General features: G+C 37.9%; 7 protein-coding genes and 3 long non-coding RNA genes across 11 annotated transcripts; 6 read left to right on the top strand and 4 right to left on the bottom strand.

Moving 5' to 3' along the window:
* Positions 1 to 212: 212 nt before the first annotated feature.
* LOC121781834 (brassinosteroid-responsive RING protein 1-like) lies at positions 213 to 1,090 on the bottom strand. Its single transcript, XM_042179536.1, has one exon. The coding sequence runs from the start codon at positions 875 to 877 to the stop codon at positions 389 to 391; it is 489 nt and encodes a 162-aa protein (XP_042035470.1). The 5' UTR covers positions 878 to 1,090; the 3' UTR covers positions 213 to 388.
* A 40,681-nt stretch (positions 1,091 to 41,771) lies between these two features.
* LOC121782766 (homeobox protein BEL1 homolog) lies at positions 41,772 to 44,528 on the top strand. 2 transcript variants are annotated; one of them, XM_042180714.1, is made up of 5 exons: positions 41,772 to 42,079; positions 42,287 to 42,954; positions 43,030 to 43,403; positions 43,610 to 43,670; positions 43,792 to 44,528. In XM_042180714.1, exons 2-5 carry the CDS (start codon positions 42,346 to 42,348, stop codon positions 44,305 to 44,307), a joined length of 1,560 nt encoding a protein of 519 aa, XP_042036648.1. In that variant the 5' UTR covers positions 41,772 to 42,079; positions 42,287 to 42,345; the 3' UTR covers positions 44,308 to 44,528. The 2 variants fall into 2 exon arrangements, with proteins under 2 accessions (XP_042036648.1, XP_042036647.1); XM_042180713.1 differs by having other exon boundaries at positions 41,772 to 42,148.
* An 18,772-nt stretch (positions 44,529 to 63,300) lies between these two features.
* LOC121781128 lies at positions 63,301 to 66,429 on the bottom strand. The gene is made up of 3 exons (XM_042178830.1): positions 65,146 to 66,429; positions 63,948 to 64,490; positions 63,301 to 63,654 (listed from the first exon to the last, which is right to left on the bottom strand). The coding sequence occupies exons 1-3, from the start codon at positions 66,025 to 66,027 to the stop codon at positions 63,556 to 63,558; spliced, it is 1,524 nt and encodes a 507-aa protein (XP_042034764.1). The 5' UTR covers positions 66,028 to 66,429; the 3' UTR covers positions 63,301 to 63,555.
* Positions 66,430 to 79,120: 12,691 nt separating this feature from the next.
* LOC121782933 (ABC transporter F family member 3-like) lies at positions 79,121 to 86,015 on the bottom strand. Its single transcript, XM_042180941.1, has 18 exons — positions 85,752 to 86,015; positions 85,110 to 85,325; positions 84,648 to 84,837; positions 84,238 to 84,446; positions 83,972 to 84,115; positions 83,211 to 83,339; positions 83,039 to 83,140; positions 82,795 to 82,941; positions 82,596 to 82,658; positions 82,346 to 82,392; positions 82,132 to 82,191; positions 81,962 to 82,044; positions 81,674 to 81,768; positions 81,221 to 81,307; positions 80,709 to 80,796; positions 80,529 to 80,614; positions 79,638 to 79,700; positions 79,121 to 79,540 (listed from the first exon to the last, which is right to left on the bottom strand). Exons 1-18 carry the CDS (start codon positions 85,953 to 85,955, stop codon positions 79,418 to 79,420), a joined length of 2,136 nt encoding a protein of 711 aa, XP_042036875.1. The 5' UTR covers positions 85,956 to 86,015; the 3' UTR covers positions 79,121 to 79,417.
* Positions 86,016 to 87,954: 1,939 nt separating this feature from the next.
* On the top strand, positions 87,955 to 89,088 carry LOC121781593 (zinc finger MYM-type protein 1-like). The gene has a single exon (XM_042179318.1). The coding sequence runs from the start codon at positions 87,955 to 87,957 to the stop codon at positions 89,086 to 89,088; it is 1,134 nt and encodes a 377-aa protein (XP_042035252.1).
* Positions 89,089 to 89,769: 681 nt separating this feature from the next.
* Positions 89,770 to 90,368, top strand: LOC121781592. Its single transcript, XM_042179317.1, has 3 exons — positions 89,770 to 89,859; positions 89,944 to 90,240; positions 90,345 to 90,368. The coding sequence occupies exons 1-3, from the start codon at positions 89,770 to 89,772 to the stop codon at positions 90,366 to 90,368; spliced, it is 411 nt and encodes a 136-aa protein (XP_042035251.1).
* Positions 90,369 to 102,553: 12,185 nt separating this feature from the next.
* Positions 102,554 to 105,135, top strand: LOC121780812 (ankyrin repeat-containing protein BDA1-like). Its single transcript, XM_042178444.1, has 2 exons — positions 102,554 to 103,206; positions 104,054 to 105,135. Exons 1-2 carry the CDS (start codon positions 102,559 to 102,561, stop codon positions 104,909 to 104,911), a joined length of 1,506 nt encoding a protein of 501 aa, XP_042034378.1. The 5' UTR covers positions 102,554 to 102,558; the 3' UTR covers positions 104,912 to 105,135.
* Positions 105,136 to 111,292: 6,157 nt separating this feature from the next.
* On the top strand, positions 111,293 to 113,460 carry LOC121782157. Its single transcript, XR_006046258.1, has 3 exons — positions 111,293 to 111,360; positions 112,845 to 112,903; positions 113,438 to 113,460. It is a non-coding gene; the product is annotated as an uncharacterized LOC121782157 (long non-coding RNA).
* Positions 113,461 to 117,044: 3,584 nt separating this feature from the next.
* Positions 117,045 to 117,817, bottom strand: LOC121781965. Its single transcript, XR_006046227.1, has 2 exons — positions 117,695 to 117,817; positions 117,045 to 117,166 (listed from the first exon to the last, which is right to left on the bottom strand). It is a non-coding gene; the product is annotated as an uncharacterized LOC121781965 (long non-coding RNA).
* On the top strand, positions 117,496 to 119,695 carry LOC121781966. The gene is made up of 3 exons (XR_006046228.1): positions 117,496 to 117,563; positions 119,080 to 119,138; positions 119,673 to 119,695. It is a non-coding gene; the product is annotated as an uncharacterized LOC121781966 (long non-coding RNA).
* Positions 119,696 to 144,179: the final 24,484 nt, after the last annotated feature.

Below are 144,179 nucleotides of genomic sequence, written 5' to 3'. Positions count from 1 at the left end.
ACGTAACGCTTTAAATATCAATTTTTTAAATCTCAATTCGACAGAACGAGTAGTACTTATTTTGCATGTTGCATATATACATGCATATGTTATGTAAACGTGGAGTACTTGGTAATCGGCTTTTGTTCAAGGCATTTCTCAGGGCTCTCGTTAATTTACACAACTATACGATTCTTCAAAATCATATCACCCAACAAAGAAACTGATCTTCAAAATAAATCTTGTGCTTCTTTCATTTCGAATATTTTTCGAACTTTTCTTTCATGTACTTACATTTCACATCTACCTAAAAATTGAAGAAATGAAAATAGTCAAAATCCAAATTTACCATTTTCCAACTTTTTTCCATTCACATTTTTCTGTAGTATTCTCAAAATCCGCATCGAACTCACCCCGAACTCCTAATCACAGAGTAGTCGGCGTAGAGACCGGAGATGCCGGAGGCAAGCCATATTCGCTCGTCGAATGCCTCCAGCATCTCCTCCGGTATGAACGGCGTGCGACAGAGCGGGCACGTCTTCCGATCTTGGTCCATCCACCGGTCCACGCAGCTCCGGTGGAATATGTGCCGGCAGTTCCTCAGCCGCCGGATCTCGTCCTCGCCGCCGAATTCGCACAGGCACACCGCGCACCTCTCCGGCGCGTCAAGATCCTTCTCCAAATCTGCGAATTTCACCACCGTCAGCAGCTCACGGATCAGCGCCGCGCTACAATAATCGGGCGACGCATACGACGCCGTTTCCGGCTCGAGAAAATCACCCAGCCGTAATACAGATAGCAGAGCGTACATAAATTTCTGCACAACTCCTAATGCCGTCAGCATATATGCCACCAATTTGGGGATAATTAAATCAGTGTATGCAACTGGAAATCCCATTCTCAATCATGAAAAATTGAGCTAAATTTTAGGAGTTTTGGGTTTCTGTTAGTGTGTGTATTGTGTGAAAAAAAAATTGGAAATTGAAATGAAAGAGTGGCTCTGTGGGCTGTGTTTATATTATACAGAAATGGAAGGGCTGAAGTGAAATGACGAAAGTGGGCATAGAGTTTTAGTTGTAGTACTACAATTCTTAACGTGTGCGTGCTTTTATTTATTTAAGCCCCCAAAATTAAATGATTTATTAATGAGGTGTCACTCAAGCCCAGGTTATAGTTGAGGGACCTTTTTAAACGTCTAATGTATTTCACTTCTCTTTTATTTCAAAAATAAAGTCTATGATATTTTTAAAAAAAATTAACTCTTTTTTTCGCTGACCGTTACTCCCTCCATCCCATAATAATTGTCACTCTTTTCCATTTCGGTTCATAGCACAATAATTGTCACACTTCATTTTCACTATAAATAGTATGTAGGTCATACATTTCACTAGCTCACTTCACTCACATTTTATTATAAAAAATGGGTCTCACATTCCACTAACTTTTCCACCAACTTTTTTTACATTTCTTAAAACCCGTGCCCACAATAAGAGTGACAATTATTGTGGGACGGAATGCGTAGATTTTAGTATTATGCAATAGGTAGAAGGGCGGGGAAGTATATTCTCTATTTTATTGGATTTCTAATGTTGCAACTTACTCCCTCCGTTCCAAGGAAGATGACCCCTTCCTTGGACGGCATGCACATCTATTTTGTGCGTTAGTGAAGAGAATAAAGTAAGAGAGAGAATAAAGTACAGATAAAAATGTTTCCATTTTTTGTAATGGATCATCTTGATTGGAATAAACCGAAAAAGAAAATGGGTCATCTTTAATGGGACGGAGGGAGTACAAACATATTGAATCACTAGTTATTAAAGAAACAACACAGACATATTGAATCACCAGTTATTAGTAGAACTTATTCCACGTAAGGTATTGCAAACAGCCAAACGAGTAGTATTAAATCTTAGGTGTGACTGACTAGGAAAAAGATGACGCTTTTACAGCACAAAATAAATCGCAATTATTAATGAGCCAACTTTATTTATTGTTATAATCTAGAACAAACAGTTAAATAACAAATTTATATTGTTTATTCTAACTTCATAATTAATGCAGAATATCTAGTAATACTAACTTATATCCACTCTTTAGATGAAAAAACAAAATTATATCCAAGCAGTTGAGTTCGTCTCATTTTTGTTAATATCTCTACAGAAACAAAAGAAAATTTGATCAGGATCAATGCGCCAACACTCCAAAGTTATATCGACATTTAAATATATGTCTTACATTGCGTTCACGAATATTTGAATATTTTAACCACATGGGAATAACATGTCCCACTTTTAACCTTTTACAGCTTTTATAAAAAAAAATTTTCAATTTCAATTTATTTTATCCACATGGAACTATATGTTTAAGATAATTAACTAATTCACTAATTCAATTAGGATTTTCTATTTTTTTAATCAGTAAATGATTATTAGAATTGAGTGTTTCTAGATATTGTCAAAAGATAATGGCAACGGCTAGTTAGCCAAATACCAAGTACCAATTACTTGGTAATTGATTTTACATTAAATTGGTAGTATTTACCTAGACATACATTTATTAGTGGGAGTTCCTAAGAGTTGTAATCTCCCTATAAAAGGGAATGTTTTGTATCAAACTAAACACAACAAAAAAAGGAAATAAAAACATCTTCCTCTACAAACTCCAGCCACCATGAATCTTCTATCCCTCGCCTCTCTCGATCACCATCTTTAAGATGGTATCAGAGCAGATTGTGAGAATGTGGGACTCAGAAAATTCTCATCACCGTCCCTAGAATACCTTCCTCGACCTTTTGTTTAAACCTGCAAAATCAAAGAAGAAACCATGTCAGAATCTGACACAGAAACCCCAAACCAACCAATTATGAATTTCCCAGGAGAGTTCGCTGCCCAGCTCGCCGAGTTTCTTAGGCAGATCAATACACAACCTAGAAACCAAGAACAACCACCACCTCCACCCTCAAATCAACCAGAATCATTGGGGGAGGTCCATATCCAAAGTAAGCTCAATGGGGATAATTATCCTCTGTGGAAAACGCTGATGGAACGAGCCATAGGAGGAAAGGGTCTATTGTCTCACATAACTGGAGTAACCGACCCTCCTCCAACCACTCATCCCAGTTATCCCAAATGGCAACAAAGAGACTACTGCTGCTTTAACTGGATAATCAACAATGTTGAAGCCAGTCTCATCAACGAAGTATCACAATACGCGACGGCTCGAGACCTATGGGAGGGTCTGGCCATCACGTACGCGAGTGGAGCCGATCCATTTCAAGTCTCGGATCTACACAGACAGGCCTACAACATGAAGCAAGGAAACATGAGCCTAGAATCCTTGTGGAATAAATTTCAAAGCCTCTGGATCTCTATAGATGAAAGAGATCCGAATCCTATGGATACACCATCAACAATCGAGAGATACAACAAGATTATTCAGAGACACAGATTATATCAGTTCTTATGGGCTCTAGACGACAGATTCGATGCCATTAAAAGAGAGATACTAAACAAAGACCCGTTACCCACGGTGAGGACTGCATATGGGATGGTGAGACGCGAATCTGCAAATGAACGAGCTCTCAAGCCCGCAGGCGACTCACAGGAGACAGGGATCGGCGTCGGCCTTGCTGCAATCGACCGGAGCAGACCACCGCCACCGCCCAAATTCCGCCAAAACATTGATAAGAGCAAATTGACATGCAGTCACTGCGGAGGGAAGAAACATACAACCGAAACTTGCTTCCATCTCCATGGATTTCCCGATTGGTGGGAAGATATGAAGAAATCACGACAGAATTGAAACCGGAATGGAGGAGGCAGGGCGACGGCGGCAGCAGCGCTTGGCGACCGAGCTACCAACGCCGCCAACACGGCGGGCAGCATCAGCGAGCCAAAGCCGTCGGTAAACAATCGTCCGACGAGCAGCAACGGTGGCGACCGAGAATCAACCGCATCCGCATCCCTCGCCAGAGCGTGGTCAGAAGGTAACCATGGATCATTGACCAACGCCGGCGACGCTTCGACCGGAGGGGAATTGAAAGGGGATCCGGCGGGGTCTAGGGTTGGAGAAGAAGATTATGCGACGGATCGAAGGGTTGGGGGAATTCATATCCCTGAAATCCCTAAATTCGAAATCCACCCCCAACACACTTCTAAATTTCAGATTGGCCCCCATCACTCTTCTAAATTCCACTTAAGACCCCATCTCTCAAAACCTACCCAAAAGCACCCCATAACTTCTGCTATTTCCGAAAATCACCCCAAAACTTACATAAAATACCAAAATAACCCCAGCAGTCCCAAACACTTACAAATGAACCCCAACCTTTTTCCGAACTCCAAAATTGACCCAATAAACTTCTACGAGCCACCTTTTTATCCCAATATACCGTGTCACAATTCCTTCAAAGCCTTAGCCTTTACCTCGTCCACCACTATTGAAAAGAAAGAGCATCATTGGATTTTTGATTGTGGCGCCACCGACACAATCTCTTTCGACCCAACCGACTTCACTCACATATCTAAACCTACCAAGACCTATGTCCAAACGGCCGGGGGGGATTTAGCTCGAGTAGAAGGGGCGGGCACTATTAACATTTCTCCAACCCTTCGACTCTCTAACTGCCTTCTCGTTCCAACTTTCTCCAATAAACTATTGTCCGTCAGTCACGTTACCAAAGAATTAAACTGCAAGCTACTGATGCAACCTCGGTTTTGTATGTTGCAGGATATCAAGACGGGGACGATAGTTGGGCGTGGCACTGAACGAAGTGGACTGTACTATGTGGATGAGATAGCTCGACAAAGTACGGCGTTATTGACTCATGGATCAACTACAAGGAAGACTTGGTTGTTACATCGTCGGTTAGGACACCCTTCTATAGGATATATGAAAATGTTGTTTCCTAAGGTTGCTTCTAGTTTACATTCTCTTGATTGTGAAACTTGTCACCTAGCCAAAAGCCACCGTCACTCTTTTAAACTAAATAATACTCGTGTGTCTACCCCATTTTCTTTAATCCATTCGGATGTGTGGGGTCCTGCCCCAATCCATGGGGGTCAGGGTCTCCGATATTTTCTACTGTTTATTGATGATTTTTCCCGAATGACTTGGGTGTATTTCTTAAAACATAAATCTGAGGTCTTCGACAAGTTCACCCAGTTTTATAGGATGGTCCAAACTCAGTACAAACACAATATCCAGGTCCTACGGTCTGACAATGGGGGGGAATATATAAATGCAAACATGAAAACTTTCTTTGTGGAAAAAGGCCTTATCCACCAAACTTCATGTGTTTATACACCGGAACAGAATGGGGTAGCGGAACGAAAAAATAGGTATATTCTCGAAATCACCAGAGCTCTCCTCATCGAGTCCAAAATACCTACACATTTTTGGCCGGAAGCTATAGCTACATCTGTGTATCTTATGAACCGTCTCCCAAGAGGTATCCTCAATTTTAAAACTCCCATCGATACATTTATCAACCATGAATCTATACAAAAACCAACTCATCTCACTCTCGAACCCAAAGTCTTTGGTTGCACGGTGTTTGTCCACATTCCCAAACATGACCGCACCAAATTTTCTCCGTGTACCGTTAAATGTGTTTTCCTTGGGTACGGGGTTAACCAGAAAGGGTACCGATGTTACGACCCTGTGACTAAGCACATGTACACAACCATGAACTGTGACTTTGTGGAAACCGAATATTACTATAGCCAATCTACCGGTCAGGGGGAGAATCAATCGCATAAACCGAGCAGTGAACCCACTGAATTGGCTATATACCCCCAAAGAATCAACTTCCATCCCTCAACTGGAATCTGTCCAAGGGGGAGATCAGTCAAGGGAAGAACAATCCAATCCTATCTCAGAAGGAGCAAGAGAAGAAAGTCATACCAAAGAGCTATCTCAATCCACTAGTCAGACCATGGAGGTCGAGGACATCGCACAACCATCAACCTCGTCTGTAAATCCTGAGGTAAACGACTCTGAAACCAACACAGTTCCATTGGAAATAACTAACATTGACAGGGTAAGCCGAGAAGAAGATACCAGGAACAGAACCGACAGTAACAGGCGGTATGAACTACCACACAGGAGTACAAGGGGAATTCCTCCCAAAAGATACTCTCCGGATTGGAAAGGGAGAAAAACAAGATATTCAGTAGCAAACATCGCCCAAGGACACCTCACAGAAATGGCTCGGGCATTCGAGGCAGCCCTATATGAAGAAGAAGAAATCCCAGTCATTCCAAGAAGCAGTCAAGCACAAGCATTGGAGAGAGGCTATGAAGAAGGAAGTTGAAGCTCTGATCAAGAACGGAACTTGGGAAAAGTGCACTCTTCCAGAAGGAAAAAAACCAGTCGGATGTAGATGGGTCTTCACTATCAAAAGACGTGCAGATGGATCAATCGAGAGATATAAGGCGCGATTGGTGGCTAAAGGATACACTCAAGTATATGGGATTGACTATGATGAAACGTTTTCCCCGGTTGCTAAGCTCGATACCATCCGAGTTTTGTTGTCAGTTGCAGCTTGTAGGGATTGGTCACTACATCAGTTTGATGTGACTAATGCCTTCCTCCATGGAGAATTAGAAAAGGACAAGGAAGTGTATATGACGGTTCCACCAGGATTTGATGGCGAGTTTGGTCCTGGACAGGTGTGCAGACTGAAGAAAACTCTCTACGGCCTAAAACAGTCCCCGAGGATATGGTTTGGGAGGTTTTGCCAAGCAATGATCAAGCATGGATTCAAACAGAGTCTCTCTGATCATACTCTCTTCACAAAAAGGAGAGGGGATAAGGTAACCTGCCTTATCATCTATGTTGACGATATGATTATAACAGGAGATGATACAGAAGAGATCAACAACCTCAAGACAAATCTGTTCAAAGAATTTGACATGAAAGACCTCGGCCCGCTGAAGTACTTCTTGGGAATCGAAGTATTGAGATCAAGGCATGGAATATTTTTAAGACAGAGAAAATATGTTCTCGATCTACTGGCAGAAACTGGCCTTTTAGACTGCAAGCCAGCCGATACACCAATGATACCAAACCATGGACTTAAGATTGTTGAAGGAGCTGAATCTACAGATCGAGAGAAATATCAAAGGCTGGTAGGAAAATTGCTTTATCTCTCACATACCAGACCAGACATTGCATATGCCGTTGGAGTTGTTAGTCAGTTCATGCACCGACCTCAAGAAGAACATATGAATGCAGCCTTACGAATCGTAAGGTACCTCAAGGGCACATCAAACTTTGGAATATTCTTAAAGAGGGGAAAGGACCTTGAAGTGGACGGCTATACAGATGCTGATTGGGCAAGTAATCCAGTCGATAGAAAATCAACCGGCGGATACTTCACATTCATTGGAGGCAACCTGGTAACTTGGAGAAGTAAGAAGCAAAAGGTCGTTGCCTTATCTAGTGCTGAAGCAGAGTTCCGAGGAATCAAAAGTGGACTCATGGAGATTATGTGGCTAAGAAGATTGCTTACCGAGATCGGTTTTCCCCCAAGCCGTAAGAGTAGGCTATTCTGCGACAATAAAGCAGCGATCAGCATATCAGAAAATCCAGTACAACATGACAGAACCAAACATGTCGAGGTCGACCGTCACTTCATTAAAGAAAAACTGGAAGGAGGAATTATAGAGTTTCCGTTTGTTCCATCAGAAAAACAATTGGCTGATATCTTAACCAAGGCAGTAAATCCGAAAAGCTTTAGAGAAATATTGACCAAGTTGAACATCGGAGATACCGTTGCTCAACTTGAGGGGGAGTGTCAAAAGATAATGGCAACGGCTAGTTAGCCAAATACCAAGTACCAATTACTTGGTAATTGATTTTACATTAAATTGGTAGTATTTACCTAGACATACATTTATTAGTGGGAGTTCCTAAGAGTTGTAATCTCCCTATAAAAGGGAATGTTTTGTATCAAACTAAACACAACAAAAAAAGGAAATAAAAACATCTTCCTCTACAAACTCCAGCCACCATGAATCTTCTATCCCTCGCCTCTCTCGATCACCATCTTTAAGAGATATACGAGTGAAACTCAACTCCAACTCCAAGGTATTGTTTTGGTGTTTTGTTTTTCTAGTTGGTTTTCTGCTATTTTTTTTATGTCATAGTGTGATGGTTGTATTAGATTTTGGATGTTTTTTGTTTGGTTGTTGTTGGTATTTAACTTAAGGGGTAATTTAATTATTTCAATAACTAATGCAGTTTGCCTTATTGCTTTTTAAACTTAAGCTCACCATTTATAGCTTGAACCTTGATAAGTCGCATTCTAGGCCTTGGTTACTGGTCAGTATAAGGTGCTTTATTGGATAATATCTGCAAAATAGTTGTTAAAGTGTGCAGGTTGAAGTACTAAATCAGGAGGGAAGGTTCAGAAGGAATTCGAGTGAAAAAGCTGCGAAGAGTGTGCAAACTGGTCAGTATGAGCAGAAAATACGCAAACTGGTCAGGATGGATGCTACAGAACTGGACACGAGAAGGAAGGACTTGCTTGGAATAATCACCTATCTAAAGAAGGGCAAAATTGTCATTCCACAAGAAGAGAAAGCCCTAGAAATTAGGGCAAGCCACCCTATAAATAGGAGCTGAACATAAAGAGTGAGGAATCTACACACCACTTTACTTAGGACTTATCATCACTTTTGAGGAGAATAGCTCCACTAGCTCTTAGTTCCATCTAAATCCAGGATCCTGACTTGAAGATTCTGGCCACCTGCCGGCCAGGAGCATCATGCCTGATTCATTCCAGCCGCCGTAGTTCCAGAAATTCCTCCAGTTTCAGTTTCCGATGAGCCAAACAATCTTTTACTTGCTTTGTTTTTAAGATTTCTTAGTTTAAGTACTTGTTTTTGCTTGCCTTTGATTTGGATTCCAGTAGCTACTTAGTTAGAATATCTTTTGGGTGATAATCTTGAATGCAATGAAGTTTATTGTGGTTTTATTTTGTGTTTCAGCTTGCTTATTATTTCTTTCTGCCAAGTAGCTAGATCTGGTAGTTTTACGTTGATTTCCGTGGTTTAAGTGCTTGAATCTGCTTTGCTTAGTTAGATCTAGGTTTTCTTGGAGTGTTTACAAGTTTTAATCGAGTTAAGTTTCTAAAAAATGCATGGGAATCGTTTCTGCTTGCTTCTGTCACCTTGTCTCGCTGACCAGTTTGCGTAGATCTCAGTTTTCTTAGCTTTCGTTCTCGATTTCAAGTTAAATATTGCATTTACGAATTTTCAAGCTTGATCATTCATCAATGGAGTTTTTTAGATCTTGTTGTTTAGCTTGGTGAAGAAGATAATGTCACAATCAAAGAATGGGACCACTTGTGTTGCTTTTGTTGCTTTTTGCTTTTGTACTTGCACTTTTTCAGCTTTTCTGCACACCCAGGAGGCAGTCTGCCAGCATGTCCTTTGATTCTGTTTACCTTTTGTCTAGTCATTTTTAGTAAGTTTTGTCTAGTAGCTTCTCACATACACACTCGTACCCTAATTTACACACGCACTTTAATTTCTCTTAGCACGCAGCATTTAGAGCCCACCCTGACCTACTGGTCAGGAGGGGTATAGGTTCCATTTCATTTTCCGACTAGGTAAAACTCAACCCCAAAAAAGCGTGGTAGCTAACCAACCGCTCCCAGAATGTCATCGCAAGTGTATCTCGCCTACATCCATCTCTGTGGGATTCGACCCTTACTCCACTATACTAGCCAGTAGAAGTGGGTTGAGGTATTTTTTGTTGATAGGGAAGATAGACACAGACCCAACGACACAGCTAGGTCTAGGTACCCTCCTGGCCAGCTGACACACACACACACAGAGTCATAGTCTCATCTTTTCCCTCCTATCAAATGGCGCCGTTGCCGGGGATGGATGGCGTTTTTGCATACATTTGTTGCATGACACTTTGGTGTACATATAGTTAATTATTTTTCTTTTCTTTTGTTTATTTGTTTATGAGGAGTTTTGTTAAGAATTTGGGTGTGAATATTGTAGATAAACTTTTCTTTATTTTTTGTGTTCCGCAGTTAAATGAAACTGAGTCCAACTGGCCAAAGGAAGAAGGGGTAAATCCAGTCACCACTCATTCAGAATTAACCACTTCCTTGCCTGTTGACTTGGATGCGAGCGGTGAGGAGGATCGCGGCACAGCTATCAAGAGTGAACCGGAATCAATATCCGCAGCTGAAGAGGAGAAAGCCAACATGGCTGACGACCAGGAAGATGATCCCGAGATAAGCTCATTGTACGCCCACTTGGATGGTGAACCACCACAAGCAATCGTCATGACCCTAGGACAAGAAGCAGTCTACGTGAAGCCTCGTATTATGGCCGTTCTGCCTGTGTTCTTGGGGAGGAGTTGTGACAACCCATACGAGTTCTTGCATGAATTTTGCAAAATCTGCAAGGCTCAAAAGCGGCCAGCGGGGTCAAGCGAAAATGACTACAGACTGAAGGCCCTTCCCCTTGCCCTTAAAGGGGAGGCGAATACTTGGTTCAAGAGGCTGCCACCAAATTGTATCAGAACCTGGTCTGACTTCAAGATGATGTTCTTGGATCAGTTCTTCCCAGCGGCCAGGATAAGCGCATTAAGAGAAAAAATCCGAGGAGTTACACAAAGTTATGATGAGACCCTTACTCAGTACTGGTCAAAATACATGGGTCTGTTGGATGCGTGTCCGAACCATCGCATGACGGATATTGAGATACACCATACCTTCTATGAGGGGATGAACAAGGCAACCAAGGATCTTGTAAACTCATCGTCCGGAGGAAGCTTCACGCAACTACGGGTCAGCGAAGCGAAGAGGGTCCTAGGGAAGCTACTAAGTGCAAAAAAGGAGTACGACAATTCAAGGGATGGATACAGCCGAGAAAGGGTTGCAAGTGCCTCGTTTACTGATCAGGAGCAGAAGCTTGAACAGAAGATGGATTTGAAGATGGAGGAGTTGAAGAAGACACTTCTGAGTGCAATTGAGAAAAACACTCCACCACCTTCCCCAACTGGGAGCTACAAGGGTGCAAAGCAAGGGAATCAAGGGTTGACCTATGATCAGCCAAACGACTTGGCCAGTATGGAGCAGGTCAATGCTGCCGGCTATTTTAATTCAAGTGGGAATTGGATCCAGGGTAGGCAACGGGATGCACCATGGAGGGATCACCCGAACTTTCGTTGGGGAGATGGGAACCAGAATCAAAACCAAGGTCAAGGTCAGAACCAATATAACTCCCATCCAAACCAAAACCCAAACCGTGGCCCAGCAAACCCTGACCACCAGTTTAGCTGGTCAGGAAGGAACCAACAACCCCAAAACCAAAACCCACAGAACCAAAACTCTAACCCTAACCAGCATCACTACCCCAACCAGTTCAGTCAGTACCCTTCATACCGAAATCAGCCAAACTACCCTTACAATAAAAACCATCCCATCTACCAGTCGCATCCCAACGGCCAGTATAACTCCCATCACCAGCAAAATCCCTACCTACACCAACTGAATCCCTATGACAGTCAACACCACAACTCTAACCAATTCGGCCAGTACCCATCTCATCAAAATCAGCCAAACTATGCCTACCACCCATACCCTACCACCCAGTATAATCTCCACCATCAGCAAAACCTTAACCATTTTCTACACCAAAACAAGTCAGGAAGATCTATGGAAGAGATGATGGGAGAGATGCTTGCTTACCAACAAACCATGAGGAATGAATTTCAGTCAAATAATGAAGTGGTGCAAGGCATGCAAAACGCCCAGAAAGAGCATAAGGAAAATATGGACATGCTGAATAAGCAACTGTCCTACCTGGCCAGTTCGATGAACGAGATTTGTGAGAATGAGGAAAGGCTCCCAGTTACGGTGCAAATACATGACAAGCCTAATGTTAGCAAGGTGACATTGTGGTCAAGAACATCCTACAAGGAGCTTGAAGGGAATGAGTCATTTGGGGAATCAAGCAAGACGAAGGATATGGAGGACATACTGATCAAGATGAGTGGTCCTGATAAAACTGAACCAGTTGCTGAACCTCAAATCAATCAGGGTCTGGAAGAGAGTTCAAGGGAAGCCACCAAAGAACCTGATGAAGAGGATATTGAAGAGACTATTTGTCGGAAGTCAAGATTCGCTAGAGCCACATGGGCTCACCTACTGGCCGAGAAGAATGCAGAGAGAAAACAAGGGATGAAGCGCGCATCGAGGCGAATCATCGGGCGTAGGATTGGGAAAAAGAAGGGGCCCAACAAGGTTCATGATCTTGTAGAGATCTCAAGTGAGGAGGACAAGACTCCTTGCAACAAAAAGAAGAGAAAGGACACTGATACTGACCAGGAAGATAGTGGACCTCCTACAAAACCTGGGGAGGATCCAAAGCATAATACAACCAAGTCAGAGACCCCTGCTGTTGCTGGACATCCGTCATCGACCCTTACTATCCAGGAAGGGGGTTCTCCTACAAAACCTGGGGAGAACCCGACTGCAACTTTCTCCCAGCCAGTACAGAAGGCCAACATCGACAATCCACTTACCATCCCTGCTGCCCAGAAAGAGACACCAGTATCAGAAACTGACTTACAGGAAAATCAAGACAAAGAAAGAAAATGCAACCAAGAAAGAAAGAGGAAAGGCTATGGGGCAGCAAAGCAAAAGAAGGAGACGAAGAAGCCCAGGGTGGTCCTATCGGCCATTATGATCAAGAAGCTGGGACAAGTGCCCAAACTGATCGGGAGCAAGGTCCCCAGCAACCATCATCTGCGGCCCATGGAAAAGAGGAAAATCAAGGGGACTTTCAAGAATCATAAGAAAAAGAGTGGCACCCCTGATGTGTACCAACAAAGGAACTCAAGAAGGAAACTGCACAAGGCTCCTGACCAAAGAGGATTCAGAAGAGAAGATGACCAACCCTACCAACTGACCAGTTAGCTTTCTTTTTATTTTCAGTAAACTTGAGTTTTTTTTTCTAGCTGTGTTTTTTTTTTGTACATGTTTTAGCATGCGTATACCCTCATTCATAACACTTAGTCTATTCCATAGTCTAAGTATGAGAAGAAGAGGGTTTACAACTTTATATGTGTTTAGGATGTTTAGAAGTTGTCTTTGTTTTGTGTTTTTTTTATGTGAGTCCTATACCTTCTCCCACTTAGCCTATTGCATAGTCTAAGTGTGAGAAGTTTTTGTTGACATAGTAATTTTGCATATTAGTTCTTGTTCCACATTGTCTATGTGTTCTCTATGTTCGTTATTCTTCTCCCACTTAGCCTATTACATAGTCTAAGTGTGAGAAGTTTCGTAAATAATATGTTTTCCATGTATTATGTGCTTTCTGGTCTTTTGTGTTTCTATGTGTTGGATACTGGTCATCCTGTTTTCCACTTCACTAAACTTGCGTGAAGGCAAGCAAGGATGAAGTGGGAGGAGGAGATAATGGCCAGTATAATTGTATATATGTGTTGTCATGTGTTGTGTCAGTCCCTAGTAAGTCAGTTTAGGTTAAGTTTTGTTTTTTTAGGACATGTGTTAAAACACGGGCTTAAAACTCAACTGCCTCAAACTGACGGTGAGGGGAATTGAGGGAGATAAGGCATGCTGGACAATGGAAACCACCCCCCTTAGTATCTCCTAGTCAGTATAGATGACGCAAGTATGAGAGAAAAACTCGTCCTTAGAGCTAGATACAAAAGCCCTCTTAAATTGTGAGTTATAAGCCTAAGTGGAACCACTTTCCACCAATTTAGAAAAGAAAAGAGTGCCTGCCACATGATGCCTAGGGTAAGGTGACTGCGTGTAGCAAGTCCTGAAGGCAGTAGGAAACCCCCCATCTTAAAAAAAAAAAAAAAACCATCCTTTAGAACCCCTTTTTCTAGCCAAATCTATACCCAAATATATAACCCACTAGCCACTGGGACTGTGTGTGCGAGGCATAAGGCAAGAAGGCGACTGGCCAGGAGGACATACAAGAAAAAAAAAACAACTAGAAAAAGAAATCGAGATGGAAGGAGAAAATCGATCAGGAGAAATTCCAGGTCCAAAAAAATATAAGAAGGAATAAGGGTGGCGAAGCCACATAAAGAAATGTTGAAGAAAATGGTCAAAAACACTTGACCACAAAAAGAAAGAAGAAGGAATAAGGGTGGCGAAGCCACAAAGAAGCTACTGACCAGTTGGAGTCCAATATCAGAAAACGTCCAGCCAAAGAGAAGCAACAGCCAAGAGCTCAAATGCACACAGTTCCCCCACATCGAAATAAAGTAGTAGTTTTTGAACCTTAGAGCCTTAGGAACATCTACCCCATACACTACAAACCAATAGCCCCGTTACAAACCTTAAGGCCCTTCAGGAGCCGCACGTGAGATCTGAGTCCGAAGCATCTGTGATTCAGCATTTTGAGAGAAAACAGTCCTAATATCCCTAGTGAGGAATGAGCGACTGAGCGAATCTGGTGTTTGGCCGAGAGTTTGGGTGATCTTGACGAGCAGATATACTGACTGGGAAGGAAAAGGGGGGCGACAGAAGTTCAAGGCTGTCTAAGGCCGGATTACACCTAATCCCAAGGGGAGGGATGGTTGAAAATATAGCCCGTTCAATGTGTTTAAGTGCTTGTGAGTCTGTTTATGTGTGTTGTCCGTCGTTTATGTGTTTTTCTTTGCGTCCAAGTTTTAGAGTCTTAGGTCGGTCAGGGGTGTAACCAGGCTAGAATTCGACTTATTTCTTTATGTTTGTTCTTCACGCTTGAGGACAAGCATGTGGTAAGTGTGAGCAGTTTGATAAGTCGCATTCTAGGCCTTGGTTACTGGTCAGTATAAGGTGCTTTATTGGATAATATCTGCAAAATAGTTGTTAAAGTGTGCAGGTTGAAGTACTAAATCAGGAGGGAAGGTTCAGAAGGAATTCGAGTGAAAAAGCTGCGAAGAGTGTGCAAACTGGTCAGTATGAGCAGAAAATACGCAAACTGGTCAGGATGGATGCTACAGAACTGGACACGAGAAGGAAGGACTTGCTTGGAATAATCACCTATCTAAAGAAGGGCAAAATTGTCATTCCACATGAAGAGAAAGCCCTAGAAATTAGGGCAAGCCACCCTATAAATAGGAGCTGAACATAAAGAGTGAGGAATCTACACACCACTTTACTTAGGACTTATCATCACTTTTGAGGAGAATAGCTCCACTAGCTCTTAGTTCCATCTAAATCCAGGATCCTGACTTGAAGATTCTGGCCACCTGCCGGCCAGGAGCATCATGCCTGATTCATTCCAGCCGCCGTAGTTCCAGAAATTCCTCCAGTTTCAGTTTCCGATGAGCCAAACAATCTTTTACTTGCTTTGTTTTTAAGATTTCTTAGTTTAAGTACTTGTTTTTGCTTGCCTTTGATTTGGATTCCAGTAGCTACTTAGTTAGAATATCTTTTGGGTGATAATCTTGAATGCAATGAAGTTTATTGTGGTTTTATTTTGTGTTTCAGCTTGCTTATTATTTCTTTCTGCCAAGTAGCTAGATCTGGTAGTTTTACGTTGATTTCCGTGGTTTAAGTGCTTGAATCTGCTTTGCTTAGTTAGATCTAGGTTTTCTTGGAGTGTTTACAAGTTTTAATCGAGTTAAGTTTCTAAAAAATGCATGGGAATCGTTTCTGCTTGCTTCTGTCACCTTGTCTCGCTGACCAGTTTGCGTAGATCTCAGTTTTCTTAGCTTTCGTTCTCGATTTCAAGTTAAATATTGCATTTACGAATTTTCAAGCTTGATCATTCATCAATGGAGTTTTTTAGATCTTGTTGTTTAGCTTGGTGAAGAAGATAATGTCACAATCAAAGAATGGGACCACTTGTGTTGCTTTTGTTGCTTTTTGCTTTTGTACTTGCACTTTTTCAGCTTTTCTGCACACCCAGGAGGCAGTCTGCCAGCATGTCCTTTGATTCTGTTTACCTTTTGTCTAGTCATTTTTAGTAAGTTTTGTCTAGTAGCTTCTCACATACACACTCGTACCCTAATTTACACACGCACTTTAATTTCTCTTAGCACGCAGCATTTAGAGCCCACCCTGACCTACTGGTCAGGAGGGGTATAGGTTCCATTTCATTTTCCGACTAGGTAAAACTCAACCCCAAAAAAGCGTGGTAGCTAACCAACCGCTCCCAGAATGTCATCGCAAGTGTATCTCGCCTACATCCATCTCTGTGGGATTCGACCCTTACTCCACTATACTAGCCAGTAGAAGTGGGTTGAGGTATTTTTTGTTGATAGGGAAGATAGACACAGACCCAACGACACAGCTAGGTCTAGGTACCCTCCTGGCCAGCTGACACACACACACAGAGTCATAGTCTCATCTTTTCCCTCCTATCAAACCTTTACCTCTTAAAAAAAAGAATATTAGGGTTAATTAATTCTAAATCATGTTGTATAATTTTTTTAATTATTAATATATTGTAATTACAGTTCACAATAAAATAATAACTTTTGTTTTACCAAAAGTTATAAAGTAGATAAATTATTAATGGAATATGATGAAACACAATAAATCGTAGAACAGAGAATTTCTCAACCGGAAAATCCTTAATATATCCATAAAAAATATAGAAATTAATTACAAATTTAAAAATATAAACGACGATGTGATTAAGTCGTACTCTTTGTCAAATTAGGTGTTAATTAAATTAATCAAAGGGATATTTGCCTCGTACTTGGACCTAGCAAGTCGAAAGTCGTATCCAAGCTACATATATCTCATCAAATTCTCTTGTTAATTTTTTATTCTATTGTTTTAATTATTTAAATTAATACCACCTGTCTTGATCTTAATTAAATACTCCTAATAGGTTTATAATCTCTGCAGTTTTGTTGTTACTTGTTACTAGTGTTGGATGGTAGCCTGGTAGGCATGAGTGAAACCACCATCGTTTTCGTTTCTCAATGAATATATATACCCATAAAATATTTGTATAGTACAAGAAATTAAACACGTCTTAATTAGTTAAATTGTATACTAATATATTCAATTGATTCCAACAATATGTGAAATACATATCAGTGCATAAAAAATTGCCTGTTGTCGTGAATATGTTTAATTGAAGTCAATTCCAATTTCCAGCCAACACAACTTGTGACACTGTCTGTTCAAAATATTAATCAAGATTTTGCTTTTAATTATTAATTAGCTAGATTAACTGCAATTACAGATACATGAAAAAACCCATCAGCTTGTGTTCCACGTAACGATTAGATAAGAAAGCATTAAGCCAAATGTCTCGTGTTTGATCTACACAATTGTGCGACGATTTACACCTTAAAAAAGGCATTAAAAGTTGAAAAATAAAGTTAGCTGTCAAAGAGAATACCATTCAATATGAAATGGACAAGCTTACAATAAGGCTACTGTACGCGAGAACTAAATATTGTTAATTAATTATCATAAATTTTGTTGGCTCAGAATACTACACAATTATAATTATAAATAAACAAAATCCACTTTAAAGTACTTAGCTGTTAGTTTACAAATTTCTGAACATGTATATGTTTCATATTCACCCAAAACACTAGTCATAATAGTACGTCGAATATTTGCCATAACGATCAAATACAAAAATAGGTCTTGATTATAAGACGATTGATGTTCTAGACTAACCTATCAACCTAGTCAAACTAATAATTTTATTATTATAGTATATAATATTTTTTATATTTTTTATTATTTATTTTTCTTAAAAATATATATATTTTTGACTTAGATCCATGTAACATGATGTGTGCAAGCTTTGGAAGAAGAAAGCATGAAGTAGATTCTCCGGCCCCAAGTCAGAAGTTCCATGGAGGGCCGGATTTTCAGAGCCAGATGGACTTGGCACCGACTATAGCACGCATCATAGAGGCACAACGTGCATAAGAGTCCGAGTTCAGAAGATGTAAGTACGTAAGAATCAATCTTGCATACATAGGTGTTATAACAAGTTGAAGTATTATTTAATAAGTTTAAACTCATAATCAAATGATTATTCATATACTCTCTCCTGTCCTTATAAGAAGTCACATTTTTCCATTTTCGTTCAAATTCCCATTAAAATTTCTATTTCATTTTTTATTATTTTGGCAGGTGAAACTCAAATTCCGCTAACTCACTCTACTTACATTTTTTATAAAATCAATAGTATATAAAAGTAACCCACATTTCACTAACATTTTCTACTATTTTCACTTACACAAGTCATATAATTTCTTAAAACTCGCGCAGATAACAAAATAAGACTTCTAACAAGGACCGGAGAGTAATACTTTTTATCATTTTTATTTACTAGAAGAAGGTGAAAGTCATTTCGAACCTAACAATATCGAGTGATGTAGATTGACATAGATGCGAATGAATGTAAACTATAGAGAAACAATATCCCTTTTGATATGGATTTTGGTTTCCTTGACTCATGATTTGGAGTATTTGTTGGAGGAATGTCCACATCTAATCTTTTGCTTTTTCAATAGATGTAAGCAAATTAGGAAATTTGTTTGTTGTTGGTGTAACTTCCCATGGGATGCCTAGTAATCATCTAATTTAAATTCGAAATTATTCAATTTTAAAGCAACCATTTCAACATGATATTGATTATTTTAATCATAAACTTAGTGGGAATACCGATCGCTACACGTTTTTTCTTACTAATATAATTGCAATATTGCATACGCGTAAACTAAAGGCATCTTCTAGTATCTAGCCATATAGGTATTGAATTATGGGACCATTATTTGCCCTCAATGTGTTTATTTTTCATATTTGGAAATACAGTATATGATTATTATATGTATGTTAGGTGTAATGTCCTAAAATAATTGTAGGTAGTATACTATATTTCTATTTGCTCGATTTTATAAGTCCACATTATAACATGCATGTGGATTTCTAGTACTCCGTCCCACTTTAGGAGTCTCATTTAAGTTCGTCATGAGTTTTAAGAAATGTAAAGCAAAGTAGGTGAAAGAAGATAGTGGCGAATGTGGACTCCTAAAGTGAGACACTAAAAAATAATAAATCGGGACTGCTAAAGTGGGACGGAGGGAGTAATTAAGAAACAATTTAATAAAAATTGGAAATATATTCGTTTATAATTTACAGAATACTATGTACTCCATCCGTCCCAATTAAGTTGAGTCATATTCCTTTTTGGGACGTTCCAACAATGTGAGTCATTTATATTGTTTTGACAAAAAACAAAACATCTAATCACTACTTTACTCGATCACCTATCTTACTCTCTCTTATCTCTCAAACTTTTTTTTTCTTTCTCCTACTTTATTTTATTATTCAACACAATTTTTTAATTTCTATATCCAATAGAAGTGAACTTAGTTGGGACGGAGTCAAGGAGGGGAGTAGTAGTCCTATGATATGGGCTACGGCCAACACCCCAATTAAAAGAGCAGCAAATTCAAAACAAATGAAAAACGAAAATAACCATAAATTGGAATTTAAATAATTTCTATGAGAGCCTGTTTGGGAGGATGGAATTGGAGGTGTGGGATTGGAATTGGAGCATTCAATTCCAAATTCAAATGTTTTGGTACCACAAAAATGTTTTGATTTGGAATTAAATTGCAATTCCAAATCTTCCAATTTCACAATTTGAATTCCATATCAAAAAGTAGAAAATTTGAATTCCAAAGTCATAAAATTAGATAAATTCACTATATATCCACAACACACACTAAACACATTTTACACGCTACACACACTTCACACACTTCACGCACTACACACACTTCACACACTACATACACTACACACATTTCACTCACTTCACGCATTTCACACACAACACACACTACACACATTTCACATATTTCACACACAACACACACGACACACACTACACACATTTCACACACTTCACGCATTTCACACATAACACACACTACACACATTTCACACACTTCAACATTTCACGCACTACATACACTACACACACTACACACATTTCACACGCTTCACACATTTCACACACTTCACTCATTTTACACACAACACACATTTCACACACTTCACGCACTACACATATTTCACACACTTCACGCATTTCACACACAACACACACTACACACATTTCACACACTTCAACATTTCACACACCACATATTTCACACACTCCATGGACTACACACATTTCGCACACTACACACATTTCACACACTTCACACACTACACAAATTTCACACACATCACACACTACACACATTTCGCACACTACACGCATTTCACAAACAACCCACATTTCACACACTTCAACATTTCACATATTTCAAGCATTCGATTTTTTGATTTTTTTCGTTCCAAACCGAACTGTATCGAAAAAGTAAAATTTTCAAAATGTTTAACTGAAATTACCAAAAAACTAAAAAACTGAACCAAATTTGAAATTTCAGTTTGTGAATAGTGTGTGTGTGTATAGTGTGTGTGTATAGTGTGTTATATTGTGTAAAATGTGTGTAGTGTGTGTAGTATGTATATTTTGTGTATAGTACATGTAGTATGTTTATTCTATGCATAGCGTTTGTCTAGAGTGTGCAATGTGTGAAGTGTTTTTTTTTGTATAGTGCGTGAACAATGTGTATTTTGTATATAGTGTATGCAAGGTGTGTAGTGTGTGTATGGTGTGTGTAGTGTGTGTACTTTGTGTATATTGTGTTTGTAATGTGTGTAGTGTGTGTATTTTGTGTATAGCGTGTGTAGAGTGTGTAGTGTGTATTTTGTGTGTGCATGTGTGTATATAGTATGTGTATTTTGTGTAAAGTGTGTGTGAGTATTTATTTTGTATATAATGTGTATGTATAAATTCTTCAAATTCAATTCCATATCAATTACTTCAGTTTACCAAACATAGGATTTGGAATTGAATTCCAATTCAATTTCAATTCCGTGTTCCAAACGCAGCCGGAGATTTAATCTGCTTTTTTCCCTTACCGCTTTTTAGCACCAAGACCAAATTAATGAAGTCCGGTTGGGAGTAAAGTTGTAAAGTAGGCGAGGTCGACCCAGCCTGCCCAGCATCGATGAGGTTCAGTCAACTAGAGGCCTAGCTCAATCGTGTCAATGATTGAATTGGGTCGCGTTGGGCATTTTTTTAGAATTTTAGAGCACAAACTCACTTGGTAAGTTGATCGGCCTAGCCAAGCATATCTATATTTTTTTTCTAAATAATTTTCATGTACTTTAAAATTTTATTTAATTTTATAATTACAAGTAGTGATAATTGGAGGGTTTCAAGTACTATAAGATATTCCCTTCAAGTACTATAAGATATTCCCTTTTTCAAATATAATTCATGAGTACAATCGTTGGAAGATTTTAAATGTACATGGGACATTATATTGATTTTATAAAATACATATGCATGTTCAAGTTTAACTCAGGCTAATTAACATTGAGAAAATTAAATTAGAAGGAGAGGGAATGTGGGAATAAAATAAAGGGATATAAATAATCAGAGTAAAATGATTAAAATTAGGGTATGAATAATTCGTAAATTATACTCCATATAAGATTGATGGTAGATAGTCTTCTGGGCTGGGCTGAGCCTTGACTTTTAGTATGCTTGGGCCAGTGATGGTCTTTTAACTCAATCAAAGCCTGTTCTTTTCTGGCAATCCAGTCATGGGAATTTTTTGGGTTTATCTCGCCCATAGCCCCTAAACTTTAAAAATATCTCCAGTAGTCCTTGGACTAAGGGTTTATTTCAAAATTGGTCATTTTACACTGTTTTCTCCTGAAAATGCCCTTTTTGGGGCTGGACTGTCACGCCCGCATTTCCTAAGGATAGGAAGTACGGTGGACCGCGACTAGGGGAGGAACAAAGAAGCGGGGAAGAAAGGGGAGAACAAGATTATTTGACCCAAAAACATTTATTAAAAGAAGTTCACTTCAAAACATTGCACTAAGGTTAAAGTAAACAGAGTTTTAAATAAAAACATTGTATCGGATTACAAAGCAGCGGAAAAGACCAAGAGACAGATGATGCCGGGTATGGCGACACGACACCATCCAAAAGACAAAGTAAAACACTAATTTGGCTTTCACTGCTCAACATCCGTCATCCCCATCGCCGCTCAACCTGCACATTAAGAAAACAACATGCAGGGCTGAGTACTTATTGCACTCAGTGGACACACGCCAAAAACATAGTTTGTCATGCCATAACAGTGTAACATTGGGGTTTTGAGTGTAATGAAAATAGCCCAAGTACACAAAAATATATTTTATAAATTCGACTGCGCAGTCATTTTCAGATATTGCCACCCTTATTCCCACCATCATACACTATCTGATCCAACGGGTGACAAGGGGCGTGGCCACACCCCAGGTCAACTAGACCGGCCAACTTGCTCTCAGATGGCTCCCGGTCTCGTGTACACTAGCCTGAGGGTTCGCAGCCCAACAGACCCGAATTCGATTAAACATATGTGGTAAACCACTTCAGATAGGTTTCAAATCAAAACAATTGGCAAGACAAACAGTTCACCTCCATAAACATTTCCGGAACAAAGTCCGTATTAAAAAAAATAGCCCACATAAAAGTAGGGTAGAAAAGCCCACCTCGATTGCTTAGCTTTTAAAACAGTTCCCTTCAACCACACTTCCCTCGAAACAGTCACCCTTTTGACAGATAAATAAATCGTGATTAGAGTCAGGGTAGACGATGTTTAACGACAATGCATGATTCCTACTTGGATGACTTCAACATCTAGCACGTTACACGTATACACACTTAACAACATCTCATAAGCCAATCACACAAAAACTCACGCCCGAAAACACACCCCGCACGCACCCGACACGCATACGACGTACCCAAAACGCGCACACGACACACACACAACACTCATACTCCTGGCATACCCTTACTGTGCAACGGCTCACTTGGCTCGGAAAAGGTTCGGAAAAAGCTCGGAAAAAGGATCGGCGTCTCGGCATGGCTCGGTGTCTCGGCCACCTGGCTCGGCACCTCGGCCGTCTGGCTCGGCACGTCGGCCGTCTGGCTCGGCACGTCGGCCGCCTGGCTCGGCACGTCGGCCGCCTGGCTCGGCACGTCGGCCGCCTGGCTCGGCACGTCGGCCGCCTGGCTCGGCACGTCGGCCGCCTGGCTCGGAACCTCGGCCGCCTGGCTCGGAACCTCGGCCGCCTGGTTCGGTACGTCGGCCGCCTGGCTCGGCACCTCGGCCACCTGGCTCGGCACCTCGGCCACCTGGCTCGGCACCTCGGACGGCTGGCTCGGCACCTGGCGCGGCACCCGTCTCGGCCCTGGCTCGGCACCTGGCGCGGCACCTGTTTCGGCCTTGGCTCGGCGCCTGGCGCGGCACCTGTCTCGGCCTTGGCTCGGCGCCTGGCGCGGCACCCGTCTCGGCCTTGGCTCGGCGCCTGGCGCGGTCCAGTGTACACTCACTTTCCTCCAACCTCCGATTCTCAAACCCTATACGACATTCACACCACACCTCCTACGTCCCAAAACACACCCAAACACCTGGTTCATCCCTTCAAAACTCTCCACAACACTGCCCTAGGCCGAACCCTACAACTCTCGGCCAACACACACGAAACCCTCGAACCAAACACTGATTTTCCCGAGCCATATCTTGGCCAAACACACCCACATACTTCACAAAACACAACACTCAGAAACACACCCAAAGCACATGAAAACATCTCCCAAAAACATACAACTCGTGAATCTGCGCAGTCTACTTGCAAAAATCATAATAAAATCATACGACATCCAATGAAGCTGAAATTTACACACCACACCGAAGACACATCCAAGTTTATACGGTTAAAATTTCGTACTAAAAGGAGATCGTTTGCTCAGTCAAAAAGGGGTCGGAACCCACTGTCAGTTATCACCGAAAACATGTTCAACACAAACACATAGCCACAAAACCTATTCATCATCTAAACCATCCAAAAACGTCCTATATGCATGTTTTTCGAAATTAACATGAGTTAGAGTATCGGGTTACCTTTCCCGGATAGTTCAACGTAATTCACACGCTTTACTTCTTCTTCCGACTTCGATTCACAACGAGAGTGCGTAACACCTTGAAGAATCCAAGAGGATGGTGAGAGGGAGTGAATGAGGAAAGGTAAAACCGAGAGGGAGAAGGAGAGAGGGAGCTTACCGGTGTTGAGATTGTGAGGAAGAAGAGAGAAACCGATGATTGTGATTGGGAAGGGGAAAAAAATATCGGTTATGTGGGAGTGGGGGGGGGGTTGAGAAAATCGTGGGGTGATGGGGGAGGGTTTTCGAAAAAGAGAGAGGGAGAGGGAGAGGGAGAGAAAACAATTAGTTAATTAGGATGTTTAATTCATTGATTAATTAATTATCCCAACTAACAAATGCTTAGGTAAAAACATATCCACAAAAAAAAATAAAATAAACAAATAAGATTTACCAACCATATCTTAAACAAGATATTCACAAAAATTCAAACCTTACTTAAAAGAATAAAATTCTATATATTTTTTTTTTTTCGGATATTACATGGACAATTTGGTCTTTTCACATTTTTAACTTTTTCAATCTAATATTATTTCAATGATATACTAAATCTGATATTATTTCAAATTTTATTTTCTTTTTCCCTTTGTCATTTTTCACTTTGTTTCTTTATTTTAATATTAGATTTAATTTTATAAAATAAATTTAAAATATATATTTATAAATACCAATAAATTATTTTTAATTAAAATTATTAATATATGTATTCTATTATAAAAGAGTTTTGTGTGAGCTGACTGCATAGTATTATTTCCATATATATAACTGTGAGTTGAGAAAGAATACATAAATTAATAATTTTTATTAAAATAATATATTGATATTTAAAAATCTATATTTTAATTTAATTTTATAATATTAAAATAAAGAAACAAAGTGAAGGATGGAAAAGTAGAAGAAAATAAATTTTGAAATAATATCAGATTTAGTACATCATTTAAATAATATCAGATTGAAAAAGTTAAAAATGTGAAAAGACTAAATCGTCCAGCCCCAAAAAGGGCATTTTCGGGAGAAAACTTTGCAAAAAGACTAATTTCGAAATAAATCCTTAGTCCAGTCACTACTGAAGATATTTTTAAGTCCAGGGACTATGAACGAGATCAGTGGTGGATCCACTAAGGAACAAGGGGGTACAGGTGTACCCCGAAAAAATATTATATAGTCAATAAGTAAGATTCTTCCCTAGTCCAGCGGTAGATTCTTCCATTTACCAACGGGGAAGCCAAAGTTCGAATCCGACTTGGGTCCTTTTTGCTTGTTCAATAGTTTTCTCTTTCAGTTTGAAGTCTTCTTATGCATTTATTTTATTTTTATTTTATTTCAAATTAATTAATTCTCTTGTAAAATATTTTAATTATGTTTAATTGATTTCATTGTTCTCTTCCAATTCATCTTATTATGTACGTATATTTTTTATTTTAAATTAATCTTATACATTTCATATTTAAAATAATTCCTTATTTTGTAAAGCATTATACATTTTGATTTATTTTTATTTTTGAAGTATTAACCTTTTGTTTTAATTATTCTATTCTATTTTGTTTTTTATTTTATATTTTTAAAAAATAATTGAAGCATTGCTTAAATAAGCCAAATGATGATTTATTAGTAAAATAACACCAAAAAAAAAGAAAAAAGATTTTTGAAGATAACACACTCTATAAAAATTAAACAACTTATCTATAATATACAAATACTAAAAGTCATTTAAGAGAACAAATTAAAAAGAAGAAAAAAGATCGGATTTTGAAGCTTCAAATCGCTATAATTATTAATCGTACCTCTAAACTGAAATTCCTGGATTCACCACTGGGCGAGATAAACCCATAGTCCAAGGACCATTTTTGTAGTTCACTCTAGTTAAAATAGTGTTAGTGGAGAGTGAAACCCACATTATTATTAGGACATGTTTGATAAGTTGGTAATCCCTAAATATAGATGATTATGTGACTATTTCCAAGTATTTAGTATCATAGTTAAGCTATCATGTAAGCCTGTATTATCTTCTATGGCCCATCCAAGCCCATAATTTTTTTTCTTAAAATACAAGGATATGTATCTTACAAATTTGGTCAGATAACATTTCCGCCTCATTTCTAATTTACCAAACAACAACGAAAAAAAACCCTCATATGAGGTTATCTTGACACGAAGCCCCACATTTCTTATCTTACTTTTCAAATTTCTCATATATCATCTTTCTTATCAAACGAGCCCTTAGTGTTTATGGTGAGCCCTAGTGATAAAAGTTGTAAATAAATCGACATGTATGATTAACGAGTTTGGTAGAACTTTCCATTAACGAAAATGAGTTTATGGGACAAACGCAAAAAGAAAGTGTCTTTATTTTTATGGACGGAGGAAGTATTATTCTTTATCAGGAAATTAAATTTATCTTAAAAAGATTCTCACTTGTTCACTTAGGCAAAATCAAATATGAAATTCAATCAATAATGATTTTTCATTTTCTTTATCATGTTACTCAACCTTTCAATTCGGCAAAATTAAATATAGCGTAAGTATATATGAAAAAAAAGTTAGGTTAAGTTAATCTAATTATACTACTCCCTCCGTCTCCAAGGAATATACACTTTGGGATCGATACGGGTTTTAATGTAAAATTGGTAAAGCAAGAGAGAAGTAGAGAGAAAAAGTAAATAAAGTATTATTAGTGGAGAATGAGTCCTACCTCATTAGAGAGAAAAGACTTTCCAAAATTAGAATGTGCATATTCTTGTGGGACAGACTAAAAAGGAAATATAATTTTATAATTGATGTGCGAAGGATTTTTTTCCAAAAGAGGAAATATGACATCTTTTGTGAGACAAACTAAAAAGGAAAATGTGACATCTACTATAGGACGGAGGGAGTACTATTTATTGAAATACGTGAACTTTAATCTCATATACTCATTTTAAGATGTAATGGTATATTATTGGTTTTAGTTGTGAATTAGTACATGCATTTTAAGATGTCTGTAGAGAAGCGTATATTATAACTTAATAAACAATGCAGGATATATAAAATTTTATATTGTAAAAATATGACTTCTAGACTAGTACGACGACCGAGAAAGTATATCATGAATATATATATGTTCATAAATTATGGGAAACGGATAGGTATGACTTTCTATGGTGTTTTGGAAGCCGTTCCTTGTATTGCAAGTTGCTAATGTTATAATCCAGTGATGCCATATTTTTTTGAAAAATGGAACAATTTTATGTCCCTATCTCAGGAAACTATGTCCCATTTTCACATTGTGAATTTATCAGACTGACATCAAAAAATCTCATTCGGAATCTTTTATTTAAATATTTATTTTTCTTGGATTAAGATTTTGTAAATAGCTATTAGAAATTAGTTAAGAAGAAAAGTCTCTTGTCTAATACTATTAATGTAGCTCTTTGCTAATTGGAAGAAATATAGATAAAAGTCAAAGTGAATACAATAAGGAATAACCATTTAACTCAACCTACTTGGCAATCGGTCACCATTGCAGAAGAAGAAATAATTAAAATAATACTCCTTTAGCATGACTTAATGAGGAGGTAATCTAATACTAGTAGCTAACAAATAATATTAATAACTGTCTCATTTTATCGGTAGCTAACAAATAATATTAATAATAGTCTCATTTTATCATTTTTATCTTTTCATCAATAAATGTTTTATTTATTTATTTTACTATTTTTGATAATAAACCTCATATTCCACTAACATTATTTTACTCATATTTCAATATAAAAGTAATATACAAAAATATAATCCACTTTCACTAATTTTTTCCACTTACTTTCTACTACAATTCTTAAAATCTGTGTGCAATCAAAATTGACTTTATATTAGTAAGCAGAGGGAGTAGTATATTTTACTCTCTATTTAAAAGGGTGTATTCTATTTTGCACCACCAACATTTCAATTACTCTTTCCTATTCAAAACGCAGGTTTGATTCTCATAATTCAACTATTTTTTACAGTCCACTATTTCTAATGCATTTGGAATTATATAGTGTCTCTAGTTTTTCTTATAAAACATTTTTTTCATTTTTCACTGATAGATTTAATTTTCTTATTTTTACTATTCTCTTTAAATAAAGTACTCTCCGGTCCCCATTGAATGTCCCATATTTTTCTATTTGGATGGTCCCAATAAATGTCTCATTTCATTTTTACAATTTTTGGTAGTGGACCATGCATTCCACTAACTCATTTTCCCTCACAATTTATTATAAAACTAATATATATAAAAGTAGGACTCACATTCCAATAACTTTTTCCACTCACTTTTACTAACAAAGTCAAACAATTTATTAAAAACCGCACCGGTCAAATATGAGACATTTAATAGGGACCGGAGGCAGTATAATTTTTAATATATTTAATTGTTTATAATATATTGCATTTTATTTTATATTTGATGGCCATGTGTGCATTTATTACTTCCACGTAGGCAAAATGAGAGCATCCACAATGGCGGCGAGAGGACCGGCTAGCCGATTCCCGGCGCTGGCCGGTCCGCTCGCCGAACCATTGCAGCAGGCGAGCGCCAAATCGTCGAGAAAAACGGCGAGCGCACGCCGATTCCCGGGCGCTGGCCGATCGGTTGGCCGCCATTGCAGGCTCCCGATCGGCCAGCCGATTTTTTTATTTAATTTTCGAAACACTATATATACGCGATTTGCACGTCATTTTCATTCGCATCACTTGTTTTAACGAGTTTTATCTCTATCTTAATTTCTGTACAAGATCAACAACGCGAAATGAGTAACGCGGGTGGTAGTAGTGGTGGTAGTGGTGGGGATGCTGAGGAGTACGAACGACGAATGAACGAAGAGTTGAAGGCCTACACGTCCCTTGAGATAAACCAGCTGATACAAAGGGCCTTGCAGCCGGCGGTACCTCGACCACGACCCGTTGTCCACCGCCGAGCAGTGATTGAGCGGGATCACGTAGCTGCACATCAGCAGCTATATGAAGACTACTTTACACCGGAGCCGCGGTTTAAAGCCAACCTTTTCAGGCGGCATTTTAGGATGAGCAGGGCCCTGTTTATGCGTATTGTTGACGTTTTGGAGCGTCGATATATGTGTTTCCGCTTCAGGCACGATGCGGCTGGCAGACCCGGGTATGTTAGGCAGCATAGATTGTAAGCATTGGGAGTGGAAGAACTGCCCGCTGCCTGGAAAGGGTTCTACACGACCGGCTACAAGGGAAAGAATCCCACGATGATCCTCGAGGCCGTAGCTGATTACCGGCTGTGGATTTGGCATGCATATTTTGGGGTAGCCGGGTCGAACAACGATCTCAACGTCCTCAACTCGTCGCCCCTTTTCAACTAGCAGTGCCATGACGTCGGTCCGACCATCATTTTTATCGCCAACGGGAACCAGCATGATATGAGCTACTACTTGGCGGATGGGATATATCCTAGGTGGCCCGTCTTTGTGAAGACGATCAGATGCGCATCAGATGAGAGGAAGGCCTACTTTGCGGAACGGCAGGAGTCGGCGCGCAAGGACGTGGAGCGCGCATTTGGCGTGCTCTAGTCTCGATAGGCGGCAATTAGGTGTCCAACGCGTTTGTGGCACGTCGACTGCATTGCCGATATAATGTACGCTTGTATTATCATGCACAACATGATTGTCGAAGAAGAAGATGTACAACTGACTAGTTGGGCCAACGACGATAATGAAGCCGGTCCAAGCCACGGCGTGACCGCCCCCAACGTACGAAGTGGGGTACCTCACAATGAAGCCGGTCGCCTCCAAGCACATACCGACATGCGCCAAGTGGAAGCTCATATTCAACTCCAAAAGGATTTAATTGAAGAGTTGTGGGCGCGGAGGACTGCACGAAGTTAGTTTTTTTTTAATTATGTAATTTTTTTAATTAATGTACTTTTTAAAAATTAAATATTATTATTAAATTTTCCCGTATTTGTGTCGTAAATTTAATTACGTATTTTGTGTGATTGTTAATTATTTATTTTTTATAATTTTATTTATTGTGGCTAGGCTATGACTGGCCTATTGCTTGTCCAATTGCTTGTTCTGATGATGTGGCGGGAGGAGTTTTTAGTGCTGATGATGTGGCAGGAGGAGTTTGTGGTTAGGCTCTGACTGGCCTATTGCTATTGGAGATGCTCTAAGGGTATTAATATGAGTTTAAATGACAACGTTCAGAATTGATTTATTGGATTGTATTAAGATGACAATCACTTTTAAAATGACGACGTACCACTAATGAGAACCCTTAGGTTTAAAAGCAGATTCAACCTTAGTTTGCCACGTTACAGACTTGCTTGCCTATGTGTCGCAAATTGCTTGTTATCTCTGATTTGATATCGCAGATTGCTTGTGTAAGTATCGGAGATTGTTGCCTATGTGTTTATTATAATTATGGTGTCACCATAATGCTTTGATTTCGTATCGCTAATTGCTTGGAACAAAATACCGAGTTACTTACCTATGTATCACAAATTATTTATTTAGGTTATCACTTTAAAAGTGGTATTACCTTAACACATCCCGTAATTTATTTTTATAAATACAGGGAGACCAAACATAAACATGTGCTTGGTTTGAATAATAATACTTTCATTTATCCTTGTTAAAATAGTTCTTTGTCTAGAAAAAGTATTTACCAAATAATAGAGTGCTTGATCGGCGTGCTCGTGATCCGACAGCACAAATTGAGGATTCAATTTCTAGAAATTCCCCAAAAATTGTCTTTATTTTTGTTATGTATGCTTTTTCTTGCTCTCATATTCGACAATAGTTTTGTTGTGTTTTGTGAAATTCAAATTAATCTTTCTCATAAAATTCAATTATATTTTGATCTGATGATAAGAATTCATGTCAAATATGAGATTGTGCAAAATGAAATTTGTCACTATCGTAATTAAACTTTATCGTTGTCATCCTTTATTACTATAAATGAAAATAAATTTTAAAAGTTGCATTACAATGGACTCAAATTGGAAATCTTTAGTAGAAATTAATCACTCTTGCATTAGACCAATATGAATGATTTTCATTTTCTTTAACTTGTCTGGAAGTAGGCCATTTACTTAAATTTCAATAGTACAAATGAACTTGATCTCATTTATTATATGACATGTTCTATATTGTTGTTTCAAACAAAATTTATTCGAGAATAGATGATATTTATGACCGACCCACAAAATGTCTGTATTTTCCTACCTTATGACCAAAATTTATGAATTTTTTTTTTGGTGAGGTTTAATACAGATATACACCTCTAACCAACATCAATTGCAAACAAACTTTGTATTTTTTTTCTTTATTGATTGTTCGATACCCATCACTTTCAATATAGTATATCGGTTTTTGCTGATTCCATTTCTAATTTAAGAATGTCAGAAAACATAATCCGAAATGAAGAATTAATTCCAAACTATTAATTTAAAATTTTTAATTCTTTGAGGCACTAGCAAATTGGCAAAAACAGCTCGTGCAAAAAGTACGGATAAAATCACAGCATCTAATACAATTTGTGTGGTTTACACCAAATGGAATTCTGGTTAATTAAAAGAAGCTGTGATCAATCCTCTTTGTTTCGCGAGAGTAACTTTTTGTGTTTAACTATTTGAAAAAAAATACTCAATTCAACCACTACATATTTTATGAGTTTGAACTTTTTGCAGTCCATTCCAAAGGGGATGTCTCTTGTACTATTCATATGGAGAAAGGATAATACTCCATCGTTCTCTTATAAATAAACCATTTAATCTGAGATTGATATGAATTTTAATGTGTAATTGGTAAAGTAAAACAGAAAGAGAAACAATAGTTAAAATTGTGTAGTGGATTATGAGGCCCATAAATAATAATCCCTCAGTCCCATAGAAATATGTTATATTTCTTTTTTCGTACGTCACATGCAAATAGTCCATATCGCAACTTTTTTCTTCTTCTCTTTTACATTATTATTTATGGGTCCCACTATCCACTACACAATTTCAACTACTTTTTCTCATTTTTTTTATCAATTATGTATTAAAACTCGTGTCAATACCAAATGGCTCTATGGGACGAAGGGAGTAAAAGAAAATGAAGGGAAAAAAGTCCTATAAATGGATATGGACTATTTGTATAAGATGTACAAAAAGAAAATACGGCCTATTTATATGAGACGGGGAGTATGTGTATGGTAAAGAACAAAAAGCGATTGAAACGTCACCATTAGACACTGTTGAATTCCCATGTAAAAAAGGCAAAACATAGAGCGTTTGCGAGGGTAAGCGGCGGAGGAAGGACACCACTGCTTCCTCTTCCTCTTCCACTTCCTTCGGCAGACAAAATTTAAAGTTGTATGGATGTTGAGGTTCCTTCACGTGGTTTGCGCGTGCTTCCATCATCACCTTTCTTCCTATATTGGCCCATCTGCCTTGTAATACTTGATATGTCCATAGAAACATTTTAGAATACTTGTAATACAAAATATTCAATCTTTAAAAATATCTCACAACTTTAAGTTCCTCATAAATTTCTTGATATAAAATCTTTATATTCTAGCGAATGAAGAAATTTGATATATTTGTTGTATATTCATGTAACTCAAAAATCATTAAAATCTTATCATATCTATCATATTATCTAATACAGATACAAATGTCAATATAAGCATACATATAATTCAATGCATATACTCCCTACATCCACAAAACTTAGTCTCATTTGTGGCATCACGGATTTTAATAAAAAATTGACAAAGTAAGAAAGAAGAGAGAAAAAGTAGCTAATTAAAGTAAGAGCGTGATAGAGAAAAAGTAAGTTAAGTACGGGAGAGAGGAGAAAAAATGGGTAAAGTATTAGACATAAATTTTTATTTTTAGAAATGAGACTATTTTTTTGGATATCCCAAAATAGCGAGATGACACTGTTTTTCGTGGATAGGGGGAGTATAACACTATGACAATATATCACGCATAATATATATCAACATATTTATCATACTATATCTATATTAGACATGTATATGTACAAATTTAACATAAGTTAACATAAAATATTGTTATCCATGAAAGGTATTCTCATAGACAAATCTGTTTAAGATTAGTAACGATGGGCTTAAAATAGGGAATAACCAGAAGAACTTTGTTTTTATGAATTAGTAACGATGAGAAGAACTTTGTTGATGATTGGGCGAATTTTTTATGGTAATAAATGCAGATCACGACACAGAAAGTTACGTGGTTCGATTTACTGAAGTAAATCTACGTCCACGGGAAGAAAGGAGGGCAAATTTGTATTGCTTGATCTGGATTACAGCTTACAACACTGACTTGCTATATGAGATTCGATCTCTAGAGCTCTCCCTTGTCTATCTGATCTAAGTTCTATTTATACATGTGAACCAAGATCGTGGCTTCCAGGTTGACAACTGCTTCATACCACTAAATAGATCGTGGGTGTGGTGGAGGTCGTGGAGGTCCTGCATGGGTCCACTATCCAAGATCGTGGCTTGCAGGTTGACAACTGCTTCATACCACTAAATAGATCGTGGGTGTAGTGGAGGTCGTGGAGGTCCTGCATGGGTCCACTATCTCCTTGTTCGGTCGAATACTGAGACCGAACTGCTGAACTTTGCCGATCAGCTTTGGCCGATCTGAGAGTAGAGCTTGATTGGTTGGCTTTTGCCGAGCTGTAGGCTGCGACCGAACTCTTTGGTTGTGCCGAACCGAACTGAACTCTTTGGTTGTGCCGAACTGATACTCTTTCTTGGGTTTTGGGCTAATGGGCCGTCACTGCTATTGGGCTCGCCATTAGGGTTTAGTTGTTTAGTTCGTACCCCATCACTACCCCCCCCCCGAAAAGCGAAGTGAATCACTTCGGCATTTTGGATGAGTGTAAGGGGGAGGCTGACGTCAGGGGACGTGCCATGCGCGTGTCTGCATTAAATGCGATAGCGAATCCGGCCGTTGAATCCAGAAAAAGGGGGATTTGAAACGGCGCTACGGATTTGAAATGCCTCTGTGAATCTGATAAATATTACCATTTTCCATCATTGGAACACTTTTGCTATTGTTTCTTCTGCATTCTCTCTCTTTTGCGCAAAATTTCCTTCCGCTCCTTCAAGAATTTCTTCAGAACTTCTTCAGACTTTCAAAGAGTAAGAATCATGTCTTCTTCTTCTTCTTCTGAGTCAGGTAGCGGTAGGAAAGGGGGTAAGGGATCTTCTAGCCGGAAAGAGTCCGGGGAGAAGACCGTAGAATACTTTCACAGCATCTTGAGTAAGGACACTGTGATATCCCTACACGGAAAATATCTTCTTCCCGGGGGGAAGGTGGTGATTCCCGACGACGATCATAGGGCTAACTCGCCGCCGGAGGGTTATGCCACCGTTTACGAAGCCTGCTTAAAATGCGGGCTTCGTTTCCCTCTTCCCCCACCTTTTGTAGAGCTTCTTGATTTTTTCCAACTCCCTTTAGGTCAGGTGACTCCGAATTCTTGGAGGCACTTATCGGCCTTTGCTGCCGAACTGCGTAGGCTAGATAAGGATCTGTCTCTGAGGGCAATCCTTAATTTCTTCCAGTTTAAGAGGAAGGGATCTTGGTTTTACTTGATCCCTTTACAGCCCTTTAGAGCCTTTTGTAAAACCAAATGGCCGAAATGGCAAAATCGCTTCTTTTTTTACAATAGGACAGCGGCTCCGGGCTTTCCCTGGAGAGGGCCGAAGTCCGTAATTCCTCATCCTCGGTTAGAACCGTTGAACGAGCTCGAGGGCGAGCTCAATAAGATTCCTATGATTAGGACGCAGTACTTGGAGTCTGAGCTCGTCAAGGGCGACTTCGTGTTCGACTCCTCGTCTTCGGACGACGAGACTGAGGGTGAGGATTTCTTTTTTATGCATTACTACCTTGACGACGAAAACTAACCTTGTTTTCTTGCTTTTTGGCAGTGAACTTGCTAAACAAGCTCGGTCGCAAATCCTCCGAATCTAAGGAACCGGAGAGGCCGAATACCACCAGCTCGGCGTCTGATGCCGAGAAGAATCCGAAGAGGCAAAAGACCTCTTCGGATCCAAAGAAGCCGGAGTCGACTTCGGCAAATAGGAAGGCGAAGCTTCAGAAGCCCCCAAGAGCGCCAGAGAAAGACGTGGTCTTGGCGCCTCCTTCGGAACATATCTGTGAGCCCTTTTTATGGCCCACGGACTTCGCCGAGGTGAATTCTCTTCTTGATTTTCTGGCCTTGCTTTTTTCCTGTATTTTTTGTGGCCCCTCGGTTGACTTTTTCCTTTTTCCATTTTCAGAGGAACGATATGCTCAGCAAGCTCGTCGCAGTTGAACTCTCTAAAGCGTCCAGCGACTATGCTGAGATGCAGAGGAAGTTGACTACTGCTCGTCACCAGGCCGAACAGGCTAGGGCAGACTTTGAGAAGGCAAGGGCTGCTAGGATCTCGGCTCAGGATGAGGCACAGCGGGCAAAAAACGAGCTCATTATCCAGAGAGAGCAGTCGAAACAGAGGGAGGCTGCTGCCGTGGTTGCCCAAGGGGAGGCTCTCCGTGCTTTCGCGGAGAAACTCTTTTTGAGCAATCAATTTTCGGCCTTTGTCGGTGATCTGCTGAAACTGATGACCGATAATGCTGAGCAGGGACCCGAAGTCGTCCTGCCGCTGTATGGCCGAGAAATTGCAGCTCGTCTCCAGAGTCTGCCGCTCCTTGACGAGCTCGCGTCTTCCTCGGTCCTGCTTTCTGCTGACCGAGTCCGTAATTGCCGAGCTGACCGGGACGAGAACATGGAGGCCATCTTTGCCTCCTTGGGACCTGTTTCACCCGCTCCAATTTTCCAAGGAGAGGGTGAGCAGGAAAACGAGGCCGGCAAGGAGACCGAGCAGCCGGATCGGCAGACCGGCGACGGGCAGGCCGAGCAGGAGGTGCAGCAGATCGGCTATGGGGGCGCCGAGCAGGCTGGGGGGAGTAGGGAGGCTGAGGCTGAAGCCGAGGTGGACAAGGAGGGAGAAGCTGAAACCCGGAGGGGAGCCGGAGATGAAACTGGCGGAGTATGATTTCGTCTCCCTTCTCTTAGTTTAGTTTCTTTCTTCCTTCTTGTAAAATGGCCTTGAAGCCCTCCTTGTGTAAAAAAATTTTTTCTTATGAATGAAAAAATTTTCTTTCTACACTCGTGTCTTCGTATAGCTTTTCTTGACCTCTTTTACTCCTGTTGTGGTTTACTGCCTGCTCGGTAAGCTGAAATGCCGAACTGACCTAGCTGCTTTGTATTCTTTAACTCTAAGGAGCTGGAGGTACTTCACTGGAAGCGGCTATACTCTTCGGCTTTAAACGAAGCTGAGAAAAAAGCCATAGAGGACCAGATGAAGTATGACGAACTCTTGGCTCGTTCAGTGGAGCTGGATTCCGACAATAAGGACTTAGAGTCCATAAGGAAGGATCTGGAGGCCGAGCTGGATATTGTCGTCGCTGAGAGGACTGCATATGAGGATTTCATCTGCGGACGCGGGGGAATGAGCATATCTGAAGTTCAGAATCAAGTTGATGAACTGTGGGAGGAGCTTCATGTACTCCGGAGGAACAATGCGCTGGAGAGCTCGGCTTGCCAACAAGTTGTGAAATCATTGCGGCGCTGGGCTTCTCGGTACGACATCATTCTTTCCCGGCGTCCTTCAATCGAGAGATTCCTTAGGCATTTCCCGCCAACAGATGCTCACACTCCAGCTCAAACCTCTGATCCACTTGCTCAAAATCCTACTCCAAATCAGCAACGAACTCAGGAGCAACCGGAAACGTTAAGACGAGAACGGACTCAGGAGCAACCGGAAACGTCAAGATAAGGACGGACTGAAGTTCGTAGAGGAACTGTGATTATGAGTGAGCAAGATCAACAAATGCTTCGTGAAGAGACGCTTCGCCGCCGAGGTGCCAGAACTTCCCGGACTCAGGGAAGAGGCGGTAGATCGATCAGAGCAGCTCGTCCACCTACTTATTCTTCAACTGCTCGGAACGCCCGAACTCAGCATCATGAGGATTTTTCGGATAGGTGGCTCAACTTTAGCAACCGTGGACAGTAGAATAGTCCTTTGTAATAGCGTAACGCCCTCTCGTAGGGCAGCGGAGTTGTATGCCGAACAAGACTTAATAAATGAAAATTTTTTTCATTTCGCTTCTATCACTGCGTACTTACAGTTCAGCGATTTTTTATTTCATTTATTGTACTCGTCCTATTGTACTCGTCCTCGGTCTTATGAAGTAAACTTCTTTGACCGGACTCGTCCTCGGTCTTATGAAGTAAACTTCTTTGACCGGACTCGTCTTTGGTCTTATGAAGTGAACTTCTTTGACCGGACTCGTCTTTGGTCTTATGAAGTAAACTTCTTTGACCGGACTCGTCTTTGGTCTTATGAAGTAAACTTCTTTGACCGGACTTGGTTTGTGTCCTAATTTGGCGAGTTTTATCGCTCGGATCGGACTTTCCCTTTGTCCTAATTTGGCGAGTTTTATCGCTCGGATCGGACTTTCCCTTTGTCCTAATTTGGCGAGTTTTATCGCTCGGATCGGACTTTCCCTTTTTGCAGTTCGTTTCAGACGAACTGCTTGTTTCTTAAGCTGAATTGTGGAGTCTTGTATCTTCCTGAGAAGCTTGGACTCACAATTGTCTTTAATACATGTTCTAAAAAGGGGATCAGCCTTTAAAGAACAAGATACCTCAGTAACATTTGTAAGAGACGACACGCACATAGAGAGACAACGCACATAAAGACAAATAAAAAAGACGAAAAAGGTTTTAAACTTTTATAAAACGACAAGCATGAAAAACAAGTAAAAATCAAAGAAAGCACATACCCCTAGGACCGAACTAGACACAAGACTGACTGACCGGACTGTCTCTTACAAATGGAACTTCTTGAGGTTGGAAATGTGCCATGTTCGGGGTACTTGTTCTCCTGACATGTGAGTCAATTTATAAGACCCTTTGCCGAGGACTTCTGACACCCGATATGGACCTTCCCATGTGGGTTCGAGTTTGCCCAGCTTTTCTGCTCGGAAATGTCGGTGGTGAGGATTCTTTCTCCGGGGAGATGCGACACTACTGCGGTAGTGACTTTCATGTCTGGATGGAGAGGGAGAATCCGTCGTTTTCGTCTCCGGCTTTTGGCCTGTTTGCAGGAATGTTAAGAATTCATCCTGCTTCTCGGCCAAAAACAACTTGACAGCCTCGTTCAAATTGGGCTGCTGGGAAGACTCGGTGCGACGACTTCTGGAGTGGCTTGTTCCTTCACCGTGAGAACTGGAGACAGATTTCTCACGAGGCTGTTTTCCAGACCTACGGGCTGGACTAGCTTCCTCATGGTTATCACGGACGGAAGCACGGGTATTATGTGATCTGGTATGCATTTTTTTGGTGGAAGAGGATCAAAAACTCGCTTTTATCACAGATTTGGTTCTCTGATTCCCACAGACGGCGCCAGTGATGATTGGGCGAATTTTTGATGGTAATAAATGCAGATCACGACACAGAAAGTTACGTGGTTCGATTTACTGAAGTAAATCTACGTCCACGGGAAGAAAGGAGGGCAAATTTGTATTGCTTGATCTGGATTACAGCTTACAACACTGACTTGCTATATGAGATTCGATCTCTAGAGCTCTCCCTTGTCTATCTGATCTAAGTTCTATTTATACATGTGAACCAAGATCGTGGCTTCCAGGTTGACAACTGCTTCATACCACTAAATAGATCGTGGGTGTGGTGGAGGTCGTGGAGGTCCTGCATGGGTCCACTATCCAAGATCGTGGCTTGCAGGTTGACAACTGCTTCATACCACTAAATAGATCGTGGGTGTAGTGGAGGTCGTGGAGGTCCTGCATGGGTCCACTATCTCCTTGTTCGGTCGAATACTGAGACCGAACTGCTGAACTTTGCCGATCAGCTTTGGCCGATCTGAGAGTAGAGCTTGATTGGTTGGCTTTTGCCGAGCTGTAGGCTGCGACCGAACTCTTTGGTTGTGCCGAACCGAACTGAACTCTTTGGTTGTGCCGAACTGATACTCTTTCTTGGGTTTTGGGCTAATGGGCCGTCACTGCTATTGGGCTCGCCATTAGGGTTTAGTTGTTTAGTTCGTACCCCATCATTTGTTTTTATGAATTAGTAATGATGATGGTTTAAGATTCTAGAGAAACCGAATCGATGTATTGGGATGACTAGCTCTTAAGAAATTAGTTCGATTACAATTTTTGTTGTAAATTATTACTCACGAGTGAATGTAGAGTTGATCTGGATTTCTAATGATTGGTGTGATTTGAGATAGGAAGTTATCTGATATCCTGGTTCAATATTAGCACATAATCTCTCTGACTTGGATTTTGTATGCATATTGCACTGCTTAGCTAGGGTAATAGATTAGTGAATCTATGAGCCTATGAGACATGATTAACAGACATATCCTATTTCCTTACAATAAATTTGATTCGAGTTAGTGAAAAACAACATACGTGGGTGGGATCCCTTGAACATACAAACTTGTTCAAAAATTAGAAAACATCATAATAGCAACCCGAACTAAATTCAGAGTAGTTCTTCCCTTGTCTTGTTAATCTCAAGTTATCTTAATTTTTTTCGATCAGTTTTAGACAAAATTTCATCAAACAAACAATTTTATTGATTTTTAGATTTTTATAACTTTGACATTAGTTGTTTTCAATGTGGACCGATACCTAGTATTCCACATTGCACATTGGTTCTCTTGCAGATTGTAAAAATTTTAGAATTTTTATTACATGTTTTACACCCTAAAATTTCATGATAATTATTTTTTTTGTCACATATATTAAATTTTGTGGAATTCCCTTATTAAAGATGTCGAATAATATTTTTAAAAAATTAACATATCATCAGTAACGGTGAATAAATGAAAAAAAGAAAAATATTGTATAGTTTATTTTGATATCACAATGTTTAGTAACTTTAGTTGTCAAAGAACAATATTATTAATAGCAGTTATGACGGTATCACGATTGTTTTTCGATATTACCGGCTCTTTCAATGTTTTCTTGACATTTTCGACCCTTCCTATCATACAAATTGGGCCCAACGTCGAAATCTTGGCTCCGTCATCACATTTATAGTGAGCTTGTTTACTTGGAAATATGTACATGTTTGGCTGTGAAGATATCAATATTATATACTCCTACTTTGATATTGGATAGTACTCCCTCCGTTCTTTAAAAATATAAACATTTGAAATGACATTGATTTTAATACAAAATTTGTAAAGTAAGAGAAAACGGAAAGAAAAGTGTGTTAGTGGAAATTATGATAGTTTCCTCTATAGGGATGTGTTATAATGGCTTTTCTTAAATTGCTAACTTGCTATCTCATCGACGCATATATAATAAATGTCAATACGATCACGTTAAAATGTCAATACAAATTTGTGTTGACATTTTATATATAAATGTCAACACAGTGTATTCAACTAAGTTAATGTTGACACTTCAATGTTATCGTATTGACATTTTTAATACACTGCGTTGATGAAGTAGCAGAGTTATCAACTTAAGAATGTTAGCAACGGATCACACCCCTTCCTCCATTAATAAATAAAGATTAACTATAGCTTATAACTTGACTGTAAATATTACAAAAATAGTTTGACCAAGTTGCAAATATGGCTCAAGACTTTTATTTCAAGAAGAAAATTTCGACGTGAAAGGTTCGAATTCAACATACATATATCTCAATTTATTTTGTAAATTATGTGAAAATATGTTCCCACTTGAACATCAAAATAATATCCTTTAATTTGGATGCCGGAAAATACATTACACGACCCTTTCAGTGTAATAAATTAATTAAAGTAGTCCATTAATTGAGTGTGAAATAAAAGAAATGATTGACAATGTTCTACTAATTAGTTTCAAACTCACCACACACATTCATTAGATTAAATGAAGTCCAAATGTAAACGAAATGACTCCATATATGGATGGGCATCCAACAGAAGCTAGACGATTTCATGACAAAATTCTACTACCAACATGTGAATTTCTTTAGAGGTATCAACACATTTGGGAAAAGATATTTATGGAAAAAGAGAAAAGGTGTTGGTCCCATTAAAATGAGATGTGGGGAAAAAATAAAAAGAAGAAAAGATTGGTGGAGGGCTTTAATAGGGTGGTTTCAATTAGAATTAGTTGGAAAATATGGACCACCTCATCTCATCACCTCCACAGGGCCTAATCTAAGGAACATTTTCCACAACACTGAATTGGCATCTAATTCCCATAAATGATAAATCCCCCTTTCACTCACTGCCCCACCATAAGAAGCCTCTGAAAAAGCCTGCTCAAACTCCAGTTTTGGGGATTCACTTCTTTCATTTTGAACTGAGTGAATCTAATATTTGTTCTCTTCTAACTTAAATTAACCTATGTGATTAGTGATGAGAGCCTTGTTTGTTGTTGACCTCTACAAATCTTTCATGTCTCACTACTAGGCAAGAAACACCATCATCTTGTTTCTCACCATATAGTATTAATTGGGATTAGTATTTGGGAGTAATGATTAGGCCATTATTATTGAATAAATAATGGTTAGAGGATTAAAGAAATGGGAAAGTCCTTGGATGGTTCTAATTAGGATTGTAATTGGTGGGACAGTGAAATAATTGAGGGGGTTGGGGGGCCATGGGGTGGGATATCTAGGAAACCTATTTTGTATGCATGTGGTGTATTATATACTAACACTTTGCATAGACCCACCTCTTATTTGGAGAGAGAGTGGAAATCATCAAATGTTGTGGGTTGTAGGTCATGATCAAAAGCCTATCTGATGATTTCTCATTTTTTTACTTTAAACTTTTTTGTATTATATCCTTTGGCATACACTATCTTCCTTCTAGGTTTGGTTTCATAGGTTGCAGTTTATTGTTGGGTTGTTAAAAGAACAATTCTTAGAAAGTAAAACCAAGACATTTTTCTTCCTTCCACTCTCTCCCTCTATTTCTCTACACCAAATATATATCCCTCTTTTTACAACAGCCCCAACCTACTTACTCTTCCATACCTGGTAATTCTCTCTCTCTCTCTGAGGAAAGACAGATGCACGTAATAAGCAATAAAGATTCAAACTTTTGAGGTTAGAAGGTCACGCACACACAAAAAAGGGCCACCCTTTGTTGTTTGGTTGATTTAATAATTGTTATATCTTCTACCATCTCTTGATTTCTTTGTTTATTGATGGCTGATCTCAACTTGATTTTTCACTTTTTATCAGTCCAAGAACCACGATGATCATTGAACAAGAAAGATAGCAATCACAACAAGAGAAGATCAATGGCTTGCACCAGCGAGGAGGAGAAACCAAGAGACATGACCTATTGCTTCTCCTCCTTCGCCTTTGAGCCGACGCCAGAGATCTACTCCGGCGTCGACATGATAGGGTTTCCACCCAAGAATTTGCACCAACACGGCTTCGGTGCATCAAACGACGCCTTGATGGCCTCATCCTATCAACACAACAACAGATCAGTGATCGATCCATCTCTGATGAGATGTGTCTTCACCTGCGAAGGAAACGAAAGGCCGAGCCAAGGCCTTTCGCTCTCCCTCACCTCCTCCGACCCTTCCACCATCGCGTTGCAGCCGTTCGAGCTCCGCCACCACGACGATCTGAGATTCGGGCCGTCGAGCTCTAGATCGGTGAATTTCGAGCAACCCCCGTCCCCGGGATACTCCCATGTCAAGAAATCGAAGTATTTGGGGCCCGCGCAGGAGCTTCTATCCGAATTCTGCAATCTCGGAATCAATCAACTCAAGATGAAGCATTCAAAACGCAGCGAGCCCACCGCCGACGATGAGAAGCAGCCGCCTCCGCCGCTCTTCTCCTTCGACCTCCTCGAGCTGCAGAGAAGGAAAACCAATCTCCTCCAAATGTTGGACGAGGTAACTAATTAATTACTACTATAATTTTTTTATTTTTTTTACTCATTTAGAAATTTCTTTCTATGATGGTGAAAGGTGGACAGGAGGTACAAGCACTACTGCGAACAAATGAAGTGCGTGACGTCATCGTTCGAGGCGGTGGCCGGAAGCGGATCCGCGGCGGCGTACTCGGCTCTCGCGGCGAAGGCGATGTCGCGGCATTTCCGGAGCCTGAGAGACAGCATCGTCAACGAGATAAAGAATACGAAGAAAGGCATGGGAGAGAAGGACGCGGCCGCGGGACTCGGGGAGACGCCGCGGCTGCGCCTCCTCGACCAGACGCTGAGGCAGCAGAAGGCGCGGCAGCAGATGAACGCGATGGAGAACCACCCGTGGCGGCCCCAGCGCGGCCTCCCCGAGAGAGCCGTGTCTGTCCTCCGTGCCTGGCTCTTCGAACACTTCCTCCACCCGTAATTTTTCATCTCAACACTCTTCAATTTTTTATTTATTTAGTATCCACCAGTCTACCATGCACAACCGATGTCTGTTGGGTTTCATCGTTGTTTTTTTCATTTTTATCTTGTCATATTTTGTGTGGATTTGATTCTTTTGCAACGGACCCCATGTACGATAGTCACTGTTTGATCGGTCGATGGAATATTTATAAATTATGCAGGTATCCGAGTGATGTAGATAAGCACATTCTAGCCCGCCAAACGGGTCTCTCGAGAAGCCAGGCGAGTGGCTTTCCGTTAGTCTTAATCAAGATTGCGTGTTTAATTTATACAATCAAGATTGGATTAGTTAAAATACAAAGTAATTTATTTCACTAATAATTTGTCGTTATCGATAAAACAGGTCTCGAATTGGTTCATCAACGCGAGAGTGAGGCTATGGAAACCCATGGTGGAGGAGATGTACTTAGAAGAGCTGAAAGAGAAACCCACCGCAGATTCCGACGAACATAACCAGATACCGGACACAAAGCCGAGCCACGAGCAGCTAGTGCGAAGTGATTCCGAGTACCTATCTTCAATAATCAACAATGATCCCAAAAAGGGGAAAACCCTCCAAAACGAGCAGCATCATTTCGGCGATTCCTACGGCGCGATGGAGCTTGATTTCTCGTCCTATTCCACCGGCAGCGTGTCGCTGACGCTGGGGCTGCACCAGCGTCGCGAAGGTGAAGGCGAAGGCGGAGGGCTCAGCCTGGCGTTCGCGGCGCCGGCGCAGAGCTCGCTTTTTTACCCTAGGGATCAAAATCAAATGGAGGAGTGCCAAACGGCGCCGTTTTCGATCTTGGATAGTGAAAATCAGAGCTTGCAGTACCGGAATTTGATGGGAGCGCAGCTGCTTCATGACTTAGCTGGATGAATTCATCAGAATATATAATGGATTTTTGTGGTGAAGTTAAGAGAGAATTTGGTGGGTTGATGGTGATGGAGAAACCTATATATTGTGACATGTTGTATACATAAAATACTGGGATAGGAAACATTTATCTGCAATTTGGAGTTAGGTACACATTTGAGATATTTGCTTATATACATATTGCTACCAAGCTGATGAACAGACCCGTAAAGGGAATTCTATTATTCGTTGATATGTGTATTATACATTAGGCACTATTATATAGGACTAGAAAAGACTATACAAGGAAAAAACTAATTAATTACATTGATTGATATCTCATATGATTGGTAAGATATAATCTTGCATATCATCTGTGATCTTCTGTGATTTGGCGTGATCTTCTCCAACACTCCCCTCAAGTTAAGTAATGGGGTTTCTGATACTCAACTTACATAATACTTCTCGAAATGACTTCGAGTTCACCGCCTTTGTCAATATATCAGCCAACTGGTCTTCAGATTTGACATAAGGCATTTCAAAGATCTTTGCTTCAATATTGTCCTTTATGAAGTGCCTATCTACGTCCACATGTTTGGTCCGATCATGTTGAATTGGATTTTCAGAAATACTTATAGCTGCCTTATTATCACAGAACAACTTACATGTTTGGGACGAAAACAGCTCCAACTCCTTCATAAGCCTTCGCAGCCATAGCAGCTCGGTCAGCCCACTCTTAATCCCGCGAAACTTTGCCTCTGCACTAGATAGTGCCACCACTTTCTGTTTCTTACTCCTCCATGTCACGAGATTACCTCCTACAAAGGTGAAGTACCCTGCAGTTGACTTCCTATCATTTGGGTTTCCGGCCCAATCGCCATCCGTGAATCCATGTATTTGCATGTGCCCATGTTCGACCGTCCTCTTTAAATACCGAACAATCCGCAGAACTGCCTCTCAATGTTCTTCTTGGGGTGCATGCATGAACTGGCTTACAACCCCCACAGCATAGGCAATTTAAGGTCTCGTATGTGATAGATAAATCAACTTCCCAACCAATCGTTGGTATTTCCCTCTGTCAGCCTATTTCGCCTCTTCCTTCATCTGAAGTCCGTGGTTTTGAATCATTGGAGTATCTGTTGGTTTACAATCTACCATCCCAACTTCAGCCAACAAATCCAGTACATACTTCCTCTGATTTATAAAAATTCCCTTTGTCGATCTTAGCACATGTATCCCTAGAAACACTTCAATGGACCCAAATCTTTCATCTTAAATTCACTGTACAAGTTTCTTCTTAGCTCGGCCATTTCTTCTCCGTCATCCCTAGTGATAATCATGTCATCCACGTATATGATCAAGCACTTGATTTTACCTCCTCGTTTCTTCATAAAAAACATGTGATCAGAATTGCTCTGCTTATACCCATACTTCTTCATCACATCTGTGAATCTCCCAAACCATGCTCTCGGAGACTATTTCAGCCCATATAAAGTCTTCTGCAACCTACATACTTTCCCTCCTTGAAACTCGTCAGTGAACCCAGGTGGGGGCTCCATGAAAACTGGTTTTGGTAACTCTCCATGTAGGAAGGCATCTGTCACATCGAACTGATAAAGTGGCCAATCCTTGTTGGAAGCAATCGAGAATAGCACTCTCACTGTGCTAATTTTCGCCACGGGTGAAAAAGTCTCAGCATAATCTTCACCATAAGTTTGAGTGTATCCTTTTGCCACAAGCCTGGCTTTATATCTGTCAATCGTGCTGTCTGGCCTCCTTTTTATCGTGAACACCCATCTACACCCGACAGCTCTTACTCCTTCTAGCAACTTTCCTTTGACCCAAGTATCGTTTCACATCAGTGCCTTCATCTCAGTAAACATTGCCTCCCTCCATTGTTTGTGTTTCATTGCTTCCTCAGCTGACTGCGGAATCTCCTCTTCTTCGTATAGGGCAGCTTCGAAGGCTCTTTCCATTTTTGTCAAATTTCCTTGCACAAAGTTCGCCACTCCATATCGGCTCTTCTTCCCAATCTTTTCGGGAGAATATCTTTTTGGCGGGACCCCCCTTGTACTCCTAGGAAGAAGAACATATCTCCCGGTGTCACTGTCAATAATGTTCTCTTCTTCTGTTAGTTCTGCACTTATTGGGTCAGTAGAAACCGTATCGGGACTTGGTTTAGTAATTACCTCGGATATCGTTGGAGAAGGATCGAGGGATCGCGGATGAGATGACTCAATTGGCGAGACCTGCTCGGCGGCAGTGACAACTGGCTCTATTAGATCCGCAATCGAAGAGTTTGGAATTATCGGGTTCACTCTCCCCCTGACTACTAAGGTGGGTGTGGTAAAAGAATTCGGTTTCTAGGAAATTACAGTTCATGGTGGTTGTAATTTTTCTGGTATTGGGGTCAAAGCATCGGTAGCCTTTCTGGTTTACCCCGTACCCAACGAAGACACATTTGGTAGCACATGGGGATAATTTGGTTCTTTCATGTTTTGGGACATTAACATAGACCGTGCAGCCAAAGACTTTAGGTTGAAGGTTTCTAGTGTTGAGGGATTGTGGACAGTTTGGACAAAATATCAAGGGGGTTTTTTTTGTAAAGGATTTTTGTGGGTAGGCGATTCATGAGATAGACAGATGTGGCTATAGCTTCTGGCCAGAAATGTTTTAGGACTTTGGATTCAATCATTAGGGCTCGGGTTATCTGTAGGATTGTCTTATTTTTTCGTTCAGCTACCCCATTTTGTTCGGGTGTATAGGCACAAGAGGTTTGGTGAACCATTCCCTTTTCTTGAAAAAATTTGGTCATAGGGCTATTAACAAATTCCCTCCCATTGTCAGATCGAAGTGTTTTGATGGTGGTATGAAATTGGGTTTGGACCATTTTAAAAAATAAGACAAACTTATCTATAACTTTAGACTTATGTTTCATAAAATAAATCCAAGTCATCCTAGTGCAATTATCAACAAAAATCACAAAGTATCGAAAACCTTTCCCCCCAACAATTGGTGTGGGACTCCACACATCAGCATGTACTAAAGAAAAAATAGATTGCATAAAAGATTGTCGGTGGCTCTTGGCCAAAACACAAGTCTCACATGAAAAATTAGTCGGAATAGAAATGTTCGGACAAAAAAGTTTAAAGTAACCAGGAGAAGGGTGTCCTAATCTTCGATGCCACAGCCAAATTTCTTGTTTCGTGGATCCATGAGCCAGCATCGCACTGCCATGTTGAGCTATCTCGTCCACGTAGTAGAGTCCATGCTTCTCAGTGCCACGCCCAAGAATCCTCCTCGTCTGAATAACCTGTAAAATGCAGAAATCAGGGTGCATTAGAAGAGTACAATTCAACTACTTCGTCACATGATTGATAGACATCAATCGCTGAGATAAGGTCGGAACATATAAACAATTTCTGAGACGAAGTGTAGGAGAAATTTCAATAGTGTCAGATCCCTCTACAGTAATCAACTCCCCACTTGTCGTTTTAATATAGGTTTTAGTGATCTCACTCGTGCTACTAAAATCATTCTTATCTGGGGTCATAGTATCAGTGGCCCCACAATAAAAAATCCAACCTTTCATCGTATCAACCCGGTTATTCACATGAAATGCAGCGAAAAATTTTTCTAAGGGAGCAAAGGGATTTTCAGACACATTCACATAGATTGGGGTTAATATCAGATTTTCAACATGTATGGGGTCACAAACCAAATTCGGATAGTCTGGGGGTTCCTTTTTTAAAAAATGGGGTCGATTTTCTTATTTAGCATGGTTCAGGGGAGGAAAACATAAATATGAAAAATGCCTAGGGTTTGGTTTAAAACCAAACTCGGTACCTCTCTGCGCCGCCTCCTCCCGTTAGGCGTAATTGCCGATTCCCCGAACGTTGCCGCCGCTGGTTGAGGCCTCCAGATTCACCGTCGGCCCATGGTCGGTCGTTCTCCCATGATTTCCGTTCTGATTTTGCGACTTTCCATCCTCAGAAACTTCGACCGCCATTTTTGCTTGAGGTTGGGCATTCCTCGTCCTCTGTCTCTCCTCCCACCACTCTGGGTACCCCAATCGCTTGAAGCACCCCTCATACGTGTGCTTCGATTTTTGGCAGTGAGTGCACCAGAGGTTTGATTTGTCTGGCCGGTTTCTCGGTCGGCCGGTAGCTGCGGGGTGGTTGTCTGGCCGGTTTCCCGGTCGATCCTGATGTGGTGGACGGTTGCTCTAAGTGGCAAGCCCATGTCCAATTTCCCCAAATAATGATTAGGTATTCCTGCCGTCGGCATCTACAGAGGGTGGAGGCGACGCTGGTGGCATGATACGACGTCGAGCCACCTCCGTCTTCACCCATCCGTAGGCTGCCTCCACTGATGGGGTTGGTTCCTCCTTCAAGATGTCCCTTCGAATTGAATCGTACTCCTGATTTAATCCGGTCAGAAATTTAATCAATCGTTTCTCATTCGAGTGTGTTCGAAACTGATCGATTCCCTTATCACAGCAACTAATCGGCTGCTTCTGGCTTCTGTCGATGTTGATCCATAGCTCGTGGATCCTCCGGTAATAAGTCTCCAGATCGAGGTTTCCCTGTTTAATGGTTATTGCTTTTTCTTCCAGATCGTAGATATGGTACTTGTCCACCTTGTTCTCAAACGTTACAGCGAGGTTGTCCCACAGTGCCTTCGATGTCAGATGGTGGGAAAAATCAGCGATAATATCATTCTCGATGTTGTCTACGATCCAAGAAAATACCACCAAGTCGTCTTCTTCCCAATCGTCGTATCCTTTGCTTCCCGGTTCTGGAGGGTTGTTCCTGATGTGCGAATAAGCACCTCGCCCTCCGATCTTGACTTTTATAAGTCTTGACCACAGTGGGTAGTTCTTTCCGTTTAGCTTGAACGCCACGGTGACATTCTTGCTGTTCTTCAATCTCGTTGAATTTTCTGGATCGGTCTTGATGTCTTTTGTGTCTGACATGTTTCTGATATATAGGTTCTGCTTTTCTGATTTGGTTCTGGGCTAAAAAGGGTCGAGAAAGGGTATAATCAGAAAAGGTCGAGAAAGGTATAATCTGGCTATGATGAAGATTTCATGAGCCAAAAATCAAAAAATCGTTCCTGCTCTTGATACCATGATGAACAGATAGGTAAAGGGAATTCTACTATTCATTGATATGTGTATTATACATTAGGCACTACTATATATGACTAGAAAAGACTATACAAGGAAAAAACTAATTAATTCATATAATTGCTAAGATATAATTTTGCATATCTTCTGTGATATGGCGTGATCTTCTCCAACACAAGGTGATTAAGCTAGTGTGTTTTGCACTTCATCTCTTCGTCGCAACTGCAACAATTTATACTTTTTCCATCGTAACCTAATATGTGTTTCAATAATCATACTATGTTCGTAGGAATAAAATGATTTTAATTATTTAATTTCGTTTGATTGCAGTGTGTAAATATTTAGTGCTAGCAATGGATTGAGCATACTATAATTCCTACATGAAGAGAAGTGTGTTTTATCGGCAGTTCTGCATTAGCCAAAATTCGTTCATGGGCATAACAAATCCTCCCTCCATCCCACAACAATTGTCACTTTTATCGTGAGGACATGTTTTAAGAAATGTAAAGAAAAGTTGGTTGGAAATGATAGTAGAATGTGAGACCCACTTTTTTGTATTGGTGTTATAATAAAATGTGATTGAATTGAGTTAGTGGAATGTAAGACCTACTTACTATTTATGGTAAAAATGAACTGTGGCAATTATTGTGGGACGGACCGAAGTGAAAAGGAGTGACAATTATTATGGGACGGAGGGAGTACATTGATAGCGCGTGAATAGTACTTCCAATAGCAGTAGGATGGTACTTGGCGAAAAGGCCTTTCCAGTCTCCAAAAATACATGTCGACCATCTAAAAACTCGCAACTTGGAAGTTCTGATATACTTGATGAGTACTTGAAACGATTGAGGAAAATTGTCCATCAGCATGTAGAGGGAAATATGTCAGTAGTTGTGGCACCCATTAGATCATCATCCAAGGAGTCGTCGACCACCAACTATGAATTTTGCATGCTTTCTTTGGGCTGAAAAGCACGTCAACAATCTAGGGTTATTGCTATTTATATAATCTCAGAGAGTAAAAGATTTACACTCGTGTGAGTGCAACATTATAGTGAACAATGGTCTCGTGGTTCAAACCAGCCCTAGCTTTCACCCACCTATATTGAGGTTTGCAGCAGAAGATTTATAAAAATAATAAATTCTTATAAAGAATTATCTATTTAAATGATTATCGGATTAATTCAATTTGTGCTTGAAGTGTAAAATTATAACTTATTATTCCAATTAATGAATTTATTAATGTAATTGGGATTTCTATGATTAGTTCTAAATTGGTTATAGACTGAGAAAATTTTTTGGTCAACGAAGTTTGCTAAGGTATCAATTTCGATCTGTAACATTTGAAAATGTCTTTTAGTGTTCATGAACTTCGACTTAATATCATTTGAGCTACTTTTCACTGTTTCAAACTTTTTTGGGTCAAAATACCGTCAAGCCCATTAAGGGTATTTATGTCTATTTACTCTATCTTCTTCATTCAACTATTGAGAGAACATCTTTTTTATCCGCGAACTTTACCGAAATATTATTTTTGGTCTTAGCTTTTATTTCTTGAGAAAGTGAGATTTCTCTGGAGATTGTTCTTGGAGAGATCAATGGCGTTTAAAGAGGTGATGTTTCCGATGATATGTGGGATTCCACCACACAATGTTGTTGTTCAGGTCTAGGGATTCCACCGCACAATGTTGTTGTTCAGGTCTAGAACAGAGAGGATTAGAAATTTTTTTAATTGAATCTGGAATTGGGTCATCAAGATTGTTTTTTCCAAGATTTGTCTCCTTTAAACACTACAAACTGCCAATTTCATTAATGCTTCCTTCAAATTTGTTGCGACTCAAATCCTACTTCTCGAGAAAAACCAATCTCGTTAAAGAATTGAGGATGTCCATGAATCAAGGAGGGAGGTAGAGAGAATATTGTGTTGAAGAGTGAGAGAGGATGAGAGGGAAAGGCTCACTGAGATCGAATCAAAGAAGGAATTAAAGATTAGAGACGAATAAAGATTTTTTAAAAAGTTCGTGGACAATTAAATATCTTCTCTAAATATTTTAATGAAGAAGTAGTAAATAGACAGAATTGCCCTTTATGGCCTTAAAGGTATTTTCATCCAAAAAAATTTTAAAAATTACCAAAATAGCTTAAATGATACTCCCTCCGTTTCTTCATAGTTGAGGCAAAACTTTTCAGCACGAAGTTTAAGAAAGAGATGTTGAATGTGTTAAGAGCATCTCCAATAACCGGCGTCACCACCGCGACGCCGATTTTTCGCCGACGCCGGTTTGACGCCGAACCATTGGAACCGGCGTCGGCGAAATCGGCGTCAAAATCGGCGTCGCCATGCCGATTCCCGCGCTGACGCCGGTTCCGACGCCGATCCTCATGGGCGCCATTGTGCGTCCCGGATCGGCGCCAAACCGGCGTCGGATTAAAATTTTTTTTTTTTTTCGAAAACACTATATATACGCGCGTTGAACCTCATTTTCATTCGCACCACTTGTTTTAACGAGTATTCTCTCTACCTTACTTTCTGTTCAAGATCAATTTAAGAAATGAGTAATGCCGGTGGTAGTGGTGGGGATGCGGATGAGTACGAGCGTATGATGAATGAAGAGCTAGATGCCTATACGAGCCGTGAGGTTGATCGATGGATGCAGAGTTATATGCAGCCGGCGGCACCTCGCCCACGACCAGTTGTCCACCGTCGACAAGTGGTGCATCGTGATCATGAAGCTGCACATCAGCGCCTGTTCACAGATTACTTCGCAGAGGAGCCGCGTTTTGACGCCAACCATTTCAGGCGTCGTTTTAGGATGAGGCGGGACTTATTTATGCGTATTGTTAACGCATTGGAGCAGCGATATCTGCATTTCCGCTTCAGGCAGACCCAGCCACACCCCTATTCAAAAGTGCACTGCGGCAATCAGGCAGTTGGCCTACGGCACCGCGGCAGACATGTGGGACGAATACCTCCACATCGGTGAGACGACTGCCATCGAATGTATGAAGTATTTCTGCCAGGGCGTGATCGAAGTATTCGGTGATCAGTATCTCCGAAAGCCTACCCCCGAAGATTGCCGGAATCTGCTGCGGATGCACGGGGATCAGCACGGGTTCCCGGGAATGCTAGGCAGCATAGATTGTATGCATTGGGAATGGAAGAACTGTCCCGCTGCCTGGAAGGGGTTTTACACGACCGGCTACAAGGGAAAAAATCCCACGATGATCCTCGAGGCTGTGGCTGATTACCAGTTGTGGATTTGGCATGCGTATTTTGGGATAGCCGGTTCGAACAACGACCTAAACGTCCTCAACTCGTCGCCCCTTTTCAACGAGCAGTGCCAGGGCGTCGGTCCGGCCATCAGTTTTGTCGCCAACGGCAACCAGCATGATATGGGCTACTACTTGGCGGATGGGATATACCCTAGGTGGCCCGTCTTTGTGAAAACGATCCGGTGCCCATCAGATCCGAAGAAGGCCTACTTTGCGACGCGGCAGGAGTCGGCGCGAAAGGACGTGGAGCGCGCATTTGGTGTGCTTCAAGCTCGATGGGCTGCAGTTAAGGGACCAACGCGTTTGTGGCATGTCGACTGCATTGCTGATATAATGTACGTCTGTATTATCATGCACAACATGATCGTCGAAGATGAAGGTGTACAACTGACTGATTGGGCCACCGACGATAATGAAGCAGGTCCAAGCCACGGCGTCACCACCGCCAACGTACGAGGTGGGGTACCGCACGATGAAGAAGCCCTCCTCCAAGCACATGCCGACATGCGTCAGACGGAGGCTCATATTCGACTGCAAAAGGATTTAGTTGAAGAGTTGTGGGCGCGGAGGATTGCAAGGCGTTAGTTTTTATGCAAATTTATGTAATTTTTTAAATGTAATTTTTTTAATTATTGTACTTTTTTTTAAAATTAATGTACTTTTTAAATTTTAATATTATTATTCGAATTTTCCGTATTTGTCTCGTAAATTAAATTCCGTATGTTGATACGAGTGTAAATTAAATTATATAATTGTTATTAGTGATGTGGATAGGTAGTGTGAAGGCTATGTGAGTGCTATTTGATGTCCAGTTGATGTGGCAAGCTGATGTGGCAGGAGAATTGTAGTGCTGATGATGTGGCAGTGTGAAGGCTATTTGAGGGCTATTTGACGTCCTAACCTATTGGAGATGCTCTAAATTAATAGATAAAAAAGTAAGAGAGAGAAAAAAGTAGAGAGAAGAAACTAGAAAGTAGATAAAGTAGAGAAAATAAAGTAAGAGATAGTAAAGTAAGAAAGAAAAAAAAGTTACTATAGAAAAATGACTCAACTATAAGAAAACTTTTCAAAATAGAAAAATGACTCGACTATGAAAAAACGGATAGTATTTAATCGAAGTTACCTGGACATAATAGTAATACCACTGTGAAAACATGTTTGTGAAATAAATAAGAGGAACTAAATCCCAAACTATCGGCCCAATAGAGTAATAGTAGCCTATTTATGTGGCCCATTCTCAACTTAAGACGGCTCGGTGGTGCTACACAGGGGCGGCGGCCGAGCCTCATGCGCCTTTAAACATCGCGCCGGTTGTTGGTTGACGCCGATTTTCTTGCCGGTGACAGAGCCATATTCATAAACGTCTTTCGAAAAGATTTTCTTTGATTAAAACTGATTTTATATTACAAAATTTTCTTTAATCTGCTGAAATATTCACTTTTGAAACCAAATTTCACTCTGAAAATTTGGTTAGTAAAGGTTTTCATTGAAATATAATTCATATAGCCGATCAATTTTAAAACTTAATTTGAAGATCCAATTCCTTCTAAACGAGAAATTGTAATTTTCTTTATAGACAATTTAATATGGGTTTGGATATGTCATCTGATAACCATCAAACCTTTTCAAAATAGACCAATTTTATTTAAAGAAATTTTTTTCTATGGTCTCATTCTCAATTGACAATACTTAAATCACGTTTTCTTCCTATCTCTTTTTTAATTTATCGAGTGTGTATTAAAATCTACTCCCTCCATTCCATAATAGTGAATGCATTTTCTTTTTTACACGCGATTTAAGAAAAATTGTATTACGTGATAAAGAAGAATAAAGTAAGAAATAAAAAATGATGATGGGAGAAGAAAGTAAGAGAGAAGTAATGTATTGACTTTTACTCCCTCCGTCCGCTAATAAATGTCCTATTTTTCTTTTTCGTCCGTCCATCACGTGGACCATACATTCGACTAACTCATTTCACTCACATTTTATTATAAAATCAATATATAAAAGTAGGCCCCACATTCCACTTTTCTACCCACTTTACTACATAAAGTCAAACAATTTCTTAAAACTTGTGGCGGTCAAATATTGGACATTTAATCACGGACGGAGGGAGTATTAAAAAGAGAAATGAATTAATTATTATGGAACGTACTAAAATATCAAAATGATTTCACTAGTGCGAAACAGAGGGAGGTTTTTAGGAACCGATGGAGTAATTTTCAAATATTATCTTATACTCCCTCCGTTCCATAGTAATAGAGTCATTTTGTCATTTTGATACGTTCCATAGTAATAGAGTCATTTCTCATTTTAGTAAAAGTCAACACATTTTTCCACACCTACTTTACCCTCTCTTATTTTTTTCTCTCTTCATCTCTCAACCTTTTTCATTTTCCACTTTATTCTCTTTTTACTTAACTCGCCTAACATATTTTTTCTTAATCTCCGCATCGAAAATAAACGTATCCATTATTATGGAACGAAGGGAATATGATGGATGGAGTAAGTACAAGTACATATCAACTACAGCCACCCAATCTCAAGTAAGTTTCCGATTGAAAATCATTGTACAGTATTCATTAATTTTCGAAAATATTTGGAAATAATTTACTAAGATTCTTCAAATCTGATTCCAATTTTCGAAATATTTTAAGATGAAAACAAATTTCATAAAACTTGTTTTTCCGAAAAAATTTCTTTGAAATCTATTTTGATTGGTCTCCAAAATAAAAACATCCCTTGTACAAAATTTGCAATTTGTAAAATGATTCCGCAATTAAATATGAATTGAAACCCTTACTCTAATACCACCGCAGAATTCATGTCAACATCTGATGAATACTTAGCCGAAAGGCAAATATGAATATTGATCAAGATTCATAATTAATTATGCATATTGAGCAATTGAACACAATTACTAAAACACTTACATTTTCTCTGTCTCATTGAATATGACTCACTTTCCTTTTTTATTTGACCCAACCAAGATGACCTTTATTAAAAATGGAGTTACTTTTATCTCTATATAATTTCATGTCTCTTACTTAATTCTATCCATATGACACAAAACGTAAAGTAGTATAAAATTCCATGTTGTCCAAGAAAGATGTTATCTTCCTTAACGGAAAGAGTACTTGTTATGTTGATTTGTTCTTTACAATTATCGCGTGCAACAGTTGAATTAACTACTATCATGATCCACACTTACTTTGATCTGATAGAATAATTCAGATAATAATATTGTGCAAAAAAAAAAGTTAGAAAATCTTTTTACTTTGATCCGATAGGATAATTCAGATACTAGCATAGTGTAATAAAAAAAACTAGAAAATCTTTCTACAAAACTTTACTTATTCTTTGATGTAGGTTTTTGTGGCCCACATTCTCCACAATGGCTCTAGACTAATGGGCCAATTACCCATTGCAAGAAAAAAAATCATAGTCCAACTATAATTCAATAATTCTTACTAAATGGGCCTAAGTCTATTTAGGTCTTTTTCTCCACAAGTTTAAAGTATGAATTGTCATACGCCTTAACTCAATATATATTATTTTCTTAAATTTTGTGCCCAAAACAAATTTATTATTTGTGATTAATAGTGTTTACTTAAAGTATGCCCTATCATACTTTAACTCAATATATATCATTTTCTTAAATTCTGTGCCCAAAAGAAATCCATCACTTGTGATTGATAGTGTTTACTTAAGTATGACCTATCATATTTTAAGTCAATATATATCATTTTCTTAAATTCCGTGCTCAAAAGAAATCCATCACGTGTGATGGGACGGATTTGGATCCCCTGTTGTGGCTGATAGCACAGGAGGGGATGCTGTTACATACATCCCATTATTTTAATTTAAAATTATAATATTAAAATATTAATATATTTTGTTATAGAATAATATGTTGTGGGTGCAAGTATTGGCACTGCCCCGGCTGTGCACAGCGAGGATCCTTGCTCGTGATGGGACGGAGGTATGGAGTATAATTTTCCTAGGAACTCTCTCCTAGTAGCTTATTAGATGATTGTTATGTTAGTGTTTCTTGGGCAAGAGGAGAGCAATGTAGAGAAGCTCAGTGCAAGGCTTGCCGAGTTTGGAATAATTTGCTAGATGGAATCGGAGACGATATGGACTGCAGGAAGAAGAAGACGACGACGAACAAGAGTAAGGATTGCTTTGCTCCTTCATTTGTATGTCAACTCTAATTATTTCAATTTACAGATCTGTTATTGAACCTTTAATTAGTACTCCCTCTGTCGTGGATAATTCGTCTCATTTTGACCGGGCACGGATTTTAAGAAATGTAATGAAAAGTGAGTTGAAAAAGTTAGTGGAATGTGGGTCCTACTTTTATATATTAGTTTTATAGTAAAATGTGAGTAGGAATGATTTAGTGGAATATGAGGTCCACTACCAAAAATGGTAAAAGTGAAATGAGACAAATTATGTGGGACAAACCGAAATAAAAAAATGGGACAAATTATCCGGGACGGAGGGAGTAGTTGCCATGATTGGGCATTGCTTAGAAATTAAATGTGCATTATTGTAGTTAATTATCTCCATAATTTTCTACTAAATCTCATGGCTCGGATGATATGCAATTGCAAGCCATTATTTACTTTCTATTTGTTGTTATCACTTTTGTTTGTGCTAAACGACAACCCCCTTTTGGCAGAGACGTCGTTTAGTTTCATGCAAGATTCCATTTTTTTGACACTTGAAGTTTGATGAATTTCCGATTCCATTCTAGAATTTGTTCCAACAAATTTTATTATCTTTGGGGGTTTCCATTATATCCTTTTTGTTACCGCTCATCAATTTATTGACATTCATACGTTCTTCGTTTGCTCTGTTATGCTTTACGAAATTTTGCAACCATTAATCGTTATTACTGTTATTACTACTATTATTATAATAAAATTGCATAGTTATAGTTAATAGCTCAGCTTTGATGTATTTTCGTAAAGCCTACTTTTTTAAATATAGTTTTAACTAATAATCGTTCTTCGCTAAAATTAAACCCGAAACAATACTAATAATCATGAAACTAAGTCTAATTTATTGTAGGCTAGAGGAGAGGAAATTTTCATTGTTATTGGTAAACACGATTTTTTGCATGTTTTAAGGTCGAGATTTTGGTCATATTAAACATCAATTATACAAATTATGTTCTTAAATTGCATATTTTATACATTTTGGTATTTTATTGTGTTTGTTAATAAATGATAGAAAAAACATAGAAAAAGGTGCAAAAAGGCTAAGGTGACGTAGCCTCAGTTCAAGCCGATTTTTCCGGCAATGTTGAACTCCAATCAGTCCTTAATTCATACCATTCACTTTATCTTTGAAAGAGCTTCACGTTGGTATCTTGCACGTCTCAATCGGAATTGTGTAGAAAAAGTTAAGACCATGAACATTGCGCAAAACAGTCATAACCTAATGGAAATTAGGCAAAAATTCAAGAAATGAAGGGAATTGTTGTCCTGTAAGGCTAAAGCCAAATCTCTCCTATTATACTAAAAAATACCATTTTTTTTATAACTTGGAAGACACTTTTTTACCATGTTTAAACTTTTTTCAATCATATATACCTCATAACCTAATTAATAATATTCATCTTTGAGCCTCCAATCCATCTCCATCTCTCAATATAAATTCTTCCATTCCATATTAAAAACACATAATCCATCCATCTTTCATAGGAGCGGGAGCTCGGCTGATCCAGGCAAGAGAAGGCTGAAGACTGCATAATTCAATATTGTTTTTTTACTTCATGTCTATTACGTTAATTGTTGTTTTTTACTACTTGTCAATGAGCAGTATTTAATATTATACGATTTATTGTGATGTTACATGATTAATATCATATAAAAATTAACAAAATGAAGTAAGTCAGTATTTATGAATTTAGTTTGTGAGATATATTTATTAAATATAATGAAAATGAAACAGAATAAATAATTACTCCATCAAAATTACTGAGCAAAATTTAAAAACAAATTTAATAGCGATATAATTACGATATTTTTATTCATCAAAGTATATCTATACGTAATACACATACTCTATAGGGAGGTGATCAATTGCTAACTAGTTAACAATCCAAAATCGAGACCAATTTTTAACCATTACATTAGAAGATCTAGTGGTTGATATAATGTCAAGTGGATTATAATTTAAATTTAAATAATTATTAAATAAAATTAAAGGGTATTAATGTCAATTCTCTATAATTAAAATGATCTTAAAACTTTAAATTTACGTAACTCTCTCAATTTATATTATTTTTTCGCAAAAAATATATCAAATTAAAGGTAATTTTATAAGGATCCTAACGAGATCTCAATTACATATGTTCGAACGACATTCGGATGATGAAATTTGATGATTTTTATTTCAGTTTTCGTATATGTTGATAAGCAAATTATTTATCAAAAAATACATCAAAAAATCTCAATATAATGTATATAAAATCTCAATATAATGAATGTGAAATCTCAATAAAACTGTGATGATATTTTCGTGTACTTGTGTTGAAATATTCATGTCATTGTGTTGATATTTGTAATACACTATGTTGATATTAAAAAAACATAAAAATTATGATATGATAACATAATGACGATCTTACCATTTTATTGATATTTTATCTACTATTTATTGAGGTTCGTACGATTTAATATCGTCCACTCATTTTAAAATCTAAGGGTGGAGATTTGGTCTTGATTTTGGATTATAATGCTATAAGCAATATAAGAGGACCCATACTCCATATAATAAATGTGTACATATAAATTGCATGTATTGTACTCATATTGTATATTGTATATATAGCAAGTCCCAAATTGTTACCATATTTGAGCATTTTTCCAAAAAAGTTAATGCATCATTAAATGAAATTAGTTTAGGTGTAAATATATTTTCACATGTCAAATAAATAGTGGTTAGACATATCATATCATAATATCACCTTAGGGTGGCTTGACTAGTGAATATTTTCTCGGAATGGAGGGAGTATTACTTTGAGGATATATAGTATATGGGTGCGTTAACGTTAGGGTGACACTAGTCTTAAGTGACAACTTGACAACAATATACATGCAATCTGCGACACATAGGCAAGCAACTCGGCATATGGTTCCAAGCAATCTGCGATATGAAATCAGAGCACTATGGTGACACCATAATTAAAATGACAGTCTAGACAAGCAATCTGCTATACATAGTTAAGCAATATGTGATAGGCAAACAACTCAATATATGGTTCAAAACAATATGCAATACAAAGTTTGAGATAATTAAGCAATATGTGATACATAAATAAGCAAATCTGCTATGTGGCAGATTAAGATTGAATCTGCTCATAAATCTAAGAGTCCTCATTAATGATATGTTGTCATTTTAAATAGGATTGTCATATTAATAACAATCATATACAGTATATATTTTAATAACAAATCCTATATAGTATTAGTATATCCAAAACAATTAGATATGCATGAACAGCCACATTCATTGAGAAACTAAACCAAGCATAGAATCTATTTCTAATCCAATTATGATTTCGACTTGGCAAAATAGGTGAAATTGGGCTGGGCATCCAACAAATAATGTCGTTTAACAACTTTTTAATGGATAATTAACTAACCCTCTTACGTTTGACTTGTGTACAATACAGGAGAAACATTAATTAGAAATATTAGAGGGGTAGCTAACCTAACCTACTATAAAATTGAAAGTCTGGTTCTTTTTCCTAACCTCGTGGCTCATGTATAATTGTAGTAGTATTAATTTATTCGACGAAAATATACAACATTCTTCCGCTAGCTTTTTTTCAAAATGACTTTGATAATAAACTATTATCCATGAAAAATAGTTTCATATTTTTATTTTCATCCATACTCCACTAAAAATGAAAATTTATTCTTACTTTATTATTCATTTTTTATACTTTTTTTTCTATTATCTATATTTTCTTTTATATTTTATTAATTTTATATTAAAACTTTTATTATTTTTTTAATAAAATTATTTTCGATGGACAGATAATTACTAAAATTTCTCCAAACATAAAATTTAAATTCAAAAAATCAATTATGTGGTGGGGGGAGTCGGTACGCATTTCATTTCCCTTCCCTAAATGTGTCGTTCAAAAATGAATAAACTAATACCAACAATAATATAAAGCCATCTTTATTTCTGAATCTTAGAATGCCAATAGCATTTCACACTATTAAAGCTTTGTACCAATTGCTTATTTGTTATTTTAAAACGCACTAGGAATCATTAGGTCATGGCAATTTATTAACTTTAAAGAAAAGGTAGTTACTATACAATTTAGTATTTATTTTATCATATCACTATTATTATTAAAAAAATACTTAAATAAAAGAATAGGCCAGATGTCCGAATTTAAATGGAGGTCCCCCCACCCCAAAACCCCACCCACCGCCTGTTCACTCATTATAAAGTTTTCACCAAATGAATCGACAAGCCTTAGACCATCCACTACGGGTCTCGCCGGCGTCTCGCGTCCCGTCCCGGAGAGACGGGCCCGTCCCGCGCCGTCCCGCGTCTCGTCCCGCGTCGCGTCCCGTCGAGCCAAGAGACGGGCTGTCTCGCCACGCGCCTAGGCGACGTGGCGCGACCCGGCGTCGCCCACTCGCCGGCCCGCGAGTGGGCGTCGTCACGTGCTGAATCAATAAATATTTTTTTTTAAAAAAAAATTGAATTTTAAAAAAAATAAAAGAAAAGAAATTTTTTTCTAACGGTAATAATACCGTTTTTTTATTTTTTTAATTTTTTTTTATTTTTAATTAATTTTTTTACTCTATAAATACTCCTAAACTCATCATCATTTCACACACAACTACACATCTATTCTTCCTATCATCTAAATTTTCTCTCAAATTTTCATATAACAACTCAAGATGTCCGGTGACGGCAACTACGGCGGTTCCGGCTCCGGCGGGTGGGATCTCAATGCGTTCGGCGATTGGGAGACCATGATCAACACATTGGGCGGTTCCGGTTCGTCAACGCCGGGGACCCAGGGTTCGGCGACGTCGGGGGTACCAACCACCCAATTTTGACCTTGATGCATATGTCCGTCCCTCCGCCCCGCGGTATTCGCAGGGATTATCCCAGATCCTGGAGGATTTTCCCGTTGAACCCATGCCGGGGGTAGGCCGAGGCGGTGGAGGTGGCCGAGGCGGTGTACAACCCCAGGCGGGCGAGGACGAGGAGGAAGAGGAAGAAGAGGAAGAGGATCTAGGCCGGCATCCGTACAACAACCTCGAAACGCTGGCGGTGTACAACTCCTGGATCACCGTCTCGTACAATCCCATCGTCGGGAATCAACAATCCCGGAAGTGTTTCTGGGAAAAGGTCTGCGTGGTCTACCACTAGATAAAGCCGAAAGGCTCCCGCAAGCTCAAATTTAAAATGCTCCGCTCTCACTTTGACCGAGTTGACCGACAGGTCAAAAAATTCTGCGGCATCTACCCGGCCGAAGAGGCGCGCTACCAAAGCGGCGCCACGGCAACTGACATTTTGACGTCCGCTTTGCGCGGCTACTACCAAGACGAACGTCATCAATTCAGATTTGTTGATGTTTGGCAGGCCGTCAGGGACGAGGAACGATGGGCCGGCGGTTTCCGCTCCAGCTCGGGCTCAACCTCGAAGGGCACGAAGCATACGGCGAGTGGCCAATACTCGTCTGGTGGTGACACCGCTGAGGGCATCAGCCAACCTGAGGCTGAATCCCAGGAGTTTGCGGGAGAAAGGCGGCGAAAGCGGCCAGAGCAAGGAAGGGCTGAGGCGAATCAAGCTAGTCGGCCTCGGGATCGGGCTCGCGGGGAGGCTCGGACACACTTATGGTGGCGTACATGACTGCCACAATGGCGGACACTTCCCGCTTCTCGTACGCCCAATTCACGGCCTGGTGGGACGGAATTGTGCATATGGCAGCACAACTTGGCCTTCCGACTCCCCCTCAACCTCGACCGCCTTCGGAGGATGATTAGCCGGCGGAGTAGTTTTTTTATTTTCTTTAAATTTATATTTTAAATTATGTTGTGTGTTTTTTTATGTTGTGTGTTTTTTGATAAAGTGTATTTTTTAATAAAGTGTGTTTTTTTTAATTGAATTGGGTTGGAAATAAAAAATAAAAAATGAAATTGAATGAATAGTAATTAAGAGATGGAATAAGGGACGGTTAAGGGACGGAGCGTTGCAGGTTCCGTCCCTTAGTTAAGGGATAGAGGAAAAAAGGATAGTGGAGCCCTCAAATAGTGGTCAAATAGTAGTTAAGGGACGGTATAACGACAGAGCAGTAGATGGCCTAAATAAATGGGGCCAAAAATAGGTAAATCATTAAATAGAATTACAGCCCCAATCATTGAAACGTTGGACAAAAATTTATGATTTTTTTATAATCACGACACGACCCTCCTAATTCAGTAATTTCATTAATCCATGTTGACTCAAACACGTCACTTGCTTAAAACTCAAGATCAAGATTAGATCTCCCTTGTGTTATGTCCAACCAAAATGCTCCGCCGCAATTTACAAAACACAAGCTTCTTCAAATTGCATAGAAAAACAAGATTTCTTGATATTACACAATTTATTTATTAATAATTAAATAGATCAAAAATTTGGGCTGATATTTACTCAACTAGTTCAGTACAGCCTCACTACTTTAACAACACTAGGAAGTGCTACTACATCAATCTTTTTTTACCTTTTTCTTTTCTTCTCTTCTTCCCTAAACCCAAGAAATTGAAGGCTGAATCGAACAAATCAAGAAATTTGAGAGAGCAAATGTTAAGATACATGACAATGATACCTAGCCATCCATTGTTATACTTCACTAACTTCTCCTTCCTCGCAAACGCCCACATCGATCACCAACTTCTTCTCCTTCGAGCTCAGCACCCTGCAACAGTTTCTCCTCGGAGACTGCCATGAAGAAAACAACTCAACAATCAACAAACACATGAGGAAATAGACATATTAGTTCATCTCTTGACAGTGAGATTTAGAGTTAGTATTGAGTGGTCAGCTTTCACTTATAGTTTGTCTTTGTATTAGGTATATTAGTACCAACTTGCACATGCTGAGTTTTTTCGACATTTAAAGCATGAGACGACGCAGCAACAGCAAGCAAGAATTGGAGAAACATCTAATCTAAGATGTATGGGAGTGTTTAACATCAATGTAGAATGATTGAGGTGAAGATTTTTCCCACTTACCCTGTCCCATAAATGCGGATCGGGTTTCTTGTAAACTTCAACAGTTTCAACTTCGCCCGGGCTGGTCATCTTCCATCTGCATTGTGGGTGAGGAACATGGTGCCGTGTGTACCGGGACAGTGTTTGGTTCATGCTCGACTCTGTTCTAGCCTTCGAGAAATAGAAAACAAATGGCTTCTGGCACGGGTTCCTCATAACCGGGCGTGTGTTGAATGCATAGGCCGTGTAATCAGCTCGTCTGTACCAATTTAAGAAGGTCCTAGACGGCATCTCTATTTCTCTAGGCGACAGCACCCCACGGAACACCTGAATGGCAAAGCCCCAAGACACAGATACAGTCCAGCCCTTCTTCTTATCGTAGCAAATGGATTGCTGCATAAGGCCAGCTGAGTCGAGCTGCATTGGGATTTTCAGCCGCTTTAACGCTTCCAACCGAGTTGCATTTGGGAATATTGGTTCCACGACGTCTAGGTGGTGCAAAGACACCAACGGCGTCACCGGGTGCGCAGAAAGAAGCCCAAACAGATTGCCATAAACATCATACTGCATTAACACCCCACCAAATTAGACTCACTCTATTAGAGTTTAGACCATACCAACTACAACACCAACAACAATCCACTAACAACTCTCACAGCCAAACAAGACACTTGTCAAATACAGTAGAAAACATAATTCAACTAAGGAGTGGGTTAGTGAAGAAAATGATGCAATAGTATATTAGTGTATCAACAGGAAGAGTTGAAAATTTTGACCCCACGAATCAACAACATGATTAAATGAGCGGGACCATCATCATCACAATCCATTTTCACCTCATTGGATTCCTGTTTTCCCCCAATTTACAACTCCAATGCGTTAAAACCCGTGACCTACAATGCTTTATTATCAATATTCTTCCATATTCCCTAAAACAAAATCAAAGAGACTTGAAAATGTAGAGACAGTAGACACAGAGCAGAGGCAAGAAGAGTCATTGAAGAGGCATGGTACAATGTATAAAAAATCAATCTTTACACCCCAAACTTTACACAGAATAGAAAGAATCAAGTCTGATTTCAAGCTGTATACAAGAAACGCATGCCCCCCAAAATAGGCATAATTGAAACAGACCACATGACAAGTTCTAAAAATAACGAGAATCAAAATTAACAAAACCAGAAAAAAGGGGAAGAAAAAAACAAACGAGCCAACTCACCTGGTGAAAACCGAGTTCCTTGGTGAGTGGCACACCGAGTTCAGCCATACACGCCTGCATTCTATCATCGGAGCCGTACAATCCGGGGTAGCGCTGAATGCACCGATCCTGCATCTTCTCGAGGGCGACCGCCAAGGGGTAGCTAATCGCGAATCCGCCGCCGCCGTAGGCCATGCCGTAGGAGAAGTAAATGTTCTGCAAATGGCTCTCGCTCAGGCTCCCGATGTAGTAGTACTGATTGTGGTCGTACTTGTTCAGGATCCTCACCAGATTGTCCCTCACGAAAACGGTGTCGTCGTCGCCCATCACGAACCACCTCACATTCTCCGCCGCCCCCAGCCTCAGCGTCTCCGATACGATCCTCGAAATCCGGATTGCGGAGCGGTGCCCCTGCCTGTTCTTGTACGCGAATCGCGACGTGTCGCCGGAGATTTTCAGCTCCGGCAGCCGCCCGCTCTCGTTGTGGTGCGTCTTCACCGGGCTGTCCAGCCACACGATCCCCCGCATTCCCCTCTCCGGCCGCCACCACAGCTTGATATACTCCTTCCGCTGCTCCCAGAGCTTCGCCGACGCCGCAATTCCGAACACGATGTGCTCCAGCCCCGTCCTCGGCGGAGGAATCGAGGCATTACTCGCGGTGGAGAGATGGAGCATTTTGTGGAAGATGTCGGCGTCGTCGGCGCAGGGGAGGGCGGCGGCGCCACCGGCGCCGTGGGAGGAGGAAACGAGCTTCAATGTGTAGAGGACGTAGGTGGCGGAGACGAAGAGAATCAGCCACACCATCATTCTAGGCAGGATTTTGGGCTGCGACGCCGCGCCTCCGGTGGAAACCCTCATCGGCTCCCAGATGAATTTCTCAGGGCAATTGTGAACCGCTTTCATTCTTAATTTCTTCAATTTTCCCTCCAATTCCAGATTCAATTAGCCCCAATGCGGATGAGAAATTAGAGATGAATTGAATGTGTGAGACGACAAGAGGAGGAGGGGAATCGAACAACGCAGATCTATAGAGAGTAAATGCAGATGAAGAAGGGGGTAAAGATGGAGCATGCACAGGTGGCAGGGGAAGGAAGACACACACACACACACAGTCTCCTCCTCTCCTCTGTTGCAGAGCTCCACTGCTTACATATATATGTATCTATATATTGGCACCGTATGCAATGCCATTGCTCTCGCTTTTTCAATTATTTTAGCTCCTCTAATTTTTTAATACATATATTCTCAGACTACCTTATATAATTAAAAATGAATTAATTGTAATTAAGGAGGAGATTAGATAGATACAAAATGGAGTGTATGTAGGAGGAAGAGATCCAGTAAATATTGATGTCGAGTCGAGTCGAATCGGAGGAAGCGCGTAGATTTGAGGCGACGTAATTTTACAATTTGGGGTGAATATGATTTTAAGTGAAATGCAAATTATAGTATTTATTAAGATTAATTTGATTTATGTTAATATGGTCTCAGTCCAGTGCATTCAAGATCTCCGATTTCAATTCTTACTATTCTAGTACCGAAATACAATGTTTATTGAAACAGTCTAAGTTTTACCAACAAAAGTAAATGAATGGTAACAAAGATTAACTATACTCCCTCATTTATTATCGACTTCGTTTTTCTCCTATTTATTTATGGTTCATTTTCAATTTTTTTTACCAATATCTCACATTCTATTAACTTATTTCATTTTTTTTATAGTATTTCTTTTTCCCATAAGGACTACTGTAATCAGTTTAATTTATAAATTTTTTATCAAAACTATCATTAAATTCACTTTTTGACATGAGATTAGTATTATACGATGAGTACTTGCATGTATATTCTACGACTCCCTCCATCCCATATTAAATGAGTCATCCTTTATAGGATGTCTCACTCTAAATGACATATTTCTAAAAATATTTTTTCTTATCTATTATTTTATTCTTTTCACTTAACTCACAAAATAACTATATAAAATCCCGTACAAGATTATAAATGCACCACTTAGAGTGGGATCTAGTATATACTACTCCCTCCATCCTACAAAAATATGCATTTTTTTTCTTTTTTGTCCGTCCTAAAAGAATATACACTTTCTAATTTTAGAAACTATTTTCTTTCTAATGAGGTGAGACGCATTCTACACTAACAATACTTTATTTACTTTTTCTCTCTACTTCACTCTTACTTTATCAATTTTGCATTAAAACCCGTGACGAATACAAAGTGCATATTCTTTGGGGAAAAGTGCATATTCTTTGGGGACGGAGAGGGTAGTACTTCCTCCGTCCCAAGTTACTTGAGTCGTATAGGTTGTTCCAAGTTACTTGAGTCATTTCTCTTTTTGACTAAAAACAAAATATCTAATCACGCCTACTTTATTCTTTCTTTTACTTTATTTTCTCTCTCTATCTTAATTTATTCTCTCTTTTACTTTATTTTACTCATTAAACACAACTTTCTTAAATCCCGTGACGAAAATAAACGCTTCAGGTAACACGGGATGGAGGGAGTATTTTTCAAAGAAAATTACCTACGTCGTTTTATAAGTCTCTGTCAATATCATGTCATTAATATTATAGGAAATTTTGGTAAGTAATAAATTTGACTAAAAAATTAAGTTTAGATACGAAGATTATGATGAATTTAAAAGTATTAGTACTATAAAAAAAATTGGGATAGAAACCCAGATTAGAAGTACTGGCAATAAAGGAAATCACTCCTTCCAATAGACACACTCATAATAAATTCTAGTAGTATTAATTCCATCTTTTGATCCGTTTAATATCAAATCCTCGACATTTGGATTTTCGGAAACACAAAATTTAATGAACAAAGCATTAAAGTGAAAATATAGCATATACAAAAGGCACAAACTTTATTATTATTCCGTCAAATACGCAAACGTTTATAACGGCAATTGCAAATTGCAATGCTATAATTTGATAAGTATTTAGTTCACGAATTGGTTACATTTTCATGATTTAATAATCAAATTAAACATGATAATTCCCTATTAAATAATAAGGATGAATTATCTAGATGAAATCAGAAAAGAAAAAAAAATCTAATCTTGAAAAGCAAAAAACATTTCTCTAACATTTATTTTTGTAAAGTGGTAAGATATTTTATTTTAATGCTATAATTTCTAACGCCAGGGACCAGTCACTGTTGCTAAAGTTATTTTAAGATGAACTAAAATATTATTTGATAAAAATGGACAGATCTAAGTGTTGCTCTTATCAAATCTATCTATTTATGGTGAGTGTGTCCTATCGTTAAAAGATTAAAAAAAACTTGGGTTTGGATTTGATCAGTTCAATTAATATCCGAATAAACATGATTCATAGTCACAAAATCATGAGATTTGTTGAACAGTTGGACTTGGTCAGATAATCTCCGGTTATAGTGTTATTTCTTCTTGCTTGTAGATATGGAGTGGATAGAAATTGAAGGGAAAAAAATAATGAAATTACTATGCATTAGATTTTAATGAATGATAGTCACATGGATACACATATCAATTAAATTGTTTGAGCATCCACAATAAGAATAGCCGGTCATAGCTTAGTCATAGCCTACCCACAAACTCTTTCTGCCATATCATCAGCACTAAAAATCCTCCCGCCACATCATTAAAACAAGCAAATAGCCCAGCAATAGCCTAGTCACATCACTCAAAATTATATAAAACAAATAATTAACAATCACACAAAATACGGAATTAAATTTACGACACAGATACGGGAAAATTCAATTATATTATTAAAATTTAAAAAGTACATTAATTAAAAAAAAAAAACTAACGCCGTGCAGTCCTCCGCGCCCACAACTCTTCAATTAAATCCTTTTGTAGTTGAATATGAGCATTCACTTGGCGCAGGTCAGCATGTGCTTGGAGGCGGCCGGCTTCATCGTGAGGTACCCCGCTTCGTACGTTGGGGGCGGCCACGCCGTGGCTTGGACCTGCTTCATTATCGTCGTTCGCCCAACTAGTCAGTTGTACACCTTCATCTTCGACAATCATGTTGTGCATGATAATACAGTCGTACATTATATCAGCAATGCAGTCGACATGCCACAAATGTGTTGGACCCCTAATTGCAGCCCATCGAGACTGGAGCACACCAAATGCGCGCTCCACGTCCTTACGCGCCGACTCCTGCCGTTCCGCAAAGTAGGCTTTCCTCTCATCTGATGCACACCTGATCGTCTTCACAAAGATGGGCCACCTCGGGTATATCCCATCCGCCAAGTAGTAGTCCATATCATGCTGGTTCCCGTTGGCGATAAAACTGATGGCCGGACCGACGCCCTGGCACTGCTCGTTGAAAAGAGACGGCGAGTTGAGGACGTTGAGGTCGTTGTTCGACCCGGTTACCCCAAAATATGCATGCCAAATCCACAGCCGATAATCAGCTACGGCCTCGAGGATCATCGTGGGATTCTTTCCCTTGTAGTCGGTCGTGTAGAACCCCTTCCAGGCAGCAGGACAGCTCTTCCACTCCCAATGCATACAATCTATGCTGCCTAACATACCCGGGAACCCATGCTTCTCCCCGTGCATCTGCATCAACTCCTGGCAGTCTTCGGGGGTAGGGCTTCGAAGGTACTGATCACGGAATATTTCAATCACGCTCTGACAGAAATACTTCATACATTCAAGGGCAGTCGTCTCACCGATGTGGAGGTACTCGTCCCACATGTCTGTCGCGCCTCCATAGGCCAACTGCCTGATTGCCGTAGTGCACTTTTGAATAGGTGTGTGGTCGGCTCTGCCAGCCGCATCGTGCCTGAAGCGGAAATACAGATATCGACGCTCCAAAGCGGAAACAGGGCCCTACTCATCCTAAAACGCCGCCTGAAAAGGTTGGCGTTAAACCGCGGCTCCGGTGCGAAGTAGTCTTCATATAGCCGCTGATGTGCAGCTACGTGATCCCGCTCAATCACTGCTCGGCGGTGGACAACGGGTCGAGGTCGAGGTACCGCCGGCTGCAAGGCCCTCTGTAACACCCGGTCTAACTCACGGGACGTATAGGCCTCCAACGCTTCGTTCATTCGCCGTTCGTACTCCTCAGCATCCCCACCACTACCACCACTACTACCACCCGCGCTACTCATTTGGCGTTGTTGTTCTTGTACAGAAATTAAGATAGAGAGAATACTCGTTAAAACAAGCGGTGCAAATAAAAATGACGTGCAAATCAAGTATATATAGTGTTTCGAAAATTAAATAAATAAATAAAAAATCCGCTCGCCAATCGCTCGCCGATCCGGAACCTGCAATGGCGGCCAGCGGATCGGCGAGCGCATCGGCCAGCGCTCGAAAATCAGCGTGCGCTCGCCGATTTTTCCGCTGAAATTCGGCTAGCCGGTTACAATGGTTCGGCGAGCGGACCGGATAGCACCGGGGATCGGCTAGCCGGTCCGCTCGACGCCATTGTGGATGCTCTTACCGGTAGGAAGGAGTATTAGATTTGGTTCATTAGCTATATGAACTGAGCTTATAATAAAGTTTATAAAGTTATTTAGCTTGAAAATATAAAACTATTCAGTGGATACAATTATATTTCTTTCTATTACAATGATTTTATTAAATATTTACTAGTACTGTTGTAAATAACAAATGAATTGAGTATTATTTTAGATAAAATCAATTTTTAAAAACTGTTTAGAGCATCTTGCTTGATGGGGCGGACGACGTCCGTGCCGACGGTGCGACACACTCGTGTCCGGCGCTGTGCTCGCTCCGATGGCATGGCGCTGCTCGATAATAAGAGCACGTCCGTGCCGCTGAGCAGGTCGACGTGGCAGCCTCCTATTGGCCAACGGCAATGCCGTTGGCTTTTTCTATTTTTTTAATTTAAATTTAAAAATCGTTAATTAAATATATAAAACATATTTTCCCACTTCCCAATAAATTATATCCGTTTTCTCACCACTTTTACTATATTTTTCATTTTTAATCCCCCAAAATTCACATTTTTCATCTATAAATACCCTCATTTCCACACAAAAAATTTCACACCACACTATACAATTATCATCTAAATTATATCATCAATTCTCAATCTTTTCACTCTTGCAAAAAAATGTCTGGCTCCGGCGATCACTCCTCCGACTCCCGCGGATAGAACCACGAATGGTTCAACCCAACACCATTCCCTCATCCGGATACAGAATTCTCGGCCCCTCCTCAAACTCAAGGTTCTCAAATTTCGGGTGGCTATCGGCCTTATCTGGTGGACGAGCAAGATGCCACCGATGGGTGATACGGGTGAACACCCGAACAAGGATCGGGAGGGATCGGTCCGGAGGACAACCCCAACGCTCCCCCTCATCATCCTCGTAGCGTTCTTACTCATAGTCATGGCGGTGACATTCACGTCCGCACCGCGTACACTCCGCCGGAGATGGAGAAGATGTTCACATCCTATTTTCAAAATATCCGAAGATCTGAAAACCCGCATGAACCAAACTGGGGAGAGGTTTTGGTGGCGCGTCTCTCGCCGGTACAATGCCAACCAATCGGAGGGAACCATTGAGCGCAATGAGAGTATGGAGCGTAATGCCATCTTCAGAGCCAACGAAGAAATCCAAAGGTTCCAGGGGTATTACCACCAGGAACAGCGGTCGGCGAGGAGCGGCATGAGCGAGGCCGACATCATCACGGCCACCATGTCGACCTACCATTCCATGCATTACAAACCATTCAAGCACCTCGGCGCTTGGCAGCAGGTGCGTAGAAATCTGAAGTATAGGGGAGGCTTATCATCCTCCTCCAGCAAACGTTCGAGGTCGTTATCCCTATCCGGAGTTGCCTCCGACGAGGTGGCTAGCCAATTTTCCGGAGCTAACTTGGGTAGCCCTGACGCCGGCACGAGCAGTTCCCAACGCCGACTGCAAGGAAGGAAGAAGGCGACGTCGCGCCGAGACTCCATCCGCCCCCGCTCCCTTTGTGCCACCTCAACCCCCCACCAACTCATTGTGGACCCTTTTGGCTCAACTCAATTTGGCCGATAGGTCTTGGATTACTCCCGAGCAACTTGATTCACATTTGGCAATGATACGGGGTCTCCGAAAAATATTGGGGATAGGAACAGAGGACTAGTCTTCCACGGAGGTATTTTTAATTATGTAATTTTTAATTTGTATGATTTTAATTATGTAAATTTTATTTTTTAGGATTTTAATTATATAATTATGTAATTTTTAGTACTTTAATTGTGTAATTTTAAATTTTTAGGATTTTAATTATGTACTTTTTAAATTTTAATTGTAATTTGTAATAGTATTCCGAGTATTTTTAATGCATTTTAATATTGTGGAAATGTTTTTATTTAAATTGAATAATAGAATGATGGGACCATTGAGCATGTCCTTGCGGAAGAGCATGGATGTGGGTGTTGTGTTCTTGGGGAAGAGCAGGAAGTAAAAAAATGAATAAAAGTGGGTCCGGGTCCACTTCCATGCTTTTGCCTAAGAGCATAGATGGGGATGCTCTTAGGCTCGATAAGCTCGCGAGCATTGAGGTGAAATAAAACTTGAGACATGTCTCGATACCAAACATTCAAACTTAGGGCATCCGCAATGCGTCTCGTTGCGGTCCCTATCTCGTCTCAGAGAGACGAGACGGCAGCGAGACAGCGTTGCGGGCTCCGTCTCATCCCGGTCTCGTCCCCATCCCGTCCCGTAACTCGTCTCGGAGAGACACTCGGTGAGCTGTCTCGCCATGCGCGTTGGCGCCATAGCGAGCTGCGGTTCGTCTGTGACGCCCATTCGCCGGCCCGCGAGTGGGCGTCTTTATTTCCGTTGAAAATGTATTTTTTATATTATTTTTTATAAATTCAAAAATTTGAAAAATAAAAAATATCTCAAAATTATACTAGCCGTTTATAGCCGTTTTTTACAAATTTTTTATTTTTTTTAAATTTTTTTAAGCCCCCAATCACTTCTATAAATATCAAATCATTCCCAAAAATTAATCCACCAAAAAAAACTCTCTATTCTCACTCAAACACTCTCAAACACTCTACATTCTTCATTTCATAAAATTATTCTTCTCCTAAATTTAAATCATTTATGGATCCATTTGAGCAAATGCGTCGCATAATGGAAGAATCGCTAACAGAAGATCGACGTCGGGAGGAGGAGGAAGCCGCGGCGCCTCCAAGGCGATCCCGGACTTACATCCATCGTAACCGGGAGGAAGCCGCCGCAAGGTTGGTACGCGGCTACTTTTGTGACAACCCGGTATGGGGAGAGACCTACTTCCATCGCCATTTCCGCATGCGGAAACGACTATTTATGCACATCGCAAATACGTTGGCAGCCCGGGAAGAGTTCTTCCAAGAAGGGTTCGACGCCGTTGGTCGTCCCAGTCACACGCCGCTGCAGAAATGTACTGCAGCAATCCCTCAGCTTGCTACTGGACAAATGACAGATGTGTTCGATGAATATCTGCACATTGGGGAAAGCACGAGGAGAATGTGTCTGATAAACTTCTGCAAAGGCGTCCGGGCAGCCTTCACCGACGAATTTCTCCGGAGGCCAAGCACGGTAGATTGTCAGTTTCTGCTCCGACTTCACGAAGAAGTGCACGGATTCCCCGGGATGCTTAGCAGCGTCGATTGCATGTATTGGCAATGGAAGAATTGTCCTGTGGCGTGGAGGGGGTCATACACGAGCGGCCACAAAGGCACCCACCCCACCGTTTTACTCGAGGCCGTTGCCGACTACCGGCTATGGATTTGGCATGCGTATTTCGGGGTCCCCGGATCGAACAACGACGTCAACGTGTTCAACCAATCCGACCTCTTCACCGAAGTTTTGAATGGTAAAGCGCTGGCCATCAACTTCATCGCTAACAACTGGTAGTATAAAATAGGGTACTATCTTGCCGACAGCATCTACCTGAAGTGGCCAACCTTCGTGAAGACGTTCAACAGGCCGGTGAACGAAAAACAGACTCTTTTTGCGCAAAAGCAAGTGGCTGCTCGCAAGGATGTGGAGAGAGCGTTCGAGGTTCTCCAAGCTCGCTTCAACATTATCAAAGCCCCGACTCGTACGTGGTGTAGGGAGAATATGGTCGACATCATGTATACGTGCATAATCTTGCAAAACATGATTGTCGCCGACGAAGGACCTGAGGCGGGAAATTGGTTCGATCCTGAAACCCCGGGAAGCTCTACCGCAAGTAGTCCGCCTCGCAGTGTCCATCCGTCTATGCAAGATCGGTTGTCTATTCGGGAATGACACATGATTCTACTGCTCACACCCAACTCCAAGATGATCTAATGGAACACACTTGGGTAAACTTTGGCAACCTGTAGAGTGCGCGGAAGAAAATAAATTATGTATTTTTAATATTTTTTTAGGATTTTAATTATGTGTTTTTTTATTTTTAGAATTTTAAGTTGTAATTTTATTTTATTTAATGAAGTGTGTTTTTATTAATTGAATTTGTTGGAAATAAAAATAAAATATGAAATTGAATGAATATTTAAGGGATGAGATGATTAAGAGATGGAGGGTTGCAGGTGATGTCTCTTAGTTAAGAGATGGAGTGAAAGTACAGTGGGTCCCATGAATAATTAAGAGATGAGACGGTTAAGAGACGGATAAGAGACAGCGTTGCGGATGGCCTTACGAACAACAGTAAACCACTCGACGATTGCTCCAAATGCCCAAATTTTATCAGACTTTGACAGAACATGCTATTTGCTTGCAAGATATACATAACCTTAGATTCGGACCATCTATGTCCACTTCGAGTTGCAATCACTCGTGAGGACATTTTTTTTTATCTTAAATTGTGAAAGTTTCAATTAATTACTCCATCCGTCCTCAAAGATTATGCACTTTGAATTCGGTATGAGTTTTAATGTAAAGTTGGTAAAGTAAGAGAGATAGAAAGAAAAAGTAATTAAAGTATTGTTAGTGGAGAATGAGTCTCTCCTCATTAGAGAGAAAAGACTTTTCAAAATTAGAAAGTACATATTTTATGGGACGGACTAAAAAGAAAATGGTGCATATTCTTGTGGGATGAATGAACTATTAGTTATAATTAGTTTTTCATGTGGGATGAATGAACTATTAGTTATAATTAGTTTTTCATGTGATGACGTGGGATATAAACAATACTATCACTTTTTCAGAGAAAAAATAAAAAATAATACTCCTTTGTCCCTGAAATTTTGTCATATTTTTCCATTTTTGTCCGTCTCACAAAATTTGTCACATTTCACTTTTGATCATTTTTTGTAACGGACTACACATTTCACTAACTTATTCTCACTCACATTTTATTATTAAACTAATACTTTAAAAGTAGGATCCCACATCCTATCAACTTTTTCAACTCAATTTTTATTACATTTCTTAAAGCTCGTATCCGGTCAAATTATGACAAAATTTGGGAAACGGAGGGAGTAATATACATTTTACTTATCAAGTCGTACTGTCGGTGGGAGCTTTTTAGATGGGTGGATAGGTGAGAATTAAAAGAATTCTCAAATTCATGATATATTGATATACGAAAACTTAATTGGAAAACTGAAAATTCAAACTACAAATTATAATTAATTGTAATCTCATATGTCCCTGAAATTTTATTACATTTATCCATTTCTGCCTGTCCCACAAAATTTGTCGCATTTCACTTTTTACAATTTTTTGTAATGAACCCCACATTCCACTAACTTATTCTCACTCACATTTTATTATAAAATTAATATTTTAAAAGTATGACTCACATCTACCAATTTTTTCAACTCATTTTCTATTATATTTCTTAAAACCCGTGCCCAGTCAAATTATGACAAAATATGGAGAATGGAGAATGGAGGAGGGAGTAGTATTTAGTTGTGAACTTCCACGACCTCATCGTAAACTAATATTTTCGTGAGTTAAAATTTGAGCGATTTTAGTTTTGCATTAAAAAAGTTAAGTACTGAGTACTTTTGAAAAAAAAATACGTTACATTTTATTTAACGTAAAGAAGTGTATATAATTTCAAGCACCTTTGAAAAAATGATCTCAACAGTCAACTTAATCAGTAATAGTAATAGGTGGGAGATAATCTTGATCATTTATCTATTCTACATAGTATAAATGTGGTAATAAATTAGTGATGTGAAGATTAATGAGCTACGTATAGCACGTCGATGAAGGAAGGAACAACCCAATTAAATATAATTAATGCGACTGAGTAATAACTATGTAATCAACTTACGAATTTACTATGTAAAGAAAAAGTTTGACCACATTTCTTGATAGTAATGTTATTATGCTACTGCTTTGGCAAAATGTTGTCCATTATTTTGGTCGAATTTGAATGAAGATAATTTTACTTAGTAGTATTAAGTTCATCAATAAAATAGATTTATTTTCATTTTAGATTGTCAACTAAAACTAGTTTCTATCAATTTATAGCATATTCTCTTTTTAATAAATTGTTTCTCATTTTCCGTTAAAAATACTTCATCCATTATTTTTCTTTTTTATTTTACCAATCTTAAAATCCTTCCTGCCACCTCTAAATTCCTCTCCTACTATTTACATCAAAGTCAAATCTAGAGATATATGTCACATTAAAAAATAATTTTACTCTACTCATCTAAACCAAACTCAAATTTTACACTATTTTTTAATGTCTCACAAATTTTTGCAATAGCAACAGTACACATTCATATTTCACTACAAAAAAATCGCATATTAGTGACGGAAACATTAATTAGTGAAATTTATTCATATAACAGACTAGTGACAGATTAAATTTTGACAGATTCGTCAATAATAAACCTGTCAATAAAAAGTTGTAGTGACTGATATTTCCGTCACTAAAGCTACTATGACGGAAACCATAGGCAACTGCTTCGCATTCGTGACGGATATTTCTGTCACTAATTAGTAACTGACAGTTTCGGTCACTAATTCTGTCACTAAATGTTTAGCTATTGGATGTCACTATTTTGCACTTTTTTTTGTAGAGTTTAGTAGTATTATTTGGAAAAAAAATGCAAAAATGAGTTTGGATTTGCAATATAATTTGAGAAGTTTTTATACAAAAATGAGATTTGGTGTCTAAGAGACTAAGACAATTTGGTGGGAGAATGTGGTAATTTATGGAGTCGTTCACTTGTCATGGCTCATTATCATGGCTCATTATCATATGATTATTCATCCAAAAATAAGTTGTGAGTTATTCTAGTGGAAGAGAGTAACTATGACTTATTATTATATAATTATTTATTTAAAATTAAATTGTGACATTCAATCTTATGCCTCAAATATAATGTGTATTCATTCATAAAATACAACATTTCAAACCATGCATGCCAATAAATATATACTGAACTTTCTTTTGTTTTTGACGTAAATAGTATTTCGTCAATTCAAAGACTATTTTGGTAGGCGAAGGTAGTAATTTACAATATGAACTTAAAAATGCGATTATTTTATTTTGAAGTAATAGTATTTCGCCAAATCAATTGTCAGGGGACGGATGGAAAAACTGTTTAGGAAAAACTACTATGTCAAGAAAGATGTTTTTAAACCTATTTTTCTCAATTTCTTTATCCACGACAACTGAACAGACTAAGCTAAACACATGTTTAAAAGATAATGATACTAATATCAATAATAATATAATACTATTACTTTAAATGTGAGTGAATATTAATTTAAGCTAATTCTCCTGAAAGTGAAAAAATAAATTTGTAGTAATTATTTCAAAAATTATCGAATATTTCTTTAAACACCATGCTATTTGATCTTGCGTTCAACTGCCGTTGTCTTCGATTGAACTTTTGTGTCCACTTTTGTGAGTGACACATGAGATTGCATTGTTACATGATATAATTAGTTATGATTGAACATATGTTTATAGTAACAGATCAACAAAATAAAACTTAGAGAGTTGGACATTATTAAAAATTAACAATAGAAAAATTAAATGATTATTTAAATGAAATATTGCAATTTAAGTAGCATTTGGAATGTACTGTATGTCAAAAGGTATTTGTTTGTGTACACGAATACAAGACTCTCATAAGAAAATTATAAAGAACGATAGGCCTAGAGGTGTGATAATTCTTAATTTGTACATCAAGAGAGGTCATTGATTTTCCACAAAACAAATGGTTGTACCATAAAGATCCTTCTGCACTTTAGAGTCATATATCATAGTGAGAGTGCTCAATGTTAATGATTTATGATTTGATAGGCCTAGACGGTGGAAGCAAAGGATTTACAATTGTTAACTTTGGCATGTGAAAGAAATCAAAGTTGGATTAATGAAACAGAGTTATACCCAAAGAGAGGTACCATTATGCTTAACTGCACGAGTATTAATGCAAAATTGTTAAAAATAGGAGAGATATAATAAGAAAATAATTATAATATTATTAGTAGAAAATAGACTACACATCATATAAGAACTTACCAAATTTGGCAATAAAAAAACAAAATTTTGTAGACAGATAAAAAAAATTTAACTATTGATGATAGACTAAAATTAATTTGGACAATTGATCGTTACTTAATTTCTTTTTTGACAGGAATTAAGCATAACTGTATTGTAGTAATAAATCATTTCACCTTTTCTTTATCATGTGCTATCTTTCACTTGATATTTTACCAATCCGCAATTATATTATTCCAAAAGCACCTATTAGGATTTTATTTTTTGTTGATAGAAAAGTTAAAGGCCTATAAAAGCCAAATATTTTGCGATGATGAAACCTATATACATCATCAAATATCTAACAGTGGACATTGTTGGATGTCCAGGACTTTTTCCTGCAAATATTCATTTTATTTTTGCTTTTTCTCATTTTGTGGATTTAGGTAAAGTGCATTTGCATTTATAATCCAGCTCAAGAATAGCTTTGTAATTATGTAAAGAAAGTTCAATCCTTTAACTATACTCCTTAGGACCAAGAGGCTGAAAAGAAAACTATTTTGCCCAATATTTGAAGCATGCATAAAATTGACAAAATGAAGCTCAATTTGATCAAACAAATTAACTAACATGATCATCCAGATTCCTCTATAGTAGATGTATTTCTCCAAAATGAAGTCTTTTTACTTGACTAGCAAAAGAAAACAGAAGGAAGCGTCCCGATAAAATCTGATTTAACCCGAAAATATAACAGGACGCACACACATCCTTCCGTAAATTTGCAGTAATCGCAGTGTATACAAGTATGGGGAGAGACCGATTTGCTCTTACTATAACATCTTGAGTTTACAAACAATCCGGTTCATGCTGGTCGTCGCAATTTCACTATGCTGAATGTAACATCTTCTTGTAGTCCTGGAAATTTCCACTGAAAGGAGCCACCCTACCATCGGTTACAGCCCATAGTTGCTCCACGCTACCAGAGATCAGATGCTCGTCGTGACTCACCTGCACAAGACATACCATCAACCACCCAGTTAAACTAAAACCCGCATGCTGATGAGTGTCAGTCCTCAAATAATGCTTTAATGATATGTAGTATTACCATTAACACGCCTCCTTGGAACAAGACGAGACCTTGGATCAATGCTTCAACGGCATCCAAGTCCTGTAATTTGAACATTAAGCGTCAGTACCAGCAAACAAGAATTTTCCTTTCCCGTCTACTAATAGTAGTTTCAGTGAAACATATATTTTCAGTGCCCATAGTAAACACTTCATAACTATAATACAGGACTTTTAGAATTCCTTCAAATCTGCCTAGTGCTTGTTTCTTATTTAAATGATATCTTCGAGACTTGAGGATTACGGATGCCTTTTCATGAAGTATCATAAATATCTGAGAATGAAATGATGTCAAATATAGTTTATCAGAAGAGAATTTATCACCAATCAGTGGGATACTTGGAGACTGTCATAGCTTGATCACAAGTGAATTCGCAAATTCGGTATTGCACTTGGCCAGAAGTATTGAACTCAAGGGGAGGATTACAGTTTCAACTCTAATGACTCAACCAACCCAAACTTATTTGACTCAAGGTCAAAGTTGCAGTACTTGAAATGAATTTATTATCATGGATGTTAGGTTCTTCTCCAGCATATCTCATAGACTAGCAACAGAAAAAGGTGAAATTGCTAAGGGAAAGGAGATGAAGAAATAAGCATGTGAAGGAAACAACAGAAGAGGCCTAGCTTGTTCAATGGTTTAACCCTTATAAATTAAATGGGACACAACAGAAACCACCAATAACTCAGGAAACAGTTGTTGCTTTTGTTCAGATTTTCTAATCAATTTTAAACCAATAACTAAACAAATCAGCATCCCCCAATATAAAGAAAAAATAAATGATTCTAAACAATAAAGACATAATATGCACATTATCTCCCATAAGAATCATTAGGGAGAGAATATAAAAAATATAGTTAGTCATCTTACAAGATGGTTTGATGGCTCGTCAAGCAGCAAAATATGTGGCTTTTTGAAAGTAATCTTAGCAAATGCAACCCTGCTTTTTTGACCACCTGGCATATCATTTAAAACAGTTTACATAAATGTTGAGTACTCTATCAATTGTTCAATAACCTTCTAAAACCACATTCATTGAAGAGAGTAAACCTGATAGTGTGTACATTGGCTGAAGGGCAAGATTCCCTGTTACACCTAAAGAGCCTAGATGCCCTCTTAGCTTCTGTTCTGGCACTCCCTGCACACCAACAGATAAAGTTTATCTAGAAAATGGAATCATACAAGACCAATATGATTAGGCTTACATTTACAAGTGGGCATTAAAACATTTAGGGATAGAGACATAGAGTGCAATCAATTAGAATCCTTCTCACATAAAGCAAAAGAAACTTTGTATTTAACCATATTATTCTTTGGATTAGGTCTGTAGCTAACACTTGAACACCGTAAGCGACATGTTTAGGGATGTAGCCACATAAAGTATCTCGAGCAACAGATCATAATCAAGTCAAATAAAAAATCAAAACTTGACTTTGACCACATTACATTAGCCACAGTGATTACTAGTTGTCTGAATTATTATTAACCTGAAGCACTGATCATATGTTTGCTATGGTAAAAATGGGAAAATGCTTATCATTCTAATGACAGGTGAGATTTACCGGAAAGCACCGCATCATATACAGAAGTGGATTTGAAGAGAGGTCTAAACCATCAACGTGATGCTGATTAAACACAGCAATGCGGACCTGAAAGAAATCATAAAAGAAACATCATTCTCAGGAATGCAGAATAGTGATTAAGAATAACCAGCATCAATCCATTTGTTAAGTAAAAGTAAGCTTTTGCAATTCTTTCCTCATTGAATAATAAACATATATAATCATAAAGTTCTACTAGGCACAGTCTGGTGCAGATAGAACAATGCATTACAAGTTGACAAAAAGTAAAAAAAAAAAAGAAAAAGAAAATGGGCAGACGGTGTAATAGCATGGATAACAATGAAACATAGATATAGCAATTTGAGGTTTGAACAGGGTGGAATAACCAGCTAGTAAAATTAGTGTACATTGTGTAATTGAATCAGAGACAATAATTACAACTACTAGGAGTACCTTTGCTGAGCGGAAAACTGTCCCAGAGGTTGGTTGAAGCTCTCCCGATATAAGTTTGAGTATTGTTGACTTTCCAATTCCATTAGGACCAACCACTGCAATGTGTGTATAAATTTACAAACAGTAACACAAACAAATTCCTCAAGTATGATATTAAAATTCTAACTACAATGTGTTCACTTATCATGACTACAATCTGATTGTGAAAACTTAGAAACAATTTAGAGATAGGCCATAATAAATATAAATTACATTAATCAAGTTGCAGTAACTTCATAAATGACTTACTGGCTACTCGGCTATCCAGATCGATTCCGAAATTCAAGTTCTTAAACAATATAGGGCCCCCAGGATATCCAAAAGATGCATCACTGCAATCATAACAAAGATACTTGGATTAAACTATCTGAACTGGAATATATAAGCACTAAATTGTTATAATGACTTAGATGTTGAACCTGAAGCTTATGATTGGTGGGCCTGGTCTATCATCAGGAGATGGAAATTCAAACTTGTAGCTGAAAAAAGGAAAATTAAAGTGAACAAAACTCATGAGCATTGGTGAAAACCTCATCTTTGATCCACACAAGTATGCTGAATCGATAAATATAAAACCTAAAATTAGCACTAATACTGAAAAACAAAGAAATATTTCAGTTAAAGAATCCATACTCAGGGTCATTTATAATTTGATCCACATGACCCAACCGATCAAGTGCCTGAAGGTACAATAGAGAGAATTATCAATAGAAAATAGAGTAACTTTTAAGATTAAAAAATAAAATGAAACATGTTAAAGGTCTTTTATTATTTCATCTTCATATTACTAGGCCTAAAAGCATCTGGAAGGAATTTAACAAACGAATCTCCTGGAAATTGTAAATTGTTAATATCATAACAGGACAGCTAAAATCATAATTACCTTAATTCTTGATTGAACGAGAGATGCACGCTTTGCATTGTACCGGAACTTGTCAATGAATGACTGAAATTCAAGTTGTAAAAGAAAAGGCATTTATCAAGTTCTCAACAAACACAAATAGTAAGAAATTTCTAACAAAGCACATAGACCAATAAAAATATACTCATAAAATTAATACAATCCATTTATGAACAAGAACCTGCATATGTGCTCTAGCACGCTCATGTGACTCGAATGCTTTTGTCTGGTTCTTGAGTTGTTCTTCTCGTGTCCTCTCAAATGTATCATAGTTACCTCTGTATGCAGTCAACTGTTGTCCTTGGAGATGGAGGATATCTGTAACCACCTGGAAAAAAAAGGCAGTACATAAAAAATTGTTCAAGAGTAAAGCATCAAAAGAGCAATTACAGATGGAATGGATTTCAAAGAACATGAAGTCATACAGTGTTCAAGAACTCTCTAGCATGAGAAACGACAATAAATGTCTTTGGCCATTTCACCAGGTAAGTTTCCAGCCATAGGACTGCATGGAGATCAAGATGATTCTGCCACATAAGCAAAACATTTGTTAGTGACATAAGTAACACTGCTTGATAAGAAAAAAGCATAAAGTACCGTTGGCTCATCAAGAAGTAATAGATCAGGCTCAATAAACAAGGCACGAGCAAGTGCTATTCTCATCCGCCATCCTCCTGAAAAAGCTTTAGTTGGCTTCTTCTGCATCTCTGGAGAGAAACTGAGACCCTATAGAATTTCACATACAAAGAAATCAATTGTATGATTGTATCAGCAACAAGAAAGAGTTGAATCAACCAAGTAATTTTGCAGGAGTAAATAGAAAGTGTGGACATCAATGATCAATATATGATCTTAGAGAGAATCAAAATAATAACTGGTAGGTACAATCAGGCCAACAAAACCTAGCTTGTTATTTGAGAGAAAGATAAAGAAGAAAGCACGTAGAGTTTTCCGAAGGCGTGCGTGATTTCATCAAAGTCGGGGATATATATAATTGAGGCCTTTTTCACCCCTTATATTGATTCAAACCATACATTTTAGTGCCAAGAAAATACAATGCAAACAAAATGCCAATGGAGAAGGTACCAAATTAACTACTCTGGGAAACTACAATACCAAGGTACCAATACAGGCATAAGCCCTCTTAGAGTATAGCATCACAGAGTCAAATGAAGCAAAAGAATGCACAAAAATTGGAATCATTTACATGATAGAATCCATAAACAAACATAAATCCTGTAGCATCTTTCTCTGCAGTATGCACGGTGCACCATATTTCCATGACACATAGCTCCTAAGATAGTTCCAACATCTAACAACCTTGGGAAACAACTATTAAATCCAAAAAGTAATCTAACCGCAAGAATGGATGCTGCTCGAGCCTCGGCAGAATAAGCATCAATGAAATCAAGCCTTTTATATATCTCTTCAAGCCTCTCAGAAACTGAATCTTTATCGACCCCTTTACTCTTTCCAGAGTCCACATCTTGATCAAATTCTTTCTGAATAATTTTCAGAAGATTTCAAACATTAAGGATATTAGTGGTAAGTAAACATAGATTTCAAAACATTGGCTGAAGTAGTCACTTTTGCACTAGTGCCACTTGAAATGCAATATTTCAACCTGTAACCCAAGCAAACGTGATTCTTCCTCCAAAAGCTGAATTCTCTCCACATCAGCATTCAACACACACTGCAAGGCCGATGTAGTATCACCAACTACTTCTTGCTCAACATGTAATATCTGGCAATTCTTGGGAATACCGTCAATAGCATGCATGGCCATGTACCGAAGAAAGGTTGTTTTACCAGTACCATTTCTACCAACGAGTCCTGCATCCAAAAATAACATAAACCAAGAGCATAAAAATGATCAGCAATAATTATATTTTGAAGACTTATAGGAAAAACATGCATGAGTAAACCCACATAGGTTTGAAGATCTAGATTGAGCGCAAGCAAATTAAAAATTAACAACCAAGACTTCTCCTTCAAATAAAGTAAGCTCATTGTTAAATTGCAAGTACAACTAACCATAGTGCCTCCCATAAGAGAGTGTTATACAACCATCCACAATAAGGTCACGCCCTCCAACGGATATGTTGAAGTTTTCCATGTGTATATCTCTGACAGCTGGCCCATCACTGTTATCATGGTTTACAACTACAGCAGGCATCCCAGCTTGGGCTGCTTCCATTTCCTTCAAGTGAGTTTGGTATTGTGCCTGTTAAAAAGAAACAATTATTAGTAAGAAACTTAATACGTGTGCAGCTAACCATCACACCGAAACCATCCCCTTTAACCCTACGCCTCCTTGTAATTATCTTTACCTGCCACTGAAACTGATTAAGCTAACTATACTACAGAAATGCACATGAAAAACATGCCACTCTCAATGTTCATATTTGAGGCTTCCTGAATGATTTAATCAAACATAAAAAATATAACATTCCGATATAACAGTATGAGATTAATGTTTTTCCACTATACTTATACCTCTCTATGTCTATCATCTTTTCTTTTCCTCCTTTCAAGCTTCATCTTATCCCGCTCGGTCAGAAGAGGACCATCCACAGGTTCCTGTTTCTTCTTTGGAGCGACTTTTTCATCCATTCCATCATCCATTCTCAATGGTGCCAAAAGGCTTCTAACGGTGGGTTTTGCTTTAACCAACCCATGCTTCCCAAACTTCTCAGATATTGTACTACAAACCTACATTAAATTTCACAACTAAGATTAAATTTTCATAGGCAGAAAATCAGAATTGCAATAAAGAGGGGGGGAAAGAACCTAATATGTAAGCTAGTTTAGAAATTCGAAGAAAACTTTCAACAGTGATGAATGAGAACCTATATTGATTACATCGGAGCATTCAGAACGTACCAAAATTCGACATTTTTAGAAGAAAATTCAGAATAGTAGGGAATATGATTAGTTTCTAATCACTAAACAGGCAGAAATTTACTCAAATACACTTCTTTGTTAAAACAAGAGCAGCATAAATGCAAAATCTAATAAGAGGAACAAAAATTCGAAATCAATTGCAATAACATTTGTGAATACACTTTTCACCAATACTAATAGTAGCTAAGAAACAAATCGAGAGTTAGAATTAAGAAATGTGGCATCGATGCATACCGCGCGGCACTCAGAGAAGTCAGAGACGCATCCGCAATCGACGAGGAGTTCGCCGAGGGCTTCCAAGGCGCCTTCACCGTCGACGCCGAAATCAAAATCCTCATCAGCGAGGACATTGACGATGTAATCCACAATTGGCTGATCGACATCCTCGACGCGCGGCCCCAAAACCTCATGTAACACCGCACTTGCTACCTCAGTCATCTTCGCCTCACTCTTTAGGGTTTAGGCAGAGTTATTTTTTAGCCATAGCAAAACGCAAAATAATACTTATTCTTATGATTATTAAAAATAATACTGGTACTACTAATACTCAATTAAATCAATTTCATCTGTTCATGATTTTTTTAATTCTATCCTCGAAAACTATGAATATTTATTTTAAAACGGACAGACAAAATTCATAAATTTAAAGGCTATTATCCATAAAAAATGGTGTCAATGGAAAGTATTTTTTTTAGAGGAAATAAATGTAGAAAATGAAATGGTTTTTTACTAACATGGAACAAATAAAAAATGACTGGCCTCTTGATTTCACTAAATTTTGTGCATATTTTATAGGACTCATTTTGAGGTTAGATTATTCTCGTAAATTGTGGCTAGAAAACAAATGTTGACCAAATGAAAAATTGGGATATAAAAGAGGATCAACAAGAAACCGAAATCCAAACAATTATACCATAAAAAATTTAAAATTGTTTTGCCCAAAAACTTTACCTTTATCCAAACAATGTCATCAAAAAAATTCTTGTAATCGCATTCAAATAAAAAGAATAGCCGTAGCTCATTTCATTGGTCGGTCAGCCAATAGATTTGTGACCCGACTCTTCCTGAACAATCTTCACCTTCGGTTATGCAATGTGTAGCATCACATGTTATTTACTCACTCATCTCCCATTTTTAGTCCATTTTATATTAGACACGAATTGTAAATACTATAAATAAAAATGAACTGAAAATGATAGTGAAATGTGGATTACTTCCTCCGTCTCAGATAATTTTTCTCAATTTGACTGGACACGGATTTTAAGAAATGTAATGAAAAGTTAATTGAAAAAGATAGTGAAATGTGAGTCATACTTTATATATTAGTTTTATAATAAAATGTGAGTAGAAATGAGTTAGTGGAATATGTGGCCCACTAAAAAAAATGGTAAAAAGTGAAATGAGACAAATTATGTAGGACAGACTAAAATGGAAAAAATGGGACAAATTATCTGGGATGGAGGGAGTATATTTTTATCTTGTATAATAAAATTTAATGGAATAAATTAGTAAAATGTAAGGATTATTTACTATTTATAGTAAAAAAATGAAAGTAAAACAGGCAGGGACGGAGATACCGGCGGCCAAGCCACCGCTCCAGCGGGGGCTTGGCCGAAACCGGACCCATACCCCCCACTACGCAGTCGCGCCTCGCCGGATTTCGGCCCCGACTTCGGATGGCCTGAATTTTTATGTATAATGTGCCTGCGAGTCTGCGATGCCGAAACTGGAAGAGGAAGAGGCGAAGAGCAGATCCCCTATTTGAAGAAGACGACACATGATGAAATTGGGCTTCTAAGTGGGTCATTAATTATTTGTATTAGACTATAAGACTTGGGCCTTTAATATATATATATATATATATATATATATAATAATAATAATAATAATAATAATAATAATAATAATAATAATAATAATAATAATAATAATAATAGAAAAACTAAAATATCCTTACTTGAACAAGCCCAAATTTATAATACAATTACATCTCCTACTCAAAACATATCGGAGGCGCACAAATTACAGCAGCAACCGCAAAATCATATCAGAGGCAGGTCTCCTACTAAAATCTATGCATAATACACTGTTTAGCCTCTACTTGTAGAAAATTTAGAGGTTTGATTCTTTAATTGTGATTTAACTTTTGATTTTGAATTAATGGCATGAAATTTGAAATTATTTGTTTATGATTTTAACTGTGTTGCTTGAATAGGAAAAATCTAATTAACTTTTTGAGAATTGAGATAATAAAAGTTTTAAAATCATTACAATTTGATATATAAAAATATGTAGTTGTGACATGAATTTGACATAAATATTTTCTTAATGTAGTTTCTTAACTTTCTTATTTTTATACGAGTAGTAGATTACACTGCAGAGTGATTTAAAATTATATAATGATTCTAATTAATTTTGTTTATTCTTGATTATAGTTATGCATCGATATTTTAAAAAATCAAGGAATGATTCAACTTCTAGTTCAAGTATTGCAACCCCGAATCCGACTGTGAACCAGGATGGAATTAATGTTGCAAGTGTTGAAGCTAATCCGGAAGACATAGTTAGTGACCCAAGTGCGATTTTGAATCAAGAAAGAATTAATGATGAAGTTACTCCAGAAAACATAGTTAGTGACCCGGGGCTACGGAGTCCTATTGCTAGATATGATGTTCAAATAAGGGATCGCATTCGAAGAGAATACGTCTCTAAGGGACCTTGTCAACCGAAAGGTCATGTCTTTAGGCAAACTTTGTATGGTAAAGAGAAAAGGAGCTTCCAAGTTAAATGGTTTGAAAGACATGTATGGTTGGAATATAGTGTTGAAAAAGAAGCGGCATTTTGTTTTTGGTGTTATCTTTTCAAGCCTATTAATGCCAATCGTTTTGGAGACGACGTATTCGTGAGCACGGACTTTAAAAATTGGAAAAAGACGCTTGCTATTTTTAGAGAACATGAAGGTTCAGCAAATAGCACACATGATCAGGCCAGAATACTTTTTGAAGGGTTTAAAAATCAAAGACAAAGTGTTGATTACAATTTGAGGAAATATGATAAGGAAGACGAAGTCAACTACCGCATTAGCTTGACTGCTTCTTTAGATGTGATTCGATTATTGTTAAGACAGGGATTGACATTTTATGGGAATGATGAATCATTTGAGTCTACAAACAATGGAAATTTTCTAGAGATACTTAAATGGTATTGTGAGCATAAAGAGGAGGTAACTGCAGTTACATTGGAGAATGCTCCAGGTAATAATCAGATGACTAGTCCTTTGATTCAAAAGGAATTAACAAATTGTTGTGCCGTTGAGACTACGAAAGTTATTTTGGAAGATATTGACCATCGCAAATTCTCTCTATTGGTTGATGAAGCGCGAGATGCATCGGTAAAAGAGCAAATGGCTTTGGTTATTAGATACATGAACAATAATGGAGAGATTGTAGAAAGATTCTTAGCCTTGGTACATGTCAGTGATACTACAGCAAAGTCATTGAAGGAAGAGATTTACTCAGTGTTTGCTAAAGCATGCTTTATCTTTATCAAGGTTAAGAGATCAAGGCTATGACGGTGCATCAAATATGTGGGTGAGTACAATGGTCTGAAAACCCTTATATTGAATGAAAACAGATCTGCGAAGTATATCCATTGTTTTGTTCATCAGCTCCAGCTAGTGGTGGTAAATGTTACAAAACAACATGATGCTATAAGTGATTTTTTCACCATTGTCACTATGATTGTAAACACATGTGGAACATCTTATAAAAGGAGAGACAAACTACGACAAGCTGAGCATGAGAAAATTGTCAAATCTCTAGAAAGTGAAGAGATTAAAAGTGGAAGAGGTTTAAATCAAGAGATGAGTTTAAGGCGGCCGGGTGACACTCGATGGGGATCACACTTCACTACTTTGCTTCGTCTAAAAGGTATGTGGTCATCGATAATTGAAGTGCTTGAACATGTGTATGAAGATGGTACTAATCCAGATAATAGAGGTATATCAAAAACATTGAGTATGAGACTTGGAAGCTATGACTTTCTATTTATTTTACACTTGATGGTAGAGTTGCTTGGGTCAACAAATGATTTGTCAAAAGTTTTACAACTTCGGGATCAAAATATAGTTCAAGCTATATCTTTCATTAATACAACTAAAAGGATTTTGCAAGACTTTTGGGAGAATGGATGGAACTAATTCTTAAGACAAGTTGAAGAGTTTTGTGTGACTAATTCCATTGATGTCATTAATATGGATGATACCGTCAAGTTTGGTGTGCGAATGAAGCGAGTGGAACGCGTTACAAATTATCATCAATACAAGGTGGAGGTTTATTGTCAGGTATGATTTCTATTTTATTTCTTAGTTATGATTATTATTAAATATTTCATTGTATTCTAATTTCGTACTACTTATAATTATTAGGTTCTTGATTTAGTTATTCAAGAGATAGAAAATCGTTTCCCAGAACAAATACAGAATATTTGCATGAATTGCCTTAGTCCAAGAAACTCCTTTGCTAGCTTCAATATCGACAAGTTGGTCCGTCTCGCAGAACTTTATCCGGATGACTTCTCGTGCACTGAATGTATGGCTCTTTCCTATCAACTTAAAACTTATATCAGTAATATAGTTGATAAAGTCGAGTTCTCCAATATTGAAGATTTGGGAAATCTTGCAAAGATTTTGGTCGCTACCACAAGAGATAAGGCTTTTCCCTTGGTATATCGTTTGATTGAGTTGACTCTGATCCTCCTTGTTGCGACCGCTTCTGTTGAGAGAGTATTTTCTTCGATGAAATTTATCAAGACTGATTTGCGAAACAGAATGAGAGATGGTTGGATGAATGATATCTTAGTTATATACACTGAGGGGGAAATTTTTAACAAAATTGAAAATGAGGCCATTCTTCGACGGTTTCAAGAAATGGCGTCACGTCGAAAACAATTATCATCTAGAGCCTCATAAAAATTGTAAAGACGTTATATTTAATTGAAATTTTTAGTATTATTATTATTATTATTATTATTATTATTATTATTATTATATTTTTTAAGATTTGAGCACCGGCTTATTTGAAAGTCTAGTTCCGTCCCTGAAAACAGGGGTATACAAAAATTGATAAAAGTGGAAAAAATTGGAGAACAAAGAGAGTAGTCCATATTTTTTTATAATAAAAATATTGATCACGGGCACGGGCTCGGGCTCGGGCGGGCGGCGGTGGCGGTGGCGCGCGCGTGTGGGCTCTTTCACCCATCTTGGTCCACTATAATTATTAAGTAACATAAAGTCACTTAATTTAAACACATTAAAGTATGTGTTACTTCTCCTATGTGGGATAATTAACACTAGTTAATTATTCCCTAAGCTCCAATTCCAAGCTTTAATTAAAAGCTAATTATGCCCAACTTTAATCAATCATTTCTCACTCACCGGAAATCGGATTTGAGAATGTGAATATACTACATTTATCTACGTAAAATGTAGATCGACGCTATATCATTTAATTTCAAAAAATTAAATGTCTCGTCACTTTTATTATTTGGTCAAAATCCATTGACCGGGCATATTTAATCCATGATTTTTACAATCCCCCACATAAGTTGAAATAGCCGAATGCATATGTATGCAGACACAAGCTCAACCCTCGAGAGGTATATAAGCATAAGGATAGGTAGTTGTTGGCTTTGAACCCTCCATAGTCGACACCATCGGATATACAGGCGGCTTAGTAGCGCGATGCTTTGAACTAATCCTCCACAACGTGCACCGAGACAATGGTGTTAACGCTTAAACTGTTAGGTTTAGTATACTGAAAAGCATGTTTCGAGCGAGTTCGCACGAATAGAATCTTGCTTGTGTACGAAAAAAACTCTACAATCCACTTTTGACCCGATTCAGTATTATTCGAGCATTTCGCACGAATAGAATCAGTATATTATTACATTGTGTTTGCTTGTGCGTTTATAAGATGTTTTATAAACATTTAAATGCATAAGAAGTAAACAAAGCCTAAGTCTTTTGCTTAGTAGACTGGTTGTGGGTGTCGTCCACTTTAAGGTAACTACAGTCGGTTCTATGCAATGCTTTGCAAAAGAAAAAGAAGAATTTCACAACCTAGATAGGCTTTGGCTACCTATCGTGAAAGGTTGCAATGTCAGTCCGATTATTTCTAAGCCTTATTGAAATAAGATGACGTTGGTGTGGTATAGCACTGAATGGATCTAACAGCAAGACGTGTCTTTATGCTATCTACTGAAAGACGAGGTCTTGATAAATATCTATTTCTTAATCAATGTACTTTAGCATTGAGCATACGATATTGAGTATCTACTACTTTGACTTACCAAAGGTGCGGGTTTTTCGTCACCCAACGAACCAGGTATATTGGGTAGTGGTGATCATTATCTAGCGGTGCTAGGATTGATATTATGTTGAATCGTGCGCGAGGTGAGTCTCGTTTGATAATGTCCTCAAGAGGAGCTTGAACAAGGTTTTATTATTCGGAAACTGGCCAGTTGGAATTTAATTATTCCATGAATAATAAATAAGTGTTTCTTGCTAAGTCTACTCTTGGAATTAATAAGATGTTAATTAATTAAGTCCATAGCAGACTTTAATTAATTAATGAGCATTTATATCTTAAGCGCGGGAAATAAATAATAAACAAAATGGAAACCCAGAATACTTATAATTTCGGATTTGGATGGGGAGTTCAATATTACTTCTGTAGTGGCTGCTCGTAATATTCCAATATAAGCTTGTATTAAATTGTGGGTTCAATTTAATTAGTAAAAAGCTAATTGGGGGAGCCAATATCCAAAACCTTCCATAGATCCCTAACTGGGCCCAATATGAACTTAATATAAATAGGAGAATAAAAGAGACAGAATCATTATTCAAATTTGGATGAAAATTTCGCCCACTCTAAATTATGAGAGAGGGACGATATTTCTTAAGAATTTCTCCTCCGTGAGATTTTCAGCTCCTCCTCCGTGAGAAAGTTCTGTCTTCTTTATTCGAGTCCTAGTGTTTCGATAAGATCAGCCCACCCTGATGTCGGAATACAGTTCGGGACACCAGTCAGAAGATCCGTGGTCTAGTATTGAAGATCATCGTGGAGAAGGCGCGAGCAATCGACGATTCTTTGGAGAATCAAATCGGTAACTCTAAACCGTAGAATTCATGTTTAGGATTTATATTCTATGAGCATGAATTATTTGTGTTCTAGCATGCAATTCTGTGTTAACATGTGAATAGATTACTTCCATAATCGGTCAAATAGATCCTACGTCTGATTTATTTGTTTGTACAAGTCTTCCGCTGTGCAGGGGGCTCCAAAACCCCAACATAAACACCTCAACCTCATCCGTTCTCACGTTTTGTATCCATTGCGGTCTTGGACATCACTTTGGATTCATAAGTGCATTTTATGAAGCGACCACACTTCGCACTCACATAGGTGATTCTTAGTCTAGTACCTTGCCATACTTGGTCTCTTTGAGAACTCCATCTCTTTGAGATTCTTAAGAACCATTAAAAGTCATAGACTTAGCCTTTACCACTAGGCAAGTTCTCCAACACTCTATTGCTCTCTAGGGAATAAATATAGTTGAGTGTTTCTCATGAACTCTCATAGCTTAGTTGTCCCTTTGAACCAAGTTCTTGGGATCTCCAGTCATCATGGTTGGGTTACCACTATGATAATTCTTTAGTTTGTGGATTTCAAACACATTCCCTCTAGCAACTTATTCATTTGATCACGGTTTAACCCTTTGGTTAGCGGATCCGCTAGATTATCTATTGACTTCATATAGTCAATTGTAATCACCCCTGTTGTGATCAAATGTCTCACGGTGTTATGTCGTCGACGTATATGTCGAGACTTACCGTTATAGAAACCATTGTTTGCCCTTCCAATAGTCGCTTGGCTATCGCAGTGGATCAACACTGGTGGCACTGGCTTAGACCAACATGGAATATCTTCAAGGAAGTTCTTAAGCCACTCGGCTTCCTCACTAGCCTTATCTAAGGCAATGAACTCCGATTCCATTGTTGATCGGGCTATACATGTCTGTTTTGTGGATTTCCACGATACAGCACCTCCCCCAATAGTAAAGACGTATCCACTTGTTGAAAGTGAGTCTCTATTATCGGATATCCAGTTCGCATCACAGTACCCTTCAAGAACCGGGGGTATCTCGAGAAGTGTAGCCCATGATTTTGAGTATGTTTTAAATATCTCAAAACCCTCACAAGAGCTCTCCAATGCTCTTTGCTTGGATTGCTCATGTAACGACTCAACTTGTTCACGACACAAGCAATGTCAGGTCGAGTGCAATTAGTCAAGTACATAATGCACCCGATGACCTGTGCATACTCTTCTTGTGCAACGGGCTCGCCTTTGTTTTTGCTCAAGTGAACGTCGAGTTCAATTGGAGTCTTAACCGGCGCGCCATCGTAGGCTTTGAATTTATTCAATATCTTCTCAACATAATGTGATTGTGTTAAGATGATTCCATCAGACGTTCTTAGAATCTTCATTCCAAGAATTACATCTGCTAGACCCATGTCTTTCATGTCAAAGTTTCTCTTTAACATGACCTTTGTATCGTTAATTACCTGAGTGTTGCTCCCCAAGATTAACATATCGTCAACGTATAGACACACTATAACATGACTGTTATTAGTGCTCTTGATGTAGACACATTTGTCGCACTCGTTGATCTTGAACCCATTTGATAACATCACATTATCAAATTTCAAGTGCCATTGCAATGGCGCTTGTTTTAATCCATATAAGGACTTTACGAGCTTGCATACCTTTTTCTCTTGTCTAGGTACTACAAACCCTTCGGGTTGTTCCATATATATTTCATCTTCTAGTTCACCATTTAGAAACGCGGTCTTTACATCCATTTGATGAATCTTAAGATTGTGCAATGCAGCAATAGCGAGAAGCACTCGGATAGATGTAATCCTTGTTACAGGTGAATAGGTATCGAAGAAGTCATGTCCTTCCTTTTGTTTAAAACCATTTACTACTAATCGGGCTTTATACTTATCCACTGTTCCATCGGCCTTACATTTCCTTTTAAGCACTCATTTGCAACCTAGAGGTTTCGCACCTTCAAGTAGATCTACCAACACCCAAGTGTGGTTTAGCAAAATTGAATCTATTTCGCTTTGAACAGCTTGCTTCCAATGCAACCCGTCTGGGCCATCGAAGGTTACTTTTATAGATGTTGGTTCTTCATCTAACATAAAAGCAATGTAGTCAGGACCAAATGTTTTTGGTGTTCTGACTCTATTACCACGTCTTAGTACTGTATCCTTTGGATCGGGCCTTGCACGCTTGCGCGATTCAGGTTCCTCATCCGCTGATTTAGAACTAGTGGCTTCTTCTTCCACTGGTTTAGAACTAGTGGCTTCTTCAATTCTTGTCTCAGAATTGGTTGAGACTTTTTTCTTGTCTTTGCAAGGAAATGTATTTTCGAGAAATACAGCATTCCTCGACTCAATTGTTGTTCCTACTGTGATAGTCGATATTTCTGACTTGTGAACAACAAATCGATATGCACTACTGTTAAGTGCATATCCAATGAAGATGCAATCACCCGTTTTAGGTCCGATTGTAACTTCTTTGGGCGGAGGAACCATCACCTTTGCCAAACACCCCACACTTTGAGGTATTTGTAGGATGGCTTCCTTCCTTTCCACAACTCATAAGGAGTAACATCTTTTCCTTTGAGAGAGATTTTATTCAAGATATAGTTGGCTGTCAAAACAGCTTCCCCCACATGTTATGTGGTAATCCTGAAGTCAGAAGCAGTGCATTCATCATCTCTTTTAGATTTCGATTTTTGCGTTCTGCAACACCGTTAGATTGTGGTGAATATGGAGCAGTTGTTTGATGAATTATACCACTTGCGTTGCATAACTCCTCAAACGGGGCTACATATTCGCCTCCTCTATCGCTTCGAATCGTTTTGATTTTACAACCAAGTTGATTCTCAACTTCGTTCTTATAATTTTTGAACGCTTCTATTGCTTCATCTTTACTTCTTAAAAGATAAATGTAGCAATACCTTGTGCAATCATCTATGAAAGTGATGAAGTACTTTTTACCACCTCTAGTTTGCACCATCTTTAAATCACATACATCCGTGTGAATTAATTCAAGGGGTTTTGTGCTTCGTTCAATTGAGTGAAACGGCAACTTAGTCATTTTTGCTTCAAGACAAATTTCACATTTATCTTGATTATCCACTTCATTAGCCTTTAGTAAATCTAAATTCACTAATCTTTTAATGGCTTTTGAATTTACATGTCACAATCTACAATGCCATAAATTTGAAGACTCGGTCAAATAAGAGGAAGTAGATGCTTTATTATTATTAGCCAATGGCTTTGCAACACTGCGAGTTGCCACACTAAGCTTGAAAAGTCCATCGGTTACATAACCTTTTCCGAGGGATTTTCCAAACTTATACAAAGCAAACCTATCAGACTCAAATACAAGTTTAAACCCCTTATTAACTAGTATTGATCCAGACACTAGGTTCTTGCGGATGTCCGGGATATGCAGCACATCCTTCAACGTTATTGTGACGCCAGACGTCATCATGAGGATCACATTTCCGATGCCAAGGACTTCGAAGGATGCTTGATTCCCCATGTTGATCTTCCTTCCTTCAACCGCGGTGTAGGAGGCAAACTTGCTCCTATCTGAGCAGACATGAGCAGTAGCGCCGGTGTCGATGTACCAGCCACCCTTGTTATCAACAAGGTTAACCTCTTCAGTGATCACAGCAATGAGGTCGTTCTCGTCCCAGTCCTTGAACTCCTTCTCAACGACGTGGGCAGCCGGCTTCTTTTTCTTGCTGCGGCAGTCCTTTGCAAAGTGGCCTGGTTTGCCACATTTGTAGCAGTCCCCTTCAAACTTCTTTGAAGGCTGCTTTCCCTTCCCTTTGTCATTTGGACGGTTTGGGCGAGGGCGTTTGTTGGAGGGACCGCCCCACTCCAACAGATTGGCTTTGGCTTCATTTGGGGTGAAGCCCTTAGCCTTTTGGTTACTTTTGCGCACATCAGCCTCAATGCGCAACTTCACGATCAAGTCTTCAAGGGTCATCTGCTTTCGCTTGTGCTTGAGATAGCTCTTGAAGTCCTTCCAGCTGGGAGGAAGCTCGTCAATGATCGTGCACCTTAGGAATTTATCGGGCAAGGTCATCCCTTCAGCCACTAGTGCGTGGATGATCATTTGGAGCTCTTAGACTTGCTCCATGACAGGTCGAGAATCGACCATCTTGTAGTCCATAAATTTGGAAGCTACAACTTGTTCAGTCCCTGCAGCATTATCTATGCTATACTTCTTTTCTAGGTTTTCCCACATTTGTTTAGATGTGGTTACATTGGAGTATACATTGTAGAGGCTATCATCTAATGCACTTTAAATAAATTTTTTACATAGATAATCCCCTTTTCTCTAAGCTTCATAGTCCGCCATGACTTCGAGCCTAGTCTCTTGGTCGCTTGGCGCAGGCGGCTCGTTTTTCGTGAGGAAGTTGGCGACGCCCAATGTTGTCAAGTAGAACAACATCTTTTAGTACCACCGCTTGAAGTCAGATCCTCCAAACTTTGGTGGTTTCTCGGCAGGTGGCTTCATTCTTGGTGCCAAAGGTGCCAAACTTGGTCCATGGAAGGAACCAATTCTGTTGCCCCCGAAGGAGCCAACAACATGGTTAGGCATAGAGCCCCGACCATTCATGTTGGGCATAGAGCCCGCCATGGTCGTACCAGCCCCGAAGGGACTAGCACCCGCATGAGACCCGAATGCCCCAGCATTCGTGTGAGACCCGAAGGCCCCAGCACTCGATCCATTAAAGGATCCGAAGGAACCACTAAAAGTGGAACCAACCGAACCACCAAAGGTGGAACCAGTGGACGCCCCGAAAGGGTTGTCCCAAACCCATGAGACAGTTGAAGAGGCGGCTGGGAAGCCGGGGGTTGGCATCATCGAGGGGATCGATGAAGTGTTGACCGGTTCAGTGGTCGCCATGGTGGAGGAAATGGCGGCGGCGGTGGTGGTAGCAGCGGTGTTGGATTCAGTCGACATCTCCAACAAAGGTGTTAAATGTTTCGAAAGTTTTTAGGTTCAGTTTAGTGTCCAAATTCCTTCAAAAGCAAGTTATATCTCGTCTTGCGATTGTTGGTTTCTGGGATTACAAGAGATAAAAGCTGGGCGTAATAGGAGAAACTGAACTAAAAATTACAACTGAAATTGAAACAGTAACAGTGAATAAGTTTAGCCGAGTCGAGGAGGCCTCTTCCCGCAAGACGAGATACGCCCCGGTAGTGCTCTCGGCTTGGCGTGTCGTCCCCAAAGGTAAAACGGCTACGTCTCTGGCGATGCAGCACCGCAATCAACAGAGCTCCGGTGAACTGGATGGAGGAGAGGGCAGAGCTTCGTCAGAAAGACAATGCAGAGAGAGGGAGAGAGTTTATGCTTGTGTAATGTGTGTCTAATGCAGTGGAATGACTAGCCTATTTTTAGGCCAAGCCACCATGCAGGGTCAACCAAGCCATGAAGTCCAAGATCGGGATCGGGCCCGCGGCCCGCGACCGCGACCACGGGCATGGGCTCGGGCAGGCGGCGGCGGCGCGCGCGTGTGCGCGCGTGTGGGCTCTTTCACCCATCTTGGTCCACTATAATTATTAAGTAACATAAAGTCACTTAATTTAAACACATTAAAATATGTGTTACTTCTCCTATGTGGGATAATTATTACTAGTTAATTATTCCCTATGCTCTAACTCCAAGCTTTAATTAAAAGCTAATTATGCCCAACTTTAATCCATCATTTCTCACTCACCGGAAATCGGATTTGAGAATGTGAATATACTACATTTATCTACGTAAAATGTAGATCGACGCTATATCATTTAATTTCACAAAATTAAATGTCTCGTCATTTTTATTATTTGGTCAAAATCCATTGACCGGACATATTTAATCCATGATTTTTATAATTTTTTTGCTTCTTCTTCTTTTACTTTATTGAGGAGTGTGAATGGCACAAATTGCTAGTTTTTTTATTTATTAGTAATATATTATTGAAATTTATTAGCAAGAGCAAAGAATCATGAACGATAAGCACATGGCCAACGCTCTATCAGTCAAATGGAATGCTTTTTTTTTCTTTGTCGTGCGATTATACAGCTTGCTTATCAATGACAATTAAAAGGATAGTGATCGTACTGTTGTGCTTCCTTTCAGTCGAGTACATAGAATATTTTTACGAAACTTGGGTCTTGGGATCAGTAGTACTTTATTATTACTTCCAGTTTAAACTAAATAAAAGCTGGCTCAAGGGGTTGAGAGCTAGACACTAATATTGGCGTATTTATATGAGAACATGTGGCACAATTGATTCTTTAATTTCATAGTACTCTCCCCATTCCACAAGAATATGCATTCTTTCCTTAGTCCGTCCCATAAAAATATGCAATTTACAATTTTAGAAACTCTTTTCACTCTACTGAGGTGGGGTTCATTTCTACTAACAACACTTTAATTACTTTTTCTCTCTACCTCTCTCTTACTTTCTCAATTTTGCATTAAAACCAGTGTCGAACCCAAAGTGCATATTCTTTAGATACTAAGGGAGTATTATATAATTATAAAATTTTCATTATCTACCTCTCATTATCACTATTCTTGTTGTGTATCCATTTGTCCACACTTCTACAATCAATTATCCAATATTCGTACTTCATGATCTTTTTTATTCACACTCCCACCACCATGGCTCATTTATCCACACATTCAAAAGTACAGAAGAGGATCAAGAGTAAATTGACATAGAGTGAAAGAGACGAAAGAAGAAAAGAAGACAGGAGATGACACTGAAACTCTGCTAAAAATGACTCGATGATGACATGACATCATATGCTCTGACTCCAACTATATATTATTCCCTACGCCCTCCATTAAATATCTCAATTTTCATTTTCCATTCATCCACCAATAACTATCTCATTTTACTTTTACCATATTTAGCAAGTGGACCATACGTTCTACTATTTCATTCCACTCACATTTTTGCTATAAAACAATATATAAAAGTAGAGCCCACATTCCACTAACTTTTTACACTCACTTTATTAATTTATTAAGTCAAACATTTTCTTAATGTCAGTGCCGATGAGATATGGGATATTTAATCATGAACAGAGGGAGTATACAGTTCCATCGCACCTCAAATCCAAAGTTCCTGGCATCTGAAACCCAAAATATAATGAGCAATTAAGATTTTTAAAATTTATTAGTTAATTCATATATTTCTAGTTTTCAACAATATCAACTACTATGTCATTATGCATTTCTAAATAAAATAAAGAAGAGGAAAATTATAGAAAGCAACAAATGAATTTAATAAATTTAATGCAACAAATGAATTTAATAAATTTAATGAATAATGAAACATAAATATATACTTGGTATACAAATAAATAAACAAACAAGGCACAACCCATTTATGAAGTGGGCCTGGGCTGGGCCAAAAAATATTACTATTAAAAAGCTAGCCCATTCCAACTTGCTTTGGACATAGGCCCGGACCGGGCCAGGCCTGGCTTAACCCATTAGATTACTTCAATTCCGCTGGCAGTGCAAGCTTCTTAATTTGCTTGATTCATGGAGTATAAAATTGAAACGAGTTTAGGCATGTAAGTAAAATAAATACTTAGTCATGTGTATTTGTCGAAAAGGATAACACCCTTATTAAGATTTTCAACTTAGGTTGCTAAGTCGATGGTAGTTGTTAGCGATGAGAATAATTTGATGTTTTTGTCAGGCTTGCAGGGGAGACACATTCTCATGGTTGATCCGTAGCTTATGGAGTAAATGATAAGCTCAGTTACAGGACTATATGTAAAATACATAAATTTCTTTTGGACTAAACATGACGCTAACTACATTGGTGATTTAGAGTATTATTTTGAGGGCATGTGATAGTATCTAGAGATTCTGCATACCCATATTGTAGTGTAACGTGAAATAATATCTCATTTTGCTATTTTGGGATGTCAGTGATTGAAAGTCGCATTCACTTTTTTCCACTTTCACCTAACTCATTACATTCACATTCATTATAAAACCTATATATAAAAGTGAGGTTCACTTTCCACTAACTCATTTTTTATTTTTTTTTACAAAGTCGAACAACTTTTAAAACTCGTGCCGAATCAAAATGATAGTACTATAAATGGCAGAATGAGGGAGTACTAAATCAGTCCCAGATGTAGAAATTGACTACATAAAATGTTTACCCTGGTTCTAGCTACTGGGGCAGTGAGAAACGAGAAACACGTAATTTAATAGTAATATAAAGATCCCAATAATCAAAATTAGAAGTCACGTTGTATCATGTTACACGTTGCTGAAATAAAGTGTGTAATATTCCATGGATTAAACTCGAAGGAAGCACAAAACTCTTTAAAATATTGGCACAGTTAAGAAAAGTATATACTTGTATACATAGGACTAATGACAAAACAGGTCTATTATTCTACTCACAACTCATGACGAGCACTTTTATTTTATTTGGTCGTGCTTTAAGCAACCGTTAACACAGTGCAACTTTCCTAGTTTAATCTAATTAAGATTCATTAATAAACTAGCTAATACAATATCCTTCTCAATACTATAAAAACAAACCCTCTATCCCAATAAATATGTTTATGACACGAGATTTTATTCAGTGTTATTTTGTGAGTTAATAAAGAAAAAGTAAAGTAAGAGATGAAAAAGTAGAAATTGAATATATCCAATCCAATCATTAATATGAACTATTCTTGGACAAGATTCCTCACACTTGACGTTCTTAGAGAGCTTCAGACCAACTGAGTTGCTTGAACTAACGACCTTATTAAATTGATGCCACCATCGACCTTACACAAACTTGCACCATCGTTGATGATGTTGTCGGATGAGCATTGTCTTCGCCTGCAACGCTACTGCGGGCACCAACACTTGCATCATCAATTTTAAAATCTTATATAAAATCGAAATGTTTTTTACTTACAAAACTAGTTACTCCCCCCTCTGTTCGTTAAAAAATGGCTCGGGTGTCCGCAATTTAACGTCTCATTTGCTTTTTTCCCATTTTACGTAGGTGGATCCCACCACTCAATTAAATCATTACACTCACATTCTATTATAAAACTAGATGAATGATATACTACATGCCTTATGTTAGCACCACGCTTGTTTGTCGTACGTTTAACTTTGTTTGTTTTGATTAATATATTTAGTTTGATTCTAATACATTAAAAAATGTTATTGAAAATTTAAATTTCATAAAATTCACAAATATAAAGCTTGATTTGTGGTTTTATTAACTTATTTGAAATTATAGAGAAAATGAGCAAATCGAACTTTGATTTTTATGAAATTAAATTTTCAATATCATTTTTTAATGTATTAGAATCAAACTAAATATATAAATCAAAACGAACAAGATTAAACGTATGTCAAACGAGAGTGGTGCTCACATAAGGTATGCAACTTATCATTGCTCTATAAAACTAATACTCCCTCCGTCCCATTAAATATGCAACATTTGGGAATCGCCATGGTTTTGTATGCAGTGTTGTTTTGTGAGTTAATGAAGAGAGAGTAAAGTAAGAGAGATGAAAAATTAGAGATAGAGATGCTTTGATTTTAGGAAACGTTTCATTTTTAATGGGACAGATGGAGTATGTAAAAGTGGAGTCCATATTCCACTAATTTATTTCTCCGGTTAAACAATTTTTTAAAATATGTGTTGAGACTATAAATGGTGAGTGGAGGGAGTAGAAGATTATGCCACAATATTAAGGTGGAGTGACATTGACACACAACATCAAAAGTTAAAATCTTATGCAACAATATTAGTGGTGGGAATTGGCCACGGCTCCTTTATTGGCTGTTGATTCTACCAAAAAACCCCTATATATATATGCCTTGCTTTGCTTCATCACGTCCCTGCACATACCAAAATGTCTCTCTGTCATTGCGAGACGCCGGCAAGAGAAACAGCGGCGACCATAAAAATATGCGATTGCGAATGCGACTGCGACTGTGGATGCTGCATCGACCAGTTGTACGCCGACATTGCTGGGAAGGAGAACTGGCTGAAGGATCTGGGCGAAAAACAATTCATCCGGACTCCGCTGCACGATGCAGCGGAGAAGGGGAGGACCACTTTGGTCGTGGAGATCATGAATCTGATGCCGGCCCTGGGCCGGAAGCTCAACACGGAGGGGCTCAGCCCCCTCCACTTGGCCGTGCTGAAAGGGAAGGCGGACACGGCCCTGGCGCTGGCGGCACTCGACAAACAGCTCGTGTCTGTGAAGGGGAAGGGCGGCCTCACTCCCCTGCATTACGCTGCGGCATTGGCCAAACCTTTAGATGCTAATTCGCTGGAGCTGTTACTCGGCCTTCTGGCCGATTGCCCGGACGCCATATCCATGTTGAACAACAGGAAGCAGTCTGCGGTGCACGTGGCGCTCGAGAATGGGAACGATGATGCTGCTCTCTATCTCGTGAATTGGCTCATCATCGTCGCCAAAGAAAGTCTTCTTTCTACGGGGGATGTTCACGGAAACACCACACTGCACGTTGCAGCTCGTTATTGTACCAACAAGGTTTGCTGTCTATATACCCGAACTCCACATTAGTATGATATTATTCGCATTCTGTTTTTGGATTTCTTATGGGGTTGAGGTTGAACTAATCTTTATATATTGTCTGCAACTTTTATTTAGGGATATTGGTCTTTAAAATCATGAACTTTGGTCAAATTTTGGTATTTCACACGAACTTTAAAATTGGTCTAAAATATCTCAAACTTTATATTTTGTTTGTTATTTCTCATAGCAGGTTAATCACCATATCCAACCAACTTTCGTGCATTTTTTTTATCCTACTCGGGACTACTATATCAACGTGATTTTCTACGTAACCTTTTATCCTACTTGTCACGAACTCAAAAAGTAATCAAAATATCATAAACACTTCATGGTTGCCCATGTATAATAATCCCTCCGTTCGTGATTAAATGTCTCATATTTGACCGGCACGAGTTTTAAGAAGTTGTTTGACTTTATGTAGTAAAGTGGGTAGAAAAGTTTGTGGAATGTGGGGCATACTACTTATATATATTAATTTTATAATAAAATGTGAGTGGCATGGGTTAGTGGAATGTAAGGTCCACTTACCAAATATAGTAAAAGTGAAATGAGACATTTATTGACGGACGGATAAAAAAGGAAAAATTGGACATTTATTGGCGGACGAAGGGATTAATATTTTGGCCGAAGATATCTTATTTGGGCTGCCATGGGAAATAACAAATAAAATGTAAAGTTTGTGACATTTTAGATCAATTTTAAAGTTCGTAGGAAATACCAAAATTTGATCAAAGTTTATGGTTTTAGGGTACAATATCCCTTTTATTTATTCTCTGACGTGGGATATCGTTTGCTGGTGCAGGATGTACTGAAGTCACTGGCCAAGTTAGTGATAGTGAATAAAGGGAACGACTACGGGGAGACGCCTCTGGACGTGGCCATCCGTTACAACAACGGCGAAGCCAGGAACGTGCTCATTCAAGCAGGAGTCCCCGCCACGGCCACCCAAACCCGCCGGGGAAGCAAGCCATCGTTGATGGTCCGATACCTCCGCAAACCATACGCGGACGAATGGCCGGAGATGCTAACCCGCGCCTACTACTTCATCACCAAGGAGCTCACCATGGACATGCGCAACACCATCCTCGTCGTCGCCGTCCTCATCGCCACCGCCACCTACCAGGGCGTCCTGCAGCCCCCTGGCGGGGTCTACTCCGCAGAGGGGGCCCCAGAGCGCCTGGGGAGCGCGCGGCGGGTGCTTGCAGGCAAACAGCACCCGCCAGGGCAGATGGTGATGGGGACCATCAAGTACAGCTACTTCATGCCGACGAACACGCTGGCATTCATCTCGTCGACGCTGATCATAATCTTCGTGCTGCCCGACCGCGCCTTCATCATGATCCTGCAGGCCTGCTTGATCTTCATGTGCGTAAGCTACCTCCTCGCTCTGAATTTCATATCCTACTACAACAGCTTCTCGAAAATCCTGGACATCGTTTGCGGATGCACCCTCGGCGTCGCCTTCCTGCTGAAGCTGGGGTACTATTTCGTGATGGCGTACTACAACGACGATGAGTGGCTACTGCGACGGCTCGGGGTGATTATTAATAACCGCAGGGCGTGGGTGCAGGGGAAGAGTAAGAAAGATGAATCGGAGAAGATGTCGATTCTGGGGAGGATGAGGCAGCAGTACCTACTTATTAGTAAAAGACCTGCTTAATTAATTATTTAATTAATTAAGACCTCACTATACATTTTCATCTGAATATGTGTATGTGTATGTGTGTGTGTGTGATTTTTGCACCCATTGCTGGTTGGGAGCTACTTGAGACATTCATGTGCGTGCGGATTGTGTTTTGTGTTTCTATTCACTGTATTTATAATAAGGGTGCGTTTTTACATTCAATTAATAATAAGTAGTACTGTTTTATTTTTCTTGTTAAAGTTCTGATTCCATATTTCTTGTACTCTCTTCGTCCCAATAAATATGAATTATTTGATTTTTAGCACGAGATTTATGTAGTATTGTTTTATGAATTTACAAAGAGAGAATAAAGTGAAAGATGTTAAAAAATAGTGATGAAGTTATTTCTATTTTAGGAAATATTTCATTTTTAATAAGATAACTCAAAAAGAAAAACATTTAATTTTTAATGGATTAAGAGAGAGTATTTCGGATAGTCTATCCTACTTTAGTGTTTATTGAAGCTATTGTACTTCCTAGATTCACGAATAAATGGTCCGATTAATGTTATGCATTCTTTCCGTCCACCAATACTTGACACAAGTTGACCCGATGCAGATTTTAACAAATGTAATAGAAAATGAGTTGAAAAAATTAGTGGAATATTGGTCTTACTTTTATATATTAGTTTTATAATAAAATGTGAGTGAGAATGAGTTAGTCAAATATGAGGTATACTACTAAAAATAATAAAAAAGTAAGTGTAACAAATATAGTATTTTATGAGGAAAGCAACTCTGCTGTTGTGACGAAAAAAGAAAAAAAAACAGCAAAATAGGTATGACGTTGTTCGACCTTCAACAAGATCAAACCATTAAGCTTATAAAAGAGATGAAAATCTTAAAACGGAAGATTTTGATAATGCTATGCAATGTAACACCATAATGATGATGATCTTGTTAACCAAATGAGATCTTATGGAGAAATCATTTAAGACTCAATAATTGGTTAAAAATTCTTGACCAGTCTCATCGAGAAATACAATCATGTAATGATAAGATCTTATGGAAACACACTAAATTAATGTATTCCATGAATTTTGAAAATTTTTGACAAGTGTTGGTAACTGCGTAGCTTAAAGGAAGTGTTAGAAATCAATAGAAACAATGGTAGTAGACAAATAATCCAGAATCAAATTCTCTTGTTGATAGAAGATCAAGCCACAAGCCCACTTACCAAAATAAGCTACCAGGGCGTATTAAAAGAAATGTGCCGTGTCCCCGCCGAGAGGTCGGCCCGCGCCGTTCCAACCCCCTCCCCCGGCCCGCCCTTTCCACCCCTTATAGGGTGCCGCGGCGCCACCGCGGCCCCTTATTGTGGAAACTCTACTCTAATAGACATAATTTGTCCCTAAGACATACATGGAATCCGTTTTTGAATTATTCAATATCTAATATTCCTCCGTCTCATAGAAATATACTCCATCTATTTTATAGTATTATAATCATTTTACCATTTTTGTACGTTCCATATTAGTGGAGTAATTTCCTTTTTTAGTAAAAGGCAACACATTTATTCTCACTTATTTTTCCCTCTCTCTTATTCTCTCTACTTTTTATTCTCTCATGATTTATTATCTTTTTATTTAATACGTTACACATCATTTTCTATCTTCTTATCAAAAAGAAATGCCTCTATTACTATAAAACGTAGGGAGTATCATTTAGGATTGACTCGGATTTTAATGCGTAACTGATAAAGTAAAAGAGAAAGTGAAAAAATTAATTAAAATTGTGTATTGGATGGTGGGACCTAGAGATAATAAAGTAAATTAAAAAGGAGAAAATGATTGTCATAAATAGATCTAGACTATTTATATAGAATATATGAAAAAGAAAATATGATCTATTTAAATGGGATGGAAGGATTACAATTCTCAATTTCTCAAACTTAGCTCAAAATCTACACCATTACCCATGGACCGGCTAAATGAAGTACTTCTTCCGTCCACGAAATGTTAACCATATTGGCTTGGCATGAGTTTTAAGACATGTGAAGAAAAATGTGAATGGAAAAAGTTAATGGAATGTGTGTTTCACATTTATATAATTCACCCGTCCACAAAATATAAACAAACTTGTAAATGACACAGATTTTAATGTATAATTGGTAAAATAAGAGAGATAGATGAAAAATATAGTGGAAGTTGTGATAGTGGATAGTGATGTCCATATTTTGAATGATATGTATGTTAGTATTGGTTTAAAACTTTCCATTTTTAGAATTGGTCTAATTTTGGTGGACGACTCAAAATGGTAAAACTTGTGTATTTTTTATGAACAAATGGAGTATTAGTTTTTTGTAATAGAATGTGAGTGTAATGAGTAAATGAAAAGTGAGCTCCAATTACCAAAAATAAAAAAAAAATAAAGTGGACGATATTTGACCGACTAAAAAAAGTAAAAATGGACAATATTTTATAGATTTAGGAAGTAATTCGAAACATAATAATTTTTTGACATATTCCTTATTCCGTAGTTATCTTTATCCCCTTGCGTCAAACGTTTGGATATAATTAAAGCTGATTTGAAATAAAGTGAGTGAGCCTATTATTTTATTCAACACTAAGAAGTAAGGAATATATATGCGCAGGGGACACTAGATAAACAAACATACAGCTTTCTGTGCACAACAGAATTAGATTATACTTATTCTGCAGCAATATAATATTAATAATATTTAATCAAAGTAATCGAGTTAATTGCTACTAGAGAGTAAACCCAATATTACCACATTGGCCAAAATTTATTTGGTACTACCACTGGTTCGAAGGTAGACAATCTGCATTGGTAGCGTGTCATAACCGACATATTAAAATTGGTTTTAATTGGAATCAAATTGATGGTTACGATTTAATTTCCAGTTTCCATATGCATATTTCACACCATCAATTTTAAAACATTAGTAATTACTGAAGTGAAGAAAGGTACAAGTAGTAATAAGAAGAAAGCTATTGTGTACTCAACAATAAAGAGGGAATCACAATTTCGTTTAGCAGAATGCCTTGCTTCAATTGTTTATCATAATCACAATTCACGTGGACAATGGCATTTATACATCCTTAAAAGCGCAAGATTAATTTATTACATTACGACATCGCTAAAAGTGTAATCACCCTATTAATGAAAAGTTACAATCGATCCAAGGACCAACTAATATACATTTTGACTAAAGTACTGATTTCCAAGAGTATTGGTAAGTCAAGAGTGTGTCACTTAACTTAATCATGAATATATTCTGTATAGTTACGGCATGCTTTTATTTGCAAATATGCTAATTTATATTTTACATTGTGGATATTTTGGTTTGACAATATGCATTTCGTATACTAATATGCATACTTATGTATAGGTGCATGTTTTCATTTGTAAATAGTACTGCTTCCGGCTTTTATAATTTATCACAATTTAATTTAGCACGAGTTTTAAGAAATACTATAATAGAAAGTGTGTTGAAAAAGTTAGTGACATGTGAGTCTTACTTTTATATACTACCTTCGTCCCACATTAAGTATCACATTTTGCCATTTCGGTTCGTCCCATAATAAGAGTCACATTTCACTTTAACTATAAATCGTAAGTAGACTCCACATTCTATTAACCAATTCTACTCACATTTTATTATAAAACTAATATATATAAGTGAGATCCGTAGTCCACTAACTTATTCAACCCACTTTTCTTTACATTTCTTAAAATCCGTGTCCACACTAAGTGTGACACATAATGTGGGACGGAGGTAGTATTAGTTTTATACTTAATAAAATGTGAATGGGAATGAATTAGTAGAATGTTGAGTCCACTACCAAAAATGGTATAAGTGAAATGAGACAAATTTTTAGGGACACACAAAAATGGAAATAAGTGACAAATTTTCAGGGACAGTGAGAGTAATACATGCGAAGAAAAATAGCATAAATAAAAGTGAAGAATGCACAATTTGATATAATCACTATAGACCGTGGAAATTAAAATTTGGCCACAAACTTAATATGCATAAATTGTGACAAGAATAAATCCAATTAATTGAATTGCTACATTCGAATATTAACATAGAAGACTATTTGGCATTTGGATACATGAGTAGTAATTACTGGCGAAGAAAGGTAGTAATAGTAATAATAAGAAGAAAACCAAGTATTGTTTACTCAACAATAAAGAGGGAATCACAATTTCTTTTAGCAGAATGCCTTGCTTCAATAGTTTATCATAATCACAATTCACGTGGACAATGGCATTTACACATCTATATAAACTCAAGATTAATTTATTACATTTCAAAATCCCCAAAAGTTTATATTCTATAATTTGTAGTAGGTATGGGAGACAAAACGAAAGAGGAAGAAAGCATTGAAAGTGTTTTGATGAAAGCGATGGATGAAGTTTTCAACACAAATATTTGTGATGGTGCGTGCGATGAAAAATGTGGCGGCCGCTGCTTGGATGCAGTATACAATATGATGTTGGAATCAAATTAATGATTCATATAATTCATCACATAAATCATACACGTTGAATAAGATTGATAAACATAAAGCGAATGCTTACATGGATTCGGATTCATGATGTTGATTCTGAAGTATGGAAATTAGCCTTCCAAGTGACAACGCATTCACAGATTCTCTGTAATCTGTGAAGTAGTAATACGTCTGATCAATAGGAATGAGAATCTATTGACTTATTTATAGGTTGCACTTGGGAACCATATCCATGTGTTTAGAGAACAAGTCCCTAACTTTATTATAACTTTAATTTCACCTATAACAAAATTAAAGTTATCCAAAGTAGCATCTGCACAATAGTCCTCATACTTTTATAGATAATCGTTTGACCCTACAAGTTATATAACCTTAGTAGATCACGTAATCGGGTCAATCAATAAATAGTCATAAATATTATACAATCTTTAGACTATTATGCTGGACCATATTAAAATGTTCCAACAATCTCCCACTTGGGCCAACATAAAAGTCACCAAATGATTGTACATTACTAAAGTTACGCGCTTACTATTTATATTAATCATCTTTACCGATCCGGTCTACTAAACATGTTAATATTGAACCAAAGAAGTTTAAGTCACAACAAGTATACATGACTAAACTCATCAGTGATCACAAATATCAACACATTCAACAACACAAATCAAAATATGAGTGTGCAGCATGAAAATTACATGCTATGTGATCTTTTGCATGTCTATTTTCAACTGGTCCTCTGAAACTATAGCGAGATCAGAAAATACCAAAGCATAATTCAAAGTAACTAAAACCAAAGTACCTAAAGTGTGCACTTAATATAATTGAAATTCAATATTATTACATAGATGAACATAAACTCCTACTAAACCAAAGTATCACAAGGTCGAACACCCATGTGAAATACATGCTCATGAAAGACCGAAGGGGGTAAACCTTTAGTAAAAGGATCCACAAGCATGGAAGTCGAACCTAAGTGTTCAATTTGCAATTGTCTACTCTAAATTCTATCCTTAACAGCAAGGAACTAGATGTCAATGTGTTTAGACTTTGACGAGCTCTTGTTATTGTTGGAGTACATGACTGCGGACTTATTGTCACAATATAACTTGAGTGGTCTTTCAATACTATCCACAATTTGCAGTCCTTGAATAAAGTTTCGCAGCCATACTCCATGTTGTGATGCCTCAAAACAAGCTATGAATTCTGCTTCCATTGTAGAGGTGGATATCTGTAACAACCCGAACTTTCGTACCTTATTTTTATTATTAGCCTAAAGATAAATAATAAGTGATCGTTGTAGTATTCGAAATCTGCCATTTTCATGTATGATAATTTATCTTGGAATTATAAATAATCGTCGCTTCGTTCTCGAACGAATATTTCAAGAAAAAAAAAAACTAATAACACCAAATAAAAATTTTAATGTCCGATACATCCAACAAAAGTCCAACAAAATTTAATTTATACATCGTATGGAAACGGGTACTTCAACATGGACGGCCACAGACTTGAACCGATTATACCTACATCAAATTAAATGATTAAGTAAGCAAATACTCAAATAATTAATAAATAATAATAATAATAATAATAATAATAATAATAATAATAATAATAATAATAATAATAATAATAATAATAATAATAATTTAATCAAACTTGGTCACCAAGTTTGTAAATCAAGTATTTAATGATTCTTTGATATTTTCCACATCCTTCCCTCTCTCCCATGAATCTCTCTCTCACTCCCTAAATATCTCCCACCCTTCCCTCTATTTTTTTTTTAAAAAATAAAAAAATAAATAATCTTTCTCTCTATCTCTGAAATCAAGATTCAAGAAGAGAAGGCTTTTCCTCTCAACCTTAATTCAAGAGACCGAGAACCCAACTCGACGGGGGGAAACTACCGTTCATTCGCTAAGAATTTGCTCAAAATCCGTTCAAGGTATATGATCCCTTGTTTCCTCAATTTCAGTCACATTCTTTGCATATCATGTAACCAACACAACATACGACAACGATAACTAAATCAAACTAGTAACTCGGGCAACTCAATTAAAAGAAACGAACTTTAACTTCACCAAAACAAGTAAGAACTTATCGGCAAGTCAGAAATCGAGAATTTCGGGGTGGTGCGGGGCTGTTCGGTTAGTTGCGGTGATATTCGGGGCTGCACGACCACCGGCGAGCAGCGTCTTCCTGGCGAAGTGACTGCGCGGCAACGACGGACGGCGACAGCAGCGGCGTCGCGGCTTCCTGTGGCGACAGCAGCGGCGTCGCGGCTTCCGGTGGCGACAGCAGTGGCTGGACGATGACGACGAATCGGCGGCGGCGTGAGCATAGCCGTGGGTCAGAGAGAGGGGGGAGAAGAGAGGAAGAGAGGAGAGAGAGAGAAGAGGGAGGAGACGTCGGCGGACGGTGGTGCTGAGGATGGCGACGGCGGGAGGCGGCGGTGAGGCTGGAGAAGGGAGGCTGCTGTTGTTCTTTGATTTGTGAAATGAGGGAGGAAGATGGTGACTTAGTAGTATGTAGGTTTTAGTTGTTTTGGGCTTAAGTTTTGGGCTAGTCTCTTTTTTTTTACTTGGGCTGATGAATTAAATGGTTTTGGGCCATGAATATAATTAGAATAAGCTATGCAAAATAAATCCGATCCCAATCCCCCTCAAATTAATTTGGGGCTGCAATACATAGTGAGTGTGAGGCCCATTTTCAGATTTAATTAATTTCTGGGCTTAATAAATTAATTGGATGATCTATTTAAGTTGGGCTCCACTTAAATTGTTCTGGGGCTTTAGAATATTAATTTGAGAAATAAGGTGGAGAATTTGGGTTTTGTAAATAAATCATTGGGTTGATAATTGAATTAATTGTGGGGACTTGTTTATTTAATTTTAGAATATTTCCAAGGCCGAAATAAATATAAATTCTCGGTGGGAAATTATTACGATAAGTTAATCATGGGATTGAATAAATTTTTTTAGGAGTTATTTAATTAATTATCGGAATAATTCGAATTACAAATAATTTACCCCAAGTTTCGAAATAAATGTAATTGCAAGGGGAAATACTTACGATAATTCAATTATGGGCTTAAATAAATTTTGGGATTTTTGTTCGATATTGTGATGGAAAATACGAGGAGCTAACGGAGAAATTATGGGCGTAAGCGGCCGACCGGCATCGCCCCGCGACGCCTCGGGCAGCCGCTAAGGAAATGGAAAGGAAGAGGGAGACGACGTTCTCAAGTCACAGAAATAATTAAGTTTAATAAAGAAGTGCTATTAATTAAATTTCCTAATTTAATTAATATGCAAGTTTCTAAAATTTTCTAACGTTGAACAAATGATAAAAGAAATAAAGTAGGGGCATGCATTCCTATAAGTATGTGAATTTCTTGAGTCTTAATAGTACGTTGTGTTGTTTCAAAAGGTTATCTCCGCAAGTAAGGTCTGAGTAAGAGATTCAAGTAAGGAAAGTAAGCGATCAAGGTGAGCTTTCTTATATTAAAAATACAAATTGTATTTTATGAAAACTTGAACACATGTTCGTGATTTTTAAAGATGTTGTCTTGCCATAAATGTTTTTGTGTATGATGCCTATCTGTTGGCTACGGCCAAGTGAATTATGAATGATGATATAAGTCGAATTCGGGTCCCAGTGAGGGTGGTGTCCCCACTCGGACTAGTGTACACAAGCTCCCTCTGCAAGTTGGGCAGAGCAGGTGACCGAGGAAGGTGGCCACCTTCCCGGCACAAGAATACCTCTGACATGATGGGCAGAGAAGGTGACCGTGCGAGAACACCATCTCGACGGCACAATGTGATCAGATATGGCTAAGTACCGGAAAAATGGGTTGCAACCCAATGTGATATTTTTAGTAAGCTCGGGTCTTTTCAACAACACCCCGAGTGTTACTGTGATGATGGCTTGACAATATTTTCAAATGTATATGTGTAATCTTCTGCAATGTGTTCACTGAGTACCTTTTGTACTCAGCCCTGCATATATTTCTAAATGTGCAGGTTGAGCAGCGAAGTGGTGGAGGAAGTGCTATTGAGACAAGACATTTAATTCAGTCAGATTTTGACTCTCGGAGGTTCATGTCTTCATACATGGAACCGCGTTCATTTGCTTCCGTTGTGCATCTTAAAAGACTCAGGTCTATTTTGTTCAAAACTCTGATATTTTGACATTTTTTTTAAACAATTGCTCGAGATTTCATGATCGAGTATCTTTTCTTCTATGTATCAGCACTTGATTAGCCATGTCTCGCAACCAATGCTTGATTTTATTTTCCCCTTATTTCTTTCCCCGCTTCTTTAATCCTCCCCTAGTCGCGATCAACCGTGTTTTCTATCCTTAGAAAATGCGGTCGTGACAGAGTGGTATCAGAGCAATTTTTCTTTCTCGCTCTGAACCCGAGAGTCTTCTTTGAAAATCTTTGGTCTAGCCTTGTTCCACTAGACTGTCTAATCGATGAAAATGCTCTTAGCACTCCCACCAATCGCGCTCAACGAGGAAAAAGGTAACTTGTTCTTTTTCAAAAGAAAGTCAAGATGTTTAAAAGTTTGAAATGGAGAAATAACTCATGCAGTTAATTTGAGTGAACAGATGAAAATACTAAGTTTAAAGAAAGAGTTGATGTTTCTTGATTTGGTAGCGTTCTTAAAGAAAGAGTTAGTATGTCTTTTCTTGGCTAAAGACTGAATATATGAATAAAAGAAGTAACTTTCCTAAATGGAAAAAAAGTACTGAAATACAAAAGTATAAAGTATATGAGTCTGGTACCAATTGTTGAAATGATGTCTCTTTTTGAGTTTGTGAAATGATACCTCTTTTTGAGTAGTCATTGAATCATGTTGCTAGAATGGGGAAATCGAAATTTCCAAGAACTTAGAATACTTAGTTATGCGTTCCTTCTAGAACACAAGATGAACTCGAACTTAGAAGTACAGTATGAACGTTTCTCGCTTTCCCGAGCGACGAAAAGAAAAGGATGAGATAAGAAAAAAACTTCGAGAAAAGCAATCCAACATAGAACAAAACGATGTTTCTACGTCCCAATGACATGAATAATCTAGGTTAACTATTGTCTTTCTGGACAATCCAATCACTCCAAAGGATCATACCTTTGATCCAACTAAGCGATGCACATATACATAGCAAGAGAATATGATTACAATGTAAACAAAGAACCTAGCTCTACAATATAAGTAAACAGAAACGACGTGTTACGAGGATGAGCGTTATGACGAACCAGGAGTACCAAAGAGTCATAATCCCCACATATGGTCATCTGACGTGATTGTAAAGTGAAAATAGCTTGTGACCAAAGTTTCTCATAACTCAGTTACCATTCTCTATGAAGAATTAAACAAGGGAGTATCACCGCCGTAGTTAACCAAGAAGATTCCTCAGCAATGCTTACTGGGATTCCCATGAATTCCATTTTCTCGCACTCCCCCTGATCAAAATACTTTTGTTGAATTAAGATCTTAAATGACTTCCTTTGCAAGGTAATGTGTCATTATTTTCTCTCTTCTATGTCAAGGTTGTGAATCACTTTCAGTTTTGAGCTTGCTCCCTCATGTTTTCTGATAACCTCGAGTGAATACAATCCTTCTTTACTCATTCTGTATAAAAGCAATACTTTGACTCCCTGAATTCTTGCCAACGAACTCTTATACTCGGAGCTGCTTTATTTATACCCTTCAGAATGAACATGTTTCCCTAAACGATTATCTTTTCAATGATATATTCCTCAAAGATCATTAGTGGACCTTTTTGTTTTCAAAAGTGCTTCTTGACAAGCTCTTTATTTTATATGAGTAGTTCCCTCTTATTAACTCCACTACAATTATTCCATCATGTTTTGAGCTCTTCGGCAACTCCAGGTCTAAAGCAATTTGCTCTCTCCCTGAACTAGTTTGCTCTGATTGTCTTCTCTACTAGTTAATTTCCTTGAATTGATTATAAACTTTGTGAATTCGTTAACGTGATATATTATCACGATATTGTTGACCCAAAAGGGTAGTTGCTTGTTATTCCTCTTCTCAAATCCACTTGAGACCAATCATTTTCAGTCCCATTATATTTGGGCAGCCATCCGGTGAGACCTTAAACCTTTTAAATTGACCCTTTGTGTTTTCAGACATACTTATTGACAAGCTCTTCGTTTTACATGAGTACTCTCATCTTCTAAATTCAAATATGACTATTGGCTCTTGATTTGAGCTTTTCTGCAGCTTCATATTTAAAGTTGGCATATTGCCTCTCCCTTGGCTAGTTTCCTCTTGTTGCCCTCTTTATTAGTTAGTTTCCTTGAATTGCTTATAAACTCTAAAAATTTCATTGATATGATCTTCTATCACAGTGTTGTTGAGCAAATTGCAATTGTTTGTTCTACCTATTCTTTTCAAATCCATTTGTAACCAACCATCTCAGATCTTACTGTTAGCATCTGGGATACTCGAAACCTTTTTATTTGACTGTTCATTTTGATTATATTATTGGCAACCTATTGTTGACATCTACATTCTCTTCATCATACCCTCACTTTTGCAATTTATTCCATCTGGCAAACTCTTCCCACAATAAAATTTCCAAGCTCTATGGGTATGGCTCAAGCCCTTTGAAGTTGTATCTTTTCTTTTATGTGAGTAAGCATAATGAGCCCAATTGAGCCTAGTCTTTGCACTTCATGAAAACCTTTGTTGCAAGCTATTGGTGAGAGTTTGTGGTGAACCAAACACTCACGTAATTGAAATAATTATAATTGTTTTGTTTTCATGGTTACCTTGGAGCCTATACAAAGCAAGAACGATTTGAATATTTCTCTTGGGATCCCAAATTCAGTCCCAATCAAAGTTAAAACGGTTAGATCAACTCTATATTTCCTCGCGTGAGACCCTCATGGGAGGCAAGACACTGACCCCTGCAAAAAAAATAAATAAATAAATAAATATCCTACGCCGACGAATGTCGAACCGAATTAAAATTTAACATCGGAGAGAAGGTCTTTTTGAAAGTAACCTCTTCCAAAGGAATAACCAGATTCAGACTCAAGGGTAAGCTAAAACCACGATTAATTGGATCTTATGAAAATTCTGGAAGAAATGAGCCCAGTAGCATATCGCTTGCCATTGCCACCCAACTTTGGAAATGTACACAACGTATCCCACGTCTCCCAACTTTGAAGGTACGTGTTCGACCCAAAATATGTGATTCGCCACGAGGAAATCGCCCTAGAGTCTAACCTGAGTTACGAAGAAAAGCCGATAGAAATACTAGACCGAAAGGTGCAGCACTTCGGAACAAGTCGATTACTACACTGAAGGTTTTGTGGAAAAACCACGGACAAGAAGAGGCAACATGGGAGCTAGAGGAGAAATATCCCGAGCCTTTTGTCTAAGTACTTCCTAAATTTCGGGACGAAATTTCTTTAAGGGGGGTAGAATGTAACAACCCGAACTTTCGTACCTTATTTTTATTATTAGCCTAAAGATAAATAATAAGTGATCGTTGTAGTATTCGAAATCTGCCATTTTCATGTATGATAATTTATCTTGGAATTATAAATAATCGTCGCTTCGTTCTCGAACGAATATTTCAAGTAAAAAAAAAAACTAATAACACCAAATAAAAATTTTAATGTCCGATACATCCAACAAAAGTCCAACAAAATTTAATTTATACATCGTATGGAAGCGGGTACTTCAACATGGACGGCCACAAACTTGAACCGATTATACCTACATCAAATTAAATGATTAAGTAAGCAAATACTCAAATAATTAATAAAATAATAATAATAATAATAATAATAATAATAATAATAATAATAATAATAATTTAATCAAACTTGGTCACCAAGTTTGTAAATCAAGTATTTAATGATTCTTTGATATTTTCCACATCCTTCCCTCTCTCCCATGAATCTCTCTCTCACTCCCTAAATATCTCCCACCCTTCCCTCTATATTTTTTTTAAAAAAATAAAAAAATAAATAATCTTTCTCTCTATCTCTGCAATCAAGATTCAAGAAGAGAAGGCTTTTCCTCTCAACCTTAATTCAAGAGACCGAGAACCCAACTCGACGGGGGGAAACTACCGTTCATTCGCTAAGAATTTGCTCAAAATCCGTTCAAGGTATATGATCCCTTGTTTCCTCAATTTCAGTCACATTCTTTGCATATCATGTAACCAACGCAACATACGACAACGATAACTAAATCAAACTAGTAACTCGGGCAACTCAATTAAAAGAAACGAACTTTAACTTCACCAAAACAAGTAAGAACTTATCGGCAAGTCAGAAATCGAGAATTTCGGGGTGGTGCGGGGCTGTTCGGTTAGTTGCGGTGATATTCGGGGCTGCACGACCACCGGCGAGCAGCGTCTTCTTGGCGAAGTGACTGCGCGGCAACGACGGACGGCGACAGCAGCGGCGTCGCGGCTTCCTGTGGCGACAGCAGCGGCGTCGCGGCTTCCGGTGGCGACAGCAGCGTCTTCCGGCGGCGACGGAGCAGCGGCTGCAGTGGCTGGACGATGACGACGAATCGGCGGCGGCGTGAGCGTAGCCGTGGGTCAGAGAGAGGGGGAGAAGAGAGGAAGAGAGGAGAGAGAGAGAAGAGGGAGGAGAGGTCGGCGGACGGTGGTGCTGAGGATGGCGACGGCGGGAGTCGGCGGTGAGGCTGGAGAAGGGAGGCTGCTGTTGTTCTTTGATTTGTGAAATGAGGGAGGAAGATGGTGACTTAGTAGTATGTAGGTTTTAGTTTTTTTGGGCTTAAGTTTTGGGCTAGTCTCTTTTTTTTTACTTGGGCTGATGAATTAAATGGTTTTGGGCCATGAATATAATTAGAATAAGCTATGCAAAATAAATCCGAGCCCAATCCCCCTCAAATTAATTTGGGGCTGCAATACATAGTGAGTGTGAGGCCCATTTTCGGATTTAATTAATTTCTGGGCTTAATAAATTAATTGGATGATGTATTTAAGTTGGGCTCCACTTAAATTGTTCTAGGGCTTTAGAATATTAATTTGAGAGATAAGGTGGAGAATTTGGGTTTTGTAAATAAATCATTGGGTTGATAATTGAATTAATTGTGGGGACTTGTTTATTTAATTTTAGAATATTTCCAAGGCCGAAATAAATATAAATTCTCGGTGGGAAATTATTACAATAAGTTAATCATGGGATTGAATAAATTTTTTTAGGAGTTATTTAATTAATTATCGGAATAATTCGAATTACAAATAATTTACCCCAAGTTTCGAAATAAATGTAATTGCAAGGGGAAATACTTACGATAATTCAATTATGGGCTTAAATAAATTTTGGGATTTTTGTTCGATATTGTGATGGAAAATACGAGGAGCTAACGGAGAAATTATGGGCGTAAGCGGCCGACCGGCATCGCCCCGCGACGCCTCGGGCAGCCGCTAAGGAAATGGAAAGGAAGAGGGAGACGACGTTCTCAAGTCACAGAAATAATTAAGTTTAATAAAGAAGTGCTATTAATTAAATTTCCTAATTTAATTAATATGCAAGTTTCTAAAATTTTCTAACGTTGAACAAATGATAAAAGAAATAAAGTAGGGGCATGCATTCCTATAAGTATGTGAATTTCTTGAGTCTTAATAGTACGTTGTGTTGTTTCAAAAGGTTATCTCCGCAAGTAAGGTCTGAGTAAGAGATTCAAGTAAGGAAAGTAAGCGATCAAGGTGAGCTTTCTTATATTAAAAATACAAATTGTATTTTATGAAAACTTGAACACATGTTCGTGATTTTTAAAGATGTTGTCTTGCCATAAATGTTTTTGTGTATGATGCCTATCTGTTGGCTACGGCCAAGTGAATTATGAATGATGATATAAGTCGAATTCGGGTCCCAGTGAGGGTGGTGTCCCCACTCGGACTAGTGTACACAAGCTCCCTCTGCAAGTTGGGCAGAGCAGGTGACCGAGGAAGGTGGCCACCTTCCCGGCACAAGAATACCTCTGACATGATGGGCAGAGAAGGTGACCGTGCGAGAACACCATCTCGACGGCACAATGTGATCAGATATGGCTAAGTACCGGAAAAATGGGTTGCAACCCAATGTGATATTTTTAGTAAGCTCGGGTCTTTTCAACAACACCCCGAGTGTTACTGTGATGATGGCTTGACAATATTTTCAAATGTATATGTGTAATCTTCTGCAATGTGTTCACTGAGTACCTTTTGTACTCAGCCCTGCATATATTTCTAAATGTGCAGGTTGAGCAGCGAAGTGGTGGAGGAAGTGCTATTGAGACAAGACATTTAATTCAGTCAGATTTTGACTCTCGGAGGTTCATGTCTTCATACATGGAACCGCGTTCATTTGCTTCCGTTGTGCATCTTAAAAGACTCAGGTCTATTTTGTTCAAAACTCTGATATTTTGACATTTTTTTTAAACAATTGCTCGAGATTTCATGATCGAGTATCTTTTCTTCTATGTATCAGCACTTGATTAGCCATGTCTCGCAACCAATGCTTGATTTTATTTTCCCCTTATTTCTTTCCCCGCTTCTTTAATCCTCCCCTAGTCGCGATCAACCGTGTTTTCTATCCTTAGAAAATGCGGTCGTGACAATATCAATGTTTGTTTAACACTTTTCCAGGATATAGCCCCTTCGGCTAACATGAAAACATAACCTGACGTGGATCTACGACTGTCTTGGCATCCCGCGAAACCCGAATCATAATACCCAATGATCTCAAGCTGATCAGATTTCCTATAAGTGAGCATATAATCCTTTGTTCTTTGCAGATACCGCAAAACACGTTTGACTGCTTTCCAATGATCCATACCGGGATTACTCAAATATCTGGCATGTCTACTATGAACGCAATATCCGGACGCGTGCATACTTGTGCATACATAAGACTTCCCACAGCCGATGCATAGGGAAGTAATTCCATTTCCTTTCTTGCAAGCTCATTTTCGGGGCATTGATTTAAACTGAATTTATCACCTTTAGCCACAAGGGTATCTCCTGGTCTACAATCCTTCATACCAAATCTTGCCAATACTTTATCGATGTAGCTCTTTTGTGATAATCCAAGTACACCTAAGGAACGATCTCGATGTATTTGGATTCCTAATACAAAAGAAGCATCACCAAGGTCTTTCATTTCGAATTTTCTTGAAAGAAATTTCTTGGTATCACGTAATAAATCTACATCATTGCAAGCAAGTAGAATATCGTCGACATATAGAACCAGAAAAATGAATTTGCTCCCACTGAACTTATAGTATATGCATTCATCAACTGGATTTGTCTCAAAACCAAATGAGACGACAATTTGATGAAATTTAACATACCACTGACGAGACGCTTGTTTAAGACCATAGATGAATTTCTTAAGTTTTCATACCATCTTCTTTGGGTCACCAGACACAAAGTTTTCAGGTTGCACCATATACATCATTTCTGTAATGTCGCCATTAAGAAACGCTGTCTTTACATCCATCTGATGTAGCTCCAAATTAAAATGAGCCACTAGTGCCATGATTATTCTGAATGAGTCTTTCGTTGAAATTGGAGAGAAAGTCTCAGTAAAAACGATGCCTTCTTTTTTAGTAAAGCTTTTTGCTACAAGACGAGCCTTATATCTTTCCACATTGCCTTGCGAATCCCGTTTGGTCTTAAAAATCCACTTGCAACCAATGAGTTTTGCACCTTCAGGCAATGGGACAAGATCCCAAACGTCATTGCTTTGCATAGACTTAATCTCTTCAATCATAGCATCGATTCACTTTTGAGCATTAGAGCTTTCAATGGCTTGACGGAAAGTGACTGGGTCATCTTCCATCACTCCAATGTCTACCTCATGCTCTTGGAGATATACAATATATTCATCTGTAGATATTGCAGGTCTCCTCACTCTAGTGGATCTTCTTAGTGGCACTACTTCGTCATGTTCTTGAGGAGGTTGAGGTTGTTCTTCATGTTGTTGTTCGGGAGGCGGAACATGAATTACAAGAGTGTCGTCTTGTTCTGGAATGAAGGGAAGTGAAATTACTTCCTCTTCAAAGACGACATTCTTCATACCATCTTCCTCCCCAAACTTTAGACTATTATGTTGGACCATATTAAAATGTTCCAACAATCTTCCTTTGGGCCGATTAACTATTCGCATGTATTTCAAGTATACAAATAATACACATTCCAAATAAAATTAATCTACACATCAGAGCCCACTTTGGCGAGTTAATGCTCTAATTAATTTATTTAGAATGGTAGATGACAAAAGCTTTAAGTCATTATTTAATTAATTACTTAATAACCAAAACAATTAAATGCGATAAATTGTTTTAAGTAATTGTTTGTGCTATAGCACAAACAACTAATAGATTAAAATCAAACAGCATCTAATTTTGAGGCCAATAAAACTAAAATACGGATTTGATTGTAGATGGCCCAAATAAAAGAAATTATTGGATGCTGCTGAGGGAAATTAGAAATGCAGTGGACCCCAAAGTTAAAACCAGAAACTAAAATCAGTTTTCTGAATAGCGGCCGTCGCGCCGTTTCACGAAAGAAGGCACTGTTTCACCGCCACAACTATCGCCAACCGCTCCGACATCGCCGGAACTTGCCGGCTCTCCGTTCGTCGGAAAAATGGATGGCGGCCACAACTAATTGTAAAATGAATTTTGAAAAACAGGAATGCTCCGGCAGAAAATTTTTGACAGATTCAAACTTTGAGAAGAAATGAAATCAGAACTCATCAAAATTTTGTTCAGGCCCTTTCTCGAACACAAGGGATGCAGAAATTTAAGAAAACACAATGTATAAAACTTGAAAAATTTCCTTCCAAATTTCCCCAAGTATTCGTCAAAAAGAATTTTAATGGCGTTGGAAACCAGAACATCAAGAGATATATAAGCAAAACTGAAAGCATTATCTCTCTGAACTAAATCCACTGACGATTAAAATTCAACTAGTCTTTACCCCCGTGCTATGCACGGGGCAAATAATTTTTAAATAATGAATATAAATTTTAATGAAATATAGAAACTAAGAATTAAAAACAATATAAAGATTTACAAAAACATAAATGTGATTATAAATAAAACATTTATAATAAATGAAGAATTTACTCGTCAACTGTAAATGAAATATTTCATATTCGACAATTAATTTTATACAATTTTAATTTATGATATAAGTGGAGTAAAATATATGATAAATAAGAGATGTATGACTAATATCAAAGAGTATGAGTTAGTTAGAATAAGATATACAAATAAAGAACATGTTATTTGAGTAGAGATTAAAGAGAAAAATTAGAAAATAACAATAAACCAACCAATAGTTCATAAGTTTTGAAAAACTTCTTGGTAAACAACATTAACATTACCATCGCTTCTATTATCATCTTCATCTCCACAAACTAAAATCTCGAGACCTCCACGACTCGTAAAATCTTGAGACCTCCACAAACAAAGCAACCTCAGAAACAGTAGGAAGGTTATAAGTTCTTCCATCCCTACCTCTCCTGCCTAATAATCTTAAACTAACATTTGGATGATTTTCTTGATTAATCTTCGCTTTGACCATTCGGAAGGATTTGACCAAAACATTTTCTTCATCCAAACATTTTTTGAAGATCAACAACTATTTCTGAATGAAGATTATTCAAATCATTCATCCCCTATAAAATAATATTTAATTCAACACAAATTAGTTAAATTACAAATTAAATAATTTATTTATGTTGACTTCATAAGAAAATAGACATACCTCACCGAGTTTATTCTACGATTAATCTCATTTTCCGTATAATAAATTAAATACATTTATAACTTATTTCAACATATTTAATTAAACTAATATATTTACATATAAAATTGTATATTATTAGACATAACAACAATTAATGTTACACAATATTGTTCTTTGTTTGATAATGATAATAATTTTAGATTTTTATTAGTAGAAAGACAATTTTCTTTCATTAAATACCATGTTATCAATATCATTTAATTTATTTTTTTAATCTTTTATTAATAGTAAGAAATAAACAATTAAATATATGAATAAATTAGATCATAGAAATTTAAAATATCCTTGAAACGCCAAGATTTTAAAAAAAAAATGGATCATTCAATAATCACATCTTAGTTGACTACTTATTTTCTTATGTTTAATTTCAGACTATGGAATAACTTGATATGCATGACCAAAGATTAAATGCAATTTTTGTATACGAAAAAAATAAATTTCTTATTTCCACCATATATACATATAAAAAGTAAATTATCACTTAAAATAAGTGATAACAATTCATCACTTCAAATTTTTACTACACTTTATATCATAAGAAGTCATACAAACTTTATAAATTTAATTTAAATTTAAATATTTATAATTTCATCTAATTTCATAATTTATTCTATAAACTTTGTAGTATTGTTTAATTAATTAGAAACTAACTAAAATATATTATAAAATTATATACTACTTTTTAAAATATATTAAAATTTTCAATTAAGTAAATATAGGATGAGACAAACCATTTTCAATATCTGTGTTGTCATTTAGCTTGATTATTAATATGGAAGTGAGTATTGCAATAAAGGATTTCGATTTTCCTCATCACTATTATTTTAATATATATATATTTCAATAATTTATTTTTTAATCTTTTATTAATAGTAAGAAATAAACAATTAAATATATGAATAAATTAGATCATAGAAATTTAAAATATCCTTGTGACGCAAAGATAAAAAAAAATTGGATCATCCAATAATCACATCTTAGTTGACTACTTATTTTCTTATGTTTAATTTCAGACTATGGAATAACTTGATATGCATGATCAAAGCTTAAATGCAATTTTTGTATATGAAAAAAATAAATTTCTTATTTCCACCATATATACATATAAAAAATAAATTATCACTTTAAATAAGTGATAATAGTTCATCACTTCAAATTTATACTACACTTTATATCATAAGAAGTCATACAAACTTTATAAATTTAATTTAATTTTAAATATTTATAATTTCATCTAATTTCATAATTTATTCTATAAACTTTGTAGTATTGTTTAATTAATTGAAAACTAACTAAAATATATTATAAAATTATATACTACTATTTAAAATATATTAAAATTTTCAATTAAGTAAATATAGGATGAGACAACCCATTTTCAATATCTGAATTGTTATTTAGCTTGATTATTAATATGGAAGTAAGTATTGCAATAAAGGATTTCGATTTTCCTCATCACTATTATTTTAATATATAGTCCATATGTATATATTTCAATATTTTAACAGTATTAAAAAATATATAAGTAAGATTCTTAAAAACATTATATAATTTAATAAATTAGATCAAAGTAATTCAACACTAATGAATGTATACAAAATATAATAAAAATATAGAAAAGAAGAACTCAAAGCAATGTGAAGATTTAAAAAAATGTACTACTCCTTAATGAATGTATTATTTATATACAATTTTAATTTATGATCCAAGTGGAGTAAAAACAATAAATTTAGTGACAAAAAAATATGTGTAACTAAGGATCAAAGAATATAAGTTAATTAGAATAAATATACAAATAAAGAAAATATGTGTGAGTAAGATCAAAGAGTAGTGGAATAAGAAACGTACAATAACAGTATACCCATATTAGATAATTCAAAAAATATTTTAATTAATTAACTATAAATTTTAAAATAAATATTAACTAAAACACTTTAAAATATATAATACATATAGAGCAATCACACTTCAATGACATACTACAACTTCGTATAAAAATAGTAGTATTATTTTAATATTCAGTTAAACTCAAGAATAATTAAAACTTTCGGTCATTCAATTGAATCGAATATAAAAAATGTCTTTATTTTTATGAGGATGAAATATTAAATATTTTAATTAAATAAAATTCAACCCATTCTTTCATTAATCACCTCGGCCCACTTATCAATTTTTAAAAAAAAATTGCAGCCCACTTTACTTTAGCCTAATAGATAGCCCAAATCAAAATAAAATGAGGCTACCCTCAAATTATACCGCCTTCACCCATCGTATCTCTCCCTCATTCACATTCTTTATTTTAATTCTTCCCCAAATTCACCTTCCAATCGAAATCCCTAAAAAAGGAATAGAGAAGCCGACGCCTCTCTCCCCCACGCATCTCTCTTCTCCGGCGTCGGCGTCTCTCTCCCTCACACCAGCTTCCCAATTAACATCAGTCTCAGCGTCGCAGCAAGGCACAATACTGTAGTCGTGCCTCTCGGCCACCTCCCAAACCAAATCCATCTATCTCTCTCGCTCGCTGGCTCTCTCTCCCTCGCCGCCCTTCGCGTTGCCCCGCCTGCACAGCCGCGTCGCTAGCGAGCGACGCCGACTCTTCTCTCTATCTCTTTCCTCTCTCATCGCTCTCTCTTTTCTTACGCCACAACCGCTGCTGCTTCTGATTCCGCGCCGGCAATGATATAATCACTCTCCGGCTGTTAAAGATTGGATCTTTGGATGAATCTGGAGATGGGCGAAGCAGCGGCTAGAAATGCCATGATAGGGAGATGGAGGTGGTGGGTCTGCACAGATGCAGTCGGCACCGTCGGGCTTCTCTCTTCTCCATTCCTATTATTTTTCTTCTTCTCACCGGTCTCCTTTAACAGCAAGCACAGGTATTAGTGTTATATTATCTGTAATTTCCTTGAGAAGCTTTCTCTCTATTGGACCAATATTTGCCCAATCAATTTTGCAGTTTCTGTTCAATGTTGGCATATTGAGAAATGACAAAAAAGGTAATCACAATAGCTGCACACTTTCCCGCCAAAAAGGGTAATATTGACTTTTCAGCAAACTGTCACTTTAGATTAGTATAGATTTGAAAGCATAAATAATCGCACACATAGAATAAGAACTCTTTAACTATACAACTATCATATCTCGATTTGCGTGCAATTAATAATCAATCACAATTGAGAGGTTTTGATTGAACTCAAAAAATCCTTCATAAAGAACGAACAAATTGGGCAGAATATGAACTCAGAATCCGAAAATTACTAGCAATCGAATAATCAATTCGATCCCACATGTATTGGCTCTGATGCCAATTTTGAATTAATGATTCACATAATTCATCACATAAATTATACATGTTGAATAAGATTGATAAACATAAAGCGCATGCGTACATGGATTCAGATTCATGATGTTGATTCTGGAGTATGGAAATTAGCCTTCCAAGTGACAACGCATTCCCAGATTCTATGTAATCTATGAAGTAGTAATATGTCTGATCAATGGGAATGGGAATCTATTGACCTATTTATATGTTGCACTTGGAGACCATAACCATGTATTTAGAGAACAAGTCCTTAACTTTATTATAACTTTAATTTCATCCATAACAAAATTAAAGTTATCCAAAGTAGCATCTGCACAATAGTCCTCATACTTTTATAGATAATCGGTTGACCCTACAAGTTATATAACCTTAGTAGATCACGTAATCGGGCCAATCAATAAATAGTCATAAATATTATACAATCTTTAGACTATTATGCTGGACCGTATTAAAATGTTCCAACATATGATACATAATCACACAAACAAGCTGAAGGAGATGGAGGAGATGAAGGTCGCACACACTCCGCTGCACATAGCCGCGGAGGCGGGGAACACGAAGGTGGCGCTGGAGCTCCTGAGCCTGATGCCGTCTCTGGGAAGGAAGCTTGACGAGAGGGGCTTCAGCCCCCTCCACTTGGCCAGAGAGAAGAATCACCTAGACACAGCGAGATCCATGGCGGGATTCGACAATCAGCTGGTGCGGGTGAAGGGCAAGAATGGGATGACTCCGCTGATGCTGTGCGCTGAGAGAGCCGACAGCAGTGAAGATGTGCGATCGCCCTTTAGGGTTAATAAATACGAGCGATCGTGATTAAAAGAACTTAATAAACAGACGTAGAAAACTAGGGTTTCAATAAAGAGTTTGACCAATAATTAATATTTAAAAAAACTACCAAGGGTTTGACATTATCCAAAAGATATCAAGTTTTCAAATATCCAAATAATTAGGTTCAAAGCTAAATAAATGATGAGAAAAAAATAATGTCTCAGCGGAAGCGTTCAAGAGAAAGAGTGACGTCATGTGTGGAGACACAACGACACTCATAATTCAAAGATAACCAAATAATACTTCAATTTTAATTGCTCAACACCACCAATTTCTCGTCGCCGCTCAACCTGCACATAAGGAAAACACATGCAGGGATGAGTACTATAAAAACACTCAGTGGACTTATGCCGAAAACATGTTATCAAAATAAGTTTTTATCATGCCATCCATAAGTAACCATCGGGGTTTAGTTTTAGAAAGGCCTAAGGCACTGAAAATCAGTCCCATTGTAAAAAGTCGACTGATCAGTCATTTTCCCATAGACGTTAACCATATCTGCACATACACGCCATGGAATGTGGCTACAAACCAAGTCACTAGACCGGCCAACCCATACTCTAGAACACGGTCTACCATAGGTGTACACTAATCCAAGTAGAGTTTGCGGCCCTACGAGGACCCGAATTCGATTTAAATAATAATGGCAAAAGCCACATCAGATAGACACGTTAAAATCAAATCACGACATGATAAACATAGTTTCATTCCCATCGATAAAATATTTAGGACATTGTCCTTATTTAAAAGAAAGCCCACATCGACTGCTTAATTCACAAGTATTTTCTTCCCCTTGGTATCACGTTTCGCTTGCGAGGATTCACCTTTAGCATTTAGATAATACATAAATCAACACACTTTTCAAATAAGTAAATAAAATGCATGCATCCTATGTCTCCAATTATTTTCCTCGTTCAAGATTACCAATTTCTCACGATTAGGGGCTTGGGTATTTTTGATTAATTCTGGCAGCTCACGCCCCAACCATTCATATTAGAAACAAGCCCAACCAAATAAATTAAGGAGCCCAAGGAAGGAAATAGTATACTCCTATTCGCAAAAATAATACACGTATCTCCTCTATTGCCAATTAATCCAAACTCAAATAATAACAAAGCAAATAAAAATTAGCATACACCATTTTTTCCTAAACACACGTTCACATACCCCTTTCCTAAGTACTGCTGCCACTTTCAATTAAGTAAAATAAACAATTTAATGACAATACAAAAACTCCCTTATATTTACACGCACTTTAACATCTCATTTTCTTTAAAAATCTACCAACTAAAAAGCACTTCAAACTAGGACTAGTAAGAATAAATAAGGTTTTAAAACAACAAGAATAAAACTCCCCATTCCAAAATACACGCAGCTTCATGTTCCACTTTTAAACCAACAATCCCAACTAAAGCATTAGGAAAATGATTAAACAAGAAAAACAAGAAATACTCTTCTTCCCAACCGTACACATACACACCTATCTCCATTTTTAAAGTCAAATACTCAAGATTTAAAAACAAACAGAATTTTATAATATTCCCCTTTCCTAAATACGCAAACAATCATAGGCTCCCTTTTGAAAAAGTAAACCAACAGAATAAAGCTCTCCTCTAAAACCATCGGCTTCTCCCCTTTCTCTCTTTACTGCGTTTTATTTCAAAGAACATCCCCAGAACTTCTCTCCCTTCCTTTTTATTTGTTGAAACAGAATACATACCAACAATTCACCAAATGAGATACACATAAAGCTCAAGGAACGCTGCCCCGATTCGCCCCGAATAGTCCCCACAGTTAAGTTCTTAAATTTTGATTCTGATTCTTTAAAAGGTTGCTCTTTGATTTATTTTACTTCGATTTCGAGTTTCGATTGGTGAAACAAAGTGATATGCTTGATGTCTGGAGATTTGAGATAAAGGGGAAGGTTTATACCTTCACTGAACAGATCGGCTCAGGCAAAAGGTCAAGGCTGCTGGTTTCTCCTCCCTGAATTTGGATTCTCGGTTTCCGTCAAAATAAGTTTTCTGTGTCAATGTGAATTCATCTTGAGAAAGAGGGTGATAGATTTTTTTTGAATTACCTCTGTGGATGAGAAATCAAGATCAGCAAGGATTTGAAAAAAAATGGTTCTTGAATAACAAACTGTCAACTCTCTGTCTTGACCCTATTCAGAAATTTCAATGAGTTTGACTTGGAAAGGTTGAAATTGGCGAGATAGAACATGGAAGGGTAATTACCTTAGTGGAATCAGGTTGAGTGAGGAGAAGAATGGGCTCTTTTCGCTGTTTTCTCTGCCGCCTTGAGAGAGTTGTGACTGCAAAATTTGTGTGAGGAGAGATTAGGGTATGGAGATTAATATACTGCATAGTGTGGGAGTATAATTGGGAGTTTGTTGAGGTCTAGATTTAGAAGAGATTTACAGAGTGGGGAACGGTTATGAACATGGGAAAGGGGGTGGATAATGAGTAATTGATTTCACAAAATTAATTGGGATTGACTAATTTTATTTCTTTGGGATTTTATTTGCAGATCGAAGAGGAGGAGAGGAAAATCGTGTAAGAGAAGGAGAGGAAGATCTCTGCAGAATATTTGTTTAAAATTTGAAACTTAGGGAAGTCTTGGTGACCAAGTCAAGGAGAAAAAGATTTAATTAAATTGATTTGGTTCACGATCCTTTGTATTTTATTTAAATTGTGTAGCCAACAATTTATTTTCCACAAGACTGGATTTTTATATTATTTATTCAATTTATCAGATCCAACACGAAATTGAGTCCAATTAATATTCCTCACGGAAAAGAATTATTTAAATTAGCATTGTGATTTATTTCACAAATTTATAGCTCTCATAACAAATTATCAATTATTCAAAAATAATTAAATTCATCTCACATCAATTATTCAAAGCAACCACGTCACATATTCAACAAAGTTGACCCGGTCAAAATTCCACTCAAAATTAGGTCACGAAAAGTATCCAACAACAATTCCACTCGACAATTAATCCACGAACTTCGCAACATTAAAAGCATTAAATGCAAGTACTTTAGTGGTCGAAAATTAGGGTTCAAAAAGTGCGGCGTTACAGAAGAGCTCGAACTTCTCGCGAGGTTGTTATCATGCTGGTGGATTAGCTCATGAGGAGGCACCAGGTCTCGTCCGTCCTGTCGGTGAAGGATCTCGACGGCAAACGGTCCTTCACGCTGCAGCTCAATCTGGTTGTTTATAGGTGAGAATGATTAATGTTTTGTTTAAGTAATTAGGAGGAATATATTCGATTTTGATAGGGAAATAGGAGTTTGAAAGTTTGATTTTAATTTTATGCATTTTATTTTAGTTCTTTGGATATTAGAATATTTTTTTTGGGTCAAATTCTGGTTCGTCCAACGAGTTATGCTATGACACATCCTTAATGGATCGCATTATGATCTTTTAGGCGGCGAAGAAACTAGTGAAACTCAACAGACAAAATTCGAAGAACGAGACTGCTCTAGACCCTGAGACGAGAGAAAAAATGAAGACACTTTTAAAGGATAAAGGAGCTAAAACAAAGGATCAGATTTGCGAGCCTGAAACAACAACACAGTATGTGCGCATCCACCTGCCGAGCGTTCTACTACCTATCCGCAGAACTGACCCTTGAGATGCGCAACGCCATCTTGGTGGTGGCCACGCTCATCGTGGCCGGCACCTACCAGGGGGTGCTCCAGCCCCCGGGCGGAGTCTATCCTCCCGCTTCTCCCTCCAATGCCACAATTACCAGTGCCACTCATGAAACTCTACTCACTAGCCAATACCACATGGGGCGGAGGCTGGGGGCGATCAATGGCTCGTTGGAGAAACAACGTGAGGCCGGGCAGATGGTGATGGAGAAGGCCTACTACCGTTTCTTTATGCCATCCAACTCGTTCGTGCTGTCGGCTGTGATTATGATATTCGTGGTCCCGGGCACGCCCGTGTTCTTGCTCCTACACTCGTGCTTGGTGTTCATGTGCATCAGCTACCTTCTAGCTCTCGATGCTATATCCTACTACTCAGGCATATCCCACAAGATCTTTTACATGGCGCTCTACGCCATTGTTGGAGCCTACATTGTGAAGCTCTTGTATTATCCGTTCAAGGCTCTCCTCGTTGACGCTGATTGGTGGTTGCGCGGCCTTAGCGTCAAATTTGCCAACTACTCCACCTCAGCCACTGGGGGTTTCCCAAAGGCCATCCTGAACAAACTCGATAAGATCAAGAAGCAACACATGGTGCTACGTCTTCCATCAACGAATTGATTAGTTTTATTGGGAATTTAGAGTAAGAAAATGCACATTGACTGACGCTTGGGTTTGAATTATTGATTGCTATAAGTATAATAAAACTATAATAACTAAAAGCCATGTAACATGCATGGTGATTGGTGTGTCTTTGCTCTTCTTTTACAGAGGGCAGGAATCGAATAGTACCAAAGTTTGAATACTTAATGTTCTTGTCTATTTGTTACTAGAAAATATGAGATTGCTTGTGTGTCCAAATGAAATAAACAATGTTGTGTTTAGTAATGTTGCAGTCTGAAATCCTGGGTTGGCTCAAATAACTCGTTCAATTTAGTGGTTTAGGATTCAAAATATCTAGCCTGATAAAATTACATCCCACTTAGTCCGGACCCGATTAGTATGCAACCCAAGTAGGACTGATAATGCACAATTTATTAGCACTAAAACTACTTGTAAGTATACCAGACAACAGTTCTATAGCTAAAAGTAAGCACATGATATCGAACTCATAAAATAGTTCTATAGACTGTCTACCACATACTCAACTTTATTTACTAAGGTTTTGTTGGATTTTAAACTAAGTAAAGCAATTAAACACGTAAATAGAGAAATTATATGAAAGCAATAAGCATATTGATTGATAAAACATACACCATCCATCCCTCTGTAGTAGAGACATTTCTTTTCGGCACGGAATTTAAGAAAAATTGTTTTAAATGAGTTTAGTTAAAGGAGAATAAAGTAGAAAGGAAAAAGGTAGAGATGAAGAGAGAGTAAATTACTTTTTGCCAATAAAGAAAATGATTTAGCTACCCAAAAAGGAATACGACTCAGCTACAGAGGGACAGAGGGAGTAGGAAACAAGAGAATTTCAGGGACAAGATTTCAATACTTCAGTTTATTCGAAATACAATTATATCTAAACAATGACTTCAGGGTTACTAGGGAAACTCACCTATTTTACTGCCATTGATCGGACATCATTGATTACGAGCATTAAAGTTGTTAATCTTAGCCAATAACTACAAACAGATTGATTAGACCCTCAAAAAGTCCTCACTCCTAGGTTTACCTTTGTTGGGATATTAACTATAGTGTCATCAGTTATAATCTAACACATGGATACTCTTTTGATACCCCGACATGCCATTTAATCATACAAGTTGTGTCATGCAACTTAAAGAATTATCGAACATAATTGAACGAAATATATATAAGTATCGAATATCAAAATAAGAATCAAATAAACATAAAGAGTTACTTTCAAATCCCCATAATTCAAAAAATTAGTTACCCACATACGAAGTAACAAAATCCATTATTAGGTATGAAAACATTAAAAACAACAAAGATAAAACCCAAAAGATGAATCTTGAAGTCTTCGTTCTTCTCTTCTTGCCTTGCTCAAAACTCCAAGTGATTGAATGATTATGGGATTGATACGCTCGGATTTTATACTATTTTAAGGCCATTATTTGGTCCGTTTTGAATGTCAAAATCACATTTCATGTCCATATTTTGCATGTTTTATCTATTTTGGTATTTTGACGTGTTTTGCGAGAAATGTGTAAAATAAAGCCCAAAAAGATAGCTAAAAGTCGAAGTTGGAAATTTGGAGCTTTCAAGACGTCCAGCGGTCTGCTGCAACACAGCCAGCGATCGCTAGCCGACATCGAACACTGATCAGATAGCGGTCCGCTCCGAGAAAGTTGTGTTGAAACGAAGAACACGCCCAGTGACCGCTGGGGTGTGCGCAGCGACCGCTCCAGAAGTTCTAGTAGCTACGAGATGATTGCCAGCGACCGCTGATCAAGAGACAGAGGCTACGGATCACTCACCAGCGACCGCTGAAGATCGTGCAGCGTCCCGCTGGGAAAACGCAGTGCACAAATTTGACCTACTTTCCTCCCAAGATTTACCATACTTAGCTGCCTTTTTTCCTTATTTGATGAGGATGAATTTGGTGCTATATATACCCCTCATGCTTCATCATTAGGGATCTTCTTTTTGCTTCATAATTCCAGAGAGAGAAATACTTGAGAGTTCCATTGTTCAAGGGTTTTGAAGAAGGAATCAAGAGAAGATTAAAGCTACAAGGATTCAACTTTTAGGTTTTATTTGTTTTAGTTCTTATGTTCTTTATGATCTCCTTACAAACTATGTGTTTAGCTTTTTCCATCATGTGTAACTAAACTCATAGAATTCTAGGGATGTGTTAGTAACGACTTTGGTTATACAATTCCTATTTATTTAATATCCGTTTTGTTCATACTTTGTTTCTATTCTAAGTTCTGGATAGTTGCTTCACGTTTGAGGGACACATTCAGTGATGATCTATTGACTTGCTACATAATCGTGAGAGGAGGTTGGCGAGTTAGAACAGCTTAGTTGACACTACAATTAACTTCCTTTAAAACAACACTGTTAGTTGAGAGTGGGGACTTTTCAATGGTCTTAGGGAGTTACAAATATAGGATTGACGCCCCTAGTGTATGTAATCTTAGCTTGTGCCGCATGAGCAAAACTTATGTGACTCGTTCTATCAAAGTATGAACTGTGCTAGGGTATTGTAATTGGAACTTGTATAACCATATCAGTGAAAGCACATCCCTGGAATTCCCTTATCTCATATGTTTTATCTCTGTGTTTTATTTGCGATCAGTTGTTTACTCTTGTTTTTATTTCAAAAATCCCAAACTTTCGGTTTTCCAAATAGTAAAAGAAGCTTAGTAGAAGGTAGAAAATTTGTGTATGTTTTTCCTGTGTTCGATATCCATTACTAAACTTTAGCTATACTATATATACTCTATACTTGCAGGTTTATTTACTGCTAATAAAAAATGCATCAGGGATGGAATGATGAATATCTTGGAGAGTGAATTGCCAAATCTAAGTTTGACTCCTTTCAATGATGCATTATAAGGTGTATTTATAAACTCTTGGGCGTTTTCTTCAATATGACAATATTCTTGGCTCGAAAAGCTAAATCCCCCATAATTCCCAAAAATTAATTTCAAAGACCCTAAATCGGAAGTTGAGCCCAATGTACATTGTAAGAATGTTTTTCATGCTTTAACATATTTGTCCGTTGCATCAAAAAAATTAGATAAGGTGATTGGTGGATTTTCAATTGTGGAACGATAGATCAGTGTCCATTAGTGCCTCTGATTTAAAAATATCTCAGCCACCAAAAGAAATACATGCGAACAACTAGTGGGGAGTTAGAGAGTGTTCAAGGGGCTGGCACCATTAGCATCTCACCAACTCTGCAAATTTAAAATTGTTTATATGTCCCCTCGTTGTCTCATAAATTACTGTCTGTCAGTCAAGTAACTCGTAAACATAATTGCTGCTTACTAATGCAACCTACCTTCTGCAGTGTGGGGATTTTGGGGCGAGTTTTGTTTCCAGCATTGTGAACGTCCTAGATGTCTTTCAAGGCAGAGAGATTAGTCCTCGTTAAGTCAACTAATGAAATCTCACAATCTACTATCTAAGTTTGTTTCGTATGCCGAAGAAGGTGGCTAGGGGTACAAAGATGTTTCTTCTGGGATAAGAAGATCAGTGATAAATGGGACACCTATCTCATGGGACGTCATCCAAAGACCAACCGATCAAGGGGGACTGCGTTCGAGACATGCATACCCAGAATCATACTTACTCTTCAGATGGTGGTGGAAATTCGCTCTATTTGGAAGGAAATCATCAAGTCAGACCATTATTTGAACTATTTTTTGAACCATGTCGAAGACTTCAAGCATATAAGACAACATTTTTATGCTTATGGGGATAAATTGTTGGTTTTAGATATTTAAAAAGAAAATCCAAGAGTTGGCATATAAAGGAATTTAGATGAGATTGGACAACAAAACTCAAAAAAGGTTTTGGTTGGATCACTGGATGAGGGATCACAGCTTGAAGATATATTTCGTAGACTTTGTGTAGTATCTAACCAGAAGAACCGATACATTCATGATATGAGAGCCTGGGAGAATGGGTCTTAGATTTGAAGTTTCAGATGGCGAAGGAGTTTGTTTGCATGGGAAGTGGAATTGGTTGAGCAACTCTCTCTAAAGTCTTGAATCGTATCTCTTTGAGAGATAACAAAAGGGATGTGGGGGTGTGGTCTTTTGATAACTTCAGTTCCTTTTGTGTTTCTTACTTTTACTTGCAAGTAACACATTCGATATGAGGAGACTCCTATTGACACTCAAGGACGAATAACTTGAAGAAACGTTGTAACATGAGCTTAGCTCCAAGTATGGTTTATTCACCAAAAAAGACTCAATGCTAAAGATAGAATGGTGAAATTTGGCATACTCGGGAGTTGATGAGGATCAATGTGCCTTTTGCAATAGGAATCATAATCTATTGAGTATATAATCTTTTATTCTACTAGTTGCCTTTGGTACTATTATCATCATTGTAGATGGAACCTCTCCACTTGTCTTCCCAAAGATCAAACGTCTCCTTTCCCTAATGGGTGCCCGTTCTGAAATTTTGAAAAGAGGATGTGGATCGCCCTCTTCTATGTGGCCGCGTAGTTGATTTGAGACATTAGAAACTAAACCGTATTTCAAGGCTTTGTACCCAATTTGGAGACCGAGAAAAAACATATCTTTTGACGCTTAAGAGCTTGGATTACAAGTTGGTGTCCCAATTTTCCCTTCTCTCCTGGCCAAGTGCATGATAAGTTGAGTTGCATTAGGAATTGGGAGAGAGATATGAAAACACAAAGGGTTAGAAAGTCTGAACTTGATAGACCAGATATCTAGTTATGCGGGTGTTTTTGTTGTATCGTCCTTCTTCTTGCTTTGATTTTTCCCTTTTGCCTTTGTTTGTGGGACGTTATTGAGTCTGGTTTTGTTTTTGCTTTTTTTTCCATTGTTAGTGAACGAGTGTGCTAGTTTTGTTTTGATGCTAACGTGTTTTGTTGGTGGATTGTCGAGTAGCGTCTGTTGTTATTTGACTTTTCTTTTATTTTTTATGAATTTTATACGTTGGACATGTGATACGAGACCATATTTTCCATATCTCTACTTAGGCTATTATTGATTTACCATATCTTTCCATATACTCCCTCCGTCCCAATAAATATGAAACATTTGGTTTCCGGCACGAGATTTTATGCAGTGTTGTTTTGTGAGTTAATAAAGAGAGAGTAAAGTAAGAGAGAGAGAGAAAAGTAGAGAGGAACTTGTTTCCATTTTAGGAAATGTTTCATTTTTAGTGGGACAACCCAAAAAGGAAAACGTTTCATTTCTAATGAGATAGAGAAAGTATTTATTTTCTTATTCATTAATTTAGGGTACCAGTATTATAAATATGAGACATTGTTATTCTTTTCATTCAGTCAAGAAATACTATCAATTATCCTTCTAGTTTATTTTCACGCATTTTTCAATTATGTATCGTTATTTAATTTGACTGACGGGCTTGCTTCACGTGACTACCATCTTTTCCGATCATCGAGCGAGATCCTCACCACCGATCATTGATAAGGGATAAAACCCATATCAGTTGGTGCTTTCATCGTGATCTCTTCCTTCGAATTACCATCTTATCATACATGTCCTATGACTATGCTGGTTATCACCCTCACCAATACGACCTCCCTCAACCCCCGCAACCATTCCATATGCCCATTAGACAGGTTCCTAATGAGACAGTGGGATATGCAACCATGGAAGCAGTACAAACCACCGTCGGGATAGTTTTTGCTTTTTTGCCTTTGTTAATGGATGAGTGTGCTAGTTTTGTTTTGTTGCTGACGTGTTTTGCTGGTGGATTGTTTTTGTGGGGCGTTGTTGAGTCTGAGTTTATTTTTGCTTCTTTGCCTTTGTTAGTAGATGAGTGTGCTAGTTTTGTTGTGCTGACGTGTTTTGTTGGTGGATTTTTGAGTATCGTCTGTAGATGAGAGGAAGTTGTTTCCATTTTAGGAAATGTTTTGTTGGTGGATTTTCGAGTATCGTCTGTTGTTTATTTTATCGAGTTCACTAGACCGGCCAACTCGAAGGATGGCTCCCAATCCACATGTTGTGTACACTAGTCTGGGCAGGACGCTCACCACACCCAAACCCGAATTCGATTATTACATGATTGGTCTAGTAGGGACGCTCCCCTTGCTAGACAAACAGATAGACATTTCCTCAAAACAAAACATGGCATGACATGTTTTCCTCAACTTTATTTTCCTCAAAAACGTATTTGAAACATGAGACATACTTTTGTCAAGGTCGAGCAACATATCACATCATATCAACCAAGTCGGGCAATTCACAACAACTCAAAAGCCTATACATTGCAACTCATGACAATTACTTTGACTTTAATCACACATATCATGGAATAAAAGAAATAATTCAAGCACACTTAGAAAGCATCCCATCACTTAAAAAGATTCTCAAACCGATATATCAAATCGAAAGCTCTTGAAAATACTTTAGTTCGAAAGCCCACAATAATATCATAAACTGAAAGCCCAAACATAGCACCAATTTCAATATAAGATAGACTTGACACATAATTCATATTTAAACCGAAAGCCCACCATAATAGTTGGCATAAATTGTACGTTAAATAGAAAGCCCACCATAAAAATTAAAATTTTGACATCAGAACATATGCAAGTGAGATCTCGTTAGAATCCTTATAAAATTATCTTTAATTTGTGTAGGAGATGATGGCTTGAGCATCAATGCATGTGCGTGGTTTGCATGGGACTGAAGCAGCCCTCTACGTACTGAAGTCCACAGAAACTTAAGGTGTAGAGCACACCATTTGATCAAGGTTTAGAAGTTCAATAGTTAGTTGAGCAACTAGCCGTTAGGTTGTTTGATTAACCGATTCTTGAAAGTGAAGCTTCTTTCACTTTGTTGTTTCTTTTAGTTTGTATAAGTAGTCGGTTAGTATTGATAGTTAGGTGAGTTGAGCTTCTAAATAAAAGTGTATACACGATAGATTGCTTCAATAATATTCTTCGTTTTCACCCTCAAAAGTTTAATCTTGTTCTCGGTTTACAAACCCTAATTTGTGTTCTTGAATTGTAGATCGTTTGATCTCTAAAACTCTAACAATTTGATATATTTTGTGTAGAAAAATAATATAAATTGAGATAGTTATAATCATTTAAAGTTTTGGGATATTTTTTAAAAATTGGTTATAACTAACTTTTTGTTAATTGATATTTATATCAATAATTGACATTTTTTTATGCATTGTTGATATTCGTGGATGAATAATCTTTTACCTTGATTTAATAATCTAATGCCTATAATTTAGTTGTAGTTAGCAATTTAAGAGGAAGTTAGCAATATAACGCACTTCTACCTAATCATATCTTAAATAATATGGAAAAATATGGCTAATCCCAAAAATATCCAACATAATAATACTCATATCAACATGTGTACTCCCTCTTTTTGTTTGAGCTTTTTTTAATATATACTTCGTCTGTCTCATAAAAATATATGCATTTTTCATTAGTATCCATCCCATAAAAATATGGACATTTCTATTTATGGAAAGTTATTCACAACTCGTTACCTATTTTTATAAATTTATCTACAATTTATGTCATTGTGGTCCATCATTACAACTCGTTAACACTAATAATAATATGAGACTCACTGTCTACTAACACTACTTTAACTATCATTCTTCTCTCTCATACTGTAATACTTTACTAGTTGTGCATTAATTTTCATGTCATTTCATGTATCCATATTGTTATGGTCCAGAGGGTGTAGAAAAATGGAAAAGGGTATTACCACTATGCTAACTCATAAGTTTATCTCCTTTTGCATTTGGACAGTCGGTCCAATATTTTTTAGAAAATATATTTGCAGAATATGAGTAATCATCTAGCAAGTGATTCCAGATTAATTGAAACCGACGATTTTTCTTAAAATAAATAAATTATAATGTGATACTTAGTAGCTCAAACTAAAGCTAACAACACACTTGTCCTCTATCAAGATTCGAGAGTTGAAACGTCATTATAAGATCGATCGAAACACACGTATGCAATTGCTCAAACGGGGACAAGGGGATCCACACGTTTTCGATTATATTGAGTTTTATTTAATTTCCGGCTGGTTTGATCCTACATAAATTTAATTATCTCTACGTTTTTATTTCATAAGTAAATTACAACATTGACGCCCACGAGCTTAGTCAGCATGGATTTCTTGGAACTATCTGACGGTGTAACGGTGTTGTATTTAATTGCAATAGGTAGTTTTAATCTTATACTAACAAATTATGCATCCAAAAATTTAAAACTACATAAAACACTACTACTCCATATTTCTATCATCCACTCGTCCCAAATTTTAAGCCAAAACTCCATTTTACAAATTACTACTTCATCTTTCTCAAAAAAAAAAAAAATAGATTAGTTTTTCTATTTTGAATTGTCTTCTAAAATTAGACAAAGTCTAAATAAGAAATACTTTGAATAAACACACACAACTAATAATATAGACTTCATAATTCATTAACACTACTTCCACTATTTTTTTCTTTCTCTTATCTTTTCCTAACTAATTTCATACTGAAACTCGTGTCATATACCACTTTGTCATTTTTTGAAGGATGGGGGGAGTATTATAGATTCTGGATACAACACCATAAAACCTGTGTTAAATCAAAGTGGGATACATATTACCAACCTATTAGCTTAACCTTTATAAATTATAAACCGATCAAGATAGTGTTCGGATTATAAATTAAGAAAATAGTAATCAGATAAAATAAGACCTTAAATAAATAAATAAAATAATTGAATTTGCTAAAGAAGCTGGGTCATGTGACGTTATAAGGATTAGGAGAACCTCTGCGGGACAACTCGGGTTCAGTATTTTTGGGAACCTACCTTGCACACGTTGTCTTGTCATTTAGTATCCCAAATTATTTTAAAGTAATTAAACTTAGTGACTGTGAGCTGGCGGTTTGACAAAATTAAGAGTTACTCAATCTCATTTTTTGCGACACTATGTTTTTGGAAATGTTAAAGAAAATGGGTAGAAGAAAGTTGGTGGAATATGAGGTCTCACTTATTTATATATATATATATATATATAAATATATAAAAGAAAGTTGGGTCGAATGAATAAATGGATAGGGGCCCTGCGGCTTCAGTTAATTCTTAGAAAGAAAAAGCAACCGGCTTCTGTTCTTAATTTGAACAATTTCCCGATCTAATTAGATGTTAAAAAAAATTAGTGCCCGATACGGGAAGCACTTAAGTGGATTCTATTTTTTTAATGAATCCTAATTATTCCCATTCTCTATTATGGAATGAAGATGTGTGTGTATAAAGAAGCAGTATATTGATAAAGAAAGTTTTTTTCCGAAATCAAAAGAGCGATTGGGTCGAAAAAATAAAAGATTTCTAACCATCTTGTTATCCTATAACATTAACACGTACGGATTAAATGAAATGAATGGAAAAAGAGAGGGTAGAGAATCTGTTGATAAGTTTACTTGTCTCCGAGGTATATATATATATATATATATATATATAGGGATGTATTCATTTCCTTTTTCCATCTTTTGTTCTATTGTTCTTTTCAATCTCGGTCATTCAATCTAAAGATCTAACGGCCCCAAATAACGCCATCTGATTTTAAATTAAATCAATTAAAAAAATCGAAAAGGCTATTTTAGGTACATGCAAATGTGGTTGTTATGGAAACTCCCATGATTTCCTCTCCCTAAATCTCTGCGGTTATTATCAATTCAGATCACGTTTTTAATCCCGTGAAACCACGCCGACGTGGTCGGTCAAAACCGGAGCCCTAAATCTCACCGATCGCAGATGGCTTCGAGGGTGTCTCTGAAGGCCGGGAAGGGAAAGGTCGTCAGGAAATCTGCGGCAGCGGATGAGGAGGAGGGGTCCGTGGCGGCGGCCGGGAAGTTCGTCAAGGAGTGGAGCACCTGGGCCATGAGAAGGCCAAAGTCGTCACTCACTACAGCTTCATCCTGTTGGTCATCATCATCGGCATGAATTCGGACCACAAACCATCCCTCTCTCAGCTCCTCAGCCCCGTGTAAAATCAATTTTGTGATTTGGGTATTTTGATGTTGGATATCCCTAGCTGTTTCCGTTCTTCGTTGTTATGTCTATCAACCGACTTCACCATTAGCTACTAGTAGTTTATATGCCTTAGTTTATATGCATTTGTTATTAGATTTGGGAATTTGTGCACTTTATTATTGATGGTTATATGATATTAGTTAATCGAATTTTTTGGGCCACTGATTTCAACTAGTATTGCTTTCTGATAATAATGTTGAATGTAGATCAGCATAAAAATGGTGTCTTGAATTTTCTCTTGTTTTCTTTCACATTTGTTTTGAGAATAATTCATGATACACTTGAGAGTGGAGATGCCTTGTAATCTAGTGCTTGATGGAATGTTAGTAATGTAATGGTATCTTGATTTCAATTAGTATAATGTACATCTTGTATAGTATAATGCGTAGTTTAGTTTCTGTAATGCATTATTTGTGATATGTAATGAAAATTTATCCTGACCCGTTTAATTTAAGTTGTGCCGTGTTTCGATGTTTGGCGCATGCTTCTTGTTTTCCCTAAGGGTTTAGCAAGCCTAGGGGCTAGGGTGTAGTATGTTCTAAGTCTAAAAAATGTTGTCCAAATACACGAGCTGCAGTAATTCATCTGGGGTTGCACATGCATAGCGCGTAGGTATTTTTTGTTAACTGATATACATAATGTACATATTGTATAGTATAATGCGTAGTTTAGTTTCTGTAATGCATTATTTGTGATATGTAATGAACATTTATCCTGACCCGTTTAATTTAAGTTGTGCCGTGTCTCGATGTTTGACGCACGTTTCTTGTTTTCCCTAAGGGTTTAGCAAGCCTAGGGGCTAGGGTGTAGTATGTACATAATAATACAAAATACTTGATAAACAATGCATCCCAGAACGTAAATAATGTAAATTTTTAATTGACTGATGCGCACATTGATACTTAACTGAGTTAATTTCGAATGTAAAAAAGAACTTAAAAAACTAAAACCACACGGTTGATAATGACAAAAACAACAACTCACCCATACACAATAATTCTAATAATGCATAATACATTGCAAATAATGACAACTATTTGATACTTAATACACAACCGCAATCAACTAATGCGCACACGCCTGATAATGACAAAAGCAACAATTCACCCATATACACAATAATTATCATAATGCATACTGTATTGCAAATAATGACAACTGTTTTATACATAATGCACAGCCTCAAACAAATAATGCACATACTATATTGCAGAATAATGGCAAATACTTGATTCATAATGCATAGTCCCAAAATCAGTTTCTTATAGCAAAACGCACATAACAAGTTGTTAAAAATATACCACGCCACAACGTGGCTGCGTTCACTTTCCATCACGTGTCTACTAAAAACGTACACTTTAAATAATCACTCCAGCTATTAATTAACCCATCAACCTCCATCACCCAAGCCGAAACTCTCACTCACTCCAGCCCATAATTCACGACCCACTGCTCGAAGTTGAACTTGGCCGGTCTCTATCTCCAATACCTCGTGGCTTTAGACTAGTTTGTGCCCCCTCTGGTGTTGTGCGCACAAGTAAGGAGCGTCTTTGCAAACTTGATTATAAACATCTCTAAGCTTTTTATCCCTTTTGCGCTCAGCCCTCACTCCCAATCCTTCTCATTCTCCCCGAAGTACATCTCCATATGGCGCATGACGTACACCCCGTCTCCATTGTTACTACGTTGTTCCTCCATGGCATTGTCACCACATAAAACATCAGAAATTTATTATTAAAAACAGAATAAGGCATGAAATGAGCTTTATAATGCATAATACTAATGACAACATCCACTTATTCATTAAAATAATGCGCACTTTGAAGCTTCACTGAGTTAATTCACCCATATACACAATACTCTTCATAATTCATACTATACTGCAAATAATGACAACAACTTGATACATAATGTGCAACATAAATCAAATAATGCACATATTTATATTCCATTCAATAATTTTGCCACACCACCCAGCACGCAGGCAAATAATGCACAATACTTGCAAATAATGCATACCAGAACATAAATAATGTAAATTTTTTGATAAACTAATAAACAACAATTCTCATAATGCATAATATATTGCAAATAATAACTCTTATTTGCTATATAATCCACAACATCGGGCAAATAATGCACATAGGTATAATGCAAAATACTTGGCAAATAATGCATCCCAAAACTTCAAGAATGTAACTTTTTAATCAACAAATGAGCACTTTGAATCTTCACTGACTTAATTCACCCATAAACACAATACCTCTCATACTGCATAATATACTGCAAATAATGACAATTACTTGCTACATAATGCACAACCTCAATCAAATAATGTATATATGTATCTTCCATTCACCCATTTTCCTACCCCAGCAAGTAACCAGGTACATAATGCAAAATACTTGACAATTACATCGTCGACTGCTTCGTCGATGT

This window comes from Salvia splendens, chromosome 20 (assembly GCF_004379255.2).
Source record: "Salvia splendens isolate huo1 chromosome 20, SspV2, whole genome shotgun sequence".
Taxonomy (NCBI): Eukaryota; Viridiplantae; Streptophyta; class Magnoliopsida; order Lamiales; family Lamiaceae; genus Salvia; species Salvia splendens.
The sequence above is the reverse complement of the archived record's forward strand: the minus strand, read 5'-3'. Positions and strand labels throughout refer to the sequence as shown.

Excerpts from the sequence above, each read along its gene's own strand:
- LOC121781834 (XM_042179536.1), bottom strand. The coding sequence starts at position 877 with ATGGGATTTCCAGTTGCATACACTGATTTAATTATCCCCAAATTGGTG.
- LOC121782766 (XM_042180714.1), top strand. The coding sequence starts at position 42,346 with ATGGCTTGCACCAGCGAGGAGGAGAAACCAAGAGACATGACCTATTGC. Across the intron at positions 42,955-43,029 it reads TCCTCCAAATGTTGGACGAG|GTGGACAGGAGGTACAAGCA; the intron begins GTAACTAATTAA and ends TGATGGTGAAAG. Across the intron at positions 43,404-43,609 it reads TTCGAACACTTCCTCCACCC|GTATCCGAGTGATGTAGATA; the intron begins GTAATTTTTCAT and ends TAAATTATGCAG.
- LOC121781128 (XM_042178830.1), bottom strand. The coding sequence starts at position 66,027 with ATGAAAGCGGTTCACAATTGCCCTGAGAAATTCATCTGGGAGCCGATG. Across the intron at positions 64,491-65,145 it reads AGGAACTCGGTTTTCACCAG|TATGATGTTTATGGCAATCT; the intron begins GTGAGTTGGCTC and ends GTGTTAATGCAG. Across the intron at positions 63,655-63,947 it reads ATCCGCATTTATGGGACAGG|TCTCCGAGGAGAAACTGTTG; the intron begins GTAAGTGGGAAA and ends TCTTCATGGCAG.
- LOC121782933 (XM_042180941.1), bottom strand. The coding sequence starts at position 85,955 with ATGACTGAGGTAGCAAGTGCGGTGTTACATGAGGTTTTGGGGCCGCGC. Across the intron at positions 82,393-82,595 it reads TCGTTCAATCAAGAATTAAG|GCACTTGATCGGTTGGGTCA; the intron begins GTAATTATGATT and ends TTGTACCTTCAG. Across the intron at positions 81,308-81,673 it reads CAGTTTTCCGCTCAGCAAAG|GTCCGCATTGCTGTGTTTAA; the intron begins GTACTCCTAGTA and ends GATTTCTTTCAG.
- LOC121781593 (XM_042179318.1), top strand. The coding sequence starts at position 87,955 with ATGCATCGATATTTTAAAAAATCAAGGAATGATTCAACTTCTAGTTCA.
- LOC121781592 (XM_042179317.1), top strand. The coding sequence starts at position 89,770 with ATGGATGATACCGTCAAGTTTGGTGTGCGAATGAAGCGAGTGGAACGC. Across the intron at positions 89,860-89,943 it reads AGGTGGAGGTTTATTGTCAG|GTTCTTGATTTAGTTATTCA; the intron begins GTATGATTTCTA and ends TATAATTATTAG. Across the intron at positions 90,241-90,344 it reads GAGATAAGGCTTTTCCCTTG|AATGAGAGATGGTTGGATGA; the intron begins GTATATCGTTTG and ends TTTGCGAAACAG.
- LOC121780812 (XM_042178444.1), top strand. The coding sequence starts at position 102,559 with ATGTCTCTCTGTCATTGCGAGACGCCGGCAAGAGAAACAGCGGCGACC. Across the intron at positions 103,207-104,053 it reads CTCGTTATTGTACCAACAAG|GATGTACTGAAGTCACTGGC; the intron begins GTTTGCTGTCTA and ends TTGCTGGTGCAG.